The sequence below is a fragment of the Perognathus longimembris genome, chromosome 4, assembly GCF_023159225.1.
Source record: "Perognathus longimembris pacificus isolate PPM17 chromosome 4, ASM2315922v1, whole genome shotgun sequence".
Taxonomy (NCBI): Eukaryota; Metazoa; Chordata; class Mammalia; order Rodentia; family Heteromyidae; genus Perognathus; species Perognathus longimembris.
In genome coordinates, this window is record NC_063164.1 from 12278553 (window position 1) to 12422731 (window position 144179).

At 42.6% G+C, this 144179-nt stretch overlaps 2 protein-coding genes across 3 annotated transcripts; both read left to right on the forward strand.

The window, feature by feature from the left end:
• Nucleotides 1-282: 282 nt before the first annotated feature.
• LOC125349895 (RING finger protein 225) lies at nucleotides 283-2055 on the forward strand. Its single transcript, XM_048344155.1, has 2 exons — nucleotides 283-370; nucleotides 863-2055. The coding sequence occupies exon 2, from the start codon at nucleotides 970-972 to the stop codon at nucleotides 2053-2055; it is 1086 nt and encodes a 361-aa protein (XP_048200112.1). The 5' UTR covers nucleotides 283-370; nucleotides 863-969.
• A 19098-nt stretch (nucleotides 2056-21153) lies between these two features.
• On the forward strand, nucleotides 21154-115938 carry Pax3 (paired box 3). 2 transcript variants are annotated; one of them, XM_048344158.1, is made up of 9 exons: nucleotides 21154-21333; nucleotides 22648-22883; nucleotides 24087-24216; nucleotides 25353-25487; nucleotides 83540-83745; nucleotides 92970-93135; nucleotides 94295-94509; nucleotides 115071-115317; nucleotides 115810-115938. In XM_048344158.1, exons 1-9 carry the CDS (start codon nucleotides 21249-21251, stop codon nucleotides 115842-115844), a joined length of 1455 nt encoding a protein of 484 aa, XP_048200115.1. In that variant the 5' UTR covers nucleotides 21154-21248; the 3' UTR covers nucleotides 115845-115938. The 2 variants fall into 2 exon arrangements, with proteins under 2 accessions (XP_048200115.1, XP_048200116.1); XM_048344159.1 differs by having other exon boundaries at nucleotides 21249-21333; nucleotides 24090-24216; nucleotides 115810-115863.
• The last annotated feature ends 28241 nt before the right edge of the window (nucleotides 115939-144179 follow it).

A 144179-nucleotide genomic window follows, 5' to 3' on the forward strand; every position in this document is an offset into this window, starting at 1 on the left:
CTCTGAATGCCTGGGCACCAGCGAAAACAGTTCCATCTGTTTTGGTCAGTGCCAGGAAAATGGCAGGGGCCTGCTCCAAGTCTGCCTTCATACCTCCTTGCAGTATTTCAGAAAGGGGAAAAAGGTACTGTTCCCAAATCTCCTGCAAGTGGCAAAGAGGGCGATGCCAGCACGCGGCTTCCACCCGACAGGCGCGCTGCATGCAGGGCCGCCTGGCCTCTGCTAATAAAAGCTCAAAGCAGTGGTTATTGGCTTTCGCCTTTGGACGGAGAAATGAGATCACGATTTTCACCAAGGGAAGGAACCGCCACTGCCAGGCTGCCGAGGCCGCCGCTTCCCCTCCCAGCGCGGGCCCCGCATTACATCACCGGTGAGCCCTGACTGGGGGGTGCAGGGGGGGGATGTGGGGGGGGGGGAGACTTGTTCAGAGACCCGGCCCCAGACAGGGGAGGGCAAACCAGGGGTGGGGTGGGAGAGTGTCGAGGAAGAAGGAAAGGGCAGGTCCCCGTTTCCCATCATCTTGGGGCGGGTGTGTGTGGTGGGGGATGATAGATGGGGGGGTGGGGTGGCCCAGCCGAAACGCAACCAGCGTTGAGCAGTTGCGACCCCTAAAGCACCCCTGAGCCCCCCCTCACCTCCCAACTCCTGCGAACCCGGGATCCGAAGCTGCCAGCGGGGCTGTCTTCAGAAGGCCTAGCGGGACGGCAGGGAGGCTGGAGGACCCGGAGGGAGCGGGCCGGCCGCGCCGGAGGGTGCGGTGGGTGGGGTAGACGGGTGGGGGGGGGGCGGGGAGGGGGAGGCGGTGGCCACGGCGCCCCCGCCCGGCCCGGCTAACGGAGCCTCCCCCGCCCGGCGACGGCAGTCGGTCGGAGTGGGGGGAGGCTGCAGCGCCTCCTCCCCGCCCCATCCGCGGCCCCGCAGGGGGAGGACGGCGCCTCACCTGGCCCCTGATGAGGGGCGGATCATGCCATGGCAGCGCCGGCGAACGACCGAGGAGGCGGCGGCGGCGGCGGCCAGAGCCCCAGCGGCAGTCCCGGGAGCTGGGCGGGAGCCGGGAGCTCCGCAGCTGCGGGAGCCGGGGACGGCGGGGACGCGGAAGCCCGGGACGCCACCGCCACCGCCACCGGCCCTTACCACCCTCCGCTGGAGGACTACGAGTGCAAAATCTGCTACAACTACTTCGACGCGGACAGGCGCGCCCCCAAGCTGCTGGCGTGCCTGCACACCTTCTGCCAGGAGTGCCTGACCCAGCTGCAGCTCCGCGCCGCCGCCGCGGGCGCCGCCAGCGCCGCCCCTGAGCGCGCGCCGCGCCCGCCGCCCTGGCACGGCCCGCCCGGCGCCATCGCCTGCCCCGTGTGCCGCCACCGCACGCCGCTGCCCGACAGCCGCGTGCACGGCCTGCCCAACAACACCAAGCTCGCCGAGGCCTTTCCGCTCGCCCTGCGCGCCGCGCAAGACCCGCTGCCCCAGGACCGCCTCCCGCCGCTGCTGCCCGAGCGCCGCGCCGCGCCCGCCGCCCACCCGCCGCCGCCCGCCGGGGCCCCGCAGCCGCCGCTGCCGCTGCCGCTGCCGCCGCCGCCGCCCGCCGAGGACGCGGCCCCGGGGGCTCGCGCGCGCTCCGGCCTGCGCGGCCCGGGCGCCTACGAGAGCTGCCAGAACTGCAAGCGCGCGGCGCTCACGGCCGGCTGCGTGTGCGTGGTGTTCTCCTTCCTCTCCATGGTGGTGCTGCTCTTCACCGGCCTCATCTTCGTCAACCACTACGGGGGCGGGGGCGGGGGCGGGGGCTCAGGGGGAACCCCGGGAGGCGGAGCGCCCCCTGGCGCGGCCCCGGCTCCCGGATCACCTTCCCCCTCGCCGGTGGGGCCCATCTGCCTGTCGGTGGCCAGCATCCTGGCGCTCTTCTCGGTCGTAGTCACCTGGATCATCTGCTGGCTCAAGTACCGGCCCGACGGGGCGGCCGCGGGCTCGGCGGGAAGCGGCACAGGCACCTCCAGGGGGCGGGCCGCGGCGGCGGCGGCGGCGGCGGGCGGCAGCGCGAGGAGGAACGACACGTAGCGAGGGTGGCCACACGGGGCTCCCGGCCTGCGTGTCCCCCCCACCCCCATCCAGGCCCCTCCCCGTCCTGCGCGGCCTCACCCCCCCGGACAAGCCTCCTTCGTCCGGTCGCCGCTGGGCCTCATTTTTAGCTCCAGCTCCTCCTGGGCGCTGAGCCAGGGGTGGAAAACGGAGGAGGCGGGGACCCCGATGAAGTGCCCAGACGGTGCCAGGTCGACCATCGCTTTATGCCCCATCCATTCCAAAGTCTTGAGGATTTGCGCGGAGGAGAGAAGAGCGGGAGGCCCAGCCAACCCTCCCGCGAAGTGGCTTTTCGGTCATCCGCATTTGCCCAATTCACCTGAGGGCGCGGGCGGGCGGGCGCGCGCACGAGTCTGCACGGATCTAGGGGAATGGATCAGAATTGCCTAGACGAAGAACGAATGCGCCTTGAAAAGGTGTCAGCTTTCCGGGTAGTCCGGGGATCCTGTAGACCGAGAGCGCACGCACAGCGCGGGCTGCATTTACCCAGTGCCCCCCACCCCGCCCCGCCCCTCCGCATCCGTGCGCTGAGGAGCAGGTGCGCAGCGCGCTTGCGCGTGCGGGGCCCAGCAGCGCGGACTCCGTGGAGAGGCGGCGCGCACCACCCAGCGGTCTGGTCTCCTGGAAGCTTGCGGTAGCTTTATTCACGGTGTTACTGCCAGGAAGTCATTTCATCTTCTCTAACTGGAATGACATTGCTTAAAGAGCCCGATCTTCCCTGTCCACAAAACTGACTGACTGTTGCCCCCGCCTGGAAGATACTGAAAGCTATTCACCCAGAGTATAAAGTTAAAGGCTTCCCGTGGGCTTTTGTTTTTTTCTTAGTTTCATTTAAAAAAAAATAATCATGTCATGTGTTTGAATATGTAAGCCTGGAAACGCTGCACAATTAAGATATCCAGACAAGTTGTTTTAAGCGACTTGACTTTATTCTTATACCTCTGATCCAAATGCATTTCAAAATTAGGAGCAGAAAATAAAGGTGGGTTGGTAACTGAGCTAAGATTTTATACTGTGAAAAATTAATGACTCAACTGTATGAAACGATATAATAACTTCCAAAGATGAGACTAAGTGATAAGCCTTTCTGCCTTGGACTACAAAGATATATAAATATATATGCTATACATTTGCCATAACATTATTTTGAATTTAGCTGTTTGCTAATCATCAGGATCATTGAAATATCCGCATCTAATTACTTGACAGGAAAAAAATACGTGGCTATCCTTTTTTTTTTTTTGTAACTAAAGGATGAATTGTGAGTGCATGTTATACGTGAACTTGGTGCCTTTTAAAAGAAAAGGTTCCAAATGTATTTTATATGAAAACATTCCTTAATCCATCTTTTGGGATTTGGAGTGGGGGGAGGGGGGGCAGTTTTCATGCTGGAAAAAGTCACAAAAGAGACTGAGGCTCCGCTATGATTCCTCACGTGATTATTGTATTTATGCAAGCCATGCATGAAATCCTGACACTATTCTATTAACTGAACTTGAATGGAACATTTGTATCTATCATCTGAGTGAAGTAATTTATTGGCCATCAAGCAGTGGTGTGGCTACAGTTTAGGAGGTACAATATATTGTCTATATTGTCTTAATAATAAAAACAAGAAGTATTTATAGAAAAACGTTCATAATATTTATTTTCTGGTGAAATCATTAAAAGTTATTTGCACCACATTTCTTTTTCAAGAAGGAAGTTAGATGCTCTAATGGCATGTTATTTATTAGTATTATTATTGTTATTATTAAGGTGTTGTACAGAAGTCTGGTAATGGGTAATTTCTTTTTAGACAATGCCACCCCTTCCTTGCATTTCTCTCTCTTGGTTACACATCCCCATCCAAGGTCACTGGAGCTGAGCGATGTTGGAATGTGTACTGTAAAGATGAAAGTCCCGTGGAATTGTTTCTGCGGTTTGCTAGGAAGCCCTGAAGTGAGTTCCTGGGCCATTATAATATTCTGGAAGCAGCCTATCCATCTACAACTACAGCAGCCGCACACACAAAATTCTTTTGTCACATATTTCTGTTTCATGTGTTCACCTGACTAGTACAAGAAATCTCATTTCTGAGATCAGTTTTCATTTACTTCTACCCTTAACACCCTGTATTGGTTCTGTATGTACTTTTCAAAACTTTTTGCTCACCTTTGCTTCCCTCCAAAAGGCAAAGTTGCTGTTTGCAACCACTTCACTTGCAAAAAATGCATCCACATATGAATGAATGTTGACGGGACATGCAGTGTACATAACTGTACGTATAATGTGTATTACATATGCACAGTGGTAACAGAACTTAGCTTTGCGGATGTAACCATGTGTGTGTGTACACAAACATGTGTTTATTATTTCTTTCTCTTAAACTGGCAACCTAGAAATCTGTCTAAAGTTACTTGGGCTTCATAAAGTTTATTTATGTTCCCTAGAAGTACACCAATGATGTAACCTAAATTATTCTTCATAAATGAGAAATACATCTTTGAATTGCCTCGGTCACAATGAAAGCCACATTTTGCTTCTTTTATAGATTGCACATGTAAATTTAACTTTGGATACTTTAAAATCATACATTTACTTCATAGCTTAATACATAGCCATGAAGATTTCTTTTCTTGGCTGACCTTGCTTTACTGCTAATTGAATGGCATCAGAGGTGATGAAAACATTTGTCTGATTTCTAGTGGGCTTTTATTTCTAAGCAGTGTGTGTGTGTGTGTGTGTGTGTGTCTGTGTGTGTGTGTCCTTATTTACCTATTTTACACATTTGAATGCCAGGAATAACAGCACCATCGATATAATAGGAATTTGGAAAGTGATTATTGAAATATTGATTGAGTTGTCCAGAGAGCATCTAGAAACAACAGTGTGCAATTGCCTAATAGTTCTAATGTTCTTCAAAGAGTTTGATTGAATCCTGAACACAATTCTCCAGGTCATGGATGAGAACTAGCAATTAAGTCATTGATCTGACGCTCACCTGCTCAGAAACCAAGGGTCTTCCTGGTTCCAACTCTGCCTAACATTCAGGTTAGCTTCCATGGAACATGAGCTTTAGTTTTACCATACCAACACTAGGTAAAATACCTACTCTTGGGATGTACAATGCTTTTGTAAACAGTATCTGCAACTATATGTGAGTCTGAATATTAGGTCTCCCCTTGGAAAGACTGTGGACATCATATAACCTGTGTGAACCTTAGGCTGATGAAGTATAAAATGGAGAGAGAAAAAATCACCCTCTTCGTTCTCATGGAGTCAGGTGAAAGAATTTGTGCATTTATACACACTTTTCTATACCACTCAGTGCTGAGTGTGCACCTATGCTTTTGCTTTCATTCTGGGCTCCAAGGGTCTAATATCATCTCCCCCAGAGAATGCTAACCCCAAGGGATAGTGACATCACTGCTACTTCCTTCCCAACACTTGGAACTGTCTGCAGTGGTCTTAGTGATATACTGAACTGTTAATTTCTTGCAACCAGAATATAAAGACTACAGGAACAAGGCTGTAATGAGTTCTTAGCACATAGTAAGTGGCCAATAGTGTGTTGAGCTATCAAGGAAAACCCTGGAAGGAATGTTGGGCAAGTTGGCTCCCCAGACCCAACTCTGCCAGTCTGCTGAGACCCTGAGGGTCTTAGGTAAATAGTTACACAAGGATTTTTGAAAGATAAAAAATTATGCTCCTGAAAAATTACTTAAGAGTTTTGAGAACATTAGCACTATAACAGCAGAATGCTTATTGCATTGTTTTCAGTATATAGAGAGACCAAAGGATATTTAGCTATTCTGATCACTTCTTCATTGTGACATTTAGGGTACATTTATGAACACATTAATGCTGTTCTCTCCACTGTGAGCAACATCTACATAGTTAGGGGAAATAATAAGCAGGATTTCCATAACATTGAGAAGGTGTTCTGTCAAACTTCTTGATTTTTTTCTTGATCTTTGTTTTAATGACTTCTAGTCTTTGCAATGTGTGTGTGTGTGTGTGTGTGTGTGTGTGTGTGTGTGTGTGTGTGTGTGTGTCCATCCTAGAGCTTGTGCCCATGGCCTGGGCACTGTCCCTGAGCCTGTTAACTCAAAGGCTAGCACTCTACCACTGGAGCCACACCTCTACTTCCAGCTTTTTGGTGGTTAACTGGAGATAAGAGTCTCCCAGACTTTGCTGCCTGGGCTGGCTCTGAACCATGTTCCTCAGACCTCAGCCTCCAGAGCAGCTACGATTACAGGCAGGAGCCAATGGTGCTAGACATCTTTGCCATTCTAATAAAGTGTTCTTTGCAGACTTACTAATTTTTCCCTAGTGCTGGGAATCAACCCAGGGCCTCACTCCTGCTAGACAAGTACTGTGTTACATCTCCAGTCCCAGGAGTGCACATTTTATCCAACTCAAGAATGGAGTCATGCAGTTACTTTGTGGTACCTTCTATCACCATTTAACCCCACCAGTATCAGTGCTTTGCATTTTTGTTCTGACAAAAGAATGGTTAAGATTATGCCATGGACAATACACATTTGCTTTTTTCTCCCCTGAAGTCATATAAGTCTTTACTGAATATGTTACACCTTGAGTTAGAGGAATAGCTAATATTTACTAGAATAACTTCTTAAGAAGAATGTTAGGAAGGACTGCAAGCAGATCTTTAAAGAGATGTGAAGGAATACAGTCTAAAATTTAATCTGTCATTTGATTGTCCATATATACGCATATATGATACAACTATTGTTTCCTTTTATCTACTTTGATTTTGAGGCTTTTATTTTCTTAGGCAAACTGCAAATATACCAAAGAAAAGTAAATCTATTTCTGTCACACATTCACAATCATTCCTGATCATTAAAATACATTTCAAGGGACATGAGTATTTAAAGTTCAATCTTGGAGAGTATTCCTAGGAGCTGAAGAAGAATGTGCACACTTCCTTTAGAGAAACAGTTTTCTGTATATGTAAAATTGGATTATCTTTGGCTTAGAAATGCCACATCACCATGAAGTTGAGTAGAGGCGGGGAAAGGGGGGGGGGTGAAGTGAGAAGAAAGAAAATAGAGAATTCTTCCTTAAGCTCCTAATATCACAAAACATACTACAACATAAACAGAAAAGAAAGTGCTTGATCATTGCAAACATAAACCATTTTTTTTCAACAGCTTTGATTTGGGGAGCTGTGGAGCACACAATACTTCCATCAGCAATCATGAGTATCTACCATTATTTAGAAATAATGCATTCATGTTTCTCTTGTGTATGCACAGGAAAATACTTTGCAGCCAAACTTGGGGTTTGAGATCAAGTTGCATCTGACCTACAGTTTGGGAGGATTAGCTTTCAGTGATAACTAGACAATTATTGCCCTGGAGGAGGGGGGATTGGGGTGCAACTTGCAAGGCAATGATTTGTCCCTCGAGTTGAATAGATAGTTAAAATCACACATAGCAATTTGCTGAGGTGAACCTTAGCAGGCTCTGGTCTCAAGTGAAGAGTTACCTGGAGGACTGTAAAAAAACAACACACAAATGCAAAACGACGAGCCCGGCCCCCAGAGAGTATATTTAATTAGTGCCTCCGTATGTTTAAAAGGTGCTCCAGTGGATTCCTAAGCAGCTAGATTAGAGAATCCTATTTTTCCACAAGGTGTTTGTTGAAACCGTCTTCCTAATCTCACTTTAATGAGGGAAGCACTGATGAGTCGCTGTTCCCCCCCCACCACCACCACCCTTTGCAAATTATCTGGGAGTAGCCAGGTGACAATGCTTGGATTTCGGAAGCAATCATGATTTGGATTAAGAAAGGAGGGCTGTTGAATCGTTGTGTGGCGCGCGCGCTCTCCCTCTCCCCTCCTTCCTCCCATCGCTCCCTCCCTTCTCCTCCCCTTTGCCTTTGACCCGATCCACCCCCTTTTCCACAAGCTGGGGGGCATTTCTAACACCGGGCCGGGGTGAAGCCTTGAACCTTCCTCCACGACAACGCTTTTCCTAGGAAATCACCTGGCCACTTCAACACAGGCCAATGGTTTCCAAGTTAGAGGAGTCCTGCAAACTCAGCGGGGACCCTGGAGCCGTGGGCCCATCCTTCTGCAGCCCGGGGCCGGAGGGTGCACGGAGCCCGGGAGACGCCAGCCTGGGCCACACCGAGAGATCCCTAAGCGAATAAATGAGAAGCCTCGTTGAGCGAGGGGAGCCGGAAAGTCTCCAGGAAAGCCTCCGCGGACAGTGGTGGCATCGCGGCCAGGGTAGCCTAAGTCCACCTGTCCATCACCCACCAGTCTCCGCCGGCAGAGTCTCAAAACACTCCCTGGAACCCCGGGGGGGGGGGCGCGATTCTTTGTAAAGAGGGGTCCGTTTGCCCGTGCAGAATGGGTGCATGCCCTTGGCTCCAGGTGTGCTTACACATTTGCACGCGCGCAGGCGCAGAGCTGCCGTGGGTGGGTGTGAAGCTGGGGATTAACCTGTGTTTCTTTGCCTCTGAGTGTGGGGCGCCGGCGGCGGCAGCCCAGATACCGGGGAGAAGTGGGAGTGGGTGCTAGGGGACGACTCCGGGCTGTCCCAGCTGCTTTGCCTCCGCGAATGGGGTTGGGGGACACAGCAAGGGTCCTGGGGGCAGCTGTGAAGTCCTGGGCCTAGCACAGCCTCCCTTCCCCAAGGCCTTCCGAGCTGGACCGTTGGGGGCGGGGGGGGGGGATGTCGGGGCGCTGATCTTTGCTCTCCTGGGCCCGCGACCCTTTGAACTGCCCTCTTCTCAGCTCTGCGCCCCAATTTCCAGCCGGGTCACCTGTGGGCTTGAGATCCGGGAAGGCCAGTGAGATCTGGGGTGAAAAGGCGAGGCGCGGTCGGGCCAGTCGCTCGGCCGCTCTGCTTGGTTCCTCTAGTGCTGTTTGCTTCGTTGTTTGGTTCACCGCGCTAGTGATGCAACCCAGGTCCTGGGACTTACTACGCAAGGGCTTCACCACGGTCTTCAAGTGCTTGACTTGGTCCAAGTCAAGCGATTTCCCCTGGTTTCAGGGTTCGACAGGTGCTTTCTTTGTGATCAGATGGCGCATTTAACTCCGTCCACCCGATTGCCAGAAGCCATTCCCAGAGCCTCGCCACATCCTTTCAAAACAGCAGAGCAGAGCTGTCCCAGATCCTGGAGAAAGAAGAAAATCCCCGCGCCTGTGGCCACGGGCGTGACCACGTGACCACCTTCCTTCATTCTTCGGCACTTCCCCTCCTCCAGTAAGGGTTAACAAGTCCCAGACTCCCCTCTTCCCGAAAGCCCATCCCTGGCCCAGCGCAACTCGTGATTACCAAGGACACTCCAAGATACAAAGGGTGGCTGGTCGCAACCTGTCACCTTCGCAAGGCGGGTCCCAGCGACGTGAGCAGGTGTTGGTGCGGCTGGAATACTAGACTAATTTGGGGTTCTGGTTGTGAATGCCTGTTTCCCTCAGGGTCCTGTGACTAGCAGGACTACCAAATCTGGTCACACGATTTTGACTCCAGGTTCCCCCTCACTCCTGGGAGGAGTCAGGTTTCAAGAGGCAACTTCGCAAGTTCGTGGGGACCTGGGAAAGCCTTGAAAATGTGGTGTTCGAAAACCCTCTCTGACAGTACTCAATATTCTCCCCACCACGAGTCTGGCTCAGATTTGAAAAGGGTTGATGTTGCCACACCTGGGTTTTCTGAGTGTGGAGATATAGTCTAACAAATTCTCCCTGGAAGAAATAGAAAACTTTGTTAAAGTAAGTGTGAGATTTAAAAGTGGCATGACATCTGTATTCTAAAGGTAATCAAGTTACAGTGAATTTTCAAACTCTGTTCAATTGAGACAAGCAAGGTAGGTTTGTGCCTTGTAGGTTTGTGGCATTGAAGGTAATTTCTGGTCTGGTGTGGCGGTGCACTTCTATAACTCCAGTACTTTGGGGGACTGAGAAAGGAGGATCATGAGATTCAAGCCATCCTAGGCTACATAGTGAGACCTTGCCTCAAATTTTGTTTTGTTAAAAATTTACAGCCAGAACAAAGTACAGTGAAAGGCAAAGTTTTTAGGTAGCTTCCAATGTCCGCTCCACCTGAATGTGATCAAATTGGTTGAAAACGAGAGCTGTCTGATGAACAGGACTTTGCCCAGGGTTTAAACACTATACCAGAGCTTTCTACCTGTATAGCTTTAGGAAAGTTAATAATAAAAGTTAATAAATTTGTGCACCCTTTTCCTCATTGATAACTAGGTGAGTGGAGCAATAAGTGAATCTTTGGAACAAATTGACAACATGGTTAGTGCAAACCAAGCATTCATTAAACATCTTACAGTTGTTGTTTGGCATTTTCTTTCAGTGCTGTCACACATCTGGATTTCCCCAGTTTTTCTGAGTAGCTTATTTAGCTTACTGGGGAAAGGCATCTGGACAGCTAGACCCAGACTGTCTGAACTCTCCTGCTCTTGCTGTTTGTGGCTTGATGCCAGGGATAGACACTGGACAGCGGACAAAGATGGCAGATAATGGCTTAGCCATTTGCTGTGGTGGGAAGGGGATAGTATCTACCTGAGTCCTCACCTTGCCACTTACATAACTTCTACTTTAATGGAGCCTGATGCCAAGTGTCTACTGGATTCAGACCTACCCTAGAACCCATTACTGCTGTATTGTCTGAGCTGGCAAGTTCCACCATCTAATTCACTTTATCTTAAATAAACAAATTTCAGCATCTTGAAAGAGGAAAAGAAAAACCCAGTTTGTTCTTAATTGTATACTAAGGAAGGGTGTATGGTATGCAGCAGAGTTGTGACTATTTTGTTTTTCTTCAAGAGGTCTCAGCCCCTGATATCCTGCCTCCCCCCAGGTCTATAGCATTTCCTGTACACCCACATACCTGGCATGGCTGGATGGGTATCATTCAGACCACTTCTCCCAGGGTGAGTGAGTCCCCCAATTCCAAATCAGGAATATGAATTCATCTTGTTTCCATAAGGGGACATCAGCTAGGATTTCTTTGATCCAAAGTATCTTACAAGGGTATTCTGGTTTCTGTTTCTCTCACCACTCTGTCTCTCTCTCTCTCTCTCTCTCTCTCTCTCTCTCTCTCTCTCTCTCTCTCTCTCTCTCTGTCTCCACTCTCCCCTACTCTCTCTTCTCTCCTCTCTCCTCTTTCCCTTCTCCCCTTCCTCCTTCTCTTCTACTTCATCCCTTGCAGAATCTCACCCCTTTCCATTTTGCTAAGATTGTGTGTGTGTGTGTGTGAAATCACTCATTCTGAGGATACTTTTTCTTTGTTCAACTTTAGAAAGCTTACTTCATTTCTCCCTTCCAAGGTGATGGGAACAGATTCTGAAACTTCAAGGCCTGGCTTCCCATCCTCCTGGCTCATCTGAAAGCACACTGTTTGCTTTTCTGAAAAGCGAGGTTTCCCTGCTGCCCGAAGAGTGGCTCCCAACGTCACTGTGTGCCCAGAGGGAGTAGAGATGATTGCATCTACCACAGGAGTGACACAGGTGTCAGCCTGATGATGAGGCTGCCCGGTCCTTCTGTTGGCTCTGTTCCTCTTAGCTTTGTTTGGAGACAGAAAATATGAGATAATATGCTGATGACATGGTGATTCCTTTTGCACATGGACCACTTCACCCCACCTCAGCTTTCTGCTTCACCTTTCTAAGCAGCTCCCTGATATTATAAAGTGTTGCTTTGTGATTTTTTTTTAATGACTGCAGCTGAGCAGTGTTGCACCACTCTGGCGCCTCTTCCAGTGCAGAGTCACCTCCTAGGGCTTCCTCCTTCCTTATTGTGTTTCTTAGTCCCCATCTTCCAAGATGTTTTCAAAGCCTTTAGAGTAAGAACTTGATGGGCCCTGGCACAGCTGGCTTGCTTACACTTGTAATCCTGGCTATTCAGGAGGCTGAGATTGAGGATGGAAATTGGAAGCCAGCTGGGACAAGACAGTGCCTTAGACTTTTATCTCCCATTAACTGCCCCAAAAGCTGAAAGTAGAGCTGTGGCTCAAGTGGTAGAGCCCTAGCTTTGAGGGACAGCACTCAGGACCCTGGGTCCGAGTCCATGTACTAGCACAAAACCAAACCAAAACAAAAACCTTCTGAGGTCTTTGAAGATATTCCCTATGGATAGGCCTGTTTATTTCTTCCTCGTTGATCTTGCCAAACAGAAAAAGGTCTCAATCCCCCTAGAACTGGCAGCTTCCCAAGCTGAAATCATCCCCAATGGGCACACTGGCCTGTGGGGGGGGACAGGGCACTTGTAACTGGCCCAGCATTTCACCATCCTGGAAGCTAAGTTCCTCACATTTGGGAACTGGGAGAGACAGCTGGTGGAGAGTGGAGGATCGAGTTGGGCTCTACATTTTATTCTTCGTGCCATAAAAATCGTGTTGGCAGTCAACGGAGGCAGAGATCAAGTTGCCCAAGGTTTGGTAGCGCTTCCAGTGCAGGAGTTGACCCATAAATCGGTGAACCTGAGCTCTTTACCTGAAAGGAGGTAAAGAAATCACGTGCAGTACCTGAGAGCCCAGCCAAGCAACAAGGCCGCAGGAGGACGGGAGAGCACCGGGCTCCGGGCCTGCCAAAGCCAGCGGGGTGGCGTCTGCCTTTGGCACATTGAATGGCTCTTCTTCCTCTTCTGTACTTCCTTCGGCCTTGCCACTCAAAGCTGAACAACCGGGGCGGAAAGGGCTGAACACATTGGGTTCTGAGAGAGACTCAGAGGGAGGCAAAGCTTACCACCGGCGGGGGAAGCTGAGGAAGCAAGCAAAAGTGTGGCGATGCCAAGGCGTTTGGGGCTTCCTGTAGCACAGCGACGATCGCCCGGCTGTCTGGCTGTCAGGCTGGGCTTCATCCAGCATTTATAACTGGGTTGAAAAGGCTGGACCGTCATCTAGCAGCGGATGCAATGTCGTTTGGGGTTGCGATTCTTCTCAAGAGTTCAGGGCTCATGAAGAGGGCAGGCGCAGCCTCCATCTTAACGACTAAGCCTTGGTCATTAGCTTTCCTGGGGTTCAGACCCTGAGTATCCCCCTCCCCCGGCCCCTGCCCCTGCCCATACTTTTTCTTCAGTGGCTCAGAGCCTTTTTACATGAAGGAATCCCAGACCGCAATGGCCCAGACTCAAAGCACTGGGAGGTCAGAGCCTGCTAGGAAGGTGTTGGATGTATGGGATAGGAATAGATGGGGGGAAACTGAGGCCAAACGGCCAGTCCCAAGGCACCCTGGGTGCCAGCCTTCCAGACACACAAATCAAAGGATCTGAACTTAACCCTCACACCTGCCACTCAAGCTTTTCAATCTCCTGCCGGCTTTCTCACTTGCAGTGTGCTGGGAGTTTTCTTGTTCCCTCCAGAAAGACTCCCCCCCCCCCCCCACACACACACACTCCTGCATCACAAGCAGCTTGGTTGTACCTCTGAGTTCTTTGGTCTCCTGAACAGGTTCTAACATCTTCCCACCCTACTACCCAGGGCAGTCATCGCAAGTGTCCTCCTGTCCAGGGGACTGGTTTTCTTCCTCTTGCTAAGTCACCCCAAAGATAAGCTGACTGTTCCCAGCATGGCTGCTCAGCCCAGTTTTTTTTTTTAAATCAGTTTTCTCTAAATATCATCAAAAATTAGAAGGCAAGTGAGGCTGGGCCCAGAATGGGAGAGGAAAGGGCCATGGATCTGCCTAGAAGAGGCTTTGTTCAGCGGATCCGGACTGCGGGAGCGGCTGGGCCAGCGCGCCGCGGACGCGAGTGTCGGAACTTCCCAGCCGGGTGCCTCACTCCAATCTGGTCTTTCGTGGGCACCTCTACGAGGAGAGCCGTGGAGCCCCGAAAGGGGCCGGCGATGGTGAGGCGCGGCCACTCGGGGCTTCTCGGATCCCGCCCCGCGGGGCGCCGGTGGTACTTTCGATTTGGGTGATTGAACTTTCGCTTCGGGTGATGTTGCGGAGGACGCCCCGGAGGGCTGCGTATTCATTCGATAAAGATGTTGCTCTCACGCTCTTCTGGTGGAAATGTCCCTCTTAATTAACGAAGAAGGGCGGGTGAGGGGGGGGGGCGTGGAGAGGGTGATGTTGGTGAGGCCAAAGGCAATCTCTTTGCATTTGGAAAATTCCCTAGGTAGCAGGGGCTCCGCGGTGGGGACAGTCACGGGGACTCCACACTAATTGGCAACCACTGGGTGGAGACGGTTCTGGTCGGAATCAAGTGTACCCCATCTTGCTTCCTTCTCTTCACTGTCTCAAAGGGTCACTCCCTGACTTAAACCCTGCCACCACCTCTCGGTTGAAAGTGGCCCCGCTCCTCCTCAAAGTCAGTAACTTGCCTCTGGCACGCATTTTCCAGCCACGGGGGGCCTTCTCCCCTTGGCTCACCCATTGGGCACCCCAGGGAGCCTAGGTTACCCAACTCCTGGGCTTCCTTCTGTTGGAACCTTCAGCCTGCAGGGGCTATGAAAATAGGGCTGACTGTCTAAGGTGAAGGACTTAAAAGTGGAGGCTGGAAACCTGCTCCCTGTGTGTGAGTGTAACCGGGTTTCTAAATTTCTGAGTGGGATATATATATATATATATATATGTATATATATATATTTTTTTAATGAAAACATCACCCCTCTCTCTGGCTACACTGTTCACCTGCTTCAGTACGGGATACAAAGTACTGCACCTTCCTTGATGGTGGCAACATTAAAATACACTCTCCGTTTAAGTGGAGATCCCACCCCTTTCCCAACCCCCGCCCCCCCCAATCGGTGGGCCAAGCAAAGTTTTCCGGCTCAGCAGGAACCGGGGGGCCGGGAGGTGGGGTGACTGAGGGGCGGTTGGGAGCCCTGGAAATCTAGGAAGCCGCTTCAAAGGTTTCAGTAAAGACTCTTCGGCCTTTATTTATGTCCCTATTAATACAATATCCATCATGCAGATATCGATCTTTATCCTTTAAACTGATACGCTCAGAATCAATTAGCCATGCAGATTACGTTTCCTACATATCCAAATGTTAATCTTTCAGACTGAGGGCCGGTGATATATATTTTTGCAGCCAGATACTATTAGATTTCGTTTGGAGAAGTAAAGAAACGAAGAAGAAAGGCACTCTGAAGCTCATTTCTCTTGGGGCTACTTGTCTTGACTCTTGGCCCCGGCTGGGGGCTGGAGTACCCCGCACCAAGTCTCTTTTTCTTTTTGGAGGAGCGAGAAACGTAAGAGTGCTGGTGACCGGAGCTGGAAGTCCACCAAGGGGAAGTCAGACAGCTTTCTGCAAGATGGCTCTGGGCAGGCCATCCACTAGCGCTGGATTTGCACTTCTGTGGCTGGCTACCTGCAGCTGCTTCTCTTGGATCCGTTTCATTGCCCTAATGCATTCAGTGTCCATCTTCCCAGTTCCATTTCCTGCATTGCCCATTTCCAAGTTTTTGAATTAAAACTCTTCTCCTACTACCCTCCTTCCCCAAAGCCAACTGTTGGAGTAAAGAATTTTTTTTTTCTCAGAGAATGACAAACTCTGTTTAAAAGAGGAAAGAGGTGTTTTGGGGGGGGGATGAGAGATAGAGAAAAATAATGAAAGCTCTGGGAAGTCATTTAATGCAAGTCATCGCTAGAGATTCCAAAATTGGAACCTCCTGGTTCCTCTCCCTCCTCCTTTCCCCCCCTTTCAATCTCCTTCCCTCCCTCCTTCCCTTTCCTCTTTTTCCCTTCATTTCCTCTTCCCTTCGTCCTTTTTTCTTTCCTCCCTCCTTTCCTTCCCTTCTTCCCCCCTCCTTCCGCTCTTCTCCTTTCTTTCCTTTCTTGTGTACCCCCCTCTCCTCTCCCCTCCCCGTCCCCTCCTTCCTCTCTTTTCAGTCTCCAGTCTTCCTCGCGCCCCCTCTTGGGAAAGGCGCCGGGCTGTGGAGGGGAAAGGCGGGCAGGCACTGCGGGTGGGGAGGCCGGGTCTCGGGGAGGCAGGTGCACGCCACCAGCTTCCCTGAAGTCCGCTCGGGATCGTGCGGGGCCTGGCCTGGAAACACGGCCTCTGCCACCTGTTGCGTTTTCTCGGCTCCATTGGCTGCTGGCTCTCCGGCCCCAGGAGCGCCTTTAAAAGCCCAGGTCCGCGGGTGACTGGGCTCACCGGCGACCGGGTCGCCTCGCCTCCGGACCCCACTGGGGCGTTCGTTCGTTCAGCTCAGCGGGAAGAAAATGGGTTTGAACATTCGTCTTCCGGGATTCTCTCTTCTTGCAATCACCCCTAGCACTGAAATCACTCCGGGCAGATCCAGATTGAAAGAGATGGCTACCCCGGGCTTGGGCACTGGGGCCGGGTGGCATCGGAGAGTGGTGGGAGGCCTGTCCTCCACTTCCTTTCCCCTCCACTCCACCCTCACCCCCGGAGTGGGGCACACCATCCGCTCCCGCCCCAAGCTGGGGATGGCATTGGCCTGCATTTTGTTCTGGGAGTCCACCGTCTTCACTGACAGCTTTGCTCCCGGGCTTCAGACATCCTCTCGCTTTTGCCTTCGTCCCAGCTGGTCCCCAGGCTACCCTCCTTACACACACACACACACACACAGTGCCACCACACACACGCACGCGAACACACACCCCAGCCACATTTCTCCAGTAGCCATCCAATCCTCCCCAGTGCACCCTCACCGAGTCATGCGCAGGACTAGTTCGAATTTTACAGGACGTTGAATCGGACTCTAGCATCTTGGGCTTCTTCCTCATGTAAAAACAGATTTTACAGACTCAAACAAATGTCTGTAGGACACCAGTTGTGGTGTGGTAAATTCTCTTTCCCTAATTCATAGCATTTCCTTTTTTCCTCCCCAAATCTCTTCCACCCCTTTCTCCCTGCCCCTCCCTTCCTTCCACCGCCCCTCCCTCCCCTCCTTTCTCCCTCCCTTCCCACAAGTCCCATGTTCTTTATTGAGCCCACTCTGCTCTTACTAGTCCCGTGGCTTGCCACTGGCCCACACAACCTTCCAGCAGCCATTTCAATGCCGTGTCTAGATCCTCATCCACTTCTTAGGTCTTAATTCATCCTGGCTGATTTTCTGATGGGGAGAAAAGCAGTGCCAATGCTTTTTGGCAAATGGGTGTGTGTGTGTGTGTGTGTGTGTGTGTGTGAGAGAGAGAGAGAGAGAGAGAGAGAGAGAGAGAGAGGGGAGGGGGGCTAATGCGTTAAGCAGCACGTATAGCAATTGGTACTGTCCCATCTAGGCAGAAAGCGGGTGATTAAGAACCTGAAGTTTTCATTTGCTTTCTCTGAGCACCAGGCAGCCTTCCTGTAGGGATTTCTCCGCTTTGTCCAGTCTGGGGCCGCATCCTGAGACCATGCTGCGACCAGGCCAGTGACCAGGCTGGTGTCCCTGCAGGGCACTCTCATGTTCCAGAGCTCCAGCCCCTACAAAAAAGGGCTGCATGACAGACACCTCCTTCCCCCTCCCTCCCCACAACCAGGGACATTATTTTGAATAGTTGATAATTTCTTTTAAAGATCTGTGTCCACGGGGAAGAGAGGTCATCCCTCAGAGGCCTCGCAAAGCCTTTGAGCCACAAAACGCTTGTCCAGTCGGTGAGGAGGCTGCACACAGATGGATGCAGAGCCATCCAAATAAAAGTCACTCGGGCAGGCTTTCAAACCTGGGAGGAACAGGGCATGGTAACTACCCAGGCCTGGACAGGCAGCTCACTATTTCATCGGAAGTGTCTCTGCGACACGGAGATTCAGGGTAGGCAAGCAAACGCAAGTTCCCCCCCCCCACCCCCACCCCCCCACCCCCGCCTCCACAGACTCCAGTTTCGATTTGTGCCTCGGCAGGTAGCCTGTGTAGACACGGAGAACATTCAGGGCAAAACTGCTGTCGGGACCTCCCTGGATACTTCCTGGATAATTTGTTATCTTGGGGCAAATGCTGCTGCTTTCCAAAGTCCGTCTCAGGGCTGCGCTTCTTGACTGCCAAGCTGCACTTCTGGGGCACAACATTTCCAATGAGCCACGTTCCTCTCCTGGACAGACTTCACGTCCCACTGGCTGCAAGCAGGGGAAGTGAGCTCAGTGCAAGACTCTGCCAGCGGCAGGGAGGGTGGCTTTGGCTTCCCAAGGGACCCAAGAACTAAGGAGAGGCCCGAGTTTTAGACAGGAGTATGGAACTCTGCCTGGACTATCCTTTGAACAGGGCAGCTCTAGGAGCAACCTGTAGAGCCCAGTTCAGTGGGTGGTGGTGGGGTGGGGGGACTCTGACCCCTGACTGGTTAAGTCCAGCAGCGACTGGGTGCCGCCATCTATGAGGCCGCAGTCAACATCACTGTCCTGGTCCGGGCCTGGTTGGACTTCTTGAACACAGAGAAAATGAACTCCCGAGGACTTTGGAAATGGCCCCGGTGTGTGAAGCCCCATGGGCACGCACATCCCTCTCTGAATCCCCAGGGGCCTCTGGGTGGAGAAGGACTAAGCTAATTTTTCAGGTGCATAAAAACCTCTAAGGCCCTGCAGGAAAGGAGGGAAAAAAAAAACAAAACAAAACAGATGGTTTCCCCATTTGGGAGTTTCAGGGTGTGTGACCTTCCCTCATTCTTTCGGCCTCCAGTTACATGTTATTACAGCTAGTGGTGGTTCATTTATAAATGCACTCCTGGATCCGGATTCTCGGGCACTCAAGAGCCAATTCAGTGAGCAATACCTTGGTCCCAGAGTGGGTGGGGGGCTTAGGAAGTCAGTGAGGAGTCTACAGCAAGCTGTCTCCCCAGGAATGCGGCGGCTCCCAGAAGAGATTCCGGTCTATACTGCGAGGCCCTGGAGACCCAACCTGGGCTCAAAATCAAAGGAGAGTCAACCTTAGAAGGTTTTGTAATGCGCATTGTGGCTTTGGGGTGCCCTTTAGCTTGAATTTTCCCTCCGGAAATATACATTTTATGTAACCTCCTTCCCATGCTGGTGCGGAAGGCCCTAGGAAATGCTTGGTTATCGCTGCTCAAATTCTGAGATGGATGGAAACCTATCTAGCTCTTCAGATACAATCCATAAGTGGTTGGAAATAAGGACTCCGATTTTGGTGACTCCTAGTCTGCAAAAAAAAAAAAAAAAAAAAAAAAAAGGTTTCCCCTTGACAAATTGAATCATCTTAAGTAAAACCGGGTTAAACAGGCTTTCACTCCAAACAGCTTCTCTACTTTGTCCTATGAATACACAGGCCCCTCCCCAAGGGTGGGTGGACATGGGGGAGGGGGTTCAGACATTTTCTGGAGTCTCGGGAGGCCTTTCTCCCAGGGTCAAACTGAGCCTCCTGACACCAGGCCCAACCCTGAGCTAGTTTGCACCCCCCCCCACCCACGGGTAGTGGGTTCTTAAAGGGCCAACTCATGGAAGGCTGAGCACCCACCACTTTAAACACACCCTCCCACCGCAGTCTTGCCTCCTGAGTTTGCCTTAATTAGGAGGGGGCAAGGAGGCTGGGGTCCTGAGTTCATGTCAAAATTGTCAAAGGAGGTGGGGGAAGGGAGCGGGGGAGAAGGGTGGACTGACTCCAGGGCAGGAAAAATTCGAATATGATAAAAGAAAAAGGGGGAACTTGAAGCCCAGAAGTCATTGTTTCCTTGATTTCAAAGGGAAAAACCTGCCCGATTCTCATCCTTTTGATTGATTAAGGCCCTGAATACCTCACAGTCCGGGAGTGACAGTCCCTGAATAGACTTGGGCGAATAAAGCGAGGAGCAGAAACGCGGGGCTGGCACTCGGGGGTGTAAAGGAGGCGAGTTCGCTGGCACTTACCAAGTTATAAATAAAAGGCTATGCACAATGGTACCTTCTCTAAGGACAGACAGTCTTTACAACACTCCTGGCGTCATATCCTGCTGAGGGACACTTCAGCTCCTAGCCAAGACTTTGCTCCTTTTATTTTTCCAGCCCCTTTAGTCTGAATGCCATAATAAATTCCTGAGAACAAACGCTGCAGCCGGGCAAAACTTTAACATATAGATGCATCTCTGCATCCGGGGGCTCTGCGTGGAGATTTAGAGCCCCAGCTTCCTAAGAGAGTTTTTGTTGTTGTTGTTGTTGTTGTTTTTTTTAAATCAAGTAAAGGAGATGACCCTTCCTAACGGACAAACTTGAACGATCTAGTCTTGGGGCCTAGGTACCTGCTTGCTGCCTATTTGACCAGCTACCCTATCCCTCACCTCTAGATTGCAAAGACGGAAAGAACATCACAGGCACACCCTGGACTTTTCCTGAGAGGTACCCCATAACGAGTCCAGGCAGAGGGGGCAGAGATTGACCAGAGGAAGGGAAACTAAACCGTATCAGCGCCCCCTGCGGCAGCAGCCAGCCCAGCCTAAGACCCACAGGTGGAAAAACTGGATTTAAAGAGAACGAGAGAAACAGTCCAGAGACGGGCAGACTCGGAGGGACACAAGAAGACACGAAGTCAGAGACTCAGAAAGCCAAGGAAGAGTGGTAGACTGAGGCACACACAGACAGACACACACACACACACACACGCACACCCTTCCACCCTCAGCCACTGTCATCACCCTCGGGTTGTTTTCTCCCAGTTTCCTCGGGTCCACCACCCTTCTCTCTTCGGGGCTTGGGGCTCAGTGCGAATCTCTCTTGGGGTCCACGGAGGCCCGGGCAGTCTGAGATGGGAAGAGAAAGTGGCCGCTGTCGCCCAATCAGCGCGAGTCTCCGCCACCCGGGCCGGTCTCCTCGTCGGCCAATCGCAGCTCAGGGCTCCTGACCAAGCTTTGGGTGAAAGAACTAATAAATGCTCCCTAGCCGGGATCCCAGCACTCGGGGTCCCGACGAGAGGAGACTCCGGCCGCTCTCCCGCCTCGCCCCCCTCCTCCCCCCCCATCCCGTGGCTGGTCCTGGCGCTCGGCGCCCCCATCCCAGCGCCGCCCCTCGCCCCATCCCAGCGACGGGCGCCATTCGCGACCAGACTCGCACCAAACTTTCTCCACCCGGGACTTGGGATCGTGAGACTCTAGGGGACTCCACACCACCCGCCCCCACTTCCATCTCCAGCCTCTGGATTAGGAGCTAGCAGCCACCCACCCCTCCTCCTCCCTTCCTGCGTCCCTCCCTCTCTTTCCTGTCTTTTTTTGGGGGGGGAGGAGGAGCTCTTCACGCTCTGTAGAGTTCCCCAGGGTCACCCGCCGTGCCGAGCTCGGATTTTTTCCCTTTTGCCTTCTTCACCTGGATATAATTTCCGAGCGAAGCTGCCCCCAGAATGACTACGCTGGCCGGCGCTGTGCCCAGGATGATGCGGCCCGGCCCGGGGCAGAACTATCCACGCAGTGGGTTCCCGCTGGAAGGTAAGGAAGGGCCTGGGCGCCACCTGAATCCCGGGGCTTGAGATCGGCCAGCTCCCCTACCATTCCCGGTCCGCACCGACTCCTTTGGGGAGTCCAAGGAGCCGGTTTCCCCCCCACCCCCCCCCACCCCAACGAGTCCCACTTCAAGAAGCCGCAGTTGGGGGCAAGGCCCGGCTCCACTTTCTGTCTACCGTCCGAGCGAGCGCAACGCGCTCTGCAAACCTCCCCGCGCGCCGAGTGTGGCGGCCAGGCCTGCGCCCAGCCGGGCCCACTTTCTCCCGTTGTTTGGAAGGGGGATGAACAGCGTTTGGAGCCACCCACAGAAGCGACTTCTTGGCGCAACACTGTCCCGGCGGAGTCCGCCTCGGGAGGCCTCGCACGCGTCCCACCGTGGGGCCTTCTTCCTTCTCGCTGGGGCCAAGTTGTTGTCCTGACTAAATGCAGCTCCTGCCGTCCCCCTAGTTGGATTTCTTTTATTTCTTTTTTCTTTTTTTTAGCACGAATGAATAATAATAATAAAAAAATCCCCTTCAACTCAAGTAGCAGCCCCAAAGTTTCGGTAACGTGTTTGAGAATGCCTTTTCGATCTGGCTGCCTGAAAATTCAGGACATTTCAGAAAGCTTTGCAACCCCCGCCCCATCCCCGCCATCGAGACTTTTCCAAACGATCTGAAAGGTTAGGGAGCCCGGATCTGGGGATTTTTGACGGAGCCTCCAGCGCCCCGCGAATGCAACACCCGGGGTACGAGCAGAGGCCCCGGTGCATGCCCACAAAGCAGACACACCGCTCTCGCTGGGTGTAACAGGTGACACTCGCCGCCACCTGCGCCCACGTTCCGTGTCCTTTCTGATTTCTGGAATGTACTCGAAGCCAGACCCCCTAAAGGTTGTCAGCTCGCGCCCCAGACCCTTACCCTAGCCCTAGTTGGGCCGATTTTAATGACGGATACGGCCAGAACCCGCCAGCCCCCAAGGGCTTCCCTCAACTCGCCAGCCTTCTGGGGTGGAAGGGGAAGAAGAGCCCTGGAGAGAGTTGTCCTGCCCCGTTCCTCACGTCACACGAGAGTCTCTGCCGCCGGGGATGCTTCCCAATTTGAACAAATGTGCCCCAAGGAGGGCCTGGAAGTGGGGGTCGGCTATGAAGCAGTTTCAGCTTTGGGGCTGTCCCATGTGCACGTTGGCCAGAAGAGCGCAACCTTAGGTGGGCTCGTCTTTCTGGTTGCTTTCCCTTCTCCCTAAGTGACTTTCTTCTTGTTCTCTCCTGTTTTTTGTTTGTTTGTTTGTTTTTCCTTCCCCTCCCTTTTCTTCTCTCAGTCTCCACTCCCCTCGGCCAGGGCCGCGTCAACCAGCTCGGTGGAGTATTTATCAACGGTAGGCCGCTGCCCAACCACATCCGCCACAAGATCGTGGAGATGGCTCACCACGGCATTCGGCCCTGCGTCATCTCCCGCCAGCTGCGCGTGTCCCACGGCTGCGTGTCCAAGATCCTGTGCAGGTACCAGGAGACCGGCTCCATCCGTCCAGGGGCCATCGGCGGCAGCAAGCCCAAGGTGAGCGCGTGGGCCTGGCCTGGCCTGCCAGGGGCTTGGCCTGCAGTTTATCTGGTGAAAAGAGTAGGCCCTGACTTGGGGGCTTTTCAAGAAGCTCCTTTTCAAATCTAGGAAGGTAGGTGTGTGTGTGAGTGTGTGTGTGTGTGTGTGTGTGTGTGTTGCTCAGAGTTTTGCAAATAAAAAAAAGTAGTCCTCAGAGCCTTGAAAAATCTCAAATTATTTTAACCAGCGCCAAAGCATTGACGCTGTACACGCTCACCTGTTGCTGATTTCTTCTCAACTGTCTTCCCAAACCTCATTCAAAACTAAAGAACCTCTTTTGTTTCGTTTGTTAGTTTAAAACATTGTTTGTGCCCCACATTTCATTTTCCAAAAACTCCCAAATTAAAATCGAAGGTGATTGATTTAGTTTTTGTAACAAGCGTTGACTCTGCTTCAAAAAAAGCAGATATTATCTTCAAATTATTTTGGTTCCCTTTTCAAAGAAATTCACACTGGCAAGGGCTATGTGGGAGGAGATTACACAGACACTCTCTTTTCTCCTGCTTGTGAGAGAAAGCCAGGATGATTTTTCTAGTTACCAGGGGGCAAAACCCAAAAGGGTTATGGTAAACTAGAGACTTTCAAACATCCTCCATTTCCCTCACTCTCTCCAACCCTTTCTCAACCTAAGAATCTTTGTAACTCTTGGTGGTGAGCGAAAGTGCAAATCCCTCCTTATGCCTATCAGTTTTCTGCTCTATCAAAAAATTCAGAGACAACTTCCTGCATCTTATTCTGCTCTTCCCTTTAAACAACAACCTTGTATCTCTTTGGAGTGGAATCAGCTAGCTTGTCCAGTAGCTCTCTCTCAAGCATTACCTTTTTAGTTTCATTTTCGCATGATTCGGGTCTAAATAGTTGTCTTTATTCCCAAGAATCAGAAAATACCACCCTTACCTCCAAGATGTGATCATTCTTCTTAATGCAATCGGTTTGTCTGAGCTTATCTGGGCAGGTGGAAGGTCCCCAGGCTGCTCCAGAGTGGGCTTATTTCACATCTGCCTCTCTCTAAAGTGAATCGCCTTTGAGTGGCGGTTCCCGGGCAAGGAGGACCTTCTCAGAGGATGCAGGAAAGGGCACCAGGCTAGGCCAGGAGCCAGTGGGGTTATTTTGTCTAGCCTAGAGTGCTGGGTACCAATGGAGGTGTATGTTCTCTTAAAGCAGGTAACAACGCCTGATGTGGAGAAGAAAATTGAGGAATACAAACGCGAGAACCCTGGCATGTTCAGCTGGGAAATTCGAGACAAATTACTCAAGGATGCAGTCTGTGATCGCAACACAGTGCCTTCAGGTACTAGACCCAATTAAGGTCTCCCGGACCAACAGTCAGTCACTATTACCCAGGCAGTCATCCACACCACAACCCCCTACTGATTGATCCTGACGATTGGGCGCCTGTTCTCCCAAGACCCTGAAATATTTATAAACCAGACGTTCTTGGCATTTTATGGGGGGGGGTTGCTTGTCCCTGGGGTAGAGGGTTAAGAGACCTCCACTGACATCTCTCCAAAGAAGATTTCTATCCAGAGGCAGGGAAGGGGACGTGAGGCAGAGGCCAAGCATTTATTAATATTGATGTTCCCTTTTAAAGAGAAACAAATGTTTTGGTAACCCCAATCCAAAAGAGAGGGAGCCTTACCAATCAAGATTCTGCCTGTGCTAACAGAGACTTTAGGCAATCCCCCCTCCCATATTCCGCTGAGACTCTGTCTCAGGGACTCTCCTGGCCCCCCAGGGAAGAGAAAGAGCAGTGGTAGAGCCAGAGTAAGGGAGCGTTGGGGGAGTTTGTTTTTAATTAAAAGGAAACTCCCTTTTTCCCTTTGCAAGAACGATATATTTCAGGGCATGGATTTGTTTACCAGACTGGAATCTGGAAAAAATAAATGGGGGAGAATGCATTTTCTTTTGATTTTTACAATAGGAAACGATTCTGCAGTGGAAATTTAAACCCTTTATAGCCTCAAAAAATTTTGGTTTGCAGGGGAGCAGGTCTTCTGTGGTTCTTCACTGAATGCAACCTCGAACCTCGGGGGGTGGGGGGGGTGGGCAACAGCTTCAGGTGGGGAGGAGGGAGGATGCTGGATGAGCTGGAAACTTAGCATACTATCAAGGAAGTGAAAGAAGCGCTTCTCACAAGGAGAGGGACAAAGATGACATATTTCCACACAGAGCCTGGAGGAGCTGCTCAAGCTTTGCCATTCCATACCTAGAGGTCTGTAAAAGGGATGAGGGTTGTGAGTGGAAGGAAGAGACAATAGTAAGCCGGCATGGATGGATGGTGGAGGCCGGAGCAGGAGGAGACAGTGCCCAGCTGAGCGAGTGCAGGACCGGACGGAGGGTCGCCCTGGCGGGGCTTTTAGGGGGATGATTCTTGTACAGCCTGGTGTGTTTCAACTGCCCGTTGGCCCTTCCTCCTCTCGTATGCAGTGAGTTCCATCAGCCGCATCTTGAGAAGTAAATTTGGGAAAGGTGAAGAGGAAGAGGCTGACCTGGAGAGGAAAGAGGCTGAGGAAAGTGAGAAAAAGGCTAAGCACAGCATCGACGGCATCCTGAGCGAGAGAGGTAAGCGCCGCGGCGCAGTGGCTGTTTGCTCCTGGCCCTGGCTACTCTCCATTCTCTGACAACTCATCCCCAGCTACTAGAAGGGCCTTCAAATGAAAGAGCACAGAGGTCCTTGCTATTCAACCCCAAAGCTGCTCTGTTGTAATTTTTTAATTTTATTTTCGGGGTGCCAGGGATGGAACCAGGATCTCATGTAGACTAGGCAAGTATTGTAGCACTGTCACACTTTCTTTTATTAATTATTGTTATTGTTATTATTATTATTGATATACATCAACTTTAGTCCACCCAGGTGTACACCTGTGAGTGGGTTCATCTGTATGTGAGGGTAGTGGTGTCTTGGAGCTGAGCGGAAATCAAGACTGGGAATTGCTGAGCAACTGGGATATGATAGACGAGTTAAGCCTCCCGAATTTGCAGTAGCTTTTCCAGCCTCAAGAAAAGCAGGGCTGAGACAGAGGCAGAGAGACAGAGAGAGATCTTTGATGGGTTTCTAAATCTGTCTAATCTCTGCTGTGTTGTGTATCTATGCAGAAGTTGTCTGTTTTTGTCATTCGGTTTTAAGTATTGACGGCATTTAACCTGAACCCAAGCTTTGGTTACAAGAGTGAAGGATCTGTGCTCCTGGGTTCTCAGTAGTACCATCATCCTCTGCCCCCCAGGGGTACGGACCACCCACTCCATATTGGCTGTGGCCTGTCAGCACCAAGAGAAATTCTTCCCCCACCCTCAAGGGAACAAGAATTGCAGACTGCGGCTTCCCCATTATTACCTGCTTGGAGTTGTGTTGAAACTTCAAAGTTAGGTAGGGGGAGGGGGGAGGGAGAGGGAAGAGAGAGCGCTCAATGCCTTGTGAGAGAGATCTGGACAGGATCCTTTTGCCAAGAGCAGGATAGTGTCTAGGTGATTTTTGGGCTTGCAGAGAGTTGCATCCCTTCAACTTAAAAACCACCAGGCGTGACTAGGATCTCGTCTCACATTTGGGGGTTCTCTAACCTGGATCTCCTTGGGATGAGCTAAGTTTTGAATTTGTCCAGAGGGCCAGATAGCTTTCCAAGCGGGGTTTTAGGGAATTCACAAGGACTAGCCTGGCCCTTGCTCTCACTGGGGTGGGGTCCTGGGTGGGATTGAGCCAGGAACTCACTCCTTTTACTTGTATTGTCTATCCCTGGGTATAGGACCTTCTACAGCAGCTTCTTTCCAAATGACCATAAAAATCTGTATACAAGAAACATTTAGGTTTACAAAGAAATAAACGGAATGCTTGGGGACACTCACGCAGTTGAGGAAAGATACCTCAAACCAAAGCAGGGTGAGCAGCGCGATGGAGTGTGCTGTCCTGTCTCTCCCTGCAGAGCAGGAGCCTTCCACAGACTCATTTTAAGCCTCTCTTTCAGAGGATGAGTTTTTCTGGCCTGCTCTCAGAGAATACACTTTAGTTTTTATTCTAGCCCAGCAGTGGCTACTGGGGTGGGAGGAAGATAAGGAGTTGAGTGGACAACCTCAAACCTAAAGAGCTCTTAAAGCATTGGCACAGAGGGCCCAGAGTTGTTGGAGAAGCCTATCGTCCCTGGCTTTGCTAACTTGTTGCTGGAAGCCACAGCGGGCCCGAGCTGCCTGTCCCTATGTCCTCTTAGTACAGGCAACCGAGGCCCAGGAGACAAAACGCCCCAAATGAGCTGGTCAAACATTTGTACAACTTTTCCAGCTTTTACAAAGAAGGCCTTCTCTACACAATCTACACTTGGAGATGAACTTGGGAGACAAAGCCTGGAGAGTCCATTGAAACTCACACTTTAGCTTGGCCCAGACAAAGCTCCAGCTCGAAGCAGCTTGATGTGAACAAAGGAAGGCAACCTTTTTATAATTCAAGGAGAAAAGAAGAGAAAACAGCCCCACAAAGGACCCAGAATAGACATTATGGGCTTGCAATGAGGGATGAATTATTCAATGAGCCCCAATAGCTGCTGCGCCAGGAAGTTTTATGGACTCTCCAGTGTGGAAAAAGTGGTCATTTCACCTACAAAATGTTTCTAGTCTTTTTGGGCCGTCTAGCTGCGCTTACTGCCATTCAAGGGAAATTGCTACCAGTTTAAAAATCAGAGTATTCTCCCCAGTGGGGGCTGTGCAGTTGACAACACAGACACACAGACACACACAGACACACACACACACAGACACACACACATACACACCCCTCAGCAGCTGATGCTTAATTTAATTTGGAGTTGTCAGGGGACAGAGAGCCTCGCTCTGTTCCGTGCTTCCAGTTCGTTTTCAGGATACACCCTGGAAGGCAAGAGGAACCCACAGAAAGAATGGGGTGAAATGTACTAAAATGCAGTTCGCATTCTGGAAACCTCAAAAAAAAAAATCCCCTCTCTTGTTGGGCATCCGAAGTCTCAGGCAACCGCCCCCCCCACCTTCCCGACCCACCCCCAGCTTGTACAATAGACCCGATGTTGAGAAAGAACCCTTAGAGAAAAGGAGGGAAAAGTTGGTGAGGGAGGGACTTGCTGCCACGGATGTGTTAGCCTGGTGGATCTGGTGGGCACTGCAGAAATGGGCTTTCTGGGGACCCGTTGGCGCGCGCAGGGTTTGTTTGGCAGCGTAAAGAGGCGCCCGAAAGAGGTCAGAACCACTCCCCTTTATTTCATGGAGATCTCTTCAGGTTTCCCAACGTTCGCGTGCTCCTTTGACCATCCCTAAAGCAGCGCAGCCAGCGGACCCGCTGCGCTCGGGGCCGGTGCGCCCAGGCGCTCGCGAGCACGAGGCGCGGCGCGCCCCCGCCGACTCCATCCCGGCCGTCCGCCTTCTCGCTCCCACGGCCACGAGACGGTTGGGCAGCGTGGAACCCCACTCCCTCAACCCACTCCTGGCTCTTCCTGCGATCGGGGCGGTGGGGGGGGGGTGGAGCGCGGGAGGGTTGGTTGGGGCCAGCGCAGCCCTGGGGAGCAAAGCCCGGGCCCAGGCACCCGGGGCTGTGGGCACGGCCCGTGCTGGGACCACTCAATGGGCGCCTCTGTTCCTCCCCCGGCGCGGCTGAGTGGGCCCGCGGGCGCCGCCACAATGGGCTGGGCCCCCTCTCCGGTGCCCTGCGCCAAAGTGCCGCGCCGCGCCGCCCCCTCCCCTACGCCAGGGCCCGCTGGCTCGAAGCTTAGCTCGCCGGGCTGCAGCCGGCTCAATTGCCTCCTTTATGTCCTGCTCGCTTTCATCTAGACACAGCCCGCCTCCCCCTTCTTCTTTCTCTCTCTCTCTCCCCCTCTTTTTTTTTTTTTCCTCCCTTGCCTGAGGCTCGCATTAGTGAAATTTCTGCAACCTCCCCCCCCCATTTTTTTCTTATTTTAAAGAAAGCTCTTAACACAAAAGCAGTGACTAATCAATAGAAACAGCTCCTTCATCATCACCTCCTCCTCTTCCTCCTCCCCCTCCTCCCCCTCCTCCTCCCCCCCTTTTCCCCCTCCACCACCACGACCACCACCACCACCACCACCACCTCCTCCTCCTCCTCTTCGTGTCTATTTGCCACCCCCCCTCCCCAACTTCTTGCAGCAAAGTGACGCTTTTCCTGTTTATGAGTTTTGGGAAACATTTTTGCTTTGTGTCGTAATGGAATTAAAAGGACAGATGAGGAACTGTACATGGACACGCGCCTGCGAGGCTCTCCCTTAAATATTTAGTTGCAACCTTACAATTACTGACTTGTTGTGGAGGCTTTGAAGTGTGAGTTCGGGGGAGCACGAGGGGAAAAGAGGCCAGATTGCCAAATTGATGTTTTGATTGGGGCTGGAGACACACTTTCACAAGACTTTCCCCTTTTCCAAATCACAAGCGAGCGTGGGAGGTTTGCAACCGTTTCAAAGATTAATCTAGGAGACTACAAGGCTGGGTTGATTGGTTGGGGTGTGTGTGTGTGTGTGTGTGTGTGTGTGTGTGTGTGTGTGTGTTGGGTGGGGGGGGGGTTGTGTTCTTTATGTATCTCTCCGAACCGATTTGCCATTTATAGGAAAGAGTGTTTTTTTTTTTTTTTTTTGTTTCTTTGAGAGAACAAAAGTGACCGAAGTTTTGCTGGAGCTCCTCCCAGTTTGTGAGCTCTCCTAAAATCAACAAGGGCAAATGATTTCAGATTTTGAATATATATGATCTAGTTCAAACCACAGAAATAGTTTTTTTTTTTTTCTGTAAGCCCTGGAATTCTTCATTTCCGTGGGATGGCTGAGAAATGGGCTTTTACAGGAAGAGTGGGCTGTACAGAGGAAAAAGGCCCACTTGCTACAGGGAAGGGAATCTGGGGCTAAGTTTGGGGTGGACAGGAGACAAGAGGATGAACTTTCCCACAGATTAAAATGGGGTATGGGATTAAAATAAAATAATGGGATAAGAAGTTTGTGGCCATAATGGGATTGAATGTTCATCCTCAAGTCTATTTGTCAGCATCTGGGAATTTGACCTCAACATAGCTGCTACACTTAATAAGGAAACATCATCCCTTTCAAAAAACAACAACAAACAACAGCAACATTGGCACTAGAAGGACTTGAATTCAATTAGAATACCATGCTGTGTTCTTTCCTTCAATGGTAGCAGTGAGGATTTCCCGGCTGGATCTTTGTAACAGCAGTTGATCCTTGATTTCTTTTTCTGCTTGTTTGTTCAACTTGCTTAAGTGCTGTATGCTTCGTTCACTTGTTAGTTTGATTTTGTTGAGTGCTATATGCTTAGTTCCTCGCCTTATTGAAAACATGCATATTTTCTAATTAATGCCTGAAGTCATATGTTTATTTTGGGGGTTTGATGTGCTTGTTGATAGCACTGGAGTGGGAAGGTAGAGGCTCTGAGTGTGTAATAATTACTGAAGGGTCATTTACGAGTCCCCAGGGCTGAGCATTAAAACCCACTCGGCCGGTGAGGCGGAACCAGCCAGCGTGCCTCCGTTCAGGCGAGTGGAATATACAGAAATCGGTCACGTGAACAGGAGCTGGTCAGCAAACCCGATGGCTTCAACATCTATGAATATTTTGAGGACAGAACAAAATGCTCTCTTAATTATGAGTTTCAAGGTTCAAGTTGTTCATAGAGTAAATAAATGACCAGTGAAAGTTAAAGGCGTGATCATCCAGTGAACGAGATTTTGACGGAATCTGGGATGGAGAAAGGGTTAGTTCCGTGGGACTCAGCGACAGGTAACTTATTTATGTGGTCAAGTAAAGATTAAGGCACTATTAAGAATTTACTTATCTAACAACCAAGACACAAGGCAATTAAGCAGTCAGTTTAATGTCTTATCTCACAGGCTGCTCAGGAGTTGTTTTACAACTAGGAATTAAAATCTGAAAAGGAAGTTTTCAGTGGCCCTGGCCAAATATTGATTAAGTAGCTGTTTGTTGATACCATTGTTATGCATTAAAAGGCCGCAAGCCGGGCCTCAGTGCCATCCTCTATTGTGGGAGATGGTTAGCTGCAGAGATCAAAGTCTGAGACCCTTCAGTTTATCTGTCCTGGCAAACCTTCCTTTTCCGCTGAGGAACTGACCAACTTCTTTATGAAATAGAAACTGAATCCAGTTACATGTACATGGCTCATAGGAAAGACACATGGGGTGTTTTTCATTATTCCAGGGCGATTTCTTGTTTAGAACTGATGCTGAAATGGTGATTTTATCATCAAATTGAATCTCTCTCTCTTTTGTTGTGGTGGAAGGAATGGTGGTATAGGAACTATGATCTGCCTATTACTACTGTTAAGTATGAGAGTTTTGCTAAAGCTGCATTCCAGGCTATCATCATAGAGAGAAAAGATGTCACATTTGAAAACAATGTAGAACTAGGTGTGGAATAAATACACAGGAGATTTTCTACATGTGTTTCCATCATTTTTGTATTTGTAGATGGTTACATGATTCTATTATACATTTTTAAAGCCCTGTATAATATAGGAATAGATATGTGTTCATGTGTGACATCATTGAAGTTTATTTACAAATTGGTTACTATGAATTAAGCTGGTACCAAATTATATTATCACACAAAATAAAGATTTATTTCTCCTGTGAATTGCACGATCTAGAGGCATCAGAATTTGTGGTAAAAGTAAAGTTCCTATTATATACTCTGCTGCTGAATGCTAAAAAAAAAAAAACCCCTGAATTAATTCATGATGTTTTGTGGCTATTGATTTTTAGATGAACTATTAGATTTTTGTTCATTTATTTAAATGTTCAATGTATTTGTCGTGATCTTTCTTTTATTATGAGGGCCAAAAGTCTTGCAAGAGATCTGTGCTCAATTGCAAATTCCAACAAATCAGTCTGAGGCTCTACCTTTTATGCCAGCTTCAGGCTGTGGCTATTTAGCCGTGCAGTAGATGAGGTTTTTCTTAAACTTATTCTCCATGGACATTTCAGCACATAAATAATTATACAAAGAGTTTTTCACTTTTGATTTTTATTACTCTTTCTCATGCTATTTTTGTATTATTTTTCAAATTGGCAGTACTAGAGTTTGAACTCAGGACCTTGCACTGGCTAGGCGGGCGCTCTGCTGTTTTGCCAAGCCTCCATCCCTTCTTGCTTATGCTTGACCGAGATACATCTCTATAGAACAGAATCATTGGTGGATGTTTTAAAATATTTTCTATTCTAATTAATTCCTAATTTCTCTGTGTTTAAGTGATCGCACATATGAAATGTTTAGTCCCGATCATTGTAATAGAGAATGAATAAGTGAAGTAGACTCAAGTGGAAGTTAAAGTCAGTTCATATCCGTTATGGTCCCCTATCCTGATGGAGACAGGACATTAGATTTCTTTGCTGCATGTATCACATGCACACACATACTTTATATACATGCGGAGTTAAAGTGACTTTTCTATCAGCAGTGTTAGGCTGTATGCTCAGTACCCTGCCAGGGATACAACAGATCCTAGCTCCCTGTTGGATCTCATTTTCTTCTTTTAGTTATTTTGCTGCTGGAACAACTGGCTACCATTAGCTGAGGAGCTGTGGTCCTGAGAGGCATAAAGAAAGCAAAAAGGGCTTTGCCCCTCTCCTGGAAGTTGACCACGGAGGAAGGGAGAGAATCGCCCTGTGGCCATCCCTTGCCCTGCTGTGAATCATTTTTGACCCCTTCATGTCAGTCTTCAGTAGAACACGCACATTTAGCTTTCAGTTGAACTACCCTATGGGTTGGGGTAGAGTGCAGAAGAACGCCGAGCTCCTGTAGTGTTAGGAGTTGGATTGCAATTAGGATAGTTCTCCTCTAAGAAAGCTTCACTTCAAATGCTCTGTGCTGAGCTTACGCTCCGAAATGAGGGTGTATTTACTTTTTACTTGGGACACACACAGTTATAAAAATGCCTGTGAACATTATAAAACACCTGTCTAATTGGGATGATCAAGAACGTTCATCCTTCTCAGAAAGAGATAGGAAAATCACAGAATATATTTGTGGAAAACAGTTGAGTAGATTTTTATGAATTCTTGTCAGTGTCTCATTTTCTTTCCTTCTTTCCTGACAAAAAAATGAAGAAAAGGTTAAGAGTCATTTTCTAATATGGAAATGACCATTTCTTTTTAAAATGCAGTTTTAATAAAGAGCATCAGTGTAAAATTTAGAATTTGGCTTGACTTGATTCCTCCCCCGTCAGGATTAAAAAAAAAAAGGAAAATATTGGGAAAGCATTTTACTGTATACTTTGTGTATTTATTTGTAGCATGTTAAACTATTGTTGAAGGATTTTTAATAAAAGAAAATAGAATAAAATACCTCTTCTCAGAGGCAGAGTAACTTGATCAAAGTCATCTGGACTTTCATGTTTCCATATTATGGTGAGAGACTAGAACTCATGACAGACAGTCAAACTAGTTCTACATTTGTATCCTAAGCCCATTCATCAATTTCTTGATGGAAATTTCTTATGTACTTTTTATTGGCCAGTTTTCCTGCATGTCTAATAGACTTTCAATATCAATTTTGGATTCAAGAGGCTAATTCTTCTTCACTCATCTTAGACATAATCCAATAGATTCTTCTGCTTTAAAATAGCCAGTCAAAATGCTTTGTGACCAAGAAGGGAGACTTCTTGGCTTGGGGGAATGAAAAATCCACTGATTTTTCAGCATTTAATGATTTAGAAGGTCATATTGAGAATTCAAACAGCATAGTTTTATAGAAATATAAATGTAGCTTTAAAAATGTTTATCATCGTGAAGCCTATTTCTGGAATTCAGTGAAGAATTAAATGGTCGTTAAGTCCTTAGACAGACACTATAAGTATGCTAAGATACTAGGCAAGAAGAGAAAGTTAGTTACTGTTCAACTTATATGGCAACATAGAATTGATTTAGTTTATTGTATACTTTCCTAACAAATGCGTGGATGGTCACAAATGCATCTTGACAGAAAGTCTACATATTTGTAGTTTGTGAATTTTTTGTCCTTTACCTTTTTTTTTTAAAGCAAATGCTAGTCTAGGCAGAGTAGTCAGTCTTTACACATGTTTTATTTGTTTGCTTGTTTATTATGGTGCTAGCATTGAACACGGCCTCACATATGCTAAGCATGCATTCTTCCGCAGAATTATACTCCTAAGCCTCAGTCATTGATGTTTCCAATCAATCAATATTTAAGTGTATTATCATGATTAGGAAAATTTTGGCCAAAGAGTGTGTGAATGTGTTTGTGCCTCTCAGTTATCATGGTTGAGCTTAAGTTGACCTGAAAAGAATGAATTGGTCCAATTAATTTTTCTTATAAGACAGGCAATAGGTTTCATCTTTTGGAATCATCTCCTGGCCCATTTCCTGACTAAAAGTCATTATAGAAATGCATTTTTTTGGTCCTATCTGATTTGAACACACTTCAAAGTACTTTTCCATATGTTTTCCTGTCTTATAAACACAGTACTCGAGTGGGGTATGCTTGTATGGCCAATGCTACTTTAAAATTGAGGTGAATTGAAGTTCATGTGTTGACTCGACATCTGTAAGGTGGGGAGCATTATGCCAACGTCCTAGGGTTCTGTGAAAAGAAAATGAGAAGGTGCATGTTATATACAAATTATATGGACCCATATAAAACTCAAAGTCTTGGGGGTGGGGGTGGGGACGGCTCTGAACATGGGGAGAATGACCACCAGCCTACAAACTAGCAGATGGGCTCTGCCCAATGTCAGATAAAAGTTTAATTCAGGGCTTAGCAGCAACAATAAAGACCCAACACACACACACACACACACACACACACACACACACACACACACACACACACAGTCTCTTTGCACCATGCTAAAAAAAATTGACTTTATAAGCAACTATTTAATGTAAAAGTCTTTCTCGATCTAATGGGTATGAAAAATAATTTAATTCTAAAAGCACTCACCCAGATGTTAAAGGATATTTCTTAAATTACTTTTCTTCTTAGCCTATCATGATGACATTTTTCTTTCTTAGATCAACTTTGCTTTTGCAAAACTCCTTCAAACCAATGTTTAATTTGGTTTTAATTTGGGTTCATTTGTGTTTTTTTTTTTTTTTCTGGGTTAAAGTTGAATTAACCAGTTGCTTTCTGAAGAACGTCTCACAGGTATTTTTCCTCCTGTTGCTACTTAATTTTGTGGCGTCGTGTTCCCCGCCCCCCATTTTCTCTTTCTATCACTCTTCAGTCTGCTCTGGCATGCCTCTGTAGTTCTTCCTGTGAGACAGTGGGCATTTTGCTTTCTTTGTATATGATTCTATTAAATTCCCTTCCCTTGAACATTAGAGCTTGGGGAATGCACTAGTGTTCTTTCACACTGGGGGAGAATTCCTAACGATTTTGCTATCTGATTTCCTTCCACTTGCTCCCCTTCTTCCCCCCCCCCCCCTCAAAGGTAGGTGATTCCTTTGCTATCCGGGGTGCTGTGTGCATGAAAGGAAACTATCTGGGCTCCGCACAGCCTCCACCCTTCAGTCTTTCTCCTACCAGCAAGACTTGCCAGGACAGCCACTGGTGCAAGGAAGGTTGTTTTCTTATCCCTGCATGCACTGCTCTGACCTGTGACGGAAATAGGTCAGGCTGGGCCATCGCCAGTTTATGCAGCTGTTGTGGCTTAGGCGTCGCAGCAGGCAGCCTGGGCTCCTCAGCCGCCTGGGGCTCCAGTGAACTGGTAAAACCTTGCTGGACAGTGAGGGCCTTTTTTTTTTTTTTTTTTTTTTAAGATAGTCCAGTTCCCTCCAAACCCAGGCTTTTAGATGAGAGGGGACTCCTGGATTATGTGACCCCACTCCAACAGGAAGAAGCACTTGCATTCCCAAGACTGCATCCTTATCCACCCAGTCAAGTGAAAGGCATGCCCTGCCAATTTTCCTTCTCAAGTCATCATAAACCATTTATGAGTGGAAATCGCATTGGCTTTGTGCACATTTCAGAAGCAATACACACGGAGATGGGCTTCTGGAACGCTTTGTTTCAGTTGTTACCTGTCTTTCTGGGGCATCTAGGTAAAAATGTAATGACATCTTTTCCCTGTTTGGGTTGCTGGCCTCCCTCTCCCATTAAATAAAAGGAAAAAAAAAAAAAGGGCCAGGGCTTTGAGGTGTACAGGCTTTGAGTTCAATCCTCTACACACACATGGAAATTCTTTCCTGCTGGGGGCTGGTGATAAGGATTGCAGTTCAAAGCCAACTCTGGCAGAGAAGTCTGTGAGACTCATCTCCAATTAGCCAGCAAAAAGCTGGAAGTGGAGCTGTGATTTAAATGGTAGAGTGCCAGCAAACACCACCACCTAAGTAATAATGCTTGAGCCCTGAGTTCAAGCCCCAGTAGTAGCACACTTATGTACATGCACACACTCACACACACACACACAGTTCTTTCCATTAGCTACAGAAATGGTAGCCTATTGTACTTGGCAGTGTGTTTCTTCTTTTTGTTCTAAACTTTAGATTATATCCCATCCATTATTCTTCATCAGAGTTTCATGTTCCCTCTCGACCTTGTTTGTATAGCTGCATAGTATTCCACTCATGGGCGACTAATGATTTATTTCGTGTTGAGAGCATTTCCAGACTCACACCACCATTTGGCACAGGAGTTTATTTATAAAATAAGGGAAGGGCATCTGTAATTCTGATAGCTTTGGTGGAAACTGGGTTCTGTACGGAGAACAAATGGTGAAGGAATAGAAAAGCAAGGAGCAGGGGCATGTCTGCCTATGGGCATTTGTGGTAGAAAAACAAGGCACTTCTCCTTTACCATTATACGTAAGTAGGAGTTTCGAAATTACTACTCGGTTGTTCCACGAACAACAGCTGCCTTCTGGAAACATCTCCAATATTCTATTGTTTTTCCAAATGGAACATTTTCTAAATTCAAGGAAGACTTTTTTTGTTTCCCCTTCTACTTATTGGTGTCTTTTTTTTTATGCTTGTTTCGGTCACTGCTTATTTAATTTCATTCCCAACAAAATAGTTTCTTTTTATTAAGGTTTCTTGCTCACTTTTCTTTTTGTACTAAGGAAACTGTGGATAGTTTTATAATAATTTAGAAGCAACTAATTCTGACTGTTGAGCAACACAAGAGAGATTATTTTTCTAAATCAGCAAATTAGGTTTGAATTGGTATAATAAGACCTACTCTTGTATTTCTAATTGTGTAGAAGTACCAACCTGATGTTCTAGGGCTTTCCCCCTCCTTCCTTCCTTCTCTTTCTTTCTTTCTCTCTTTCTTTCTTTCTCTTTCTTTCTTTCTTTCTTTCTCTCTCTCTCTCTTTTTAAGTGATGGTGTCATGATTTGAACTCAGGGCCTTGCATTCTTGCTTGGCTTTTTTGCTCAGGGCCAATGTTCTACCACTTGAGTCACACCTCTACTTCTAGCCTTTTGCTGGTTGAATGGAGATGAGCATCTCAGGGTTTTGTCTGCCCTGGCTGGCTTTGAACCATGATCCTCAGATCTCAGCTTCCTAAGTAGCTAGGATTACCAGCTACTTATAAGCATGAACCACCAGTGCCTGGCTCTAGGTGTTTCTTGAGTTTGGCAATGGCTGATTTTTAATGCTTATGAATTTGGGGGGAGTTTGCATCCACTCCGTGCTATGCACAAAAGACTTTTTATGTTTTCCCACATACCTCAGTTCCCTCAGATCATTTCAGCCTATTTTCACTTAAATCTGATGCTTGGGAATTCAGTTGTTGATACTGTTAAATACCTGGCTTATCCAAACTAGGAGTCAGAGTCTGAAACTAGCCAGAAAGAACTGGGCTCCAACTGTCTGAGAAAAACAAGCCCACCCTCCACCCCTTCCCCCACCCCAGCCGCCAAGAGAACCAGAGATGTGACTGCCCATACCCATAATTATTATAGATCAAATGTTTCAGCCATCTCTTCTTAGGAATGTACCACCCAGGGATAGGAGAAACGAATTTATTTGTGACTATATATATTTTTTTTAAAAAAAGAAACTTAGTTTGGCTTGAGAAAAATAACAAAAACATTCTTTCTTGTCTGTTATTGTACCTACCCCAAAATGCCCAGTACATAGCCTGTCAGATGTGAGGACAGCCCATCTTCTTCATGCTAGATGAAACACGTAGCTAGGTACCCAGGACTCCCTTCTCCTTTTCCTTCTGTCTTGCTTAGGGAAATCTCAAGACAGAACTCAGCGAAGGGATAAACAGCCCTGGCATTCAAAGCATCTGAAAAAGAGCTGAGAAGAATCAAAAGCAGCCCCCCCCCTCTCTCTCCCCCTTCCCCCCTCTTTCTCTCCCAGATCTTTGCATAATTTAGAATGAATCAGGCCCATAATTTGTGGCATCTGATTACTACCTGTAAAAATATCCAGCTCTACACATAGGAAGAAAGGTCTAGGGAGGGTTAATCCCAACAAGGAACATTTTGATTTGTTAGGTTGCCCTGATGATGTTCTCGACAGAAGGTTATACCAAACACAGTAAGTTGCCTGCCCTGGTAAAGCAACCAAACTCCAGATTTGCCACACATTATCACATGGCTTCTGAGCACACAGGTTATGGGAGCTAGAAAACAGAACATTCTCGAGGGGACTGGCTACAAGGCAGTGAGCAGGTGTTTGTTGGGAGAGGTACTTTTTCACTTCCAATTTGCAAACTTGTAATTGTGTGTGTGTGTGTGTGTGTGTGTGTGTGTGTGTGTGTGTGTGTATAGTTTTGAGGATGGGACCCAGGATATCCTATATGCGAATGAAGTATAATATCATAGAGCTATATCTGAAACCCCAACTCTAAGATTCTTTAGCATAGAAAGAACACTTGTGAATTTATCTGGGGGTTGGAAGGGATGGTTTCATTTTCCTCTTCAATTCCCCTAGTGGATGGAATCTCAGTGTTTGGAGTTGTTGAGTTTGATGTTGTAAAGTTTGGAAACTTCCGAACATCCTCTCAGACAGTGTCTTAAGGAAGCTTGGGAATCTATTTCAGGAAGTGGAACATGTTTCTCCTCTTAGTGCCTCCGGTGGACTAGCAAATCCACCAGGGGCAAAACATGACCTGGAAAGCCGTCCAGTGTGGAAGGTGCCCAGGTGTTGGGATTTTGCTTGGTTTTTATGCAGACAGGGCACTTCTGTGGCATGAGTATGCACAGCACACAGTCATCAGAGGGTAGTGGAAAGGCAACTTTTATAGTTGCTTCCTAGAAACCAATGTCTGTTTGTGGTCAATGGCCTTGCCAATCTCTGAATACTTGCTGAGTTTTTGTCTGGAAGAAGGAGGCAAACAGAAGGCTTAGTATATAGCATCAGGTCAGAAATGGCAAAGAGTGAGGCTTAAGGGTAGGGTGGCTCAAGGGGTGCCTGGATACTGACAGTGTTGCTGTTAGATGGGGAGCAGGCTTAAATAGAAGGCCAGATGGAAATCTGAGGCCTGGTTTATGTGGGACCTCCGTTCTGGCCTTTTCTCAGTGAAGACTTTGGACTTTAGCATCTCTGTGTCACCCCTTTGTCTGTGGGCAGGGTCAGCTGACTTTTGCGGGGGCAGTGGGTCCTTGGGATGTAAGAGACTCATGGGACTCCAGTGTGGATCAGGGCAGGGGGCTCTTTTCCTGCTCACATATGTCTAATCTTTTCTGCTTCTCTCAGGAAAATCAAAACTGAGTTGCAGCACCAGCCTTCTCTTCCTAATGAGGTCCCAGACTATACCTTGGTCAGATAAGGAGAAAAGTTTTATTATGAAATACAATGAAACACATAGAACCAAATTCTGTCTGAATCTTTGTTGGCTAACTTTCCTCATTTTATTGAATTACTATAATTTAATGTTACTAAGTTTAAACTAACAATTTTCCCCCTGAAATGAATTAATTCTTTTTGTTTTTTTAATAAACAATGAAAAAACAAGTTAAATTTATTAGAAAAAGACAATGACTATCTGTCACATTGAAATTCCTAGTACTTGGAAAATCCTTGTGGAAAAACAAGGAGAAATAAAAAGAACTATTTCTCAGACTATGTTTCCTAGGAAAGGATGTCTTTCAGAGAAGTTTAACCTTCTCTAAGGTATGCTTGACAATCTCTTTGCTCACTGTCTCTCCTCCTGCAAGGTTTGGGAAATGATTCCTCATGTCCTTCATCAATCAGCTTGGGGCTGACATAAGGGGAGGAGCAAGTCAATCTTCGTCTGGTCTCCTTTCTCCTTCTCTCTCCTTGCATTGTCTTCCCCTTGTGCACACACACACACACACACACACACACACACCTGCTCACTCAGGAGTCCACCCAGTTTTCTCTCCTCAAATAGAAAGTCAGCTGTTCCCACCTCCCAGAGGTGCTCTCCCTGTGCGAAAGGCTTCTGAGCACGGACGATTTGTCATGCTGGGCTCTTAGGTATCATGGAGGGGAAGCTTTTGATTTGGGCAAGCATAAGACTTTGTGTACTCCTCACTCTGCAATCTAACAGTTCTGGTCTACACAGTGAATAGACAGGACTGGTCCTGCTAGGAGCAGACTCCTTGTTGCAGAGCCAGACCTGTAAAGACATGGTGCCTTACTGAGTGATCTAGGTGGAAACAGGACAAGGTCAAGCCAAGGGCATCTTCTGCCCCAGTAGATTTCCCCTACCTCAGTGCAAGAGCAGGGCTGAGTCCTGTAGATCGCATGGCAAAAAGTAGAATAGAAATGACAAAACCAAAGGTCTTGGGGGTTCTGGGAGATTCTTGTGTCTCTCCCAGCTCTGATCTGAAATCTCATGACACTAATGGCTCCAAGGCATTTGTCAGAAGGCTGAAGAAAGGAGACAACTCTGGAACGAGTTCCCTAGGGTGTCCATTGTCTGCTGGGAGTGCTTCTGGCCAGCAAGGATGAGAAGCTCAAATCCCCAGAGCGTCTGGATTGCTTACGATCTCCTAAGCTCTGTTACCTTTCATGGGTGTCTTAGACTTTAATGTACGCTGGCTGGCTCTTTGCTTCTTGTACCTTGTTTGTTCAGGGAGCCCAAATCTGGTCAGGCACCTCATCCATGGGGTCTTTATGCTCCATGGTATCTTTGGTCCTTGTAGGGAGCCCCTTAAAGAGATCGGGGCCTGAGACCTCACAGGAAGATAAGTGATGTCCACTCACCAGATCAGTGCAGGAGAGCAGAGCCCATCCCTGGCAGGGCCTTAGTTCCTTCAAGCTGTCCAGGTGGCATTAGGCAAAATTCAGATGATTCTTGTAGACCTCCCAACATATTTCTGTGGCTAATATGTTCTCCCTCTCTGGTCCTCGTTCTCCTCTCTTTTGGAACATGTGATTCCTAGGAAAGGTGCAACCTCACAACTCAGGCAGGCAATAGTATCTGTGGGCCAAACCCTCTCTCAGCTCTGAGGAGCTCCAGGCAGCTGTACACGGACACAGTGGGGGCTCTTGGCAGTTGGGTAATCAGGATAAGGCCGGAGAAGGCCCCAAGACACTGAATGTTTTAGATGAGTGACTCCTGCCTTGTCTCTGGGTAGGGTCAAGAAGCCTTTGGATGCTGGAAGAAAGTTCTAGAAACAGGAGCTCATGGAAAGCCCCATCTATGCAAGGATCGTTGCTCCTCCAGTCAAAGCTCCTAGGAGAGGCTGTTCAGGTCTGAGAGTGTTGTTAAGAGAGTTTAACCCCACTTGGTTGCCCACTTTTCTGGAAGGAGAGGAGTTGGAAGCAGAATGGTAACATTGCTTCTTTCAAACCTCTGCCTAGAGGATTTTTTTTTTTTTCCCTCTGAGCCTAGAAAGGGACACAGGGATTGCTGTCTGCTGATCTAGCCAATGGTAAAAACTGGCCTTGAGGGGAGGGGTGAAAGAGAAGGGAGGAGGAGGGAGAAAGAATCCGATTATGGTGCTTTTGCTCAGTTGATTCTAAGATATACCTCAAACCAAACAATTCAAACAGGTTGTACATTTAGTAGTTGCCAGAGACTGAGTTTGTGAAAACAATTTCTCATTTTTTCCTCTTTCTTTTCCTTCCTTCTTTCCTTCCTCCTTTTTTCCTTCCTTCCTCCCTCCCTTCCGTATATTTACTTGCTTTTGAGTTGAAAAACACACATACACTCACAAATTCAAAAACCAACTCATATTTGACTCATTACAATTTTTGACACAAAACAATTTTGTAGAAAATTTGTCAAGATGAAATAAGAGATTATTCAAATCCCTCCAAACTTTTTTTTTGGTAGTTTGCTATGAAGTAGTTTAGAAACATGGAAAGAATGTAAGGAATAATTTTGTTATGCAGAAAACCATTTCAGCCCAAAATGTCATAGCATATCAAGAGAAGACTTTATTATGTTTTCTTTTGAGATTTAAAACTTTTGTATTTGTAGAAGAAAATTATTTCAAATGTTACTATTTACAGTGGATGGATTTTTTAAAGTATATGTTCTGACAAGAGATAATAATCCATTCAACTATTTTAGCCTTTAGTTGCCAAGACTGGATGATAACATTAGTAAGGTAAAATGAATGTATTTGGAAATGTTAGTCTCTTTTTCTTTTGAGTATTTTGTCCATATATACAATATCTACACTAATATTTGCATTGATCTTTTTGATGAGTCCTATATATATGATTCAAATTTTGTTGAAGTTTTCTTCTGTTACGCAAGGGAGATACATGTAAGCAAATATTGCTAAGTAATATTTATTAACCTTTCAAAATTGAGGCTGAACACTATAAAATGAGGGCATTAGGAAGAAAAACTAAACCCCTCAAACATCCAGAATAACAAGCACTACTGTTTACCATATGAAAGAGTTTATTTCTATTTTTCTTAGTGATTAGCCAGCACTCAGATCAAATATATTGCAATTTTGAACTTTGAATTGCAAATTAAAATTTTTATTTGATAAGAGAGAAAGGCAGTTCTTGACCTTTAGATTAAAGAAGAAATCTGATCCTAGCTACTTTTAGCCAACATTAGATTCTTTTTTCTTCCCTCGAGTAACTCCATACAAATCAAAACAATCCAAATTATCCACTCCCTTTTCCTGGTCCATAGCAAAGCTCTGACTTAAAATGCTACATGAGTTGGGTTCCAACAGGTTGTAAGAAGCTAAATTGGTGAGCGTTACGGCATAAATTTATTTATTATAGTTTGAACAGCAAGATAACCATATAACTTTTAAAACGGCAGGCATTTATCATGCCTTGCCAAGTTAGGGGTGGTGAGTGATACTCAAACTGAGTATTTGATTTCCTCGTTTTATTTTTTTCCATGTTTTCTTAGGGAAGTGCTAGCCGGGATTCGAAGAAGCCTTGTTATTCTGTGTAACTATATAAAAACATTAAAACATTTTAGGGAATGCAAAAATACATATGCTTTGGGTTAAAATATTGAGACATCTTGGATATTTTAGTAACATTTCCACTCTGAGAGTAGCAAATACAGACTTAAACTTTTTTCCCTTTATATAAGAGGTTGCGTTTGTTGATTAAAGTAATTTGAACACCGAGAAAGCTCTACAGCCAATGTGAGACATTTACTACTTTGCACTGTGTTATGAAAAGAGGTATTTTTCATTTATAGGTGAAATGCTAGGGTGGTTCTTTTTTTGTAATTGTTCAAAGTCATTTTAAAGTTTCGATCAGTATAAATTTATTCACATTAAATAAATCAGAACCTGCAAAGGCTAAACCGAAACTGTTGAATGCCACTTTATGAGAGAAATAGATAATTCTTCAAATTTATTAATTTAATGATGCGTAACCATTTTGTTATCACATTTTGGATGTTTGAGATGAAAAATTTAGGATTTGGAAAAAATGAAACGCTATCTTTAGAGCAGAACACAGCATGACTTACTTTAAACACTGTCTAGATATTAAGGGTTCTGTATGTCTTCTCACACAAATCATTTACAAAATGGACTTCTCAAATTAAAACGAAGGTAATTTTATCTAGGTACCAAATAAATACCAAACTCCAAATTCACTTGCAAGCAGACTGCAATTTAGACCTGTTTTTTATTAGAATGGCAGAGATTTTCTAATGAAGAAAATAAGTTGGAGAGCAAATTCTTTCAAAAAGAAATTATAGTCCCTACTTTATTATTTCACAATTGATTTTTTTTCTCGTACAATCTCAAGAGCTGTGAAATTACATAAAGGGAACAATGCACTTCTTCACAGGAATATAAAATAAAATAATGGAGAAAAAGGAATTACCCAAGGATATTGCCAAAAGTCCTAAACATTCGTCACCTCTGCTATACTTTGTGTGTCTGCAGATAAAACTGAATATTAATTTCATCGGACCTAGTCGATTAGAAGCCCTGATGGATCAAGAGATTTTTTTTTTTTGGCATTCCTTCGTTTTTTTTTTTTTTTTTTTTTTTTTCTGTTCTTTTGTTCACTTGACACAGCTTTTCTGCACTGGCTTTGAGAGCAACACTGACATGATCTCCGAACAATCTGTTGAGGGAGAAAGGGCTCCTCCAATCAGCACCCAGAGTTTTAATTAAATACTGTCCATCCTGCCTATCAAGTAGCTGAAGAAATAGCTCTTGGCGTGAAGGTACCAATGAACTTACATTCTTTGGTATTAATGGGGCAAAGAAAAAAGAAGCCCCCTTACACACAGGCACACACACACACACACACACACACACACCCCAAAATCGTGTGATTAGTATTAATTTTGAAGTTAAGAAGAATCACAACAAAACAGCTCTGTCTTGTGCTGCTAGTCTCACTATCCTGCCCGGCTCTGAAGGAGTCACAAGTTGGAGAAATTATTTTGTTTACGAATTCTGGTTCCATAGGTCCTGCCAGGCTAGCGCTGGAAGAGAAAGGAAAGGAAGGTGTAACTTTAAGCACACACTGATTTGTTCTTATTACATAACAAAAGTCTATTTCTTTATCATGTTATTATTCGGTTAATAAAAATTAGCTACAATAACAGCATCAACTTTAAAACCCCTCCAAGTCCAGGGGATTTTCTTTCACAATGAACATGAATACTGTTCAGAAATACAAACAGTCAAAGGATAACTTTAGGTCTGAAAGAGAAACCTGGCAAGGGTAATTGAATAAGCCTGGGTCCCCCGACTGTGTCATGGTGAGGGCAGTCGACATGTCATAATTAGGTTTATTGAGGTCCATTCCAACAATCTGCTTCTATTCTTCCTGCTTATTGTCCACAGCTAGGCAAATAGCCAAGGGACAAAAGGAATCAAGTGCTGACAAAACATGAAAGAGGAAAAAGATTTAGCTGCTTTTATCAAAGAAACTGAGAAGGACTTTGTGTAAATAAAATAAGTGACTGGCCATCCTGCATTTAGGCAATGCCGTTTTCATTAGAATTAATTCTTGACATATTGGAAAAGTTCCAAGGGAAGGATTTCTACTTCTGACAAGTTTAATTTGTAAATTAAAAACAGTTGGTTAAACATGAGCCTCCATCAAGAAAACTTAACCAAAGCCATACACGGTAAAGGGCTAAGCAGGTGAAAAAGAGAATGACTTTGAAAACAAAGTCTTCCCCAAAATTATGCAAATACGTATTACTTCGTAGCAAATGTTACCCACTGAAGCCTACCGAGTGTTGTCTGCCCAGAGAGGTTTGTTTAGATCACAGTTTCTTCCTCTTTAAGCCTCTGTGCTTGGCATAACACTTGCGCCATGCTTAAGGGATGGGATATTGCTAGAAGCAGCGGCAGCATCGCTGGAGAGGAGACATACTTACATTTTTAACAGAAATGTGATTGATGTGATGTTTGTAAGTCTACAACATTTTGCAATGACTCCCTCTAACTTTCTATTTTCTTTCCTTCTTTTCATTGCATGTACCAAGTGTGCCTCTGATTCCTGGGGAGAAAAAAAATGGGGATCTTTTTTTTTTCTATGCAGTACATCCTGAATGAAAATATTCACCAAATCCCCCGGTCAATGTTGTTTGGTGGGACAGATGCAATACCCAGAGCTTTGTAATTGTGACTCAGTGATACAGAGAGAGCGAAGACCTTCAGGCAGGACTGAGCTCTACACAAGGCTTTCATTTAAGTCGCAGCAAGGCTTTTTACTGAAACAGCTACTTGGGAAGTTGAAACTTCTTTCCTGTTGCCTTTTTTTTTTTTTTTTTTTTTTAAAAGCTCGCAGGTTGAACCTCTGAGTGAAGTCTTGTCCAGGGCGCTGGATTTCAGAAGCACATTTGTTTATTTATTTCCCAAGCTGCCACTGGGAAGGTGAATAGAGAAGAGAATGCTATCATGAATGGTTTGCCCTTGGGGAGTGTAAATTTTACTTGGGTCTCAAATCCCACTCAGCTTTATTGGAAGTTACATAGGAAGAAAGAAAGAGATTTATTGGATCTCTTCAAGGACTAGGCTATTTAGATAAAAACAACAACAACAACAACTTCTAATTGCTTTATTTTATCCAGGCATGTATTGCCTCATTCTTTGTATTAGAAAAAAAAGTGAATACATATTTATTATATACAATATGTGTATATAATTTTTTTCCACTCAAAGAATCATAACAATGTTCAACAGTGGGCATGAAGACCCCCTTAAGAAACATAAAGCCGAGCCAGGCACTGGTGGCTCATGCCTGTAATTCTAGCTACTTAGGAGGCTGAGACCTGAGGATCATGATTCAAAGCCAGGCCAGGCAAAAGTATGAAGCTCATCTTTAATTAACCACCAACCCTCCCCCCCAAACCCCAAAAGTGGAGCTGTAGCTCAAAGTGGTAGAGTGCTAGCCTTGAGCACAAACAGGCTGGGGACAGCACCCAGGTCCTGAGTTCAAACCCCCTGACCAAAAAAGAAAAAAGAAAAAAAAAGAAACATAAAGCCTTAGAGAAATGCCAGGTATGTATAATCTTACCATCATCGTCTTCATCATTGTGCTCTTTATAGTAATGGCGGTGTTTATCAGCAGCAGTCTTCATCACCACCACCCATACAGGATGGGGACCATCATGACAACAGGACTGTAAGAAGCACAGGAGTATGTGGTACAAACACTTACCTTGTGTCTCATTAAGCTGGGTTTGCAGCGCCTTGAAGTTTATTCCACTTGTGGATTTGGGTAAAGAAGCCACAGGACATTGAGCTGTCAAAACTTAGTTCGATCTCAGATCTACCACCCCAGCTTTATGAAAGCTTTCAGGGTTGAGACTCACAGGGAAGGTTGTTGTCCATGCGGAGCTGGTTTTTTCCCTTCAGTGGACGTGGCAGTATTAGCTCCACTGTCCACAGGATGTTTGCAATGCTCTTTAGTGACCGTGCACACCTTAGAAGCTGAGACTAAACAGAAAGGATTATTTACTTACAATTGGCTGATTACTTTTGTCTTCATTGAAACAAGATTTGGTCACCGGTTGATTTGCTTTGCTTTCATGCTTTCTCAGAGTACTGTTTAACAAGGATTAAGTGACTCTTCCCATGGCCACTTTGAAATATACGCAAATAACTCTGTACGCAGGACAGTTGGGACCTAGTTTTGCTGGGCTGAACATGGCTTTATTGATTGCAAAGCAGCATACCAGTGCATAGCTCGTGGAAAAGTGGTATGAGGGAAGTGTTTTGGAGGGTCTGGATTTGGGCAAAAGAAGTCTCTTGATTTCCACATTGTTCCAATGCCTGATGGCTCATGTCAGAAGATTGGAAGGCCCAGCAGGGCAGGAAGGAGTTTCTTGGAAGGAGTTGGAAATTTATGCAGATTGGCTGACTCGCTGACATTTATTCGCTGTTCTTTTCTCACTCTGTTTTGGCAACTCTGAAGCAGATGGACAAGTTCATGGAAAATAAGGCCAGTGAGGGAAAGATGCCTTTGATTTCCCCAAAGATAAGGGAGACTCCTCTCTCCTTAACATAGCACTGGCAGCCTTGTGGTGCACGCACTTAAAATTGGCAACTCACTTTTGGAGACGGGTGGAAGCATCGGAACAAGGACCTTTCTTGTATACTCTGCCTTGTAAACTCTCTTTTTCAAGGCACCAGGGGAGAGATAAAGGTCTAGGCGACAGTCTGAATGTTATGTCTACCAGAGGCCAAGCTTCCAGTCCGTAGTTGAGCACCCAGGATGCTAGTCAGAGCTGCTGCAGCTAAATGGTAATTCGCCAGGACTGGAATCCTTTCTTAATCAAGGAGGGCTCTAAAAGAGGGGAAGGCTGGATTACTATTTCACTCTGTAATCATTGATGATTTGAGCTGTATCTTACCTCATGCTGACCTCTGGGGCTGTGTGTTTGCACACACTTTGTTGCTGAGGTTACTGGGGTGTCAGGGGACAACGAAGACAGTGGCCCCTAGATTTCTTTGGGAGAAATGTTAAATATAATGCAGATAGATAGCTCAAGTTATTATTTAAGGCTCAAACGAAATTTTCTGTACTAAAATAAAAATCAAGTGTAGATAATTTAAAGAGAAATGTGTATATTAAAAGTAACTGTACAATTAGGAAAGAAGACACTTTTTTTAACATTTAAAAAAAAGTATCTCAATCCCAGGGACAGTTTTTATATTATTTATTATTGGTAAAAAATACTCCTTTGTGTATACATTTTTTAAAGTCACAACATTTTCCCTGTGTTAGCCGAGGCACAAAATTCCATTTGGAAAATAACTTTCAGGCATCTTCTGGAACCCCATCTTTGAGATTTCCATGTGGAAATATGGGATTAAAAATGGTGAATGGATTTGCTAATTAAGTGCAGCTTTTTTTTTTTTTAATGGAAGCATGAGGGGAGGGTGTAGAGCTTGAGAATTTAGTCTTGTTACTTATTTTCTGTTGTCTCTGTGTGTAGACTTTAAAAAAAATTGTTTACTCTTGTTTGTTTGAACTAATCACTACTTAGGGAAAGTCCTCTCAAGCTTTGCTGGGCTGAGCCTTTCCTCCAAGCCTTTAGCTCTGGTGCCCATTCAGGCATAAAAACGTGCTTATCTGCAAATGAATGGCAGCTCTTTGCTTCATTAAAACCCTTTTCTCTTTTGGCACTCGCATTGTGACCCTTTGATATTAATTCAAAGGGCAATTAAGAATGCGGCCCATCTTTGAAGTAAGGCATTCAGGGCCCCGGTAGGGACGAACCTGGGCCTCTGATAGACTGCCGGATTCAACAGGCCTTTTCAAGGCAGTTTGAAGTGAGTCAAAGAAAATGGGCAGGAGAAGGTCAAAGAGAAAAAAGGGGCTAAAGAAACAGTCTGTATTTGTTCCGAGTATTAGCCAAGCAAACTGCAAATAGCAACAAAATCAAACAGTTAATAGAGTAGCCAGACAGAGCCATGCCAATCACTTAACTTGAACAGCCTTGGGCTTACCACTGTGGTAGCGAATTATCTTGGGAAAGGCAGTAACTGGAAGTAATGGTATTGTATTTCTTTCTGCTTACTGCCCAGAAAAGGTGATAAATACTCACTGCTCCATAATTATGCAACATATATACATAAAGGAGTAGGACCCGGGAGGAGGGAGGTCGCTGGGCGGAGCCCTGAGGCTGCATTGAAGTTGAGACCCCAGGAAAAGGTCCGAATGTGGCACAAATGCAGCCTTCTCAAACATGAGCGCAATGGAGGATGGCTTAACTCATTTCACCATAGCTCGCTGAAAGCTTTGTGACCGTTCCTAGCACCAAACTTAAAGACCAGTACACTGGCCCATCCAGGAAAGATTTTTTTTTGGGGGGGGGAGAAACAACCCCTTAACACAGAATGAGTGTATTGGAGCACCTTGCTCCCATCATATGAAATATTGGGCCAACATGCCTCTCAAAAATTTTTTTTCTGCTCAAGATTGGTGCTCTTCTACTTGAGCCACATCTCTACTTTCAGCTTTTTCTTCTCCTCCTTCCCTCTCCTCCTCCTTCGCTTCCTCCTCTTTCCTCCCTCCCATTCTTCCTCCTTCTGCTCCTCTTCCTCCTCCTTCTTTTTGGTGGCTAATGTTGGCTTCTACTTGACATCCTCAGTGCTCAGCCTCCTGAGTAGTTAGGATTACAGGCATGAGTATCCACTACCCTCTCTTCTGCGCCAGTGGAAAAGGAGAGATGGAATGAGGATGGCAGCTCAGTGCTTAGTTTTCCCCACAGTGCCTGAAACACCTAATAGGAGAGGCAGTCAGAAGCAGTGGCCAGGGCCAATGTGACCGAGAGAGAGAGAGAGAGAGAGAGAGAGAGAGAGAGAGAGAGAGAGAGAGAGAGAGAGAGAGAGAGAGAGAGAGAGAGAGAGAGAGAGGGCTATGGAAGGAGAGAGGACTGGTAAGAGATTTGACCAGTTTCTAGAAGTGTGGGTAGGATTGCATGCCCATTTTAGGTGGATATCCATCGAGCACTTCTTCAAAAGTGTAAGGAAACTGATTTCCCAAAGGATGTCCAGATGACCCCCAGGGGTGTAGAGGTAGGAGAGGGGGGAAATCCTAGTACCCTTGCACATGTCTGCAGATAGGTAGAATATGATTCCGTAATTATAAACCACAGGTGGCTTTTAAGCCGGCCTGGAGATCCTGTACTGATCCCTTGCAACATGGCTGTTACAGATTGTTGTTTGACGTTGCATTTGTGCACGATGGGCGTGCCGTGGAGGGACAGTCCTAGATCTGAAGATCTGGGCTGCAGCTCTTGCCCCTGTTTCAGAATGTGCCTATATACAAGTTGCAGCCTCGGTAAAATGTCTGTTACTGAAGTAAGTATTCAGTCTTGATGCAAATTAATAACAATTATGTACCAGTAACTGAGAAGTTTTCTTTTTTCTGAAAGTAATCCTCATTTTATAATTACCAGGATGAATTGCTTTATGAAGCAGTAAAAACAAATTCTATGATTTAAAAAAAAAATTAGTTACTTCAGCTATTTAGGAAGCCCCGCTAACTTCTGTTTGTCAGGTTTAAAGCAAAGACAGAGTGATGCTTGAGGGGAGAAGAGAGGAAACATAACTCTCCTTGGAATAGTTAATAGGGCCTTAGGTGTGTGTGTGTGTGTGTGTGTGTGCACACATGCAAGCCAGCCAGTACTGAGTCTTGAATTTAGGATTTTTTTTTTTTCTGACCACTCAACGCTGGTGCTCTGACATTTGAGTCACAGCTCCACTTCTGGATTTTTGGGCAGTTAACTGGAGATAAGAGTCTCCTGGTGGCTGGGGATATGGCCTAGTGGCAAGAGTGCTTGCCTCGTATACATGAGGCCCTGGGTTCAATTCCCCAGCACCACATATACGGAAAACAGCCAGAAGTGGTGCTGTGGCTCAAGTGGCAGAGTGCTAGCCTTGAGCAAAAAGAAGCCAGGGACAGTGCTCAGGCCCTGAGTCCAAGGCCCAGGACTGGCCCAAAAAAAAGAGTCTCCTGGACTTTCCTGTTCTGGCTGGTTTAGAACTGTGAACCTTGCATTTCTGCCCCCTGAGTAGCCAGGATTACAGGTGTGAGCTACCCACACCTGGCTAGGACCCTGGCTGTACAAGCAGGAATCAGCTTCTAAGCATTGCAAGTTTTCTTAGATGTCTTAGAAGAGTGTCACAAAGTAGTCTAAATAATAACAACAATAAGTAATAATAATTATAGAACACAGTCTAAAGAATGTGAAAGAGTGTACATTTATGTTAAGTTTGAAAAGGTGTGTGAGTGTGTGAGAGAGAGAGAGAGAAAGAGAGAGAGAGTGCATATCTGTACTGAGGCTTGAACTCAGAACCTGGGTGCTGGCTCTTAGCCTTTTTGCTTAAGGCTAGTGTTCTACCTACAACCTGAGCCACACCTGGCTCCACTTCTGTTTTTTGGTGGTTAGTTGGAAGCAAGAATCACTCAGACTCTCCCGTTCAAGATGGCTTTGAACTGTGATCCTCAGATGTCAACTCCTAAGTATGAAGGATTACAGGTGTGAGCCCACCAGTGCCTGGCTCGATCTCCTTTATTTTTATTATTTTTTCAATGCAGAGCTGGGAAGCAAACCCACAGTCTTGTGTGTGCAAGGTAAGTGCTCTGCCATTGAGCCACACTCCCAGATCATGGTCTGGAAAATAATGGGGAATGTCCTTCATCTTGAGGATCACAATCTGCAACATGCAGAGGGAACGTATCCATCACAAGGAGTGCAGGCCAGGACACAGTGGTAGGGAAGAGCACTTGGATTCCTTTTCATCTCTAGTCACACCTTTGCCTGCATCCCTGAGCTACTGTTCAAACTCACATGCAATCTCTAGCGGACACCAGCGTCCCGGAGTTAAGATGAGAAGTGAGCCTCGTTCTGTTGGGGATTTGCTGGCTGTGGATGTCAGTGGTAGTTCCTAGCTGACAGAGAAATCTTACAGCTACTGCACACAAAGGTCTTTCTAGGCACAGATTCAGTGCTATATGCTTTGGAGGGTTGCGACAGAGAAAACCTAGTTTGTCAGCCAGCATGGGTGGCTCATGCCTGGAATCCTAGCTAAGAAATGAAACTTAAAATACTTTTCTTGTGGTGGTGATGGTTCTTCTTCTTTCACTTGAAACAAAAGCATATCCCACTATTAGGGAGACTGCTCTGTAGGAGCTTTTCAGTTTTTATTCCTTGTGCTGATACTGAGGCTTGAACTCAGGGCCGGGGTGCACCTCCTTACCTGTTCACTCAAGGCTGGCATAGAGTGACTTGAGTGGCTTTTTTTTTTTTCCTGGTTAATTGGAGATAAGAGTCTCATAGACTTTGGCTGATTGGGCTGGCCTCAAACTACGATCTCCAGATCCCCACCGCCTGAATAGGGAGGATTACAGGTGCAAGTCATCATTGCCTGGCTTTCAGGAGCAATCTGGGGGAGAAGAAACGTACAGGGGTGGGGAGCCCTGTGGACTTAACTCTCACCCTTTGTGCTTCATTCAAGCTGCTAATGTGAGCATGGAGCTACAGACTGTTACTAATATTGTTTCTCATTTTCTTCTTTTGGGTGGCTTCAAATTTATCTTTTGAAATTATCTTCGTAATATAAAGTGGGCTTTTGGGGGGGGGAGGGGATTATTACTTCTATTGCTTTGAGACTCACACATCATGAGCTATCTTAAAGCAAACAGTTCACAGGCATTTGATACATTCACCATATAGCATAGTCATCAGTTCTCTCCAAGTCTAAAAGTTGTTCATCACCCCAGAGAAAATCCTCTATCAATTAGCAGCTACTTCCCAGTTCCCCACCCATTCCTGGGCAGCCATCGGCCTCTGTCCATCTCTATGGGTTTGGCTACTTGCTGGTCTCACAGAAATGTGAGTTTTACTGTCATGGCGTTTCTCTCTTAGCGTGATGTTTCAGATGTTCACTCACAGTGGAGTATGTATCAATGCCTGGATATTATATTATTATTTTTGCCAGTCTTGGGGCTTGGACTTAGGGCCTGGGCACTGTCCCTAAGCTTCTTTTGCTCAAGGCTAGCACTCTACCACTTGAGCCACAGCACCACGTCAGCTTTTTCTATGTAAGTAGTACTGAGGAATTGAACCCAGGGCTTCATGCATGCAAGGTACCACTAGGCTCAACTCATAGCCCTGTCTGGCTATGTTTTTTTTTTTTATGACAGAGTAATATTCTACCATCTGTGTTTATAGAACCAAATTCCCTTGTCCACTCATCTCTTGATGGACATTGGGGCTCTTCCTGCCTTTTGAAAAGTGTTGTTATGAACATGTGTGGGGGCGTGGTTTTAAAAAATTCTTAACATATATTAATTTCAGTAGCCACCACTATAGTCACCAGAACCTACAGTTCCCTCTCTTCCCCAAATCCCACTGGAATTGTGTCTTCCTCCTACCCTTAGCCTTTGGAGACTTCTGTTCTCCATCCAAGTAGTTATGTTTTTCTAAGATCATTATAGACATTTAATCATATAGTATGTAACATCTTGAGACTGGTGTCTGCCACTCCATATCAACATTTTGAGACTCGGGCTATTGCATGTATGTATAATTAATTCATTTTCATAGCTGAATAATGTTCTATGGAACAGATATGCTACGGTTTGCTTATTCATTCACCTGCTGTGGAACATCTGGATTACTTTTAGGTTTTTGTCATTTTAAATAAAATTACCATAAACACAAGTTTTCCTTTCTCTAAGTCCCTTGGAGTAGGGGTGTGGGGTCACACCTTAATTGTTTAACTTTGTAAAAACTTTCAGATGGTTTGATCAGCTGTACCATTTATCCATGACAACAATGCACAGAAGTTCACCATTTTTGTTTGGTTTGGTTTTATTTTGGTTGATTGTGGGGCTTGAATTCAGGGGCTGGGTGCTGTCCCTGAGCTCTTTTGCTCAAGGCTATCACTCTACCACTTTGAGCTACAGCTCCACTTCCATTTTTCTAGTGGTTAATTGGAGATAAAATCTCACAGACTTTCCTGCCCATGCTGACTTTGAACCACAATCCTCAGGTCTCAGCGCCCTGAGTAGCTAGGATTATAGGTTTGAGCCACTAGTACCCTGCTCTACCCCCATCCCCCTTTTTAATCAGTGTTTTTTTTTTTTAATTTTAACCATTCTGTACATGTTCAGTGATATTCAATCACAGTTGTAATTTATATTCCCTAATGGGTAATAACACTGAATATCTTTTAGAGTACTTATTTGCTGTCTAGCTATCTTCTTTAGCAAAGCTCTTAGACAACTCTTTTGTGTATTTTTAAATTGTAATTGCTGAGCTTTGACAGTTTTTATTGTCTTGACATGTTCTTTATTAGATAGGTGCTTTGCAAATATTTATTTTAGTTTCTTCCTTATCTTTATTTTGCAAAGTAAGTCCTTTTTCGATAATGTTTAATTTGTCAATTTTGAAGTTTTATGGGTTAGGCTTTTTACATGTCTAAGAATTTTTTTTCCTTAGGTCTTACCTTGAAGAACTTCTCCTATAAAAAGAATATATCAACTGGGCACAGTGGCTCAAGCCTGTAATCCAATGTACTGAGGAGGTGGAGATTAGGGATAGAGGTTCGAGGCCAGCACAGGTATAGAAGTTCAAAATTCTCATCTCTAAGTTTAGATAGAGTGGTTATACCTGTCATCCACAACAACACAAGGAAACAAGTAGGAGGGTCACAGCCAAGGCGCTGGGTGCTGGTGGCTCAAGCCTGTAATCTTAGCAACTCAGGAATCTGAGATCTGAGAATCATGATTCAAAGTCAACGTGGGCAGGGAAGTCTATGAGACTCTTATCTCCAATTAACCACCAGAAAAGCAGAAGTGGAGCTTTGGATCAAAGAGGTAGAGTGCTACTCGAGCAAAATTGCTCAGGAACAGAGCCCAGGCCCTGAGTTCAAGCACCAAGAGCAATAAAAGAATAAAGAAAAAAATCAACGTGGACTGGAGGCCACCTACCTACCAAATGTGAGGCCAAGTCAAAAGCCACAGAGATTTCTGGTGTATGACCCATTTTAGTTAACTTTTGTTTGTGTTACTAGATTTATAGAAAAGTTAACTTTTTGAATAGGAATATTTAGTTGTTCCAACACTATTCCTTGGGGGTTGGGGAAAGGGAACCCCAACAACCCTATCCTTTCTCTGGTGAATTACATTCATCTATTTTGTCCAAGTCAAGCAGCCATGTTTAGGTGGGTTGTTGACTGAATGCTGTAGTCTGTTCGGCTGAGCCACGTGCCTATTTCTGTGTCCATACTGTGTTTTTATCACTCTAGAGTTACAGCAATTGTGAAAATCTGAAAAACATCCTTTTCATTTCATTCTTTTAAAATTGCTTTTTGATATACTAGTTCCTTTGTATTTCTGTATGCATTCCAGGTTAGTTTGTTTACATTTATTAATTTATCATTGTTATTATTTATCCATTGTTTTTATTATTGTTTATTTATTGTTTTATTCTCATTTTTATTTTACTTTGTTATTTACTATTTATTGCATTTTGGGGAATCAAACATAGGATTTCTTGCATGTTAGGCAAGTGCTGTACCACTGAGACACATTCCCAGCCTGCAATTTATTTTTCTTTCACTTTTTAAATTAGCATGTACTAAGAGGTGACAGTGTTAAAAAAGAAATGGACTCAATACCTGAAATCCCTCTATACGTCATGTTTACAATAAAAATTATTAGAAAAAGCGTATCATGTACTAATTGTACTAAAAGGTTTCACTGTGGAAATCCCACACATGCATGTAACATACATAGATCAAATTCACCCCTCTATCATTTTATCCATATCCTTCTTTTTAAAAACAATTACTGGATTTGATTATTCTATTTTTTTCTCCCTCCATATGAAGTACCTATTTCCCTCTCCTTTCAATAGTATATTTTAAAAAAACATAGTTTATTTTGGGTTTGAAGAGTTTTGGAAATGAGGGAGTGCTGATACAACGAATCTACTTCTATTATACAAAATGAAATTACCTATCAAATTGAGGATGCCATTCTATTAAAATATTTCCTTTATATAAGTGCTTTCTTTTTAGGGAGATGGTTGGCTATAAGTCAGAGGGCTTGAGCAAAGTCATGATTATCTACACCAGAGAAAACCTTTGATTACCATGCATGTTTGGCCTCCTTTACTCATTTGTCATGGAACATTCAGAGTTCTTCTCAGAGAACAAGGAAAGCATACATGAAACATTTAATATTTGTTCATAAGGAATAGGTCAACTTGTGCATGCCTTTTATATCATTTATTTAATTTATACAGTTTTAAGCATTGGGGACCTCTCTAAAGCATTTGCAAATATGCAATATTAGAAGGCTTTCAGGCCAATGTTCTGGCCCTTGAATAAAAATCTAGCATATTAGGAACTCAAGAAAGGAAGCAGAAGATAAGAAGCTTTCTCTTGCTGCTTGAGTGAAGAAAAGATTCACACCCCCGTCCTGCCACAGAAGACACAATTAGAGAGATTTTCAGTCTTCCTGGTATCTTTTCCTCCTGGTTTACCATTGTATCATGAAGTTCCAGTGGGCTTTGAATGCCATGCCCTAATGCTGTGTAAAAACCAACACACATGCTAACTATTTATTATATTGTCTCATACCCAAATGCATCTTCAAATTTGAAGAGATCAAAGTTTAACATTGATAGCTGGGTGCCAGTGCTTCACACCTGTAATCCTACCAACTCAGGAGGCTGAGATCTGAGGATCATAGTTTGAAACCAGCTCAGGCAGGAAAGGCTGTGAGACTCATCTCCAATTAACCATTTAAAAACTGGAAATGGAGCTGTGGCTCAAAACAGTAGGGTGTTAGCCTTGAGTTCAGGGACAGTGCCTAGGCCCTGAGCTTATTAAGCCACTTACTCAACAACAACAACAAAATTAACATTGGTAAAGTCTGTGTGAATATTATGGAAATTAGCTAGAGAGTCGAATTTAGTAAACCTCACCCATGCAATGCTTGGGTCTCGGAAGGAAGGTGTGATGTCAGGAGTTAAGACGAGTTGGGAGCCACTATATGTCCATCATCTCCAGCAGGGTAGTTATTTGTTGATGTCATGTTGGAAAATTTGAGTTTGAATTTCATGTCATTCGTTTAAAATTGCATATTGAGATGAATGTCTAAGGTTAAAGTCTATGAGTAGCTAGTTGGGGGAATTTGGCATTTGTAGAAATGGTGTTGATGCTTCTGGCCATAACAGGAGCCCATTTTGATTATTTCTACAAATTCAAGGTGGTTCTAGGTGGCTTTTCCAGTGGTCCTAAGGAAGGCATCATTTACAATACTTACATTGCCAGAACCAAGATTTTCATTCCTCAACCCTGATGTGGTGATGTTCAAATACAGACCAGTGCAAATGGAAAGTAGGTAGGTAGTTGTTTGATTTCTTAAAAAAATAAAAAAAATAAAAAATATATATATATGAGAAAAGAAAGTTAAAAAAAAGCTATCATCCCCGATCAGTGACAATTATAATACCTTATTTTTCTGTAGCTCTCTCTCTCTCTCTCTCTTTTTTGATTCTGGAAATTGAACACAGGTCCTTATCTGCATTCACTCACTTGGACTAGGCTAGTGCTCTATCACCAAGACACATTTCCAGCTCTTCCTCCAGCCAGCTCTTTTCGATGTAGTTCATAAGGGCCACTTCCACCTGGTGATGTATACAGAAGGGTTGACTTTCCGATGAAAGCGAGGATGAGAGGAGTGATTGGACCAATGGAGAAAAATAAGATGGAGAGAAGTGAGGTGATTGGCCCAGTGGAACAATTGAGGATAAGAGAAGTGAGGTGACTAGCCTGGTACAGAAGGTAAAGATGAGAAAAGTGGGATGATTGGCTCAATGGCGAGAGTGCAGATGAGAAAAGTGAGATGATTGGCTAGTGCAGACACTCAGGATAATGTCAGTGAGGCAACTGGCCAAATGAAGAAAATGAGGATGACAGAAGTGAGGTGATTGGCCCGTAGAGAAAGTGAGGTTGAGAGAAGCAAGCTGATTGACTCAAGGTAGAAAATAAGGATGAGAGAAGTGAGATGATTGGCCCAATAGAAAAAAAAATGTGAGGGCAAGAGAAGTGAGGTGATGGCCTAGCAGAGAACATAAGGTTGAGAGCTGTGGGATGACTGGCTCAATGGAGTGATTGGCCCAATGGTGGAATAAGGATGAGAGGAGATGACTGGCCCATAGAGCTAGTAATAAGCAGAACTATGTGGGCAACCTCACTCGCCTGAGGCCAGTCTGAAAGACTTTTACTTTATACAAGATAGAAAGGATAACCTCAAAGTTCTGCATTTCTGATGGTCAGATAAAAGTTATTAGATTTAAATTATTTTTTCCTACCAAGACAAAAGGAAAAAGATGATAAAAATCAAGTCTATAGCCTTAGCTCTGGTATGATATGACCACGTGTCGTTTTCCTTTTCTAAACACAGTCACTGTTACTTCCCAATTTAAGTTGTCAGTGTGAACAAATCTCTTCTAACTTGATATTTTTAATAGATGTTGGTTGGTATAATGCTCTGCCTACTCATTATATTTGATATATTGTATATTACTGACAAAGTGCTTATTTGCTTTGCATAAACTCTTGGTCTTACCTTTTGATGTAGATATAAAGCAGGCAGAAGCAATGAGATTCCTACCACTAATATAAAATGGTTCCCAGAATTAGGTATTTCTATCTCAGAATATATCAGGAAGTGGAGAATGGTTTTATTCAAACAATGATGTCCTGTCTGATAAGTTGTGCTGGTTGTATGGTGTGTGTGTGTGTATGTGTGTGTGTGTGTGTGTGTGTTTCTAAGCAGTAGGAATAGATTTTTCCTCTCATACAAGAAACTAGTCTTAGGGCTGGGAATATGGCTTAGTGGCAAGAGTGCTTGCCTCATATACATGAAGCCCTAGGTTCAATTCTTCAGCACCACATATGTAGAAAAAGCCAGAAGTGGTGCTGTGGCTCAAGTGGTAGAGTGCTAGCCTTGAGCAAAATGAAGCCAGGGACAGTGCTCAGGCCCCGAGTTCAAGCTGCAGGACTGGCAAAAAAAAAAAAAAAAGAAAAAGAAAAAGAAAAAAAAAAGAAACTACTCTTGGAAGGCAGAACTCAGATGCTGAAAATGAGGTAAAATACAGAATACATTGAGTTTAGGAAAATTAACATTTTCAAATTAATTAAAAACAAAGCAAAACAAGCAACAACAACAAACCAAGAAAAAGCAGAAGCCCAAGGAGGAGCATCCTCAGTAAAGAGTTTCCTTGTTTTCATTTTCTTCTTATCAATATCGTTATAATCTGCCTCAGGAGTAAGATGTTTTTCTGTTTATTAGCACATATTCATCATGCAAAGGGATTTCATTGTGATATTTTCATACATACATATAATGTACTTTGATTAAATTTACCTCCTCTAGTACTCTTACTCATCCCCATTAAAATAATTTTAACGAGTTTCATTGTATTTCTTTTTCATTTTTTATTTTTGTCATTCATGGGGCTTGAACTCAGGGCCTGTCCCTGAGCTAGTGTGCTCAAGGCTAGCACTCTACCACTTTGAGCCACAGCTCCACTTGTTTTTGCGTGGTTAATTGGAAATAAAAGTCTCTCGAGAAATCCTCTGCCTGGGCTGGCTTCAAACCACGATCCTCCCATCTCAGCCTCTTAAGTAGCTAGGATTACAGATGGTTTCATTGTGTTTTCATCCATGTCTATGAAGTTCGTCGGTCATGTTCATCCTTAAGATTCTTACAGTGTGTGTTAAATCAGTGCTCCACATTCGGTTCTTTTAAAGAGGTATGGTCAACAGCCAAGAAAACTCGGGTTAAAGGCATTCTCCATCTGCCTTAAATGTCCAATCGCAAACAGGAGGAAGCTTGAGAAACCAAACTGAAGATAAAGGTTTTTGCTAGGTAGGCAAGGATGGAGGGAGGAGATATGCTAAGAAAGGCAGTTTCTTGGTTCCAGTGTCAAGCTTTTGTGCTTAAAAGGAACAAGGTATCATCAGAAAAAAGTGTGATGATCAAACAATAGGTCAAAGTATATCTCACAACAAAAATGTGTGTGTGTATGTGATTTTTCTAATTCTCGATATATACTCCATGTTTAAATAAATGTGTTCAGGTACCCTATTGTTAAATGTTATCTAATAACGGGAAGAGAATAGTGACCCCACAGCAAGCTAATAAGAGGTGGTAATAATAAGGCTTCATGTACATTGTATAACTTACTGCTCAAAACAGGCTATGAGATAGTGTTCCCACCTTCCAGATGAAGTAATTGAGGCCTGGAAACATGATTAAAAGCAGATAAGTGTAAGAAATTAATTCGAATTCAATTCCACTGAGAATATAGATGTGTTGGAGAGCCCAGCTGAAAATAAGGTTGCCTTTAGGATCTTTGGAGACTGGCTCTTCATTATTTTTGCTCTCCCTCTGTTTGCCCCTCAGAGGAATTACAGAGCCATGGGGGTTTGTTCCCTCAACCAGGGGGCGGGGGGGGGGTGTCCCCCAGCAGGGGCCTGAATGTAAAGCTCTCAGCAGTATGGGGAAGGCCCTGGGGAAAAACCCACTCATTTCCTGCAGGCTTCTTCTTAGGAGCGGTCTCCTCACCTCACTCTTCCGTGTTCTCTAATGACCTCTTCTTTGTCTTGTGTACTTATTAACAACACCGTGGGCAGAACGCTAAGAGGAACCCTCACATGCATTCTTCATGGCCTAAAAGAGACAGGTAGCTAATTGTTAGATTGCTTTTTCTACACAAAATGAAAAGCACTTTGGAAAAGAGTACCCAGAAAATCATTTCCTTGTGGAAGTTCAATCTCTATAATTAGTATGAGGAAACTGCACATCGTTATTTAAAAACATACTGGAGTTTTAGATTTTCTTGGTAGCTGTAGAAGCAGAAGGAAAAGAATAATTGTATCAGAGACATGTGTGTCAAAACATTACCAGTGGATAATTAATTGACATTTGCATTCAACTCTATGAGCTAAAAAGCAAAGGAAACACATCTTGAGGTACTATGGTATGAAAATTTCAGTACTAAGTTTCAGTAGTTTATTGTGTTAAAAGCAAGGCATCTAGAGACATTGAAAGCGAAGTTTGTAAAATGGATCTAGTAGAAGTTATCACCCTGCTACTACTGTCGTGTGTGTGTGTGTGTGTGTGTGTGTGTGTGTGTGTGTGTGTATTTGCGTCTGTCTGCCAGTCCTATAGCAGTCCTGGGTGCTTATTCCTGAGCTTCTTTTGCTCAAGGCTAGCACTTTATCGCTTTAAGCCACAGCTCCGCGATTTTTTGATAGTTTATTGGAGATAAGAGTCCTACAGACTTTTCCTGCTGGGGCTGGCTTTGAACCACAATCCTCAGATCTCAGGCTCCTAAGTAACTAGGATTATAGGCATATACCACTAGCATCTGACTACATTACTGTCTTTCCTTGACCGTACAACAGCCTGTGGCATGGTGTGGCTGTGGAATTTTCCATATTTTATCAGCATATCCATTGTATTCACCATCACAAATAATCCAATTTATTAAGCAAATAAACATATATATTTTAAACCATGGGGCTCAGTTCAATGCTGTAGCTTGATCCCAAGTAGAACCAGTATCATGTTGAGTGGCCCAGTGTGTACTTTGAAAAGCAGACTAGACTTGGAGTCAGCCTGTCAGCCTTCCAATGAGAGAGCCAGTTCTTCAAAGCCAATGACTGCTTTGAAAGTCACATTACTTTCCTTGAAACGAGTTGTGAAATGGAAGCATGACATTAAAAATACCCCACTAATATTCACTTCATCATTTTTAGGAAAAGGAAGTGAAAACAGACTGTTAGTTTAACAATTTGCTCTTGTATACAGTATTTAATTTGGTATTCATGAGAAAACGAGACTTCCAGGCTACTAGTAAAGAAAAGTTAATTCCTTGCAGTAGGGAAATCAAAGCCTCTCTCGGGCTGAAGGACTGGGAAGGGGTTGGGGGGTCTTTGTGCCTGAGGGATTGTCTCGGTGGGAGTGAAGAAGAGAGAAGGATCAGGAAGCGCCAGGGCACAGTGTGAGCCTGGTGGTTGAGAGAAGGACAGCAGGAGGGGTCTCAGGCAGGGAGGCGGTCCTGCTCAGTCCAGAGTGAGGGGGAGGACTGGAGTGAGCTAGTCCAGGGACTGGCTGGAGGGAAGAATGGTTTTCTGTGAACAGAAAAAAGCCCTTCAAACAAACACTTAAAAGCACTTAAGACGATCTGCTTGCCAACAGAGTTTGCCTCCTTGGAATGTGATTGATTCTGGCATTTTCCAAATACCAGAGCAAGAGAGGCTTCCATGAGCTCAGACGTGTGCAAGTACAGGGTTTGGTACAGCCAAAGAGAACTGATAGTTCATTTTCTAGGTAGGTTCTCACAGCTCTGGGTAGAGAGTATGATCGAGTGTCACAGTCACTGTAGATATTTTCTTAAATGCATGTCAGCACCCATTCTAAGGTAGTTTGTGCTTTTTCTTTGGCTAGACAATGGCAGAGCTATAAATTTTGGGGCACAGGGGATTTGAACTTGGGATGGAACCATGTGGGTTTAGTTAGGTACACACAACCCCATCTCCAGATCCAGCATTTGGCTCTGTGTGCATCTTAGGCCAGTAGTTGCCTAATTTCATAAAACCCTACAAAAGTGAACCTGAGGTAGCATGCGTATGCAAGACGCCCAGTAAATTGACAAGCTAGGTGTTAGATGCCTGTCAGTGATATTACTCCTTTCTGAGGTTGTTGTTCAGCACACACACATTTCTGGAAGCAGCTTTGAGTGACTTTGGTTTCACAGGTCTGGGTGGGGGATGGACTCCATCTTTCAAACACCCTGGAGGATTCTGAGGCTGGTTCTGGTAGGGGATTGGCAGAGCATCCTCTCCTAGGGACTGTCCAGCTAGGAGTCTCCACAGCACCCACTTCCTTTCGGTGAGGCCTTGACTTTGTTCAGACAAGGCAGACATTCTTCATCATGTCTGTCATTATGAGAGGACCTCTTTCAGCCTCAGCCTCAAGATCAGACCCCACGACTCATGTGTCCTTTTGCCAGTGAAATCTGCCAGTGAGTCTGTCTGTGGAACAAAACACAATCTCAACTTCTATTAAGGTTGCACGTTGCCTACTTTACTGTGAGTTAAAAATGGAAGGCTTACAGTCAGGTGCCAGTGGCTCATGCCTGTAATCCTAGCTACTCAGGAGACTGAGATCTGAGGATGGCAGTTCAAAGCCAGTCTGGGTAGGAAAACTATCTCCAATTAACTACCAAAAAACCACAAGTGGAGCTTGGCTCAAGTGGTAGAGCACTAGCTTTGAGGAAAGAAATGCAGGGCCAGTGCTCCTGACTAGGGCAATAGCCCCAGGATTGGTACAAAAGAAAAGTCATAACACTTCTGGATCTGCCATGACAAATGCCGTGTGGATAGAAATTACTTGAGATTTTTTTTTCTTGGTAGACTATCATCAAATCATTACATGGTACAGAGTAAGTGCTCACTAACACTCTTAATTGGTCTCCTGGTGGGCCAGGCATTCTAATTGTGACACTGATAGAAATGCCAGTTTGGGGACTGACTCAAAGATGGACCTGAGTGACCAAAACCCAGATTTCCAAAGGCCTTTCTGATCATCTAAGAGACCTTGAATGTCAGCCCCTTGAGGTAACTGAATATGTCTGAAGCACTGGGAAACATTGTTGTAATCAATGTATTCAAAAGGAAGCATGTCAGAACAAACAAGCCTATTTCAGAACAACCAACCCAAATGTAAGGTGAGAAAAACCTAGCAAAATACGGGAGAATAAAGACTGTGACAGTACCCTCTCCACTTCCCCTCTGGTAAATAACATATTCACTGAACACAAAATGGGATTAGAAGTCCAAGTATTATCTGGTTAACCATCTAACATATCTGACCAGAAAACTTAAAGGGAAACGCCTCATTTAAAAACAACAACAACATTTGCATTTGGTATTTCCTAGAGATTGGATGTCTGCGAAGCTCTCTGTACACACTGGTTGTACTTTAAGTACGTGGTGAATAAATGAATGCGAATTTAGAGACAAATTTTGTGATAAGGTTATTAAACAATTCAGCCTCCCCTACTTTTCCTGGGATACAAACACATACTTGCTTAAACTTATGCCTGAAGTAGTTTTCTGGATTCCTGTTATTGGGAGCAGGGTTATATCTTTGATAACTTGTTCTGCTGTCATTTTTCGTGGTGCCTAGTCTTGGCCAACCCAAAAGTTTGGATCTTAAACTATAATGTTTGTAGGGAATATCTGTAGGGTTTGACCAAATTATCTTCAAATGTTGAACCAGCGTACACACTTCATTCTTCTGTAGTTTACTTTCATTTTTACATCTCTTTTTCTCTTCATTTTTCCAAAGTCTATTCAGATCTCAGTGAATTTGTTCCTAACTACCACCTGTGCATTGTTCTTTCTCCTTCACAGATGGGGAATCTGAGAGCTGTACTATTTAGGCAACTTGCCCAACTGTCTCAGTGGAGAATAGGCTCCTGAGAGCAGAATAACAATTCATTCTTGCTTGCTTCCTCCAGCTTTCTTATTTACCAGAGGTAGAATTTCTGCCCTGGTGAAGACTGTTTGGTTAGAAATAACAGAAGCTTCCATGGAACATCTGGGTATAGGGAGTGAGGTGACAATTGTGGTTGTAGCATTTCTGGGGGTCTAGCCAGTGATTTGTGTTAGAGGTCAATGAATGTGTGGCATTGAATTTCAGGACAATCTAAAATTCCAATTAAAGTCCAATTAAATATGAATTATTCTAAGGCAACCACGGCATCATGACCCTCGGATCCTCTAGAAAATTTGGCCTGGTGGAAAGAGGTTCCAGGTTTCTCCTTTCTTGTGAACTGAGCAATAATCTAGTTCTTGGATATAATTAATTCATGACTTAAATGTTGTACCTTTTGTAAAGCTGAATAAGATCAAAGAGGCCCGATGATGGGAAAACAATCCCATATAACTCTGGTAATGTTCTTATCTGGACACAGGAGAAAGACAGCAGCAGGATATAAGGCGAGGTATCCCTTTATCCCCATAAGATAATTGGAGATTTGAGTCAATACTCCGCCTGTTCTTAGATGACGGGAGTTGTGATAGGCGTTGGGGGTATCAGGGGACATGGAGGAATTTGGAGCAGTTTTCAGAAGCACCTACATGAGAGAGACATAATATCAGCGGACACCTCCATCAGATGTTTGCTAGATAACTTCTCTGAGCCTTATTATTATTTTTTCATCTCTAAAATGAGGTATGCTAATGAAACTGATGAGGAGACTTGTAGTGTGACTCCCAGTGTGCAGGAAACACGTTAGCATTAGCTATCATATAGACCAGGCCCTTCCCCGCCTCCATCAAGGTCCATAGGATGCATGCTTTTGGCTTTGTGGGCCACTCATTTCTATCACAGCTGTGTGGACGCAGCCAGTCTCCACAGAAAATGCCTCCACAAATGGGCGGGATCAGCCGCCAATAGACTTTCTTTATAGACATGAAGATTTCTTGTCATTTTGAGAACATCAACATTGCTCCTCTCTTCTTGCCACTTTAAGCTGAGCATTTGCGGCCAACACCTGTAATCCCAGCCCTTGGCAGGCCAGCTTGGACTACATAGCAACACCTCCTCTCAGCAAAACAAAACCCAGTATTCAACCCAAATGAAAGCAGCAGCAGCACAAACGCAAAGGTTGGGGCTGTAGTGAAGTGGGAGCACTTTGCCTAACATGTGCAAGGCTCTGGCTTCAATCCCTAGCGTCGGAAAGACATTGTTTAAGAAAAGTCAAAACCAGTTGGGCCACAGGTGGCTCACCCTGGCAATCCTAGCTACTCAGGAGGCTGAGATCTGAGGTTCATGGTTTGAAGCCAACCCAGGCAGCAAAAGTTCAAGAGACATTCATTTTCAATTAATTACCAAAAAGCCAGAAACAGAGCTGTGCCTCAAGAGGTAGAGCACTAGATTTGAGCACAAAAGCTCAGGGACAACGCTCAGGCTCTGCATTTAAGCTCCAGGACACACACACACACATACACACACACACTCTCAAAACCATCCTTTGTTGATGGGATGTATAAAAACCCGGCAGTCACCCATGTTTGTCTGCCCCCCTGCCATAGGCTCTCACATGTGCATTTGGAAAGTATTATTTGGCCTCTCAGTAGTACATCCATGTTGTTAACCACATTGTTAACCTCTGGTTATAAAGCAATGTAATGTGAAATTAGGATGTGTTGGTGTTGATGGTCTTCCCATACTTGGTTGGCTTGGGCTGGTGTGCTACCACTTGAGCAAGGCCTTCAGTTTAGCTTCTTGCTGGCTATTTGGAGATGACATTGTTGATAGATATGCAAGAGTCTAGAACTGACAAATATGTAAGATTCGGAGAGCTAAACCTTCCTGGAAGTCTGTAACTGAAGACCAAACTAAGAAAAGGAAAAAGTCCCTTAGATGAAGGAGAGAATGATTCTGTTGGTATCTTTCTATATTCTAAGAGAGAGTCTGGATGTATGAACTCAGAAGGAAGAACCAATGGTTTTAGTTGACCAGAGGAGGACCTAATTTCCTCACATTTTTATTTTCTGTCTGATGTGAAAGTCCTCTTTGATTTAAAACTAGCTAATAAAGTTTGTTGAACTGATACTCCATTATCTTTGATAATAACAGCTATCTGGTTGTGATAATAGTGACGGGAAATTGTGTGTTCCATAAATGTTACAGACTGGGAAATACCTTCACACATTTTCTCTTCCTGGTAACGACTGAAGCAAAGGGAGTATCTGTATGTCTATGGCTTCTAGATGTTTCTAAGTTGAACTGGACTCATATGAGAGATTGAAGTAGAAAGGTCCACATGCACCTCAATTACTTTCCTCATTTTGTAATGCTGTCATGAAACCATCAGTGAGTTTCTTCTCTTCTGTGAACTCTCGAGCATTGTGGCAGTCAAAATACATGGAACTCTTGCTTGTAAAACGACTCAACTGGCATGCAAAAAACCAAGCTCCTTCAAGACCTGCTTTTAGTCAGGCAGCATTTGTCTCTCTGGATTCTCTGGTTGCTTGGCTGACTTCTGGCTCTCTGAAAATGAACAAGTGCCACTGGGACCCACAGCTAGCTTGCTACAACTCAAGGAAGTGGGCTATCAAAGAAATAAGTGTGGTTGCAACTCAAGTTGATATGTAAGCGCTAGCCAATCATCCAATTACCAAGGAAAGTTGCTGAATGTATGGAAAATACCAAATGCTCTTGCAGAACAGAGAGGGGAGGGCCATTTTGTGGGTGGGAGCTTCAGGGAGTGCTTTGTGCAACTGGGTGGCACTATGTAAAGATGGGTGGAAAGAAATGCTAGGTAGACTTGAAGATAAAGTATGATCCACCCTTGTCCCTTTTTCCAAACACACGGAGTTCTGGGAAATAGGCTTATTTCAGTCTCCAGTGAAAAATATTTAAGTGTATGAAGGTTTAAAAATACGTTCAGGGGGCTGGGGATATGGCCTAGTGGCAAGAGAGCTTGCCTCCCATACATGAAGCCCTAGGTTCGATTCCCCAGCACCACGTATACGGAAAACGGCCAGAAGGGGCGCTGTGGCTCAAGTGGCAGAGTGCTAGCCTTGAGCAAAAAGAAGCCAGGGACAGTGCTCAGGCCATGAGTCCAAGGCCCAGGACTGGCAAAAAAAAAAAAAACAAAAAAACTTTCAGTTTCATATAATTATCTCTGTATTTTAAAGTTGATTTACTTAGGAATATATTCTGTACAAAATTGGTAATTGATGTTCAGTGTCTGAATATAGGTTGCAGTTGAGTGAAAAAAATTGTGGATGTTTCTAGGTTCATAATGGTCCAGAAATCATTTTTGTGTATTGTCAGTATGGGAACTTTGTTGGTCTGACATCTCTAATGGATTTGTTGAGAGTCTGAGAAACTTCATTGAAACACTCCTAGTACCAACGTGACTTAAAAAAAAACAACACACCAAAGATAAGAATATTTAACTCTCAGAGTAGTAAGAAAGATATACTGAAGGATGGATCTTTTAAAATATCGAAACCCCAAACAGCCTTATATATAAGGATTCAATGTAAATAAAATGATCGAGATATTAAGAATATACTTTCTACTGGGCTCAATCTTAAGTCCAATGTGCTTCACCTCATTTTGTTCATTTTTATATTCGGTGCTTATTTGGACTCCATTGCTGATGGGAAAGGAGAAGTCAGTGTGCACATGGGCTCCAAGAAAATAATAGTTGATTATGTGATCGAGTAGAAAGAACTATGAGTTAGAATTTTAATTTCTACATCAAAGACTAAGCTCCGCCACAAACAAGGCAGGAGATTTGTTGGAGGTGTGATTCAAACTACCTGAAGCTCAGGATATATATTTTTCTTTTAATTTATAAACGTTCCTAGTAATCTTTAAAGTGATTTAAAAATCATGTGAAGCAGCACATTGAGTACAAAACATAAACCTTGTTAGAAAGTAGTGAAAAATTATTTTAAATAGTGACAGCACCCGAATTCCCCCACCTGCTATTTAATCATGCTGTTACTCACTCAGGATAGAGTCCTGTATTTCAGTTGTTTGTTTTCCCCAGTGTTCTGTACAGGAGCTTTCCTACAGAGGTCTCCACATTCTTCTTGTTCTACTTTCTTCTCTTAGGTAGAAGAAAGCATTTTCCGAGGCCTCCTCCCAGTTAATTGAAGCCTGATAGAAACAGGGATAAGGATTTGGGGTAGCTGGTCATTAAGGACAATCACCTTTGATGATTTCGATCTTCAACACATTTTCTTAAAACTGTAGCTTCTGTGTTGTGAAAGGAGAAAGAGAGCTATATAAGAGTAGATTCAGTGTTTGCGTGAATGAGTTATGTAACTGCAGCACTGAAATGCAGTGGGAGCAATTTGTGCATCTACTGCGGGCCTCCTGTAGAGAGATGGGTCAACATTCTTTGTGCATTGAAATACATTTTCAGGTGATGGGAACCACATGGGAAATCATTTCAGAACTCAGGTTAAATGTTCAAATACAAAGAATAGCATTAACCATGTCCTCTTTGTTATTGAATAAGAAGGATACATTCACCTAGACATTTGCTGCAGGAAGAAGCTTTGTCTTTTTAAAAGTGTGTATCTTGTCCAAAGTTAACAAACATTTCTATTTCATTCTTCACTCTTACTCTCATACATGTGTGTATGTGTGTGTGTTTGCTTGTGAAGAAACACATCAAAGGAATTTAATTAGACTATTATCTATCTATCATCTATCTGTCTGTCTTCCATCCACCTACCAATCCCCTACATGCATGTTTTACTTTAAGATCATCAGTGATTATTTTGGATTCCAAGACTATTATTATTTCTCATCTTCAGATATTGCCCAAATTTTATTTTATAATATACTATAAAAATAACAATATAAACATCATATTATTTTGCTTGAGAAATTCTTTTTGGGTATAAACTTATGATTGGATGGCAAGGAATAGGGCTTGAGTTTAAATTGAGCTGGCTATAGTTCGTTTGGATATTGGCATTTGTCCTGACATATTGTTGGGATGATTTCGGAGTACAGTCACTGGCTTGTCCTGATGGGAAGGAATCAGTCAGACTAAGAGGCCTGGGCAGGACTCTATTTGGTCTTCAGCCAAGATAGTCCTGAATTTATTTAAAGCTGCCAGGTGTCAGGACATATTTTAGTTCTTTATCTCAAACCCTAGTTGGCTTTGCTAACTCACTACAAGAAATTTCTGGAGAAAAACATGATTTTGATCAGCCCACTGACTTTAAAACCTTATTATTCCTCTCCTCTCCCATCCCTTCCCTCTTCCCTTCCCTTCCCTTTTCCTTCCTTTCCCTCTTCCCCTTCCCTGCTTCCTGAAGGGCAGTAGGAAGAAGAAAGGCAACAATGGCCAAGAACACTAACTAAAACACTCACAGGGGCGGGGATGTAGCTCAGTGGCAAAACACTTGCCTAGAAAGTGCAATGTTCTGGGTTCGATCCCCAGTACCAAAAAAAAAAAAAAAAAAAAAAAAGAAAAAAAGAAAAAGAAAAGAAAAGACAAAAAACACAGTTAAAAAAACAGTGAATTGCTCAAAACTGTTTCCCCACCCCACCCCACTTTTTCTTTTTGCCAGTCCTGGAGTTTGAACTCAGGGCCTGGGCACTGTCCCTGAGCTTCTTTTGCTCAAGGCTAGCACTCTACCACTTAAGCTACAGCGTCACTTCAGGCTTTTTCTGTGTATGTGGTGCTGAGAAATGAAACCCAGGGCTTCATGCATGCTAGGCCAGCACTCTACCACTAAGCCAATTTGCTTCCATAGATGCATATAAATAAACATAAGAAAACAAAGATGCTCCAGTGATGTTTGCCTGTGTCCTAGCACAGCCTTTCAGGAGGCTGAGGCAGGAGCATTTCCAGTTTGAGGCCAGCCTGGAATACACGGAATAGCTGTCTCAAAATAAACCCAAAGCAACAACAACAACAACAATAAAAATCAAATTTCCTTCACATGAAAACAACAACAAAATGTTGGCATAAAGGAGAGGCCCTATAAATAGTGTTTATAGCTATGTGCAATTCTGGCACATGGGAGGTTGTTGAGGCAAGAGTGTACTCCTTCTCATATCCTCTCCACTCATCGATTCCACAGTATACATGGAGATGCCGGGCCAGGTAGATGTGAGTAAGCTTTTTGAATATTTGAATATTTCTGAATATTCTTTTGCCTGGCCACATTGTGGATGGGCAGCATCTTAAAGAGGACAATTGGATGACAGTCTTATTTTGCAAATTTGGAAAATTCTACCACTATCATCAAAGCTTTGTGGTCATTTTTCTGTCTCAGTCCTAGAAGAAGGGAAAACTTTTCTCTGTTCTTTGTCGCTGTTATGGCTGGGCAAACAAGCAGGGGAGGAGAGGTTTGGCTGAGGAAATGTCATATGGAGCCACTCTGCGTGTTGTTTCAACTCTTCTTTCCTGAAACCTGGCCTCAGAACTGGATGTTGTTGTAAACCTGATTTTTCTGATGAGGAAATTATTCTGGAGTGTTAAGAAGCTAGCCCAAAGCCAGACAGGAAGAAACTCAGTGAGAATGTGAAGTGGTCTCTTGTTTCCTACTGTAGGTCTGCCCAATGTTTTGACATCATCTCTTCGATTTCTTGGACACAAAGAGAGACACAAACTTTCCAAAAAACAGATGTCTAGACCTAAGGCTGATGATAAATCATTCCCAGGATCTGTTTCGGAATTTGATTGGTTGGTCTCTTCTTTCCGGGGTCCTTTGGTGGGATGTGACACTAAACTGAAAAGTCCAGCTTCAGGTTGAAACCTTTCTTAAGATGCAGGAATGAACTACCTATTTTTCAGATTCATTTCCCCTCTTCCTTCCTGCCCGTAGGATAGTACTTCTTGCACAGTGGGGATTCCAGGCATGGTTTCTGCTCATGACCCTGATGTTACTACTAATTCATTGGCCTGCTAGGATTAGGCTGAACCGCTTCTGTTGCCTCCAGGAAAACAGTTTCCTCTTTCATTTATGCCCAGTTATTTCCTCTTTCTATCTTCCAACAATCAATAGCTGACCCAGATAAGATTTGGATTTTCAAACCAACTTTCTGAGCCTCCCTTTCTTTTTCCTTCCTTATAGAACAGACTGGCAAATAGGAAACAAAGAAACAACCTTAAAATAACCATGTGAAAATTATTAGCTAAAGCATGTATGTCTTATTGTGATCTCTATATATGAAAGACCAGAACTTATAGACTCCATGGCTGTTACTTAAGAAAGAACATACATAGGTTTTTCAGCCTACAGAGGCCATTGAATCTTTCTGTTGCCAGTGGACATGACTGTGCTAACTCTTAGCTGGCGCTGTCCTATGCCTGGTGGAAAGGGCACTGGGAAGGAAAGGTGTTTTACTTTTTAAAGCTTAGATTCCATATAGCATTCCTACTTGTATTCCTGGTGCCAAGGACAACACCAGCCACATTGTAAGCATTCAATAAATGTTTGTTGAATGAGGCATGATTTAGGTAACCTTATTTGCTCTCTCAGAGCTTCATCTGAAGGAATTGGCCTCATATTTCCTCTACAGTTTCTGAAGTGTGTGTGTGTGTGTGTGTGTTGGCAATGGGGTTTGAACCCTGGCCTTGCACTCTCTCTTGTCTTCTTTACCCAAGACTGGTACTCTACCATATGAGCCACAGCTCCACTTCTGGCGTTTTGCTGGTTAATTGTAGCTAAGAGCTTTATGGACTTCTTGGCAGGGGCTGGCTTTGAACTGTAGATCCTTAGATCTCAGCCTGCAGAGATTGCCAGTGCCTGGCAATTCTACAGTTTTGCAAAAGCTTGGGGTGGGGATTTCAGTTCTCTTAGTCATTTATCTTCTTCCCTGTTTGCATGGGTTTCTGGCACAGAGAGTGTCCTATTTAACTTTCTTCTTAAATCTCTTTCTTCTAGTTTGCAAACATCTTGTGTCATGCTAATCCTGGCAAAGCTTACTTGTGGATCAGGCTGTTTGGGTTTTGTGTGCCTTTGGGTAGTCTTGTCTTAATAAGGATTGGCCAAAGTATTCTTTTGTTTTCTACCCCCTGAAAGGCTCTCAGTGTAACTTGTCACCTCTTCTATATATTGAACCTCTGTTTATTTGTTGACTTGAAAACAATGTAGGCACACAGCAGCACCAACATGTGATAGTGGAAAATACAAATGCAGGGCAGGCACTTGTTTATCTTGGTCAGTTAAGTCACTGGTCTGACTGAATTCACTGTCATAGCTAAAGCTCTGTAAATATAGTTAAGGCGTAGGTTTCATAGAGAGTACTTTCTTAGTAACTATACGTAACATAATTTTCACACACATCAACTTCTGCTGAAAACATGACTCACCTTTCATGTCTAAGTTTTCATAACTGATTTCCTGGGCTGACTATAGCGACTGAGCTTTAACTGTTGACTAGGATGTTAAAAAGGAATGATGTTGGGTGAAGAGGCTCTTCCGTGAGAGTGAGAGTAGCTGGAGTTCTCATGCATCAGGTAGGTTATATAGCTCCAGAGCTCATATTTTCTGTTCTGTAAGTTGGAAATAACAATTCTCTTTTCAAACAGGCTTTTTGGTAAAGATAAGAAAGAAGGAACTTGAGCTTGGATAGAATAAGCTATCATCAAGTCACTAAATAGTATCATTTCTCCTATCATTATAACCACTTATTAAGTTGATTTTGTCCATTTGGGGGAAGAAACAGTCACAAAACAGGGTTGTGAGAGATTCATTTTACCTTTGGTGAAATAGCTTGGCCTACTGATAGGAGTTTAGAGGTAAAGTATTCATGCACAAACCACACTTGGTTCAAAAAAATGTGTTTTCAATCCAGCTGCAGTAGCAAAAACATAAGCTAAATCCCCTTTATGAAGGTAGTCTTTCTCAACATAGCTTTCCTTTCCCTATGAAAGAAAGCTCTATATTTTTTTTTCTAAAGGAAGATGGTATGTTTGGAAAAGCAAAGTGTCTAGAGATGATTATTTTACCCTACTTCTTTTCTATTTTATCACTGATGAAATGAATGGTCATCAACTCCAAATGAAAGCATTTCTGATATTTGACAGTTTTGAATACAGAAGATATAAATGAAAAGAAGGCACATAATATTTGGATATGATCTTAATCCTTTTTTGCTTGTAAAATTTTAGCAGTGCATATTTATTAAAAATGCCTATTGTCCTTTCAAATGGGTTGTCTTAGTCTTTTTTTTTTTTTTACACAAAGTCAATTGTGTTGAATATCTGTGAGTTGTCTGGTTTTTCATAAGTAATAACTGTGTCAAGCTGTGCTAACAAAATATCCTCACATAACTGTTAATAAGCATTGTCATTTTAAGCATGAAACAGTTTAGCTAATGATTTATCTCTCATAATGCAGCACTCTGGGCAGCTGTATGAGTCAACTCTTTAGCAAGTCAAGTAATTTCTTTAACAAAATGTTAAGCACAGATGGACCATAAGCTGTCAGTTAACTATTATTGTGCGTGCATCTGTTGGCTTTCAATGCACTGTTTTATATATCCAGTCAGTCACTTAGGCGCAGCTCCGTGAAAAGCTGAACCTACTCTGATTGGCAAATAAAATGTTCATTTGTCTCTTCTTCCTATTGTTTTGTTTGGGTAACACATGTCAGCAGCTCAATTACCCAGTTCATTAACAGGTCCCAAAGGACATGATGGCCAGCCCGTGATAAGAGGGCAATTGTGGCACATATGGTCAATAATGGCCTCTCTCTTGGCAATTGTAAATAGAACTCACTTGGCTCCCTGCCTTTCAGAAGAACTACTGTTTTCCTGCTCCCCTTAGTGTCCAAATTACCTTTCTTCTCTCCAAGACATTCAACTCCAGTACACTCGACCTTGGCTCCCTGCTTTTAGAAATGAAGAATCTTAGCACACAGAATCTTAGATACATCATGTCACTAGTGACCCACTGGCTCTGAATTTTCCTTCACTGATTTTTTTAAGCTGTGTGTGTGTGTGTGTGTGTGTGTGTGTGTGTGTGTTGGGGGGGGTTCTTATCATGGGAAAGTACTCTTAGAAAGCTGTTAGCTGATTAATTAGTTAACTAATCAGTTTCCTTAATTGAATAGCAACTCATTTTCTTGAGGGCTTTAGTCTCTTTTGCTTTGAAATGCTCTGGAGTGATTACCATTTTCGAAAGCAGTTGTTTGCTGTTTTTTTTTTTTTTTTTTTTTTTTTTTTTTAAATGGAGCTCGAATTTGTTTGCAGGATTGGGGAGGGAAAGGGGAACCTATCTTTGTTACAAGAGCAAGATCCATGTTGTCAAAGAAAAGTATTGTCTACGGACACACAGACAGACACACAGACACACACACACACAGACAGACAGACACACTACTTGCCCCCAAGACAGAGGGGGTGATTTGGGGTGAGCCCCGTAGCCAAACCAGCAAGGCCTTCCTCCTGGCTTCTACCCGGGGATGAGGAAGAGCACCGGCAGGCATTGTTGTTGTTGCGCTTTCTTTCTACTTAAAACAACCCACTGCTTCCAGCCAGGAGAAATGAGCTGAGCGCTAGCCGGGCTGCTCGGACGCCGGCCGGCGCGGAGGAGGAAGCCCACGCCTTTCTCGCACCTGCGGTCCTCACTCGTGGACAGGTGGGGGCCGATGGCCGAGATCTTCGTGTCATCAGTGGACCGAGCTGTGTCAGGGAATCCCGTAGACGCCTGAAACTCAGTTCTCGCAGCCTGAGGGTGCCCCGGAGGGGCCTTGGGGACCCCGCAGAGCAGCCCCTCCGGGGGGTGGCTCATCTTCAAACCAGGGCGCAGCAGCGGCGGGCCCGGCGGCGCGCAGCGCCCTGGAAATCCCAGCATGGCCAACCAGCCCCATCCACAACCCGTCCCTTCTCCCCCTCCCAGGGCAGCCGGCACTCGGGGAGTTGTTGAGTGTCAGAGTTTATTTGTGTTATTTTGATTAGCCCCAACCTGGCAGGAGCTTATTTTCCTTCTAATGACCTCGTGCTGTGAGGCTGCAGCTTCCGAAGGAAGGACTGGGGTCAGAGGGGAGGGGAATCGCCTCACGTTTCTCCCCAGTCAAAAGCTGGAAACGGCAGGGCTGGGACCGGGAGTTAGGTAAATGGCTGGGGGAAGCTTAATTAGATTTAGCAGTCTTGAAAGAAAGTTTCCTGCACAAAGTCCAGAGTGGCCTTGCCAAATTTGCCACCCCTCCTCCTCCTTTTTTATGCATTTGCTAGACAGCTTCTTTCTCCCTCTCTCTCTCCCTCCCTCCCTCTCTCCCTTCATCTCTCAATCTCTGTCTCTCTCTGTCTCTGTCTCTCTGTCTCTGTCTGTCTCTCTCTGTCTCTCTCTGCTGGCACATTTGGTGTAGGAACTGCAACGGGAACAAGAGTAAAAATAAACCACTACTCCTAACTTCAAAATAAGCCACGAAATCCACCCCCCCCAAAACAAGAAATCCACTCCTAAATTCTTATCCCTTCTAAATTCCACTGGTTAGATTATTTAATCATCTCTCTCCTTTATCACCTAAGGAAATCACAATTGCTCAGACACTAGGTCTGGGTTAAGAATTCCAGAAGAAGGATGAGTTTATTTATTTATTGCTTTATAGCTTATTGGGTTATGCATAAGTTCTGGCCATAGTTTTGGATGATTTTGTGGCCCATCGTTGGCCGAGTCCTCTCAGAGGTGCGTGTCTTTTCTTATCTCCATGTCTGTACAGTTTGAAAACACTAAGGACACCGTCTCTGATTACTTCTTAGCTTGTGAATTAATGTGGAAGAGAAACCCTGCAGGTGCTGGGGTCCCTCAACTGGCTTGGATTAACTCCCACTGGGCATCTATTTCAACCCTTCCCTCCTCCCTTCTCTGAAAAAAAAAAAAAAAAGAAAAAACACCCAACCTCCCCTTTCTCATCCACTCAGTCTGTCTTTGTGTCTCCTGCACCCTGCCAGGCAGGTGTCAGAGCCCTGAATGAGGGTAAATGCCCCGTTGATGGATTCCACAGATGGACCGTGGAAATCGCTAGAATAGGCCTCAGCCACAGGCCATTTCTTGGGATCCAACAAAAGCCTCCAAATAAGTCAACAAAAATCCCAAAGATCACAAAGGGAAAATGTCATTTGTCATTTACTCTGGGTCCGTGAGGGAATATCAGTCTTGCCTCGTTCCTGACTTTCACCCGAGTAAACACGGGAGAGGTCATTCCCATCTTTCTCAGAGTAAAAGGGCTGCTTCAGATCAGAAACTGTGCCAGGGCACCCCTTCCTGTCCAGTGGTAAAACTCATGAGCACTGGAGGTGGTCTGCAGTAGGTGGATCCAAGTGGGTGCATCAAACTTCAAAGTTGACCTGCTGGAGACCTGGTAGAATATTCTCAAAAACCCTCAAAAGGAAGCCAGGACCCAGTGGCTCATGCCTGTAAATCCTAGCTACTCAGGTGGCTGAGACCTGAGGATCTTGGTTCCAAGCCAGCCCAGGCAGTAAAAAGTCCCAGGCTCTTATCTCCCATTCATCACACAAAGCTCCTAGTGGAGATGGCTTAAGTGGTAGAATGACAGTACCCAGACTCTGAATTCAAGCCCAGTACCTACACAGAAACCAAAAGAAAACCCTCAGAAGGTTAGGCAAAGTACAGAATGACTTCCTGGAACTTTTAAGATGGATATATATATATGTACATGTATATATATGTACATATATATGCACATACACACATATCAGTGACTGACAATGCATAGGAAAACCACTAATAAACCTAGCTCAGAACGATAGAAACAGGAAGACTGTTGGATTTGGTCTGGGACCATCTTAGAAGAGACGAAAGATGATGAGGAAGTTTGTCCTCCAGAGATTTCCCCCATCTCCTCCCATGTCTGCAAATCTCATTGTATTATATCTGGAGCAAACTTGGAGTTTAAATGGTTGTCATGTTTCCATTCTTTAATTATTCAAATGAAAAGCCGATTCAGAAGAAAGACGATGTGCCAAATTCATGCCTGTGAATTATTTTGTCTCTCCATTTTTTTGCTTGTCTCCAATCTCTGAATTATATTTGTCTGGACACTAATAATTACAGAATTCCACGTGACTAAATCCCTATAAAATTGAGGCAAGATTTCATGTCTAACAGTGTTAACTAGGATGAAATATTTCCCGAGGCTACAGAAAAGGTCACAAGGGGCTAACAGACAAAGACGCAGTCTCTAATTCTGTAATTCCTTCTTTAATTAAACTTCATGGTGAATCCGCTGGTGGTAATACTTTTGCCTTCTCCTCCCAGTTTGATTTATTTCCAAAGAAAGAGTCTATAACCCTCGGAGGGTATGACAATTGTCCCAGGCTTGCTTTTTCCTTTCTTCTTAATAGCAGCAACCATGTCCTCAAGTTTAATCTTGGGAGTTAATTTGAAATCATCTGGATACCTAAAAATGTGGTTCCTAAAATCTAAAATTACCATAAGGTTTAAAAAGATGTAGCAAACTTTCTTATAAAATACAGAATTGAAAGAGAGGGGTAATCCTCTCCCGAGATATTCTGGAGATTTTGTAGAATAACCCAGGCATATCCCAACATATTCTAATGACTTATTCTTATATTTTATTTAAGAACTTTACAGCTCTTGAGAGCCTTTTACTAAGTGCATGATAATTTAAAAAAAAAACCTTCAAAAACTTTAATATAAAGATATAAAGTAAGTAATCAATTCAACTGCTTGTGGTTAGCAGTAGGTCCAGACTGACCTTGGAGGTTAGGTTTAGTGAATAGTTTGTGATGGTTCTTAGTGGCCAGTGCAAATGATCAAACTGCCTGTTTTGATTATTTCTAAGTGTTTTGTAAAGCTAGGCTTTAAACTTACAAAGCATTCAACAAATTTTCATTGAACTGAATTCTATTGGAAAATTCTTTGGTGTATCCTATTGAGCCAAATTTCATTTGAATCTGGGCAGTTCTGGGAAAGGAGAGAAATAGTAGCCATATCGATCACTAGCTAAAGGATTGGCATTTGAGTTTGTATTTTGCTTCAGTTTCAAAAAGACAGTGGGGTGTGTGTGTGTGTATGTGTGTGTGTGTGTGTGCATGCGTGTGCACATGTACACATGTGCGGTTAGGATGCTCCTAGTTATAAGAGAGCATATCATCTGAAATACAGGCCTGGCCAGATCCTGGCTTCCGTGGCTGTGTGACTTGCATCCTCTTGGCACCCTGGTTTCCCGTCTCAGTGCTCGTAGTGGGTTGTGGATCAGTTTCACAGCAAACACATGAAGTGAGCTCCTCATCCTCCCTGGGAAAGCTTTGCTCAATGGCTATTGTGACACTGAGTTAAAGTAAGTGAGTAAGTCAATGATAGCTTGTAGAGGGGTTTTGGAACTCGAAGTCTAAACTTTCTAAGTCAGATAGCCATGTGGATTGGAACAAAACCTGTGAATTGTTTTGCAATTCAAAACAAGACAATTTCTATTTTAGGCTGGGCATTGTGTATCAATTTATATTTCCTTAGGACATTGATGCTTCATTTTCAAATTGGTGAATAATATGCTAAGTAATAAGGCACATTTTGTTTGAGAAGGAATCTGGAGAACGTGATTGAGCACTTTAAATGAAACTGAAAAATCTCCTCTTAGTTTTAAGGCTGCATGACAGTAATAATCCAAAGAGATGATAGTGATTGTAATTGCTAGATCTTGGCTATTTATTCATTCATTTAGACTCGCTGTTACTCTCATGCGAACACTAGTTACAGTTTCCAAATCACAGCACTAGGCATTTTGCACAGAAAAAAGTACAATTTCTTTCTATGAAGCTGCCTGAAAGGAAGTCTTGTTTTCACTTTCATGTCATATTTAAGACCTCATATCTAATTTGTGGTAGTAGCTTGAGTACAGCTACGTTTGTAAAATAGATGAAACTCCAGCAAAATGAGTATCTATGTGTTATGATCTAAGACTTAAAATTTAGATTTGTTCTTGGTTAAAATGAATGATTCCAATTCAGGGAATTGTTGCAAATTAAAGAATGAATTTGCTCTTTATTGAGTGATCTAAGAACTAGTAGTGTTTCCAGGTTTAGAAAGTTTTTTTTTTTTTTCCCCTAGCTGGCAAATTAACTTTGGATTGCTGACTTGACATATTTTAAAGCCCACTTCCTTTTGGGGTTTACAGATGGGGAAAAGTTAGAATTAACTTGTGAGTCTGTGGCTTTATATTGCCAAAAATGATCAGTTGGTTCAAATAATTTTCCAAATAGAGAAATCAGGGCAATCATGTCCCCTGTGTCTTTTGCAATGATGCTATGAAGAGGTTTCCTTAGTTAGAGACAACTTTTCCACGCTTTTGGAATAAAAGTACTCTAGAAATGCAAGTAGTGATTTTAGCCTGCTAGAAAGTTTAATTTGTGGTAGAACAGGCTGCCTTATTGAAATAAAATACTCCAAGTCTTTTAATTGCTAATTTGTGGTAGTTCTTTATTTTAAAAATGTCGACAGTCAAACTGGACTATCTGTGAGTGTTTGGCTCAGAGGAGACCGCCATTGAGGAAAAACCACGCATACTGAGGACAGAGATGACTAAAGATTTTTCCCACGATGTTGCTCAACTTCTCTAAAGACATGCCACCTTCCAGCAGATTGCAGATTTCATTTTTATCATGTCAATTAAGTGTGTTCATTTTTACCTTGCTTCTAGGGCACTCTTTGCTTTTGGGGGGGGGGGCAGTCAGTTTCACAAAATTAAGCTCAATCAATCACATAATGGTTTGATTGCAAATAAAATGGCACAGAGAGTTCTATGTCAACATTTGGGTGCAGTATTTTTTTTTAAATTAAAATTTTAAATTTTGGCCAGTATTTGGTCAAAACCGCAGGTAATATATCAGTGAATGTGGTGGACTTCCTGTATACATAATTCTTTTTGAAAAAAAAACACACAGAATTATTCTTCTAAAAATGCAGTTGTATAAATATTTGCCAAACTTCATGATTTTTAAAGCTCATTGACTCCTCTAAAGCTCATCTAAATAGATGTTGGGACCTTTTTGAGAGCAGAATTCTCAGCTATGCCTAGAAACCAATATTAGAACACAATAGAAATTTTATCCTGAGCTTTTATCCATTCCATATGCACTTGTTGAGCACCTACTGTATTCCAAGAGTTCCGGCAGTGAACCAGGCAAAGAAAGGTCTTGAGTTCACAGAGCATATTGGCTGTGGGATGTTGCTCTGTGAAACAGAGCAGTCTTGACCCGCAGGATTAATTCTTGCTGGTACTTGTAAATCTAACCAGTCTTTTTCCTTAGAAACCAGAGATGCATTTGATTAATTGACCTGACAGGGCATGGCACATCATATTTACTTGGGAGAATTTAATAACCCTAGAGAGCCCCAAAGGAAACTCAGGAACTTCCATGTACTGTTATCCTTATGGAATCTCAGTATGAGAATGCACAAGCAAAGATGGAAGGTGTGCACAGGAAGAGAAGCTTCTGGGTCAGTCTAAAACAGTTTTGCACTTGAATTTATTTTGGAAAAAGCAGTCAGAGCAACAGAAACTGGGAGCATGGAAGGAAAGCCTTAAACATTTTTTTTTTTTTTTTAAACTCAGGGCCTTCGTACTGTCCCTGAGCTTTTTCGCTGAAGGGTAGTGCTCTACCGTCGGAGTCACAGATCCACTTCTGGCTTTTTGGTGGTTAGTTGGAAATTAGAATCTTGTGGACTTTCCTGCCAGGGCTGGCTTAGAACCATGATCCTTAGATCATAGCTTCCTGAGTAGTTAGACTTGCAGGCAGGAGCCACCGGTGTCTGGCTTGAAAGAAAACTATTTTGTATAAATTTTTCATCTCCTTCGAAAATAAGCTTATTTCATCGGCAGTATGTAATTTAAAATTTAAGTGCACACATGTTAGAAGTGTCCTTTTTATTTTTCTGGTCATGAGGGCCTGGGCATTGCTGGGGGCGGTGCGGGGGAGGACATAATATATATTGATACTGTTTCTAGAAGCACCTGCAGTTGCCCAGATCTTACTAGCCTGAGGGTACAAATGTGTTGCCTTGATGTTGATATAAATAATCTGCAATTTGCTGGCTGTTGTTCCCGTTTTCTGACAGCACAATGCAGCCCTTTCTCTGGAGTTCCCTCAGTTTCAGACAATGTTAGGAGACACTAGGATGGTCTTAGGGGTGAAACTGACCTGACTCCTCATCTGGCCTCCTCTCTGGCTCTCAGAGTCTTTCAGTGCTTGTTGGGGTTGCTCTCTTTCCCAGTGCCCTGGTCTAGTGTACCCCTAAACTTTGAACTCTGCAGGCTGTCAGGGGCTCTGTGTAGGAAAAGCTTGCTTTCTTGTGGGGAGCGCTGTGGCCTTGCTTCTCCATCAGACCTGTGCCCGGAAATGGCATCTCTTGTGCCCCAAGTGTTACTCTCCTCTGTCAGAGCTTCTTCCTGCAAGGATACTGACCTCGTTCTCATGAAAGCATTTTCAAATATCTGTGGTGAGGTACTATATTTAAACATTTTTTTTAAAATATAAGAGCAGTAGAATCCAGAAAGACATTGATATTATGCAGTTGGTGTGACTATTGCTTGGGGCTGTTGAGTTTTTAGATACTAAATCAATTTTGGAGTTAAAAATGATTTAAAAAAATCACAATGAACAGGTTTTTCATTGCAAATGCTGACTGCAGTTGAGTGGACACCAGATTAAAAGTTTGGACATGGGACAGGTGCTGGTGGCTCACACCTGTAATCCTAGCTACTCAGGTGGCTGAGATCTGAGGATCACAGCGCGAAGCCATCCAGGGCAGAAAATTCTGTGAGACTCTTATTGCCAATAAATTGTTCAGAAAAAGCCAGAAGTGTCTACCACTCAAGTGGTAGAGCACTAGCCTTGAGGCAAAAGAAGCTCAGGGACAGTGCTCAGGCCCCGAGTGTAAGCCCCAGGACTGGCACCCCCCAGAAAAGTTTGGACCTGGGGTTGGAGGAATGGCTTAAATGGTGAAACAAAACTAGCTTTAAGTGACTTAAATGGTAAAAAGCAAGTTCAGATCTTAGTACCACCATGAAAAGAGAAAAAAAAAAAAGTAAAGTACAAAAAGGTCTGGAAGTATAGGCCTGTAATTCCAGCATGTAGGAAGCTGAGGCAGGAAGATCAAAAGTTCAAGCCAGCTTGGGCTACAAAGCCTTGTCTTGAAACAAATGAGCAAAAAAAAAAAAAAAAAAAAAAAAACACACAACAAACCCCACAACCCCCTCCCCCCCAAAACACCCCCAAACAGACAGCCTTTCCCCACAAACAACAACAGAGTAACAAAAAACCAAAGCAATACAAAAAACTTCCTACCACCCCCCCCAAACACACACACACACACACACACACACACACACACGCACACACAGAGAGAAAGGAAATTACCTGTGATTTATTTTCGGGACAAGAATGAATAGTATTCTAGTAAAGTGCTAAGTACAGAGCCACAAAAATAGAGCAAGGCTTTATAAAGGCTTTCCCCTATTTTCTAAGAGCTCAGAAGACAATTGGTCAGAGCAGGTAACTTGGCCCCAAGCAACAGGAGGGCAGGTAGAGGAAGAGATGCAATACTATTTGATAATGTAGGTGGCCCGGAGGGACGACGAGTCCAATGGAAGGGACTCAGAATGTGCTTCAGGATTCCAGGAATGGTGGCTTGGTCACACTTGTTTTGGGCTCGTTGTTCTACCATGTTTCCTTTTCGCTTGTGCTTTTAGCCTCAGCACCTCAATCAGATGAAGGCTCTGACATTGACTCAGAACCTGATCTCCCGCTAAAGAGGAAACAGCGCCGGAGCAGGACCACCTTCACCGCAGAGCAGCTGGAAGAACTGGAGCGAGCCTTCGAGAGAACTCACTACCCTGACATCTACACCAGGGAGGAGCTGGCCCAGAGGGCGAAGCTCACCGAGGCCCGAGTGCAGGTAAGGCCATGACATCCATGGCCTCCTCAAATCTAGCCTGGTTTAGAGAATGTGGTCACGTTACCTGAGGCGCAGAAAAATCCATTTTGTTCCTGCCCACTCATCTGATGATGAGCTGGGTACCGCGTGGGATCTGGCAGTGGTTCAACACATTTCAGTGGTTATTCAGGGCTGGATACTATTTAAAGTGCTTTAGGAGAATTGACTCATTTAATCAACCCTACAAGTCTAGGCTGATAATCCTCACAGCCCCTCAGATGGAAGACAATGAGGCAGAAAGGTAGACTAGTTAAATAATTACCCAAGGCTTTACAGCTGTATACTGAGTGCAGCCACAATTGGAACTCGTGTTCTTTGGCCTTTCCACTAGGAAAATGTGCCAGGGTGCATAAGATAAAGTTCCTTCATTCAGAATTTATAGCCTGGAAGCATGCCAAGCAATTATATTATCTTATGACCATGTTGAATTATCTTTCAAACTCACAGGACCACGCTGAAGCTTGGGGAAATGGCTACTTAGATGTAACATGTTTCTATTGAGTGTTGAATAGTCTTTTCATCAACAGTAATGAGCTTCTTCCTACTAGTTTGACAGATTATAAAAGACTTAGGGTAGCCCAATGCTGGTAGCTCATGCCTGTAATTTTAGTTACTCCAGAGGCTGAGATTTGAGGACTGTAGTTTCAAGCCAGCATGGGGGAGAAAAAAAACAAACCAAACCAGAGACTTTTATCTTCAATTAACTAGAGATTAGTTAACTAATTAACTATTGAAAAGCCAGAACTGGAGGTGGGAAAACCAAGCAAGAGCTCTAATGCTCTGAATTCAAGCTCCAATACTGGCACATACACACCAAAAAGCTTAGGGTATCATGAAGCTATTTTAATATAATTAAAGTCAGGCCAGTGCCTTGGCAGTGTGTTGACCTTGCTTGGTGGATCCTTTTACATAAACAACTCATTACCTCTCCTTTCAGAGCATCTTCCAGACACAACCTCCTCCAGCTACAGAGTCTAGGGACGGGGCAGGGGGGCCGGGTTCTTTCATTCAGCCACCATATGATCATATTAGAGCTAGGAAAGTTAAAGAATGCAGAGAAGAAGCAAAAGAGTTCTCTCCATGGGCCGCAGTCAAATGAGGGTTATGAAATAAACACACAAACCAGTTTGAAAACAAAGCAGAAGTGACAAATGCAGAGAGAGAGAGAGAGAGAGAGAGAGAGAGAGAGAGAGAGACACACACACACACACACACAGAGTCATGCAGGTGGGGAAATGAAAAAAGATCTTAGAGGAAATAAGAGAGCCGCAGCTTAGATGTGCATTGGACAGAGAGGGTGAGAAGAGCATATCCTGGTGAAGGAATGATAGGAACGAAGGCACAGAGCTGGAAGTGCCCGTGCTGCCTACCCGTGAGAGGTCCTTCCACTTCGACTGCATTCCCTACTCCAGGGGACATCTGGGAATCTGATGTCCTGCTTGGGTAGACTGCGAGGGTGGTGGGGTGGGAGACGGAATGGGATCTGAGAACACACAGTGGAGGCTTGGGCTGTGGACAGACAAGCTCACATTTGTGATAGGTGCTTGGTGCCGGGGCATGAGATAGGTAGTGGCAGTAGGGTTGGCAAGAAAGAGATGGTAATGCAAGATCTTCAGAAGAATACATAGGTTATGTAAGCTGGAGGTGGCTAGAAGGGTGAAGGGAAAAGTCACAGACACAGTGACATTCATTGGACTGATGAGTAATCAATCAATTACTTTCACAGGGATACAGAATCTTCCTCCCTAATACAGAGTTAGAAATGATCTCTAGTACCTAGGAAGCACATGCATTTACTTCACATGCCAGTGAGATGGGTAGTCCTATACCCAGTAGTTCTATAATATAATCCTGTAACATTTTAATAATGTACAGAACATTGCTGCAAAAGTATCTATCATGTGGATTCTGCTTCTGCTACAATTCTGTGCTGACCAGGTTCAAATGTGAACGACTCCTACTTGTTCATCGTTGGGGTATGTCTACTGTATTTTAGGATTTGGCTTCTATACTCCATGGCTGGACAAGTCTGTTTCCCGTGTTTGTTCTTAAGGTAGATCCATGATCTCTTCTGAATCAATGTGAAGGAAAAAATAAGCTCTTATGTGAAAGAGATGGGACAAGGAGGGAGACACCAACCTGAACTTTTCAGAGACACTCTACTTCCTTTCCTGCCTTTCTCCAAAAGCAAGGAGAGGGGACAGAATAAGTTTCAAGCCCATGGTGTACAGTACCCTGCATTCTCATCTAGCTCAATGAATGTCAAAGGCTAATAGTAATGGTCCATTAACTTTCAGGGGACATGGGATCAAACCAATAAAGAGCAGTTCCTATTTTTCTATACAGTGCCCTCCCGTGCAAAGCAGGGCCCTCATTAATGTAACAGCTGTCTTAATGTGGCTTTAACCCGGTGACTCTTTACATTCCTATGGATTCGTTAGCTCCCTTGAGACACATCATGTCTTGCACCAGGCTATGATCTACAGCCTAACAAATTCCCTACAACACCCAGCATATGGATCTTTTACTTATCCCAGCAGGAAAAAGAAGGGAGTAGTTAATCACTGATTAAAATGCCAAGAGAAAATGCTTTAGTTTTCAGAAGGATCTGTAAAAGCAGTAGCTGAGTCAACTACTTTGAGTGATAACCAGAAAGTGTGAGTTAGTTTAATTTGGGGCACCTGGGAAAACCCAATTCCAAACCTTGAAACCTCAAACCCTGTCTTCACTTTGAGGAAAATTATTTCTAGGTTCTCTGGATAGAGATGAGAGTAAGCTGTAATAATTTTGGTCTTTATCAGTGTTTCATAAAAATTCATTTGTACAATAGCAATATTGTATTACTCGCAGCCAAATCGGACTATACAGTCTAAAAATGGTTGTATACAAGACTGCCCAGAAGTAATAACATTAGAAGAAAAAAATAGACTATTTGCTGAATTCATTAGAGTAGCTATTTGTACACAAATAATGCCAAGCATTAAAGTTTTGTGGTTAAAAATTACTTGCAACTATTTAGGATGTTTAAAAGCTTTAGTAAATACTTCATCTCAGAATTCCACGAAGGAGGCTTGTATCTTATCACTCAAGGTAGAAGGAAGATAAGAATAGAAGGAAAGCTACTTGGGGAAATAGCATTTACCTTGGTGTCAGAGATGTTGGTTGCCAAGTGTGTTTTGTTGAGCAAGTCATTCAGTCCTATTGGGATGTTTGTTGTTGTTGTTACTTTAAAAATATGGGGTACAGTATATCCAGTGATCTCAGCTTGGGTCCACTGGCCACCTGGATGTTCATGAATGAACTCTGGAAGATCTGGAACACTCAAGATTTGTAAAACTGCTTGTCTGTGTGTATGTGTTGACACAAGTGTTAACTAAGGTCAGGGCCTCTTGATTTCCTTATATCCTCAAATAGCATCTCTTCTCCACCCCCAAATTAAAAATACATGATCTTTCAGTATTCTTTTGGCTCAGGAATTTGGGGTTCTGAAAAAAGCCCAACAGTTTAGAGCTATCTAGCATCCCTGCGTAGTTTACAAGTTAGGTACAGAAAATCCTGAAGGCCATAATAAAGAAAAGGTTTAGTTATCCCACAGTTGAACAGGTGTTTGCTTGCGCCTGTGGTTCTCAGACACCAGGGGGAACATGGCATTTCTCCCCATTTCACTCTCCATAGAGTGGCCTAGGCTGGATGATAGGAGGGTTGGGAGAACAAGATATGGGAAGAGAAAAGGGAGATGGGTATGCAGGAGTACATCCAGAGAGACTTTCACTGTGTCTCGAATTTACCTACTTGGGATGTACTAGGCATTGTAGCATCAGACATACAATCTAATATCTGTACGTCTTAAAATCTTGTGACTTCTCTGACTAAGCATTAGTATTGCATCCTCTCCTCATTTTTCAAATTGCATTTGTCATCACCATGTAGTATAATGTAGGTTAGTTACATTGCCTTTGAGGACAACACTAAAAGTTGGAACCAGCAATTGATAGATGGGCAAAAATTAGCCTTACCCCATGGGGCAATTAACACTAGACCATGAAACTTGACTCCAGCCTCCATTGAAGTTGAACTGGCTTTTCATTATTAGAGGTGTTCTTTGGCACAGACGGCTTTGGCTGTGGACGGCAGGGTGCAAAAAACAAGCCAGGCTTTAACTCTGTGTCTTTGCAGTAGTGTCAATGTGAGATTTTTTATTTTATTTTATTTTTTTTTAGTCAGGACCTGAGCACTGTTTCTGAGCTTTTTCATTCAAAGCTAGTGCTCTACCACTTTATGTGACAGAGCCACTTCTAGTTTTCTAGTGATAAACTGGAGATAAGAGTCTTATGGACTTCCGTGCCTGTAATGGCTTTGAACAGGAATCCTCAGATCTCAGCCTCCTGAGTAGCTAGGATTATAGGCATGAGCCTTCGGTGCTGGGATTTGAGATTTTTTTTTAACTGAATGGTAGCTGTTTATAGAAGCTTAAGATCTCCTAAGTGTTCTTTTAAGTGCTGTGACTTTATTGTTCTCATTTATCACAATATTGTGAAGTAATTTTGGTATGTAGCATCTAATGGAAGAGAAACCACAGGTGTACGGGTGTTAAGCAAGTTGTTCAAGGTCACTGAAGTTGTAAATTAAGGAGGTTGCAGTAAGGAGCTGGAACTTAAGTTTTGCCCCTTCTGGACTGAACCCATTTGGTAAAAACAGCATTCATGTATTTTTACAGTGAGAAGTATGAAGTTTCTCTCAGCTTACATTGCCAAGAGCCTGAACAAATGGATTGTTTTAGTCACAAAGAGAAGAAATTATGAAAATTGTATTCTTTTGCACTTTTTATTGTATTTCATAGTTATTATGATCTTTATGTGAATTTAAATTTTGACTCCAATAATCACCGAGGCAATGATTTTTTTACCTCAATAAAATTAACAGTGGCATACTCTAGAAACCCATGTAGAAATCATTTTCCAAGGGTCAAGAATTAGTTTATGGACTCAGAAGAAAGAGACATAAAATAAATAGTAGATGCAGGGACAGTTGAAAACGAAGCAGGCTACAACCCTCAAATGAAATGGAACCTTGACTTGAGGGGGTTTGCATGTATTGTGTTATAATGCATGCAATTAGAGTCAATTAATTCTTCCTTTAGGTTACTGGCCAATGTGTGCTTTTGCCTCTCCTTCCTTACACAAAGCCAAGAATGATGTGAAATATCAGGAGAAAATAAAATTACGTTTCCTCCAAGAATGTCAAATCAAAGGCCAGTTTGTTCCTGCTGCTATTATTCTTTTTAAAATAAGCAGAAAGTTGCAATTCTGAGACATCAGTGTCCTCTAACTGCTGCTATAGGTGAACCTTCTAATCTTACACACTCATCCATTTTAGTAGGTCGTGTATTGATTATCTGTTAGGAATTAGTGATTCTGTATTGACTTATGCAAGATTTTCTGGTAGCAAGATTTTTTTTCCAGTTAATTATAGGATAATAACAGCATTTCAGTATCACTGGGCTTGGTCCATTTGGGTATTATATGTTTGTTTGTTTGTTTATTGTCAGTTGTGGGGCTTGAACTCAGAGCCTGGGCTCTGTCCCTGAGCTCTTTCGCTGAAGGCTAGCACTCTTGTCTTTTAGAACCACAGTACCACTTACAATTTTCTGGTGGTTAACTGGAGAAAAGGTTCTCATGGACTTTGCTGTCCAGGCTGGCTACAAACCATGATCCTCAGATCTCAGCCTCCTGAGTAGCTAGGATTACAGGTGTGAGCCATGGGTGCTTGGCCCACTTAAGTATTTAAAATGAAGATTATTTCAAGGACGAGTTTATTGTTCAACTGGAAACATAAATTATCTGAATTTTGAAACAAGCCAAGCTTTCAACCATAGTATGGTTTTCCCCTAATGCTTCTTTTCACAGGCTTTAGTGGTCCTAGGAATGAGAAAAGATTGGCATTGGTAAAATGATTAAAAAAGAAAACCTGGTTAAATAATCAGGGACAGTCAAGGCAATCTCTACTAAACCTGGCTTTCTCAGGAATAGCCCTCTAGAGTTAATTTAGCGCACATTTAACATTTAAATCCTTTCCTTTAAGAAAGCCTTAAACCTCCTGATGAAGGTTTACTTTTCAATAAAGATTTGCTTCTCAACTCTCTCTGTTTCTCTTTGAGATGCTGGGAATGGACCCAGACCTTTTTCTATGCTATGTGAATTCTCTACTACTGAGCTACATCCCTAGTGCCTTCTTTTTATTAAATTTTTTTTTTTTTTTTTTTTTGGCCAGTCCTGGGCCTTGGACTCAGGGCCTGAGCACTGTCCCTGGCTTCTTCCCGCTCAAGGCTAGCACTCTGCCACTTGAGCCACAGCGCCGCTTCTGGCCGTTTTCTGTATATGTGGTGCTGGGGAATCGAACCTAGGGCCTCGTGTATCCGAGGCAGGCACTCTTGCCACTAGGCTATATCCCCAACCCCTTTTTATTAAATTTTTATAGATGTAGTTGATATAATATTACAAATATAAGAATTTTTTAATACAACTCAGTAGATTTACCTGATGTCTTTGATATTTTTATATATCATTTTTGAAAAAAAATAATACAAACTTCAAATTCTTAACCCCAAATGTTTTGATTCTACTTTTGAAAGTATTTGTTGAGAGTGATGTTTCATCTTCTTTATTCTTTAACCAAAGACTATTGTTACTTAAAAACAAAACAAAACACCCTGTGTAGTCAGAACTTTGAATCAATGGTGCTTCGGAATGCCTGGGGAGAGGAGGCCCAGCTACCCCAGGCAAATCAAGCATGGATTACTTATCTAAAGGTTACAGAAGGAAGTGGGGATGGAGAACTGGGAAGTGTCCTGTGATAAAAATGAAGTCCAAGTTTCTGAGTTCTTCATGGAGGGTCTCACTAGAACTGAAGATGATAAATCTGCGTGACTGAAGTAGAATCAGTCTGCTCAGCCCAGCACATACAGCTGGAGAAATGTTGCATATAGCTTGTCTAAACAGGTATAAGAGACTTGCCTAAGTAAGAAGTTCTTTCTTAGTCTTAAAGTTTTACAAGTATGGCTAAGTATATGGTTTGGAATAGTAGACAGGGGCATAAATATGGCCCCAAATTCTCACTCTCCCAGTCTTAAGCCACTTCTTTATATTCCAAGTTCTTTTTTGAAAGTAGTTTTCTTCCCATGATGCCTCTGGGAGTTGTGGTAATAAGTGCTTAGACTCACAAGAGAAAATACACTTGATGCAGACTTGGTTGAGTTCATGGCTCTGTTACCCCAGGAGGCAATTTATTAAGTTAAGTAAAACTCTAATTCAATTATAAATCAACATGGGAAAATATTGACTTACCCTCTCTTCCTGTTGGAGGCATAAGGAGTATTAAATGTTAATATTTTAGGAAGTTCAAACTACTTTTCTTACCAATACCTTGCAACAGTGACCAGAAAAGACAAGACTCTTTTTTAATTTAATTTAATTTTGTTGTAAAGGTGATATACAGAGGGGTTACAGGTAGATAAGTAAGGTAATGAGCACATGTCTTGTTGAACATGGCTACCTCCTCCCTCATTTTTCTCCTACTTTCCCTCCCTCCTAACTCCCCACCCCCACAAATTGTAAAGTTCATTTCCGACATAATGTCTAGTGCGTATCGCTGTTGCATTGGCTCACCCTTTGTCCTTAAGACAAAACTCTGTTAAAGACAAGTACTTGGGTGAGTAAGAGAAAGTTGAGCAAAGGCTGGGCAAAGTATTTGCTAAATTTGGTTCCCTGCTCCAGAAGAAAGAAATCCTACTCCTTTCTCTTTCTGCAACTGCATGATTTTAAACTGACAAGTGTGTAATTGTTAGCATTGTCCTATTAAGAAATAAAGTATTATCTCCGTTCCTCATCCTACCCCCACCCCCCAATCTTGAAGGTCAAACCCAGTGCCTCAGACACACTGGACAAGGGCTCTACTGCGTATGAGGGGACTGTTACCTCTATCAGGAAAGATCCTTTGTGGGAATCATGTTCAGAATCTAAGATGTTCTGGAACTTTGCCTCTATGCTAAAGTTTTCCTGATTCTCTACACAGTTAAGCATGGAACTCGTACTTCTAGGGAGAAATCATTTCAGCGATGGCAACCTCTTGAGTGTAGGGGTTCTACTTAGTCTTTCTTTCCTCCAAACTCCAAGGGCAATACTTCCCCACCTTGTTGCAATGAACTTCTGATGAAAAAAAGTAGAATATCTTCGATGAATAGAAACCTCTCATTTTGCGATAACTATCATGTGAGTACCCTAGAAAAATGACTCCACCCTAAGATTCTGCAGATACAAGCTGGGCAACACCATGGGCCAAATAAAGGCTTCGATTGTGGATTTTCAACCTTATACTTCTTAGTACTATATATTTCTTGTTCTCTCCATTGATACACATTTGGGCTCTGAATTTCTGGAAGGCATTTGGTTATTTTAGTTTTTTGTTTTTGTTTTTGTTTTTACTCCTGAATGTCAGGGCACTGATTAAAACAGTACCTGACTCAGAGTATTATAGGTGCTTAGCTATTGTTGAAAGAAATAACAACTGAATTATTTAGCTACAAGAATGCTTTCCTGTTTTGAAACTCTTCCTGGCATTTATTTCCATTGAGATCAGTGCAATGTGTCACATCTTTGAAAAAGATGGCGACTGACTCCATCTATTTACCCCCTGCACAACTGATGTGACTATCCAGAAAGTATGCCCATAATGATTATGGACATACAGAGACAGACTGATAAGAATTTAAAACACAAGGCATGGTGTATGTAGTAGACAAGCCCAAATTTAGGACACGTGTGAAACATAGGCTCATGGATTCCTAGAAGTCTAATAACAGGTGGAGGAGGGGGAATAATTGGTGGTCTTCATGGGAAGTTCTTGTTGCTCCTACTTCCGTTCGGCAGTTCCTCTCCATGGTCACTGGGAGGTTGGGGTTAGGGAGGCTGCTAGGCCACAAAGGCTCTTGCAGCCCCTGTCCTGACCTCTGATACTTAACTCTCCTTTCACCTCTGACAACATGCCCAAACAACAGAGAAGACCAAGGGCTCTTGCATCTATTTGCCCTGTCAGTAAGGGTCCTTTAATCTGTTTTAGCATGAAAAATTCATTAAGAATGTACTATTATTTCATCAGTGAAATCCTCAAATTTTAAATTAAATCCATAGGTCTGGTTTAGTAACCGCCGTGCAAGATGGAGGAAGCAAGCTGGGGCCAATCAACTAATGGCTTTCAACCATCTCATTCCGGGGGGATTCCCTCCCACTGCCATGCCGACCCTGCCAACATACCAGCTGTCGGAGACCTCTTACCAGCCCACATCCATTCCACAAGGTATGGAACAGAGACTCAAGGAGATTCAAATGTAACTTCCCAGTGCTTTTCCTGGTGGCTATTCTCTACAGTGCATTCTGTGTATGATGCTGACATTCATGCCGTTGCCATGTCAACTATACGACATCAGGCTGTCCTGAATGTTCCTGTTACATTTCACACACGTTGTTTGTTCAGGGACATCTCTAGGTTCTCGATAAACCGTGTTGTGACAGAATACCAGTTTGGTATTTTTCAAACCAAACAACCTTCCCATATAAACATAGGACTTGCTTTTGTTCTAAGTTGGCCACAACATTTGTCTTCCAGTTTGCTGCTGACCGAAGTTCTATAATGGTTACTAATGACGGTAGGAAAACAGGGAAGATGAGCTTTGATGAAGTCACTATGCGTTAGCACACAGGGTGGGATGAGATGGTGTTAAATTGTTAACACTATATTATTTTTGGATTATGAAAGACAGCATTTTGAGTACTTGAAGCTGTGCTATCATCTGAGTAGTTAAGCATTTTAAAAGTACATTTGAGCGAGAAGCTGGTAATGGAGGCTGAGAGCTGAGGATCTGTGTTTGAAGCTAGCCCAGACAGAAAAGTCTGTGATATTCTTATCTCCAACAAACTAGCCAAATGCAAATAGTGGAGCTGTGGCACAAGTGGTAGAGTGCTATAAGCAAAAAAAAGAAGAAAGAAAGAAAAATAAGTAAATCAAGACAAATGACATGTCCCAGGTGAGTTCAAGCCCCAAGACTGGCATGCAGATACAGAAACAGACAGACAGAGAAAGAGAGACAGACACAAAAGTCCATTTGATGACAAATTTGAGATGTATAGTCATGAGACTCTCACATTGGTCAATAGCTTTCACTAACAAAGAAACTTCTTAGCATTGTGGATGGTGGATGTGACTTCTGCACTCACATCCTGGGTGAGAATGTCTATAAGTATTCGGTGTGAATGCTACGTTTGAGAGCTTTGCAAGCCTACAGAGGCGTAGAAGTGACTATTTGTTGAATGAAGTTAGAAGAATAGCATGTGGAATGAACATTTGATCTGACCAGTAGCTTCTCCTGCTGCTGGCTCAACTGCTTGTGAATGCTTGCCTCGATCCCATTGGTGGGCCTGCAAAGGTGCTTCATGGTTGACCATCTTCTTCGTTTCAGCTGTATCGGATCCCAGCAACACTGTCCATAGACCTCAACCGCTTCCTCCCAGCACGGCACACCAAAGCAGTCTTCCTTCGAACCCGGACAGCAGCTCTGCCTACTGCCTTCCGAGCACCAGGCATGGATTTTCCAGCTATACAGACAGCTTTGTGCCTCCATCGGGGCCCTCCAACCCCATGAACCCTGCCATTGGCAATGGCCTTTCACCTCAGGTCAGTCCCGTGTTTCTAGACAGACAAATGCTCTATACCAGAACCAAATCATCAATTCCCCGAGGCAGGAGTGTAATGAATTGCCAAATTTAAACCATAATGTATTCTTTATACAAGCCACATGATTTCAGTTTTCTAGTTTCCTTTCTCTCTACCCTTTCCTACTGGAGGCATCAAAAGTCATAGCTTCGACTTAAAATTCAAGTGACTTCTAATGTAATCAGGGTGACTTCATGTTTATACTTAGCTGTTGAGGCATTTGTCGTGTGTCTTCTTTATCCCTGGCTTTGGGCTTTGGTGAAGAACTTCACAAACGTAGTGGGTTGTTTGGGGATTTTATTATTATTTTTGTTTCAATATGGTATTTGGTCAGCTTGAGAGGGTTTTCAGCAAAAGTATCTTACGTGAAAACCCTGAAGCTTTGATAAATCAGAGAAGAAACAAACAAGTCCTGGACACACACACACACACACACACACACACACACACACACACACACACACACACACACACGGGGGGGGGAGAGGGAGAGAGAGAGAGAGAGAGAGAGAGAGAGAGAGAGAGAGAGAGAGAGAGAGAGAGAGAGAGACCCATCTGATGACTAATGACTACAGAAGTCTGGAATAAATGAGTGATAAATGCACAAATTAGGAGAATTACAGCTCTTTGGGGATCTATAAATATTTGAATGTTGTAATTGTTTTTCTAATTTGAATTGGACTATGAGCTTTTCTTGGGTGATTATATTAATAAATTGCCTTGATAATTGCATGTCAGAGAGATGGTTAAGTTTCCTACATGTGGCATCTGTCTGGGGTTGACATTATTAGCAGTTGTTTAAATACAGATTGCTTGATTTTATTAGAGAGCAGTTGGCCCAGGTGGTGAGAATTGCCTCCAACTAAATTTGGAGAAATGTCACAAAGGGGTGGCAATCTATAATTGCAATCGAGAATCTCTTCAGGGCTGAAAGGGAGAGTTTTAACAGCTTTATCTTTTTCGACCTCCTTTTTTTTTTTTTTCCTTCTCTTCCTTTCCTTCCTGGTGGTTAGAAAAACAGAGAGAAGCTCAGAATGACACAAATGAAAAGTGAAAAGACAATTATAGTCAATTACACACTAATCACTGACTATCACCGCTGCCTAAGCACCAAGAGGGCATTCTAATAGGCAGAAAATGAGATTTTAATGGCACAAAGGGTGGCCAAAATAACGACTCATATATCTTTGCTTTCTTGGTTTTCTTCAACTTGTGGTGTCTGCCTTTGCAGTGGAGCTTTTGGGCTCTGTGCAACGGTGATAACTCTGAGCAGCTGAAAAGTTCAAAGCCCTGGGAGTTGAAAAGAATGGATAGCAAAGGCAGTGGAATAAACATTTCTTCCCCAAGGCAAAAGTTCATAAATCCCCCCTCCCTTTTTTTTTTGGTAACAGTAAATGTAATTAAGTTTCATAGATTCCTATAGCACATCTAGGGATTAGAAGAATGTGGAGATGGCTTGAAGGCTCAGCTGCACTATAACAGCATGGAAACAATGGAAGCTCTTCCTACAGGACTTTAATACCTTTCAGTTCTAAGTGCTGGCATTTGTATATGTGATTTAGCATGACCATGATGGACTTCCATTCATGGAATCATCTTTCAAATCCTCAGATTCATCCTATAAAAGCTTCTTCCGCCTAGAGGACACAAAGTCAGATCCTAAGATAGGAAACAACCTTGAAAAGACTTCTTATTTTAATATTGGAACATCATGTTTCTATATGCATAACAATTGATCTTTGAAACCTTGAACTGTTCGGTTTTTTTGGGTAAACTTTGAGTGTTTTAGTAGAAGTTTGAGAGAAAAAAGCTTCTTCCAATGTTTAGAGTACTATTGGGAGAGTTTTGTTTTTCTGCAATTTTTAGCATGAGTAGATTGGGTTCAGTGTGTGTGTGTGTGTGTGTGTGTGTGTGTGTGTGTGTGTGTGTGTGCGCGCGTGCCCAGAACTGGGCTTGAACTCTGAGTCTGAGCTTGGTCCCTTAGCTTTTTCTGTTCAAGGATGGCTTTTTTCCCCCTGGTTAATTGGAGGTAAATGTCTCACCGACTTTCCTGCCCAGGCTGGCCTCAAACTTTCAACTTCAGATCTTAGCCTCCTGAGACGCTAGGATTACAGGTGTGAACCACTGGCACTCAGCTTCAGAAAAGCTTTTTATGGACATGATTCAGTTGACAGTAGGTTATTAAAATTTTTTTTTTTACTGTAAAAGTGATGTACAGAGGGTTTGCAGTTACATGTCAGGTACTGAGTACATTTCTTTTTGAGCAGTCACCTCTTTCCTTGTTTTCTCCTAGATTTTTTCCCTTCCCAATCTCCCTCCCCCCAGACCCAAAGAAACACAAGTTGCATGGTTTCTCTCACTGTAATAATTGGAATGTGCCTATAAATCTACAAGTAAAGACAAAAAATTACACTTGGATGTGATAAATTAAACAGGCCTCTAAACATTCCCATAGTTGACAGTTTTTTTTAAAAAAAAATATTCACTTGTACTTTATTTACCCACCCATTATATAAGCTGCAATATACAGTTGGCAGTTTTAATAGAAGTGTACTTCTATTCTACCCTAGCTGCGACTGGACTGTACGATGTAGCATTCCATTGGTGTTTCTTAGAAGCTTATTTTATTCCATCAGAAGGCAACAACCACAAGCCTGTGTTCGATAAGTAAAATTGCTAGCCTCTTGTATGTAATGACATGTGTATTCTGCTGCTTAAGTGTTACATAAGTGGAAATGCTAGAACTTGATCTTCCAGCTATTAATCCTTAATTTTGAGAAGATTGGCAACAATTTCAGAGTTGATGAAAGGGTGGGAATCATTCCAGTATCAAGGAATGGAAAATTCCACAGGCAGTTTTTCCTGATTTTTTTTTTTTTACTGTGTATTATATACGTTAATTCCTTGTGTAAAGGTAGTAAACCTTGCAAATACTCAGGATATTTTGTGTTTCTACTACATAATTGCACCTTAAAACTCCCTACAAAGACTCCCTGTTCTCTTCTTACCACATTCCCAACAAGTTGCAAAAGAAGTGAAAAATAATATGCACTTTCTCCTTATTTCCTCAGGCTAAGTTGGAGGAGGAGACATGGAGTGAATCCATATTTGCCAGACATATTTACAAAATAATGGAGTTGGAACTTGGAATAGAACTTACATGTCTGTAGCTTTTGGAATTATGTCCCAGGAATGCCTCTATTTAGACAAGAGGTGCCTGCACTGGTTGGTTGGCTATACAACAAAATAGTGTAAATAAATCTTTGAAGCCAAGAGCCCAGGTCTAGCACTGTAGGTTATATCTAAGGAGAGACTAAACGGAGAATGCTGACCCTTAGTTACTACTTGCCAGAGAGGAGTGCTTATTACCATATCGATCATACGCTCACCAAGGAGCTGAGGTTGGGACTGACATTTCTCCTCTCCCTGCCCACCTGTTCTTCTACCTCCTGGCCTCTGTCTGGTCCTCTGAGCTCACAATTCAGAGGGTGCCAACCATAACTGGCACTTAGAATTCATGCCTATGCCTCCAACACACACCATGAATCTAAGCACATGGCTAGGCGAAGAGGAAATAGGTTTTTCATGGAAAACAGGGAGTAAAAAAAGTATATCACTAGAGATTAGCTTGTTATACTGTGAGCCCGAATTAGCTGATATTCTTTCTGTTAGCCTAATTCTTATTAGTCTTTTAACTTTTCCCAGGGTTAAAAGCATAGCAAACTTATTGTGTAAACAGGTGAGACTTTATAATGTCTTTAAAGTTGGAAATGTTCTCACAGGGAAACCAAAATTCATATTTCTGTGCAATCCCTTTGAGCTCATTTTGAGTCTTAGTCTTAAAAACTATTTTTCTTTATTATTATTTTCTTTATTATATAAAAGGAGTTGCCATTTAACAAAACAGTATAAGAATAAAAAGCATCTCGATCAATGTCATCCCTTTCCACATTCTCCCTCATTCCTCCCCTACTCCTCTTCCCTCATTCTTCTTAATTCTGTAGGCTATACATTGGATTCTCCACCACATTCTCCTCTTCATTTGTCTACCCCTTTTGAGATGATAGTGTGCATAATTTTGCATCTTTTTTTTCTCTGTCTTTCTATCTTCTCATGGGTTTTTTCCTACCTATTAATTTAAACGAAAGTGAACATATAGGTTTTTGAGTCATTGTGGTCATTTCATTGTTGATCCCTCCAATTACCTTCAATGAATGACCCCTCTACTGAGGCTTTTCTACAAGTTAAAAATACTTGAGCATTTTATTTGACATTTTTACTAGTATCGAAATTGATGTCCTGTTGACTACTCAAACTTGGAGATCATGAGCTAAAACATGTGTGAACCATTGTAAAATGAGGTTCCTAGTTTTTTTTTTTTTGCGTGTGTGTTGTTGTTAAGCATTTAATAGATACCTTAAAGACAAGCAAGTAATTTTTCCTATGCCTGGGTGCTTTTGGTGTGTTGGATTTTGTGTGGCATCTTTCACCTATGTGCTCCATCAAACAAAAATTCTCTTAAAGCTTAGAATCCGAATTGTTTGCTGTGCATGGCTTCTTAGATAGCCACTGTGTTTTTTTGGTTTTATTTTTACTTTGGGAAGGTCTTTGCTTGAAACCAAACCACTGACTGAGGGCCGTCATGACTGTTCAGATGTTCAGATAGCATAGCAGGGGATGAACATGTATTTGGTACAGTACTAATCTCAGAGCTCTAAACACAGTCTTTTAGGAACTTTGGTCATATTCTCCCTCCCGTTGTTGGAAGGGATGGGGCATTATTAACTGCTGGCAATTGCTCCTGGTTCCCAGGGTTCAGCAACCCTATCAGGGGGAAGATCCCCATTCTACTTAGGGGAAAACAAAGATGAAGGCAACAGGATCATCTCAATGACAGTGAACTCTGAGCAGGTTTAAGAGACAAATCTTTCTCTCTTCCAATTGTGACTTCCAGTTACCGTCCCTGAGCACAAATCACACATTTCAGTTGCTGTTCTCTGTCAGAGGAAGTGTAATATTGTACAAAAGTTTCCTGCAGTTTCTGGCACTGCTATTTAACCTGACTTTCTCATGGGCATAGTCAAGTGACTTCCCAAATGGAGGGCTTGGCTGTATATTCTGTCAAAGGCAGAATCTGTCAGAGATCGTGAGAGGGGATTCTTAGTGATGGATAAGGTGGAAATAGACAAAACTCAATATTTTCTACCTTCTCTTCATATGCTGATTGGCATAACCTTTCTAGGAGACGGAATTCATGTGGAAGAGCAAAACATCCTGGAAAAACCAACTCAGTCATGTGAGAGTTTTCCCTGGCAGTAGCAGCCTTCTTTTGAAATGTGTTCTGTTGGTGGAGGGAAATACTTGGAGAAATAGAGACCACTGATTTCCCCCTCCATCACTGGACATCTCCAGCAGTTCCTTGCATGTGCAGGAGGAACAAGGAATGCTGATTTGGGAGATGGAGTGCAAGGAAATACTACCATATGCACAAGATGCGAGACTCATTAACATTTGGCCCATGTTCTTCTAATTAACTTTCCTTTGCAAGAAATACTACCCTCACTGCTTTCCCCAACCCCCAAAACACACATAACCAAGCCCCCCCAAACAAGGCCAATTAACAAACAAACTTTTATCATTTTATGCTCCACCTCCACTCACCCTACTTGTACCAGTTCCATCCATAGTTCCTTGGTGACAGCCTCTAATGATTTCTTGAGTGAAATGTAGTATCGGTGGAGTTAGTTGTAGAGTTTCTGGAGAACTTTCCTATTGTTCTGTAGTTTATAAAAATGGTCCAACTTGGCTGCATTTAGGGTTCATCAACCATTGCAAATGATTCTTCAAATGTTTTGGGTTTGGTAAAACCTAAAACACATTTTTGCCAAGCACTTTTCCTCCTTAATTTTTCAAACTGTGTATTTTAGGGAAAATTTGATCCATATGGTTTTGATTCATTTACTCTTATATCATTGACATTTTTTTTCCTACAGAGCCATTTGATATCCAAGAAGCTTTCTGAGCCCTTCCTACATCCATTTTAAGCCTTTTCCTTCTTAAAAGGAGGAAGTCTTGTTTGCAACCTCAGAGGCCGTAAATTTTGAGTGTCTCTCAATTCAGCAATACTTAAAAATACATTTGGTATAAATCTAGATTATTATGAACACATTTTATGTTTTGAGCAGATGGGCAGAATTTCGTTTCTGGTTTATGAGTGAAACCAATGTCAAAATAAGAAAATAGGCTTAAATTACCAAAAAAAGTTTTGTTTTTGAGAACGTTTAACTGTTATTAATAAATCCCCTTGGCAAGAACTATGCGCAGAGGCCTCGTTTCAACTTTTGTCCAGGTCTCAGGCAAGATGTAATTGAATAACCAGTACACCTGTCTTGTTTCATGGATCATCTACTAAGGAAAGACGAAAAAAATTCCTCATAAAGATTTGTGTACTAGGCTTGAAAATGCTTGAATGTTTGCTTGCCACTCAGCAGCACCTTAGGAACAAAGAAAAGGTCTGCAGATCTCATCAAGTTTATTGGCCATTTGTCTATGTCTGGTTGAGTCATCCTGACTTTGGGCTAGTGTTAAGATACCAGCTCTGAGACATAGCCTGAGAGCGCAGGCAGATTTATACTAAGGAGAGCTTGCAGTCAATGCTATGAGACACCCAGCTCCACTCCTGTCCGTATTTGCGTTTTACAAAAGAAAATCTTTCTTTAAAACTCAACCACCCATCCAGTTGCTATTAAAGAATAATATTAAAATTGAGATTATTAGTGTGTAATGTATGTAAATTGCATATTTGGTGTCAGCTACGCCTGTTAGGCTGCTTCTCCATTTCATGCATATATGTATTAGACTATCCTGGTTCCATTGCAAATTAGATTTCAATTGCACAGCACAGTTTCTTTTGACAAACATTTGTTAATCCTGAAACTTATTAGGGAGAAGCATTTAAGTGTTAATATGTATACACAAAACTCAAGACTGCTTTTGATTTTGCTTGTCATCTAATTTTTTTTATACCACAACGTTAACTATGACCTCAAATTCTTTAGCCATAAGGCAAGATGATGGTGAATGTTGTCCACTGGAGATGTATGGAAAGGGCTGACTATGAATCACCTTATTATGTGGATAGGAGATAGTCATTAAAAATAGACTATTAAAAGTGGTTGCAGTGGGTGTTTTTCTAGTTCATCTGTTTCAGGCAGTCTTTTTTCATCAAGCATGGAAATTCGTCACCTTCATTTTATGCAACAGCTACAGGTAAAAGCCAAAAGATTTATCCAGCAGTCTAGCCAGCTTCTGTTTCAAGAAAACAATATTTCTGGACATTGTGGGGGCATACATATAGGAGTTATTTGATGCTGGTCTTGCCGATCAGTTATTCATTTTGTCCACTTGACACATAGGTTGCAAATCCTGTGCTCTCAGCCTACCAGTATCATTTGCAAAGAAAGAAACAAGCAGGTTGCCTGCCACCAACTCCGATTTCCCAATGAAGGAACTGAGATAGACATTCTGCACAAAAATGTCAGTTTCTCAAAAGCTAGAGCCTCTTTCTGTTTCTTTTCTGAAGCATCTCTTAAGCTTGCTTTGAGGGCTTGAGAAGTCTCATGTTGATGACAGTTCAGGGATGTGTATGATCACCAAGGAGCCCAGTTCATCTACACCAGAAGAACCCTGGGCAACTGCCATCTTTCTGGTCTGCCATACTGTGTTTCTGAGATGTTTGTTCTGTGTTGAAAGCATTGCTGCTGAACCATTTGTTGACTCCATTCAGCCTGTAATTGACCTGGTGTCTTTGGTTTTACGCTGCAGCCTGCAGCTCCTATCCTTAAAAAATAGAGGAGAGCCTTGGTTATTGTCAGTCCTCACTATGGCTTCATTAGTTAGATTTGGACAATGCCAGAGTAATATCCATTTGGCCCCAGTATCCTTTGCACAGAAAGGGAGAAAGAAGAGTAGCCAGTGACTGAGTCTTACATTATGCCCCAAGAGTGAGCCATAAGAAAAACCTTCCCATTGAGTTAATATTTTGTGTGTCTGCCCAGGTGATATAAACAGAAATTCTCTCAGCTCTGTTCTTCTATGCATTTGACACATTGAATCCGGCAACTGCATCGTGTTTAGGTCCATTTGAATTCCTCTAGCCATTGAGGAGAAAAAAAAATGAGTGTGAATGCTTAGTTTATAAGTAGGCTACTAAAATAAGAAGTTTATCTTTGTAGTCAGCAATGTACAGAGAAGCCATACTCAATGCTCATGCAAGCCCAGTGGTCTGAATCAATCCTTTATATGTGGTTGGAATGCAATGTAAAGCTTTTAATTTATTACCACATTTGCAAAATGGCAATATCTAGAGAAATCTGAATACTTGCATATTTATTCAATTAGGGACTCAATGTGTGCTTTGTACTGCAGACACAGAAGACTTGATTCAGGCCTTCGTTGTGTACTAGTTTTTGTTGTTTTTCCTTCCCTGTACTATCTATCTTTGCAGCACAGTCTGGGTTTCATCAGAGATGTATATTTTTCAAAGCCGAGTATAATATTTAAAAGTGACTCTTGATGTTCAGGTTGGAGTTTTTAGAATGGGTGATTGCATTGTCCCTATGACCACAGGAAAGGTACAAACAGGGAGACCCTTAGAGAGAGTACAGTTTTTTAATGTAGCTTTGTTTTCAGTTCACACATAAAATCACACATGCACATATACACACATGTATGAAATAAAATGTGACATTACAAGGTATTGTTTAATGATCAAATCAGAATAATTGTTACGCATACCACTTTAGACATATATCATTTCTTTGAGCTTGGGGCATTCAAAATCTTCTCTACTAGCTGTTTTGAAATACTTAATGAATCATTGTCAGCCATAGTCACTCTGTTGTTCTATAGATCATTAAAAGTTATTCCTGCGATCCAGTTGCACATCTGTATCTATGAGCCATTCTCCCTCCCTCCATTCTTCCCCCACACCTTTCCCAGCTTCTCAAAACACTGGTCTGTTCTATACTTTGTTTTAAGATCTACTTTTGAGTTTCCACATGTAAGTGAAAACATGTGTTGTCTTTCTGGGCCTGACTTATTTCACTGAACAGAAGGGCCTGTGCATTTCGTAGAATAACAGGGTTGCATTTCTGTACTGAGAAGAATCATTCTTGGTTGAGAGATGCTTGTGTAGCCAGCCAATCCTCAGGGCTGAACAAATGAAGGAGGAAAGTGTTATTTCCGAAAATAACATTTCTTTTCTTCTCCCAAAATACAGGGGCAGCTAATATGATAGAATTCTAGTTAAACGATTGCATCTTTGTCTGAGATTCTCATATGCTCCTGTGGAGCTGATTCCTTGTTTGTGTGACTCTATGAGAAGAACTCCAGCCCCAAATCAACCCTTCCTTAATTTCTTAGGCATATTTTCTTGTTTTAGCCTATGTGGGTGCCACATAATTAATGAATTTACTTATTCTACATTGTATCATGCTATCATCTACCCATTCCTGTCACCTTTGATAATGAGCTTCTAGAGAAATAAAACTGTGTCATAATCATCTCCCAATACCCAGAAGCCAAAACAAACCTTTGGGTTTCTTTCCCCAGAGTGGGCTCTTCGGGACACTGGTTTGGGGAAAAATTGTTGTGTAAGAAAGATTTTGTTCAAGTCCCAATTCACTTACCTTTATCTTCCACTGTCTCAGATATTAGTAGTCTCCTAAACCCTTTGCCAAATCCTGTAACGTAGGAAACATGCTTAGCTTAATTTGACTCAGTCTTTTCCAATTCAGTCCCTTGCTAAATACCTAAATCATCAGGGTATGAGGAACATTTCCTAGAAAATGTTGGCTGATAGAAAACTTGGAGATCCAACTCATGAACTGTTTCTGACATGGTTTACTGCTGTCCCGCTGAGTGTTTCTTTTTAGTCAATGTCAGATGCAATCTTCTATCTCAATACACCAATAGACAGTCCTTAGGGCTTGGGGAAGTCTTAGATAAAACATATGGGGGGAGGGGGGAGGGGGAATGAGGGAGGAGTTAACAAACAGTACAAGAAACGTATCCAATGCCTAATGTATGAAACTGTAACCTCTCTGTAATTCACTTTGATAATAAAAAATATATATTTTTAAAAAAAGACAAAACATATCATGATGAAGGAAAGTTAGAATTCCCACTTAGTCACGTGACTGCAATGTGGATGTGATTCGTTAATCTAAAGACAGCCTCATGGTCAAAATAATAGATTCTAAGCTACTCATTGGATGTCTTTATAATTATTATTATTATTATTTTATTTTATTTTTTTTGCCAGTCCTGGGCCTTGGACTCAGGGCCTGAGCACTGTCCCTGGCTTCTTCCCGCTCAAGGCTAGCACTCTGCCACTTGAGCCATAGCGCCGCTTCTGGCCGTTTTCTGTATATGTGGTGCTGGGGAATCGAACCTAGGGCCTCGTGTATCCGAGGCAGGCACTCTTGCCACTAGGCTATATCCCCAGCCCTTTATTATTTTTGTTTTTGTTTTTCTGCCAGTGCTGGGGCTTGGGACTCAGGGCCTGAGCACTGTCTCTGGCTTCTTTTTGCTCAAGGCTAGCACCCTGCCACTTGAGCCACAGAGCCACTTCTGGCTTTTTCTATATATGTAGTGCTGAGGAATTGAACCCAGGGCTTCATGTATACGAGGCGAGCACTCTACCACTAGGCCATATCCCCAGCCTCTCATTGGATGTCTTAGGGTGAACTTTTGAAGGCAGCTCAGCTTCTAATTTACAATCTTGCTCAACTCTTAAAGAAAAGACCCTATAGAGCTGAACTGTAGTTAGGAACACAATACTTAGGAAGTGTGTGTGTGTGTGTTTGTGTGTGTGTGAAGTAAGTACTATTGTTATTGCAATTGACTTGTTTTTTTTTTATATATTGTGCCTTTTTATTTTATTTTTTAGTAACAAAATGTCTCAGATTCTTTAAGGTCCTTTGCCACTGTATCTTTTTTTTTTTTTTCTCTCTTTTTTTTTTCTCAAATTTTTATTATCAAACTGACGTACAGAGAGGTTACACTGCAATTAACTTGTTATTGGGCTTAAAGCAAAGAGCTTTGTCCATGACAAAGCAAATTTAGAGGCTGAGTGACATCACAGGAAAGGCATTGATTGGAAGATTTTCACAAATGCCACTAAGACAGTTTAAACAACGTAGGCCTCTGATTGATCTCCACTCCACATGCAGTCATTTTAATGTGCTTGGATAAGATAAACCCTGGAAATTTAGTGCATTAAAATCATCTTTGAGGAATTGTGATGACAATAACATGTAAACCTAGTATAGAGAAAAAGTAAGAGTCAACTTTCTTTCACCCCGGGTGCCCAGGGTGCAGCGGGGACACAGTTGAACTATTAATTTTCCTTTCCTTTTTTTTTTTTTTTGTTTTTGGTTATTTTTATTTTTTGTGGTATTTGGGTTTGACCTCAGAGGCTTACAGAGACTCTACTACTGAGCCCATACCTCCAGTCCTGATTTTCACTGGCTGTTTTTAAGATGGGGGTGTTGCTTCTTGCCCACATGCTGCCTGGAACATTTTCTGAATATTCTATTTTCTAGGATTCCTGTAGCTTCTGGGATGACTGGAGCACAGCATGGAGTTAAGTTTCTCTCTGTTGATGGGGAGTCTTGCAGACTTTTCTGGAACTCTAACCCTCCCATTCTCAGCGTCCCAAATAGTTTAGGATTACAGGCATGAGCTACTGTGCTCAACTCTAGGTTAAGAAGTGGGGAGCGGGGGGGAAATGGAGTGTCCTCATGAACTTTTCTGCCTAGGCTGACTTTGAACTAAAATCCTCTCATTCTCAAGCCTCTCAAACTGAGTGGGAAGATTACAGGCATGAGCCATCAGCAACTTGCTTATTCTTTGTTTGATACGTTAAAATATAATGTCTGCATATATCAGTTACATTTAGGCAGATACTAACTAAATTGAAAGGGTGATACTCAACCTTTAAGGCAAGAAAGATGTTTCTCTCTTACCAGTGAAGAATACAGGTAGCTGAAACTATACTAGAACAGCTGTGGAAGGTAATGAACAAGCTGAGAAATTCTGACTTAACAACTGGAAAACATGCTTATTTCTTCTTTTTCCCCTCCCTCCCTCTTTCTTTCTCTCCCTTCTTCTTTTCTCTTTCTTTGCTTTTTTCCTCCTTTTTTCCCCTAATTTCTTCCTGCCCTCTTCCCCTTCCTCCCTCCTGACCCTCCTTTTCCCTCCCATTCCTTTCTATCTGACAGACTCTTTTTTTTTTTTTTTTTGCCAGTCTTGGAGCTTGAACTCAGGGGCTGAGCACTGTTCCCTGGCTTCTTTTTGCTCAAGGCTAGCACTCTGCCACTTGAGCTACAGCGCCACTTCTGGCCATTTTCTATATATGTGGTGCTGAGGAATCGAACCCAGGGCTTCGTGTATATGAGGCAAGCACTCTTGCCACTAGGCCATATTCCCAGCCCCTATCTGACAGACTCTTGCTATGTAGCCCAGGCTGCTCTTGACCTCCTAATTCTCCTGCCTCAACCTTCTAAGCGCTGGCATTATAGTCACACACCACTATACTTGGTTTGAGGGATATTGTTTTAATGACTATATTAGAAAGATTTTATTTTGTTTTACCCTGCAGTCACAGACGAAATTTCAGTAGGACAAAGAACTATACAATTTCATGATGGGCCTGGATATAGCCACTCTGCTTCAAGTTGCCTGTGCTATGGCACTGGTTGGTGTTTAGGTGGAAACAAGAACAGAGCATCACCATTGGCTTAGGGGCCCTGGAGCTAGCTATAGCGAAGAATGAAAGGAGATTTGAAGAATTAAAGAAGCTTCTGGGTCCTGGAAAGCTGTGTCCTCAGGTGCTGTTTTACAATGGAGAATGGTTGCAAGTTCCATACATCTCAAAGCATGCTTATTATACTTTACCAAAAATCCAGGGACACAGTCTAGCAAGCACTTCCAAAAGACTATGCAAGACTGTCCTATCCAAGACGTTCCATAGTTAAGAGATGTTTTTCCTGACATCAGCAGCATTCTCCAACTGGTGTCACTTGGTCTTTTAGGTGGCTTCTTTTCTGTATTGGAAGGATTCATTTACTTTCACATGAAAGGGAGGGTAGGAAGGCATCTTTTTTGTTGCTTGTTTTTAATGGCATTCTGGCATTTGGTAGATGGAATATTATTATGTTGACTTTAGGCAACCAGGAAATATTTGCTTATATCACACATGAATTGGTCAATTCGGTTTCCTTCTTGAATATTCGCCTTCCATGTTGACAAAGTGTTGAGTGGAGGGAAACATTTTAGCTGGGAGGGGATGTGAAGGACTGTAGCTCAACACCTTCTGTGGGGGAGGGCAGAGTTGAATCCTTTCTTGCTAATAGGAAATTTCTAGATGTTGTCAGTTACTCATAAGTGCTAGATGGTGATCCACCGAATTCAGCAAGGTTTGAATTTGTGAATGGATATTAGGTAGGTCAGTCTTGTATTACCTTCATGCAGGTTTTGCTTATGCGCAATCAGAGCAGAATTTAAAAATAGCATCTCCAAGTGTTGTGGGAGCCAGGCATTTGTGGCTCATGTCTATAATCCTAGCTACTCAGGAGGCTGAGATCTGAGGATTGTGGTTGGAAGCCAGACTGGGTAATAAAGTCAAGGAGACTCTTATCTCCAATTAACCACCAGAAAGCTGGAAGTGGAGCTGTGGCTCAAAGTGGTAGAGTGTCAGCCTTGAGAGGAAAAATTCTAGAAATAGCACCTAGGCCCTGAATTCAAGCCCTAGAACTGGCACAAAAAAAAAAAAAAGAAGAAAAAGAAAGACAGAACATTATGGGATGCCCAAGCATAGTGACTTTTCCCTTTCTATATTTAAAATCCCAAGTTACAAATGCTCATTGAATATTTACAAACCTATTGTGAAGCTCTATATATTTGATCTTCCACAGCCATGTTCTCAGGGGTTTGAAGCTTCCTATGACTATGAGAAATGTCTCGAAATGAGAAGAGTTAACAGCAGCTAATGTCATTCCTTCTAGAAAGAGGCTCTGCGTTAAGTGATGAATGAGGGTATCTGACCCACATCTGTTTTACATTAGGAGGGAACATTGCCCTGACATCCCTAGGAACATTTGTCAAGAGTCCCTGGACAGAGCTTCTGCAAATTACATGCTGCAAATGTGTCAGGGTCAGATAAGAGGATATCATTAACTCCCTAAGTTTACTCAGGGCTCTCACAGTCCACCTTAATATGCTATGGCCAACAGTGTTTCCTTGAGCCATTTTGTTAGATTTTTCATTCATACAACCTCCAGTGCTCCACATGTTCTTTCCTCATAAATCATATTAATTGTAGACATAGTCACAAAGCATATGAAATGCAGGCATGCGTAAATGAATTAAAACATATGAGCATTTCATTACACCCATGGTGGGTCTAACATAGTTAACTACTTACTGTATACTGGCATGCTTTTTCATTTAGGTGGAATGAGCTTTTGTTCTTAATGGGCTGGGTTTTATTGATAATTGGTGGCCACAATGTGATTCTTCATCATTGGCTAGAAGTAACTATCTACACATGAATGTACACATGTGATGTAGTATGCACGCTTATTTTGCAAGCCATGTCTGTGCTTATTATTTGCCCAGATAATAATGATTCTTAACTCATCAATCCTTAAAGAATACTCTTTGACTGGGGATATAGCTCAGTTGGTATAATGCTTGCCTAGCATGCTTAAGACCCTGAGGTTGATTTTCAGCTCTGCAAGACAAAATGAAAACAAGAGAATATTGCTGACAATATAATAACTAATTCTATTAAGAAACAGGTGCTCCTGAACTGATAAAATACAAGCCTATGAACACCACCTGTCTAGCACTTATACTCTTTCATCGTGCATTAATTAAATAGAACTACTTGCAAAATTGGAGGTATGGATTAGAATGGAAAAAGAAGGACCGTTCAGCTGGGACTTTTACAAGCACTGTTGTCCTCTGTGGTTTAGGTAGAGGTCAGCCTTACCCTTGCCCCCTCCTCCTCAGAATGGGTGAGAAGATCAGCACACTGACCGCAGGAGAAACTTTTGCCTTCAGGCAACTTCCCTCCTATAGCTTTCAAACAGACACAACCAAAAAATCTAATTATTTAGATGCTAATCAACTGCAGAATAATTCCTAAGGCATTTAACTCAGGAGGGGGTTTTCAGTTAGTACTTCTGCTTGCTAACTCATGGCTTTTCAGCCTCTCAGATCCAGCCACTGAGCTTTCACTGTTGAGTCAACCCAGTGGTGTCCAATAACACGTAATACAGATTTGAATTTTTTGATATGGTTCTGAAATAAATTATATGTAACTAAAAGATACATAATAGAAAATTTTGGAGAGCCAGGAAGAAGGCTTTAAAAGGCCTTTATATCATATGAAGCTATAATTCACAATGATTTTTTTTAAAGAAAGTAAATGTGTTATTAAATACCAAATTAGAAGAGCCTGTGATTACTTAAGACCAAGAAAGAAAAATAAAGTCATGAACCAGGATTTCTCCTAAGGCAAAAAGAAGCGCTTGGATGTTCACCCTAATTTGCTAAGTCATTTTAGATTTCTGATAAGCTCCAAGCTCTTTCAACTGACAGACAACCAAACTATAACACTTGTGCCAAGACAAATATTTTCCAGACACATCGTTTTAAATGTAAATCTTAATTTGGACCCATAGTTTTTATCTTTTCTATGTAATCTTACAATAGGGAAATTAATTCAAGAGAAATACTGCATGAAGCAATTGTAAAGAGTTAGTTTTTCCTGAACCATATAATCTTCCAATCAAGATATAAACAACCTAGTTGGAATTCTGAAACTTGAGAATGAGTTTAAAGAGGTCTTCAGAAAATGTCTCTAATAATGCAAAGGATGGAAGAATGGAAGAAAAAAGGTAGCAACACAAGATTCCAGGGCCCTGAGTTTGTTTTAGAGGTCACTAGTAACAATAGAAGTGATATTTGTACAACTAAGAGCTGTACCTAACTAAAAATAAAAACAAAGAGCCAGAGTTCCCCTTCCCTTGCTCCCGTCTTTTCCAATAAGATGGGATAGGGACATTTATTTAAAGAAAATTCCTAATTAAAAAAATATCAGAACAGCTAACCGCACACTTTTACATGCACTGTTTCTCTGTTCTGTCTCCTGGATTTTTACCTGGTATTTCATAAACACCTGAGTAGCAGGATTGAATAACCTTGAATTTGTTTCTTTTCCACTGTAATTGTTAGTGAGAACCAGGAAATCCTGCTTTTCTCTTCCACCCCAAATTAAACAAATCAACAACCAACCAACCAAACAAACAAACAAATAAAAGGCTAGCCCTGTAGGAGAAATGGTTTACTCCTGGTTTCAGAAGGGAAAAATTTCCACTTTATCACAAATTAAGATTTTATTTAAGGCTTTGAACAATAAATTGCTATGGGAAAAGAAACAGTATTCGTAGAAAGAGAGTAGCACTGGATGTCATTCCACGATTGCTTTGCAGAAAGTTGAAGTTCATTTACCAACATCTTGCACCCAAAAAGAAGTTCCCATTACTTCCCTCGAACCACATGAAACACAGAACAGCTCTTAAAGAAGCATACATAAGAGTGTAATGGGATCCTTCCACAGAGATTTGAGGTTTGAATTATGTTAGGGGAAATAATGCATTTTCTATTGATATATTCACTCCCTCTCAGCACAGATATCTTTCTTAATTGTTAAGTGGCAGCTTATTAAAATAGCATATGTATGTATATATACATATATATTTCAAGTTTTCTCAGTGTTTTTTGTAAGTCAAAGTTTAGACAAAATTTAGAGAAATGGTAGTATTCCATGCCCTAGCTTTATACAGTTTTCATTCCTTCTCCTTTTGAAACAGAGTCTTTCTGTCTGTCTGTCTGTCTCTCTAGTCCAAGCTGGACTTAAACTCACCATCTTCCTGCCTCAGCTGGATTACAGTTGTGTGCCATGACCAGATTGTGATTTCATATATAAGATGTGGGTATCACAGAAGAACTAAGCATTTATAGGAGCTTGCCTATATTTTGGGCTCTATTAGTGAGTCAGAGGGACCAAAGATAATTGATCTTGCATTCGTTTCCCATTAGCCACCACTATGTTCCTCTGCAAATCTAAGGGATCTCTCTCTCTCTCTCCTCTCTCTCTTTCTTGTCAGTCATATGGTTTGAACTCAGGGCCTGGGCACTCTCCCTGAGCTTTTCTGCTCAGGGCTAGTGCTCTGCCACTTTGAGCCCACAGCTCCAATTCCAGTTTTCTTGTGGTTAATTGGGGATAAGAGTGTCACAGACTTTCCTGCCCCAGCTGGCTTTGAACTGCGATCCTCAGATCTCAACCTCTTGAGTAGCTAGGGATTATAGGAGTGAGCCACCAGCACCCGCTTTAAGGGCTTTTACTACAATAGAAACCTTTATTTGAATTTTACAGGCATGCATCTTGGAGTCTTGAAGAATGCTTTCCATTTCTCTGGACTATGGTCCTGCAGACAGCGCTGTTATTTCCATTCTCCAAAAGATATATTTCAAGATCGTAAATTCTGTCCTCAAAACTTTTCAAATGCAACTACTGCAAAAGCCGACTACATGAACTACAGCATCAGCTGACACTTTGCTTATAGGCAGGACTTGCTTCTCCTCTTTTACGATTTCTATTTCCCTGATGCCCAAGGAAAAAAGTTATGCTGTCTTCAAAGTTACTCAAACAAGAAGTGTATGGCAGGGGATTTCATCAACTCTATCATAAAAATGTACATATCTCACTCATGGGAGGGCATGGATACTTTGAATAAAATCCTGCTCCATGCTTTTTACCTGTAACTATAGGTAGAATATTCATCCCTGCCTTAAAGTGACATGCCAAACTAATTCAAGTAAATCGTGTTCATGAAGGATACTATTAATTTAAGATACCATTAATTTAAGATTTAAGATGTATGAGCTAATATCACTGGAAATTTTTCTTTTCTGGACTAATTTCTTCAGTGCTTGTGTTTTAGTTAGCATGGCTTAGTTATAGTAAAAGAATTGCCCTTTCATTTAAAAAGTCACACTTCCCATCTCATTATTATTTTCACACTTTATTTTAAGTACTGATATTTAGTTAATCAGTGTATCAATTGAAGTTTATAAATTTTCTAAGTAAAGTTTCCAAGTAATATTATCTGTTACATTCCAAGAAAGGCAAAGAAGGAACATCTAGATAGTAGAACAGTATCTATGTTCATTTTTTTTTTTTAAGTGAAGAAACAATCCTAACTACCCAGGCTTAGATCTGAGGATCATCGTTCAAGGTAGTTAGAACAGACAGCTGTGAGACTCTTATCTCCAATTAAATAGCAAAATGCTGGAAGTGGAGGTGTGACTCAAATAGTAGAGCACCAACCATAAGTAAAAAAGCTGAGTAAGACCATAGGCCTTGTAGTGATCTCTGTCTGTCTCATCACACATACATGCACACACAAAATAAAGAAACAAGTTGTTAAGCTTCTACAGATAAGATTGGGCAGGGTCCTATGAGAGTCTATATTCCAGTGACCTTTCATTTCTTTCTATTGCTGCACATCCTATTGATTTGTATTTTGTAACATTTCCTGCAGTCTCTAATGTAACAAAACTATACTTGCTACTATTGATTATTTTTTTTAGCATACAAATAATCTTCAGAGATTAAAAAAAAAAGATCTCTGGCATATCTTCCAAAATGTTAACCACTGGGTTTCTTCAGCCACCGCTGGCCACCTTACCACATGGGCGCCCACACAATAATTCCCAGGAGTGGGAGGGCAGGCGAAAGGAGTGGCCTGCGAGGATGAAGGACCGTGCACTGAAGGTGATGAACAGGTTTTTCTCTCTCTCTGTCTCTCTTTCTGTCTCTGTTTGGTCTCTTGGGGTTCACTGGAGATGGATCAGTGTAAAGCCTCAGTTGGAGAAGAGTGCTAGAAGATTATGCAAATCCACCCCCAAAGGAAGTTATAGGATCCTTGCTTTCCCATCTGAGTTGGGGTGCTTTCTGGGAGGTGAGGCCAGCCCCAGGCCCCCCATCTTGCTGGGGCCTTTCCATCCTGGATTCTGTTGCTTGAGCTGTCTGTGAGAGCAGCTTGCTAGGGAGCACCGGGGCTTCTCAAGGATGCTTTCTTTCCATTTCTGCAGCTCTGTGATGGACATTTTCAATGGCAGGCTTTTGTATTTTCATACTTAAGTTGTATGTGTGTCTTCTGGGAGCTTGTCACTTAGCAGTAGATTTCCTCTGTGATTGCTTTTGAGAAAAAAAAAATTCCCTTCCTGTCTTGTCTCACTCTTGTAGCTTGCAAAATTACTGATCCACTCATTCCGTCGTGAGGTGTCGGGTGGGTGAGCCTGAAAGTTGTGAAACACTTTCCCAGCCTTTCTGAGAAGCTGTTCTGTGATCCTTGCATTTTGCTTTTGTTTTTTAAAGTTATCTTACTCTCCAGGGTCACTTATAAAATGCACCATTTTAAGAACATAATTGCATTTCAGGCCTGGGTTTCCTTTTAGAGTTCAAACATGTGAAATGCAGCTTAAAGGAGAAAGGGGCGAAAAGGTAGTAGGATGGAGAAACAGACACAGTTAGTTGGTGGAGGAACATTAACACGCATTTGGCTCAGAAGCCAAAGCTGGTCGACACGTGGCAGGAAGGAAGAGGAAAGCACAGGGGAGCTTCAGGGAGGGAGAAATGATTTTAAATACTGAAGGACGGTCAAGACAAGCCGAAGCAATTTCTTAAGAAGGAACACTGAAAAATACATAGAAGTCTCAAACACACACAAATTTGATTTGGATTCATTTAATAGCTACCTTTTACTCATTTGTATATTTAGTGGTACTAGGGATGGCTTTGTGCATGCAAAGCAACTGCTTCACTATTGAATTGCACCCTGCTCCTGATCTTTTTTTTTAAGTGCATAAAATCACCGGTGATGGCTGGGATTGTAGCTCATTGATAAGAGTGTTTACCTGGTAAGGCAATGGGTTCAATCTTCAGCCCTGCAAAAGAAATAAAATGGGGGTGGGGGAAATCACACGTGAAACTTCCAGATGAAATATATTAGAGATTTTTCTATTTGAATAAACGTAACTCCTTCCTCTCTCCATTCCTCCTTTCCTTTTCTTTGGAAGTCCAAGATGATTTTAATCACTGAAGACTTGACATAATCTCTGCTCCTGTCTCTTCCTCCTTTCCTTCTTTTTTTTTTCTTCCCCTTGGCTTCTCCCTCCCTTCTTCCTTTTGCTGAACCTGTAATCAGATGCTATCATTACACCTGATGCACTAACACCACCACTTTGAATTGACATCTCAGTCTTTGGAATAGCTCCTTCATGGATTTCCGAAGAATGGACTTTGGAGTTATTCTTTCAGTTCTGTGGTACCCATCAGTGTCTCCCTGTATTCTAACTTCTTCTAATCTGCCTGTTTATTTTAGGTAATGGGACTGCTGACCAACCATGGCGGGGTACCTCATCAGCCTCAGACTGATTATGCGCTCTCCCCTCTCACCGGTGGCCTGGAACCTACCACCACGGTGTCCGCCAGCTGCAGTCAGAGACTAGATCATATGAAGAGCTTGGACAGTCTGCCTACATCTCAGTCCTATTGTCCACCCACCTATAGCACCACAGGCTACAGTATGGACCCAGTCACAGGCTACCAATATGGGCAGTATGGACAAAGTAAGCCTTGGACTTTCTAAAGGGTAATCACTCCTGGAAGAGAGAGAAGTCCACCTCTTGCTTAAGAAAGGGGAACAGGAGGCCTGATTTAGCTTTATAGCCCAGGATCAATTTTGTGGTAAAGCCAGCAGATTATTCCAGCCAGGGTTCCCTTGTATAATTATTTTCTTAACTGATATCCATAACATCTTGCAGTTATTAATTGCTGAGACATAAACCCTGATCACCAGTAGGTAAAACATGAAGGCTGGCCAAAATGAATTCACCCCTGGCATTAGAAACACATGTTCTTAATGAGGTCAGCCCAAGGATCATACGGGGTGTAATCCCAGGACACAGACTTCTGTCAAACTTGTCTCAGGAATAAAAATATTAGTCTCAATGCTTTGATATGGAGGTATTAAATATGACATTGTCAGCCTGTAGCTGATATTGCCCCTTACTGTGAATTGTCCCAGCATGACCTAAAGAGCTGTGTGTGTTTCCTTCCAGGTGCCTTTCATTATCTCAAGCCAGATATTGCATAAGTGAACTGTCCATTGGAGCTAAAACTAGCCCCGTTTCCGGTCTCCACAGCCTAGACATGAAGAATCTTCTCAGAAAATAAAAATAAAAAAAAATAAAATTCACCCTGTAGGGAAGGTGGAGACAAAGAAACATGATTGAGTTCCCTTTCTCCAGTAGTTGAGTTTCAGGTTCTTTTGAACAAGTTGGACAAGAGCTGTGGAGGAGAGGAAGAGCTGGAGCAATAAGAAACAAACGCAGCATTTTTAGGCAAAGGCTTTTAACCTTGATGACATTATCAAAATCTCCCATCTCTTGATTGTTGATGATTGAAGAGCTGGACCATTCCGTGTGTGTGTGTGTGTGTGTGTGTGTGTGTGTGTGTGCGCGCGCGCGCGCTCTATATGTGTAGCTGTGATTTACCTGGACTGGGCTGAGGAAGCAGAATATTCTAAAATGTAGTAGAATACTCTATACAGAATATCATGTTGGATGTTCAAGGTTGACGCTTGTGTAACTGAAAAACTGCTCCCAACATGAAGCAGGAATGGAGGAACCCTTGACTTTTACACACTGGAAATTGATAGAAAAAGAAATGCCATCATCATTTTTTATTTTTTATTTTGTAGGAAGCTAGACTAGATGTAAAGGACCTCCCAAATAAATTATTTGTTATCGTATCCTCATTTGTAATCTAGTTGTCAATAAATATCCTGGACACATCTTACCTATAGGATGTGGGATAACAGGAAGACAAGCTTGTTTTCTTTCTGGATGTGGGGAAGAGATGTATGGTGTTTTCTCAATTCACATTTCATTTGGGAGCTGACCTGGGTGGGGGATGGGGTGGGGTGGGGAAGGGCATTTAGGGAAGACATGACACACGTTCACAATTATCTGCTTTTCAGTGTGCAATACTGTGTACCTCACAGGAACTTTGGCAATGGCCAAGGTCATAGAAACAAAATCAGAACTATATTTTTGCAGGTGCTTTATTTTTGCAGCTCATAATTCATTGTGATAGAATGTAGCCATATGTGCTATTTGCTGGACAACCAATGCCTGGCTTGCTCCTTTTTTTTTTTTATTAGCAACTGTGTCAGAGAAAGATGTTTGTTGTTTTTCTTAAATGATTACGTTTACATTCTTCTCTTTGCGATGAAAGGCAGGACAAGAACAGAAATGTCCATGTGGCTCTCGTGTCCTTTTAAGTTATACAATGATATCCACTTTCAAGAAATGATAGGAACTGAGGTTTACATACATTTGCGTGGTGACATTCTAGAATGTCAATAAATCTGTTTTCTTCTTTTACTTTTTTTTTTTGAAATGTTAAAGAGGAGCAAGAAAGTGGAAGGCAGTGTTATTTATTTCTTTCTATTTTTGGAACCATGAATGAGATGGACCCAAGTACATTCCTTTTAGAGTTGACAACTATAAGTTAGTGAGCTAGGGGGACTAGGCATAGAGCTGAATTAGGTCAGACATTGGACCGGGTAATGGAATGAGATGTTAGTATCTTTGTGTTGCGGCTTCAACCAACAACAATATGTTGTAAAAATGTCTTTCATGTAAAAAGTGCAGTAAATATTTACTATTTATAATGAATAAACATTATGAAAACTTGCCCAACACTGCTTTTTTTGGGGAAACCGGTGGACGGAGTATAAACAAAACACTTGGGCATGGAGAGCCTAACAAAGGACATACTTCAGTCCTTGTGGAAATGAAAAATATGACAGGAACAAATGAGTCTACACACCCACCACGGTCTTCTTTTGAAGTTGCTTAGCTGAATGCATTTGATGAGTTGAAGTTTATATTTTCATGGATGTGGAATCCAGGAAAGACCCGCTGGTCTTTTGTCTTCCTTTCTCCTTTCCCTCCTAGCTGTCAGATCCCTTCAATGTCACTTGCAAGTATGTTTTTCCTCAGTGTCCCAGGCTTCCTCTACATCCCCAAGAGCCCTCCGCACTGCACAATTTATTTTAAGCTCTCATATTTCATTTCTTTTCTTTTAGCAGATCACTTTAGTTTTCCTAAGACACATTACTGCCTATTGTATTCATTTGTCCTTATCTGCCTTTCCATCTCCCTGTCTCCTCTCCCTCCCTCTAACCCCCACTGACTTAATGAAAGTCGCAGTAGATGAGGGTTGATAGATACCTTAAGATATGTAAAACGGAGGAGCAAATTCATTGTCCCAATAAAAATTGAGAATTAATATTACAGGGGAAGCAATTACAGTACCTCTTGATAGTGCTTACCTGTATTATTCCTTCTAAGATTGCATGTGCTGAGTCATTAGCATGTCCCTTTTACAGATGAGAAAACTGAGACACCAGGAGGTTATGAGAAACCATCACTTGTAGAGCTGGGATTTGAGTGAATCTAGATATTCTGATTTCAGAATGTAGATGCTCAAACTCATGCTGATGGGGACAACCATTAATGTTAAAAAGATAAGTACGTTTCATTCAGTAACTGCTAGCCATGTGTGGCTATTTAAATTCAAAGTAATGAAAAGTAAAGAAAAACATTAAAAAGCTAGTTCTTCAGTTGCATTAGTCACATTTGGAGGTTGCTATAGCACATGTGTTCAGAAGCCAGAGCATTGCTGTAGAACATTCTGGAGTAACATTGCGACGAGTTCTACTGGTCAACTGGCTGGAGCTTACCTGTTAAAAAATCACAAGGGCTTACAATGCAGTAGTTAACACTTCCCAAATTGTAATCATGCCCTACTTTTTCTAGCTCATGCACATGCCCTTTTAGTCCATTATATCACCCTTTTTCTGGCAATTATCCATTCTAACAATCATAAGAGGAGAAAGCAATCTTTCATTATTTTAATTGTTAGCCCCAGTGATGGGCTAGGGGCTCACAGTTGCTAAAGCCCATGGCAGAAGCTGTCTTATTTTACCTCTCCAAATGCTGCTTGAAATGTCTACGCTATTACATCAGCCTTCCTGGTGCCAAACTCATGTTGGAAATTGGTGTTTAGAAAACAATTATTCACTCTAGAGAAATGCTGCCAGGATTGTGATTCACAACAGAAGCTGGTCTCCCAGGACGACCTTCCTGCCTGCCTGCTGGTGTCAGAACTTGCTGCGTGTGGGTCATCTCTCTTGGTGCTGCCCTTCTTAATGCCCACATCTAAGTTGTTGCCCTGTTGGTATTTCTCATGGCCGAAGTCTCTGTAGATCTTTCCCCTTCAGGCCTTTTCAAGTCTATCTCCAAGAAAACAAGGACCTGAATTGTATCCTTTTTTCCCACCCCTTGCTGCCCCAGTTGAGGCCCTACTCTCATCCCGTGGAACAGGCCACCCTGAGGATTGCAAACCCTGGGTATCAACTGAGCTTGTTCCTGCTTATTGCCAGAGTCTCCTCCTCCTGACATGCATTCACATGCATTGGAAAACCAAAAATAAAAGCTGAAAATCAGAATCCAAGGTCATAAAATTTTGTTCTCTGATGAGCCTACTTCTATGCAGCAATTTTTCTTGGAATACATATTATATTTCACATCTGTAATAGAAACAAACATATACCCTACGGCCTTAATAAGCCCAATCTGGATATGTGTTTTCACACACACACTTAGCTATTTGAGGAAGATTAGTAGGGATCTTGGCCAGTGTTGGCTTATAGAACAGGGACAATGGACAAGATCACTGGCTCACAGTTGTGAATTTAGGAAAGTCTTAAAATGGAGGAGGTGATAAATTAGTTAATGGCCTTTGTATAAACATGATATGCAGAATCTGTCCTTACATTGCATCCCTAAGAGCTATAATTAGCTCATGGGACCAGAACCAAGGTCTCCACAGAAAGAAATCTATTCTGGGTATAAAGACTTGGGCTTCAATTATTCTGTCTGAGTGAATGATTCTTTGTTGCTTTATCATGTGTGCCTAGAGAGGGCTGATGTCAACGATGGAGAAGCACAAGTGACAAGTGACAGTCTTTAAGATCAGCCTTGGCCTTAGACAAATACTCTCACGGACCTGAAAGTTAGATGATGCCTGAAAGACTAGGCAGAGACAGAAATTCTCACAAATGGTGGTGTTTAAGCTGTTGGCATTTTTGTAGACTCTTAGAACTTCCACCTTCAGTGACTTGAGTATTGCATCCTAAGAGCTCAGCAATATGTCTCTTCCATAATGAGTTCTCAAAACCTACCTGCTGAATAAACAAACAAATATAAAAAACTGAAGAATAACTCTCAGGCTATTCTAACATGAGCTTCTGAATGGAGGACATTGAGGTCATGCAGGACTGAAGACCTACAGATCACTCTGAGGCTTGTCTGGTGCAAAGACAGGAGCAGGAGACCTTACAATTCTCCCCAAAGCCTGATTTCTCACGGATGGGAAAGTCTTGGGTGATGATCTGTTAGATTCACCACTGGGAGGATCAGAAACAAAGGAGAAACTAACCAGGTGATTTACATCTTAGAAAAGTGGATCTTGACCCAGATTGTATAGCAATTTGTAAAAACAGAGAGAGAGAGAGAAAGGGGATGGGAAGGGGACAATAGAGAGAAAGAGAGAGTGAGAGAGAAAGAGAGAGGGTGAGAAGGGGACAAGAGAGAGAAAGAGAGAGTGAGAGAGAAAGAGAGAGGGAGAGAGAGTCTAATTCCCAAGTTCAGATAAGAACTAGGAGACTTGGAAAATCGACAGAAATGGGGGCAGGGATGGTTAAGCATCTCTTTGGGGGAGAAACTCGGACCACACCTGACCAGGAAAGCTTTCTGGTGCTTGAAGTAGCTGCCTGGGGTTTTTTTTTTTTTACCAGAACATATGCAAAGTAAGAAAATCACCTTGGAATACAGGAACAACTGAGCTGTGTCTTCTCACAAAATTCCACTGTCATCCTTAAAGCCAGAGATCAGGATGCTGAAAGACAGTGATTCCTACCACGGAGGTGAGGGCACAACCTTAGGAGACCTGAGTCATGTCAGTCTGTTTGGCCATGTGTTTTCATCCCATCTTATCCCTAAGTAGAGGCCCACGAAGTTTCTGCGGCAGAGCAGGCTAGCACTTCACCTTTTCCCCAAGAACTGTAATGACATCTTTCTTCCTCAGGCTCTTGTGAACTTGTGGCATCTAGAAAATTTTAATATGCCAATGAGCACAGAAGTACCTTTCCATCCTCCTGCTCTGCTTCCCCCACTGCATGTAGACAAGCACTTATGTAGCTCATGAGCCTCCAGAAGGAACTCCACAAGCACTGGGTCTTTTCCCTTCTTGTAGAGTGAGGCAGATGGCTGGTGATAGTTGCTCACTAATTAATTGATTAATGTATTGGATACATACCAAACTCCCAATGTGTGCATTAAAGTAGACCTCTAATGATATAGAAGACACATCATGTGCAGTGAACAGACCTCAGGGGAGAGGAATGAGCCAGATCGATAAACAAAGAGTTGGGAAACAAAATGTAAGCAAACGTTAGTAAGGAGACCCAAGAAAAGCACCCTGCCACCCAGCACTGGAATAGTTTTCAAAGAAAAAGGTCCTGAGGCTGAATCTCTAATGATAAACAGAAATGCACCGAACTGATGGAATGGCCAAGGGCATGCTAGTTCCATGTTTAAGATGATGCCAGCTGTTGTGCTGCCAGACAAAAGAAGCCAGGAAGTCAGACCAGGGCTGGGCCTCCCACATTCTTTACCAAGGAGAGTCCAGAGCCTGGAGCATGCTGGGAAGCCCTAGAAAATCGGACTCAGAGGAACTTAGATGAGGCAAGGTGGAGCAATTCTTTACTATTAAAAAAAAAAAGATTGAGAGAACTTCAATCTCACGGGCCAGTTAAGAATCTAGGAGAAGAATGTTTGCTATCATTATCACCTTGCAAAGTTGGCTCCAGTATTTGGCAGAGGTGTCATGCTAACCAATGCTTAGTGAATTTTCACTGGTGGAGGGCTGTAAGTGACTTCACGCTTGTGTCTTCAGATGATGCAATGCCCATCATGGTGCTGCCTCACTCACTCCCTCTGTGCAAACATTCTACTGGCCTCTTGACTGAACAGTGTGCAAATATCCTACTTAGACATAGAGCATGCTCATGTAAGTGGACAGAGATGATGAGGAACTGGGAAACTCTACACAAGGATACAGAAGGCTGTCTTTGTAGGTAGAGTGCACTGTTTGCAGAATATATTTACTTGGAGGAAATCAATCACTTCTTTCTGGGCTTGGATGAGTGGAGACCTGTTTATTTAGAAAGTAACTTGTTCCTGGAAATATAGAAATGGGCTCAAAGCCTTGGATTCACATTTTACTTTTCAGGTAATTATGGTTTGTACCACAGTGCTCCTAGTAAAAATAGAGGTTATAATAGACTTGGACATTTACATGAAGAGGTTATTTACAAATATGAGGGGTGGAGGGGAATCACAAAGGTTCATTGAGCAGCCTGGTGAGAGCATGAGAGCTGCTCTGCACTGTGTGTGTGTGTGTGTGTGTGTGTGTGTGTGTGTGTGTGTGTGTGTGCTGGAACTCTGAAGAGCAGGTGGATCTAGCTGTGATCTCAGATGGAGGGATGCAGATGGAAGAATCCTTAGAAGGAGGGATTGAAATATGCAAATACCTTGAAAATATGCAAATATCTTGAGAATATGCAAATATCCATCTCCCATTGGCTCAATCAAGTTAGGAAGCAGAGGGCTCAAGAGTTAAGCATGTAGTCCACACAGCAACACTCTACACAAGAGAACAGGGAAAGCGGGTAAAGAAGGGACCCATACCTAGATCTAAGGTTTGATTTTGTTCTGAAATCTGCCATGCTTTAAATGTTTGAGTTTTCCTGTAGTCCCAAGTTCTTTCATTTCTGACTTCATTTTGGTAACTATCACTCTATACTATTCCTTGAATGAAATAAAATTGTTGTTTACTATTTATGCTTGGTTATTATACAGCATAATGAATAATTCTTTATACTTTAAACATAATATGTTTTCATCTTTAGTTATTAATGGCTTAAATATTAAGTTCAATAATTGTGTATTTTAGTCTTTATAGCCTCCTGACAGTGTGACATGAATGATTCCTCAAAATTACACAAGTTGCAAAGGCATTTAGGACATCAGTTAATTCAATGCAACTCTTTAATGCCTGGACAAGAGGGAGACAACAAACCCAATCATAATTCCTACACACAGGAAGCTCTAGCCTATGGATTAATTTATAATATAATTGATTAAACTACGAATTTGTAATACTGGGATTTGAACTCAAGGATGTGTGCTTACTCTGCTGGCGTTCTACTACTTGAGCCACACCTCCAGGCTGCTTTTTGCTGATTAATTGGAATTGGAATCCCATTGGCTTTTCTGCCTGAGATGGCTTAGAACTGAGATCCTCCAGATCTCAATCTCCTGAGCAGCTGGGATTATAGATGTAAGCCACAAGTGTTCAGTAAGGCACTTATCTAAAGGTAAATGTCAGTCTATCAGGAATGGAAAAGGGACTTGCTAAGGAAATTATGGTCTAAATATGATTAAGTGGATAATCATGAGCCTATTAGTAAAATCAGATTTCCCAAATGACAACAATTTATGAATGAGCAAAATTAATTACATTTCAGAGGTGCTACATGTAGTTTTAGAAAGGACTTTCTGAATACTTAAAATTAGTTCATAACTTACTATATATTTGAAAGAATGATAAAGCATTTTTGCTTACAAAAGTCTATAAATTCAAGTTTATTTTAATTAAAAGATGTAGAAACTAGTCTAACTTTGGTGAAAGTTTGACAAATGAATAATCCCACTGATGTCAGAGTTGCACTCTGTTTTCATTTTCTCTTCTGGTCATTAGCCACATATACTCGTGGGGTTTCATGCCCGTTTGTATATACTAATTTTGTTTTTAAAAGCAAAGTTTTAAAGAAATATTTATCTCAAATGTTGCACCATGGACTTATTTTCCCACGTGGCAGGTATAATTTTTAATAATTTTGGTTATTCATGATTGAGTAAATGTCAGGGCTTTTATGTATTTTATTTCCTCTTTTGTGCTCAGAATCTAAGTATATTCTTCCCCAGCATGCCAAAGGATATAGTAATAACTTCCTAAATTTTTTTATATTCTTGTTTACTGCAAGAACACATATGTATTTTGTTATACTTTGTTTTGGCTTCTTTTTTCTCTCCTTATTTCTTTCTCTTCGTTGTTCTTACAAATTTAGTACTGGAAGGTAAAAGATATCCTGAGACTTGCTTGATTGCAACTTAATGTGTCCATGTGTATTTCCATAATGGAAGACTTATTCTTTAATTGCCAAACATAAAAGCGTTCGAGAAGTCCTGTTATGCATCTGTGATGGTCTGTGACCTTCCAATTTCACAAGGTGCTCACGTAAGTGATGTGAGGAAGGAAACTTAAGAATGTGATTCCCATTTTACGATATGCTAAGCAGCAGAAAAGTCAAATGATGGTCCAGCTTCTCACGCTCTGCTAGAAATAATCAAGTTTGGAATACAATGTGGGCTTTCTGCATTTCAGATAAGTAATTTCATCACCACACTACGCTTGCTTCAATTAGAATAAGTTGTCCGTGGATTCCTAAATATACACTTAATGTCATTTAAGCTAATGAGAGAACTTTGCTCTCTAAGTTTAAAAAAATATTTTATTTTATTTTTTTGTGATTTACTTAATGACTTTTAAAAAAAATGTGGTACCAAAGAGTCAAAGCCAGGGCCACATGAATACTAGACAAGCACTCTACCTCTAAGCCACAATCCCAGCCCTGCTCTCTAAATTTTAAGAGGGATTCTTTCTTTAATTAATATAAATAATAAAGAGCCAGTTCTTAAGACAATGCCTGCTGGCTATGGTTGCTCAGTATTTATGGTACTGTCAACCCAAGGTGAACTAAGAGTAGATGTGGAGATAGAGGTTGAGGGAAGCAATAATGGTAGGAGAAAGGGATGTTGAGGCCACACTGAAATTCTATTGGTAAGCACCCCATTCATTGTTCATATGGCCAAATGGAGGGCTAGGGATATGGCCTAGAGGCAAGAATGCTTGCCTCACATACACGAGGCCCTGTTCAATTCCCACATATACACCACATATACAGAAAATGGCCAGAAGTGGCACTGTGGTTCAAGTGGCAGAGTGCTAGCCTTGAGCAAAAAGAAGCCAGGGACAGTGCTCAGGCCCTGAGTCCAAGCCCCAGGACTGGCCCAAAAAAAAAAAAAAAAAAGGCCAAAAAAACCCCAATGTCCATATGGCCAAATGAAGAAGGAGATAGTCTGCTGGAGACATTTGGAAAACATAACCACTTGCCCCTTCTAGCAAGGCATCCCGCAGCCTGTCTGTTGTCTTCCAGGCTCATGGACTGGTTCTAGCTCTGTAAACAGCATTTTCTCGGAGTTTGATTATTGCTTGATTTTGAACTAAACATAAACAGCAAGACTTTATGATAGATGGCACATGAATGGGCCCTTTCTTTACTACAAGGAGTAATATTAAATACTGGTTGGACCCAAAAGGAAGGGCTCTTAAACCCAGACCCCTCTAGGGTCTGGAAAAGGAGACACTGATCTGGATATGAAAGGTAGGAAAACATGTCCCGGGGTAGGTTGGGTTAGAGGTAGGTATGTCATAAAAAGCATGATATGCATTGGAAACTGTCTTTGGGCAAGTTTGTAGGTGAACAGAGAAGAATAAGCTTAAAGAGAAAGCCAGACCAGGAATTCTGAGCCTAGATTACATTGACCACTCAGGTTTCATTGTAAAGGTGTAGGGATGTTCCCAAAGCCTCCAAGTGGAAAGATGCCAACAGATGAATGATTTAGGAAATTTGTGTGTAGTTATAGTATCATTTTAGAGCTACTACAAAGAACAATTTCCCCAGGATTGTTCATGGGGTTTATGTACAATCTAGAGATCGGGACAGCAGTTCAGCAGTGTAGTAATATAATCTGAAACTTGGGGGTGTTGAAATATCTTTCCTGTAGCCCCTTGGGGAGTTTTGTTGGTTGGGGGGATCAACTCTTTCTAGTTCCTTTAGTTCCTTGTTAGCTCCAATGGTACCCTTATACCATATTTGCTTGTCCTGGTGCTTGAATTCAAGGCCTGAGTGCTGTCTCTGAGCTTTTTTGCTTAAGGTTAGTGCTCTGCCATTTAAGCTACAGCTCCATTTCTGCCTGTTCTGGTGCTTAAATGGAGAGAAAAGTCTCTTGGATTTTCCTACCCTGAGCTGGCTTTGAACTGAAATCCACAGATTTTTTAGCCTCGTAAGTAGCTAGGATTACAGTCATAACCCACTGACACCTGGCTTTTGTTTTTGTTTTTGTTTTCCTTCCTCTCCCTCTTAATCTTTTGTAGTTAACAAAATAACAAACACACAGTAAGATTCAAAGCACTTAGGGCAGCATCCTGATCCACAGGACATTAACCGCCTTTCATGTGGAATCTAAAATCACCAGGGAGATGGTAATCTGGGAGAGCAGAGGCAATGAGATTAACTGAAGGCAGGGTATCTAGTGGAGAAGCCATTGCAACAGTCTAAGCAAACATGAAAGGGGCTCAGATAAATGTATTGGAGCAGAGGGGAAGCATTTGGGAAGTCTTTAGAGGTATTTTGATGATAGATCTTGTTAAGCAATTGGTTATATAGGATGAGGGCAGAGAAGACTCGAGGGTAATTTCCAGAATTCCCAGTTGAATGATGAGTATGGTGTTGCTTCTCTTCCCCGTGATAGGGGATACGGGAGGAAGAAATATGGAGATGTATTATCTATTTAAAAATTAATTGTTATTATAAAGGTGATGTACAGAAGGGATACAGTAAATCAGGTAAAGAGTACATCTCTTTCTAGCCTTTGATTTGATATGATTGCCTGCTGATGAAACCACCCAGGAATTCTCTAGGGGAACTGTCTAGTAGGTGCGTGAATACATAAGGCTGAAGTTAGGAAGTGGATCTGGCCAGAAATATTTGATTGGGGTCACGGATAGCTAGATAAACAAGTTCTGTATTGATTTTCATAATTTGAGAGAGATTTAACAATATCTTTGATGAAGGGAAATAGGTTGAATAGCATGGGTGATGGTGGTGATTTAAATTATGTCTGCTCAGCATAGATTTAATTTCTGGCTTCTGAAGTGCATGTAGGGAAAGATAGATTTCTATAAATGAAGAAGTGAGCAGAGCTAGAAATTATGCCAAGAATGGGGGAAAATGGGGTGAAATGATAGAATAATGGGACATGTGCAGATGGAGTGGTCAGGATAATGAACCCTAGGAAGTGAAAAGAGAGATTGTCTAGACAGAAGGAAAAGCCTATTCAGCCTATATGAGGTACTATGGTTAAGTGCTTGTATCTGGAGTACTAGAAGCTGGCTGGGTCTTAGTTAGGCTGACCTCCTGGTAGTCAGACTAAGAAAATTGGGTTTGGTTCTGTATGAAATGGGAAGCTGGCTCACAGCTTCCAAGGACAGGAGAAATACACACTAGCTAGTTTCTACCTTTCATGGAGGATAGAGGATGTACTGAAAGGAGGCAAGATGGGAAATCTTGTGTGCCTGTGTGTGTGTGTCCATACACGTGCACGTGCGTTTGTGCACATGTGTGTATGTGTGCACTGATCCTGGAGCTTGAACTCAGCCTGAGCACCATCCCTGAGCTTCTTTGCTTAGGGCTAGTGCTCTGCCAGTTGAACCACACCTCCACTTCTTAAAAGGTGGGCCTGATAAGACAGGAGCTGTGTGTAATATTGGAAGGACTACTGGCTTTAGAACCAAGCAGGTATGTGTTTGGATCCTGATTTGTTCTATTATTAATTCACTTAAACTCCTCAGTCAGTAGCTTCTCTAAATTGTCACTGTCACATACTAGATATATAAAGGTAAAAAGCATGATAGAATGTGCTCCCCCTCCGCTTCGGCCTCATTCTCTTTCCTTTTGTATGGTGCTGGGATTTGAACTCAGTGTGGTAAGGTAAATTGTCAGAGAAGCCACATTTTGAAGGATCGAATCTTGGAGTCTTCTGGAATGTTAGCAGTCTGCAAGCGGCCAGTTGTTACAAAGGCCTGCAGATACACTTAACACTGTTAGGAAACAGGCCAGAGAGGAAAGAAAGAACAAAAACAATACCAACAAATTAATTCAGCTCCCAGCTTCAATAGAGAGCTGAATTGGGATGCCATGGTGACTGAGATGAGAGCCAGGAGACAGGACACAGGAGGTGAACATGGAGACACGTGGCATGGCATAATGGTGCCTGAGCTGGTCTGTGCCTAAATAGGGTCAGGTCAGGGGACAGGGTCACAGGAAGCTCCCTGTCCCAAGCACTAGACTGACAGGTTCAGTAACCTATAGGCCAAGTGCCAGCCCTGTTTCTAGGGATTCAGGCACACCCATCACCTGGGAGTGGAATTTCCCTTCCTCTAGGAATTCAGACACACCCATGAAGACAAGATGCCAGACCCTACAATTCATCACGCAGCCTAGATAGCGCTGGCCAGAGATGACCTCCTTACTTCATCAGGGCCTTACATTTGCTTGGCACTCTTCCACTTGAGGCACATAACCCTTTAATAGTTTTGGGCTGGCCTAAGTTCTGATGGCTCTGTTTATGCTTCCTGTGTAGAGAGGATGACATCACCCAGGCCTTGAATTCAAGCCCCAGTGCACGTGCGCACACACACACACACACACACACACACACACACACACACACACACAGATACTGCATAAATATGGCACAATATAGTGCAGTATTCAAAATAATCATACTAGTAATGTCATACGAATTTAAATATTGGAGTTCTCTTTTGGAGAGGGTTTCAAATCTTTTGTCACATTAGAATGTAAAGAAAGACTTCTTGTCTAAGAGAACTTCAGGAGCTCAGGAATTACTATCCTGGCAGCTAGGTGCCCTTTTTACCTCTTAAATAAACTATTTCATTTAGGGAAAAGTGTTGACCATGGCCATGTGAGAATGTTACGTCCAAGGGTTTCCTTTTCAATGATAAAGAGTTAAAAATGGACTCCATGTGACAGCTAGTAGCTGGAAGATGTTCAGCCAAGGACTGGGTTGACAGAGAGACTGTAGATGCACATCGTCGTATAAAACCCCATTGTCCGGGCCAGTAGGAGCACCCCACAGGAAGTCTGCATCTGTTCACAAACTTCCGTCTTTGGAAGACCAGTGTATATTATCCACTTACTCAGACTGTGTCATGAAATAGGAAAATACTCCAGGAAAGACACATCCCACTTGACCTTTGCAGAATGATTTAATAAAGTTAGCTTGACACAAAACTATGAGAGAGTAACTGCTGATAAAAGCACAATTGTGGCTCCCTTCCTTCAGATCCTCCTCTCTGGAAACACTTCACAGGCTCCATCAACTCTTTAATGTTTTTGTAATTGGGGGCACTTTGTCCCCGAGGCCATATTACCAAGTCCTGGAGTTTGGGTTCCATTAGAATAGAGATTCTGAATTCCCTCGTTTTTTTCACTCCCTTTCAGCACTCATCTTGATATCTTTGTCTATATAATTAGGCAAATGTGTTTCCAATTGCTTTTACGTGTGTACACATTTCACCCCTTTTACGACTATCTTGATAGATGTTTTATGGGATACGTTTTCAGTTGGTGGCCTCCGCCACTTCGAGAGGTGCCAACGTCCGCTTCTGTATCCACTTAGGCCTCTATCGGTTCCATCTGCAGGTGTAACTGAATCTGGGCCTCCACTTTCTCCAGGAAGCCTGGGCCTCCTGGGTTTTCTAACTGAGGACTCTATCTTACTCCACTGTTCCACTCACTGTTACTTATTTATTGTACCATATTATTCTGATTTAAAATGAAATAAAGACTTACTGGCAAGTTTGGAGACTACAGAAAGCCTTTAAGAACTTGTGGTTTCTAGAACTATCATTGTAGTTGCAACCATCTGCTGAAGTGATTTCTTCCAAGAGTCCTCTCTGACCACCTAGGTCAATCATTCAGCTCCTCCTGATGGTACTGAGACTCCGTGTGCTTGGGTACATACTGCCTTATCTGCTATCTTCAGGTGTATTTGTTTGTCTGTGGTAATAGTGAGAGGAAGATCATATCTGTCTTATTTAATGGTACTATCTCTATGCCTATAACTTATATATGTTTCTCAGTCAACATTTGTTTTATGTACAAATGAGATATAGGCTATGATGTTTTTGCTCAGGCTGGACTGTACTACGTATTTTTCCTGCTATTGCTAGATAACAGGTGTACACTACCATGTCCAGCTATTGGTTAGGACAGGGGCTTATGAAGTTTCTGCCCAGACTGGCATTGAAATGAGATCTTCCTGATCTCAGCTTGTGAGATGCTAGGATTAAAGGTGTGAACTTAGTTCTGTCTCATTACTTTTTCTGTTCTTACTTATACATCCAAATTTTAAAGAAAAAATCGAATACTGTTGATTTTATAGTCTTATTGAGGTATAGAAATACAAGTAGAGACATGGACGTGGCTATACAAAAGGAGGCCATCATCAAGACCACACACACAAATAACCATGGAAAAAGATGTGATGATGGGTTCTTTGGTTCCTGTAGAGGTATGTACGCCATTGAGATTATAAAGCACTATGAAGAGGAAAAACATGGCAGAACATGATCTCTGGGGATTATAGCATTAGTTATAATCTATGGATTTTCTCTATCAGTTTCTTTTTACTTTCTACTAGAAAGTCAAAGGAGAGGAAAGTACTCAAAAGATCAAATATCATTTGTCCTATTTGCATTAATCACATTTTTGCTGCCTTTCACGTATGCTGGATGAGAATTGGCTTTGGAATTGGCTTCACGTTTATTATGTTTTTAATGAAGAACGTAACTTTTACTATGTATGCAGGGTGTTCTTTAGTGATTTCTGTTTTCCTATTTCTTCTGATCTATTCTATCTTGTCCTACCTTAGCTTATCCTATTCTATTCTATTTGTTTCACTAAAACATGATCATGTCCCCTGTACTAATTTCATGATCCATTAAATGGGACCAACTTTCACAGTTTGAGGTAAAAGCTGTTCTTTTTTGTTCTATGACTTTACTAGGGTACCTATGGAGACAGTGACATCACACAAATTTACATCTCTACCCAGGTGACACATTTTACTTGTACTTCACTTGCCCAAACAAGCTGGATGGATTGACTTTCTAGCTTCTAAGGACCATTTGCCTTTTCCAGGGGGATATCTGCCTGGCATCTCAAACTTAATATTTCTTAAGAAGAAGTCTTTATTATCTCTTATCACTTAGCTTTTAAATAAGTTGTTCCTCACCCAATAATACAGCATTACCCCTCATTTAGCTGATCACATCCTCAAACTGGGTCATTCTGCTTACTTGTGGTATTGGGGATCAAACACAGGGCTTTATGCGCACCAGACAAGCATTGTTACCACTAAACTACATCTCCAGGCTGCCATGTTGGATTGTTTGAGACTCTTGTATTGCTATACCGCACATTCACATGATTGGCATGCTTGCATTGCTTTGCTGTAAAAAAATTTATCTCTCATAACTTTTCATTAACTCAGTGGCTGCTAGTTCAATTACATCTCCATTGATTCCCCAAATGGGGGGGAATTGCTTTCAGTCTTGTCACCCCACTTTTGCCGGCCTCCTACCCTGCAGCCAGAGTAATTCTTTCAAATGTAGGTCTAATCTTGGGAAATCATTTATTTCCAACAACCTTTTCTCATTCTTAGAATGAAATTTGGAATTTTTCAAACTGTTTTGTGATCTGTGTGTACATGCCTTTGTGTGTGTGTGTGTGTGTGTGTGCACATAAATAGGCACATGCTCATTCATGATTTCATGATGCAGGAGATGAATTTCAGTAAAAACAATTGAAAACATTATTTCATCTAATCTGGTCCCTGGGCCTGTGTCTTGCCAGCCCCTTTGGTTGTCATTTTTACCCAGCTCTAATCACTCTAGCTTCCTTGCTGCTTCTTGACACTCTATAACCTCCAGGCCTTTGTGCCCTCAGTTTACTCTTCCTCAAACATTCATCCCCCGAATATTCTGTAGCTTCAGTTTTCCCCTCTGCTTGGAAATCTTTACCCCATTCTTCTTTATTATTGTCAGAAACCCTCAAACTTGGTCCAAAAAATGAGATTCTAAAACAAAGGGTTGAACAAAAGAAAGAAAAGAGGGAAAAAGTTTTGCACTGTTTTCTTATGATCCTGTATTACAGAAAAACAGATTTTGCACTACTCACAATCAGACTCCAAAGAGGCTTATAAACAAAAATTGAGAGTCTATACATCTTGTAGTCTGAGTATTCTACGTTCCCCTTATGCCCAAATAAACACATCCTAACTTAAACAATTACATATATGGAGGGTTTTCTTAGCACTTTACTCTTTTCATTTTCCACAGAACAACCAATCACATGCATCCTGTTACACAAAATGTGCAAAGGATGGGGCTGCTATAGTTCATTATGCCATTTCTTGATGGATAGGTAAGAACAAATTGCAATAAACTTTTTGTATATGCTTCCTTGAAGGCTGGTGCTTTTACTTCCATAGGAAAGGTTCTCAGAAGTGGAACTGCTGTGGAACACAACTTGATGTCCATTCAATATCCCATCATCTTTCCTAACCCATCATCATCCTTCTTCCTCTAGCTTCGGGCCATCTTAGTTCCCACCCCCCAAGGGCTCCTCAAAGTGCACTGGGGATGGGGGCAGCAGGGGGCGAAGTAGCTATTGTGACTCCTGACCTAGGTTGTTTGTTTATAGTGACCTAGCCTCAGGAGCACACAGCAGCTTCTTTTTTTTTACTGCCCACAAAGAGGGCCATAAATACAAAATTCATGTGCTGTTCCTAGACTGATTTTGGTGCTACTTTTCTTTTACTGAGGAATTCATACAAAATGAAGAACACCTAGGATTTTGTAAAAATGTTGCACTGTTTATAAAAGGAGAGGGGCAAAATGAGATGCAGCTAAATGCTACTCAGAGTCCTATGGAATTTCATAGCTGGAGTCTGCCTCTGAACCCTTGACAAGGAGCATGTTAACTATTTATTGGAGTGTTTAAGTGGCAGACAATTTGTGTGTGTGTGTGTGTGTGTGTGTGTGTGTGTAAATCCACAAAAAATAGAATTTAAACATACAAGGTAGACTTCATTTAATTTTAATGCACTATAACTTAAAATTCTTCCTCTTATCACGAGGGCTTAATAGCTATGTGCATATATGATCATATAAAATGATGCTTATCGAAACGAACGCCAAGAAATGGAAATGAGGTTTTTTTTTTAAATTGTAAGGTTTATGGTTCTTTTATTTGTTCTCTCTTTTTTTCTTTGATTTATTCCTCGTCACTGTTTTTGATTTCTGTACCCTTTGTCTTATATTTAAGTTAATCTAATCTGGGGAGGGGAAGGGGAAGCACAGAAATGGTAGGACAAAGGGTGAACCAATTCAGCAGTGAACCAGTTCAGCAGTAGATACTACCCTGGAAATGAGCTATACAACTTGGAGAAGGGATTGGGAGGGGAAAAACTGGGAGAAAACGAAAAACAGTGGGAGAAGAAGAAATGAACTCATTACCTGACTTAAATAACCGTAACCCCTCCGTACATCACCTTTTCAATAAATTAAAATTTTTCCTTTTTCCTCTTCATTCTCATTCTCTTTCATGATTTGGGTTTTTTCTTTTTTTCTTCCTGCTTTACCTTTTGGTGCTGCTAAGTTAATTGATTTTTCTTATTTTTTAAGCAACAAATGTTGGTCAATTAAGAAGATCTCTGGTTAAAACAAAACAACAATGACAAAGAGCATAATTTTAAATTTCCTGGAGCGAAGTAAAGAAAACATACAGATTAGGAAAAAGAAAAAAAAGATAGGTTGGGACGCAGTGATGGAATGAAGCCTGAGCTACCTAGCCTGCCTCGAGGCACTGAATTTCATTTCTAGTAACACACACAAACACACACATGCACGCACACATGCACACACACACACACGAAAAAATAAACCACAGGGGAAACAAACAAAGAGAATAAACAACATACATTTAATATCAATATATTTTCCATTTAATATATGCAAAAATTAAAATTTCCAAGTTCATAAATATATGTACACACACATATATATATACACACGCATATATACATGCACATATAGAAACACTTTTAATACTTAAAGGTAATTTGAATATTTAACATCAAAAGGGAGTCATATAGACATACCATGAATAGCTGACAGAGGGTTGACCACCTGGCTTTATCCTATCAGAGATCTAAATTCAGAACCTAGGGCACTGATTAAATAAAGTTCAAGAAATAAAAGGGAATTCATGACTTCATTATTGTTGACTACATTCTTCTAGCCTGAAGTCTTTTTTTTTTTTTCCTTGAGAAAATGAAGAATTTGATTTTAGAAAAGGGGTGGGGGATGTTGCACCAAACATTCAACTACAGTGCTATCGCTTCTATTCTGATCTTGCTCAAGTTCATCAGGGAAAATTAACCTTGGCAGCTTATTCAGTGACTTAAATCTTGATATTTTTCTGGCTTAATTCATAACATAACTGTAAGCTATTGCTCTGTGTTTATATTTCCCATCCATTTCTCACATTTCCAAAGCATGCTGATATGTGATCCGGGCAGTTTAGCTACCATAATTGGCATTTTTTCTTGGGCCAAAAGGAAACAAACTCCTCAGCCACCATACTTTTTTAATTTCTGAAAAACAACAAGTAACATGGTTAATCCCCTTTTTGATCTTTTTTTTCCCCTTTTGAATTCTCCTTATATTCTCTCCCTCTTTTAATCTTTTACTCTCTTTTTAATCTTCCCATTTGCCCCACCCCTTTTATTTGACTTCTCATTATGTATTGCTTTAAAAAGAATTGGTCTAGTCTAGGGAAATGGGACTCGAGAGCCCGTTCAAAGATCCATTGTCCACATTTTACAGGCCCTGCTCCTTTTTTCAAAGAATTTCCTTGCAGTATTTGCCAGGATGCTCCAACAGCCCATCGTCCCAATATTCATAGAAGAGAAAGTTTGCCCGTAAATAACACTTGATTAAAATTGTTTCTTACCATGAGAAGCAAAAAGAAAAGTCTTCATCTTCTCCATGTTATGAATAAGCTAGAAAGCAATACTAGTGGTTTTGGGTAAGGGGTGATGGATTTAACAAGCCACTTAGCTTTCTCAATCAACAGCACCCACAGATATATTTTCTTTATTCTCTGCTAGGGAACTTTGGTGTCAGGCAGAGTGGTAACCAGACAGGTTAGGTGAGATGTAAGCATTGTTATAGAATTTAAACTTTTCTATTCTTCTCATTTGGAAGAATCTGGAACTCTTCAAACATCACCATAGAGAAGTGATACCTACGCACATGATAGAATTTTGAACAATTTAGAAAGAAGGCAAAGTTAGGGAAGTTGTAAGTATTAAAAATACATAGATGAATCTTTTGCCCAACTTGAAAAAGTCTTTTAAAACGAGTTGCCTATTTTCTTTATAAGTCACATTACCAAAACACACTTGTAAGATGTTTAGTGGCTGGTCTACTATTACACCTTTCTCTTTCATCTCTCTTTTTACTACAAACCCTTAATGACAAATGCAGGCAGGTCAGTGATACTGATATACCTCACTCTTAGCATGTGAATTAGTCATCAGTCCATCGGTTCAGGGGTCAGGCTTAGAGAAACAGTGCCAAGAGAGCAAGATGCAGGTCGCCAGAGGTGCTCGCCACTTCAAAGGCCTCAAGGACTCAGATCACAGGCAGGAACAGCTGGGATTGTCATTGGCTCAAAGATGGAGCAGTTGTGTGTGTGTGTTTGTATATGTGTGTGTGTGTTTGTTGAGTGTGTTTGTAGCTGTGATTGGGTTTCACTACTTTGTAAGACAACAATTTACTTTAGAATGGCTGTGGTGGTAAAACACAAAAGGAAATGAGCCTCTACAGGACCTCAGGTGATTAATATCAAGCAAGGGAGAGACTCCCTAGAGAGAGAGGAAAGGAAGAAGGAGAGGGAAAGAAGAAATAAAAAAAAAATAGATGGGAAGAAGGAAGAGGAGTTGGAGGAAGGGGAAGAAGAGGGCAAAAAAGAAAATCTTATATTTCCCCCCACGCTGTCAACTTGAGTGGACAGTGGAGGAATTTATTTCATTTCCTTGTGAGTGAAGTTAGACCATAATCTCATTTATTTGGGAACTGAAATTAGCAAACTTTCACTCTTTTTTGAACATTTAAGAATATGCCTTTTCTGCCTTCCATTTTTCCAAAGACAAATGTGAAAAAACTTAGAATTCAGTGTGCTTTTAAAGTAATATATACAAAGGCAATCTGTCTTTTTAAATTTCATTTTTGTTGTCTTGAATAAACATCATAAGAAGTCAAGCTTCCATGTTACCTCAACATTGAAACACCTTTTAATGAAAGTTGCAGTGGGCATTTGAAGTTTTGTTTGTTCTATAAAGGACTTTGACTCTCAGTTTTTGAGTTGACCTTTCATCTTGGGGTACTTAAGGTTGGGGTACAAACCCTTGCTTTAACCAAGCAGTTAGGATGTAGTTGGCAGCAGAGATAACCACTTGGATGGTCCCAACTTGAAATTCCCTCCTTCCTTTTCAAGTGAAGCTGCAGGACGAATCAAGAAAACTACATGCCTGCGTCTCTCAGTGCTTTTAAACTACTGGGTAAGAAAAAAAGTACTGCAGAAGAGTGAAAAGTCCAAATTGAAACCATATGACAATGCCTATTTCTTCCTTGCCTTTGTCATGTTGTTTTACTCTCTCCTGGCATTAACTGTCTTCTTGGGTTATAGTCGCTCCAAGAAGGCATTTCAAAGGAAGATCTTTACCAGGAGTTCAATGAGAACAAGCTCTGGCACAAATATATGACCTGTCCACATGGGAGAAATATCACTTTGAAGACAAAAGTGTCCTTGCAACACTGAAATGAATTGAGTAGAAGGGAGAAGGAGCAGGTACACCCTGTACATGGCTAAGTCCAGTTTGATAAGACAAAATGATTGTCTAAATACAGGTGGTTGCTGAAGCAGAAGAAGCAAAAGCTAAGTTAAAAAAAATAGAATTGATTTACTTGCAAAAGTCCTTGTAAGAAGTTGGCCTAGTTTCTAAAGACATTTCCTCCTTTGATTTTACAAGTTGGAGAAAGACTGAATTAATTTTAACATATCACAAATGTATCAGGACTATGGTGCTTTCAAATAACAGGTAGAAAAAGAAGAGAAACAGCTTGAATCAAGAGTGTGGAGAGGTTGAAGGAATTTGTCACTTAGGATTTTATCTGGCCACAAAGACCAGGAATGTTTAAGCTTTCACTGGGAATCAACTCCATGCCTATCTTTGCCATAGCCAAATATACTTGAACCTTCCTTACCAACTAATGCCACTGGATGTGGGAATGTATCAATTCCCTTTTTGCCCCTTCTCTCCCCCGAATTGAATTCATGTGTAATGGGAAAATTATTAGCACAACATCTGCAGAACATAATTATCAGGCTGCTTTATTTCCTTTGACTGGAAAGCTGGAAAGCCTTCAACTGGGAGTTGAAGGCTGACAATTTTCTGTTCTGTGATTTGGAAACACCCATGAATTCCCTAATGCAAGGGTTTCTCTTATTTTCATTGGTGGCCCTTTAATTACACAAGCCATCCCCACGAATATAAGAAAGTATAATTTAATTGTGGATTAAGTTGATGTAAAGGCCTAGTACAGTTTCTGTGTATTTATTCAAAATATAGCCGATTATGTAAGCCTATTTTGTTCAATAAGTGGAGTGAATGTCTTTGTCAACTGAAAACTTGTATGTGGAAATACTCAAGTAAGGTCTCAGTGAAGTAAGTATTTAGGCAATGAGAGAAGACCCTTAAAGGGGGAATAGGACCCTTCTGGAGGACACGTTGGAGAGAATCTTCTCCCTTCTACAGAGTGAAAACAGATGTCTATCAATCAAGAAGTAAGTCTTCACCAGACACAGTCTGCTGGTACCTTCATCTTGGCCTTCCTGCTCTGTAATTATTTCTTTTTAATAAAACACCTACCTTGTGGCATTTGTCTATAGCACACAGAACAGAATAAGATAATGATTTCTTTTAGATGATAGAGCAATTTAGAGATCCTTTGTTACTGTTTGAATACCAATATTTTTGGTGGTGCTCTTGAAGTTATAAAGTAATATTGTTTGTACTAACAGACATTACACTGACAAAATTATTAATTAATATTGATTGCTCCTCAATCTATGAACTAGCCCCACTTTACCACTGTCTTCATTAATTGAGTGGTTATTACATGACCAGTGCTCTTTGAGAAGTCATGATTGGAATGTGCAAAATAGACAACACACTTGCTCCTGGGCAGCGGATCATCTAGTGAGTGAGTCAGAGAGGAAAGAATGGCCAAGCCCAGTCATGAAAGGTAAGAAGGAAAGGCAAGCAAGACAAGCAGTTGGGGTCGATAATGCTCTTCTAGTGGGAGGCTTAGGCATGGATGGGATGTAAGTAGACTTGAATGTTATGGCTTTAGCGACAAGATGACCTGGGACAAGAAGATTCCAGGCAAAGAGGTCAGAAAATGGGAAGGCTACACCAAGGGATCGAATGCAGCATTTTAGCAGATTCATGTAGCTAGAGGGGGAGGAAGGAGAGGATGATGGGATGTGAGTTTGGAAGACCTGGGAAAGTCCAGATCGTGCAAGATCTTATTGGCCAACTGGAACATCAGATTGGAATAAAAGCAACAAAGGAAGGTACTGAGACATCTTGATTTTTGTTGGTGAGAGATTTCTCTGGCTGCTGTCTAAAGAATCATGTCTGAGGAGACAGGAGGGGGTCTGAAACCCAGGGCGGCTCCCATGGCTGTATCAGCTGGCATTTGTCAGGCACAATCATGCCAAGCCAGGCATCTGTACATTGGTTCTGCACACGATCCCAACTTCAGACTTGATTATTTATAGTATGAATTTGAGCTGTACATAATCAACTACATTAATAAGAAATACCATCACTTTTAGTGCAATAAATTATGGGCTAGATCTTTGGCATGTTACAATTTAAATATTCATTTTTTTTGGGGGGGGGGCTATGAAGACTTCATTTAAGAAAGAAAGACAGTGGATGCAAAGTCTTACAGTGCGATAGGTAAATAGCTAAATACTAACTTGGGGAAAAGTTCCTAGTAAACATAGTAAATCCACATGATTGCAGAAAGAAATGTTTCAAAATTCAGGTAGCTGTGAATAGAGGGATAGCTAGGTCTTAAGACAGCAACATTCTGATTTTACCAGCACAGATCAATGCCCTGGGAAACAGAAATGCTGGAAGCTGTTATGAAATGCTTCTTGCATTGCTACAAGGCTTTATGTCTTGCTCCTTAGGCTTTATTAATTGAAGAAAGCTTGGTGTAAGCTTAAAGAATGTCCAATGAATGACAAGGCTTACTCACCATGGGCTTCTGTGTTGTCCATAAATTTACCTTATGCCTTGCAGAGACTGAGGTGCGGGTAGACCCAAAGGAGGAGGCAGAAGCCACAGAGGATGACAGATGTCCTGCCTGAAGGGACATGGTGTGGCCTTGTTAAGCAATTACTAAACCCTTGACGTTATAAAAGATGCCTGCTCGACTTGACATTCTACCAAACAGATAGTTTGCTCAGAAAACACATACAAGAAGAGGCAAATGCTAGCACATGTACTGCCCTGCACTTTTCCATCTTAGGTCTGGCAGAAGACCTAAAGGATCTCTAACTGAGGCAATGGAGGAGCCAAGTCCACTGAGGAACGATGTACCTATGCAGTGAATGGGGCTGGATACACTTGTTTGTTATAGCCTTGAGCCTCCCCAGTATCCCTTCTTACCTTTCCTTTCCTAATTGAACTTTGTTATTATTCACATGTTTTATCAGTCCTGAGCTAGTATCTTGGAGAGATAGGATTATTTCCCCAGTTCCAGGGGTTCATGTGATCCATCCAAGGAGAATTGAATTCCCCTGAATGGTGGTTTAGTTAAAAAAAAAAAAGGCATATGATTTACTATGGTTTGAATACAATTTGTCTGCTCTGAAACTCTGGTTGAAATTTAATGGTTATTATGGAAATATTGGGAGGCAGAGCTATTCAGAGATAATTAACATCACTAAGAGGGACTATTGTATACATGTATGTGTGTGTGTGTGTGTGTGTGTGTGTGTGTGTGTGTGTGTGTGTGTCCCAGTTACGGGGCTTGAACTCAAGGCCTGGGCACTGTTCCTGAGCAGAATTCTTTGCTCACGGCTAGCTTTCTACCAATTAAGACATACTTCCATTTCTGGCTTTTTTTTTTTTTTTGCTGGTCATGGGGCTTGAACTCAGGGCTTGGGTGCTATACCTGATCTCTTTTGTTCAAGGCTAGCACTCTATCACTTTGAGCCACAGCACCACTTTCTTTTCTTTTTTTTTTTTTTTAGTGGTTAATTGGAAATAAGAGTCTCATGGGGACTCTTCTGCCCAGGCTGGCTTTGAACCACAATCCTCAGATCTCAGCCTCCTGAGTAGCTAGAATTACAGGTGTGAGCCACCAGTGCCTGGCTGACGAATGTGTTTTTTTCATGGCCCAGGAACTCAATTCTTATTCGTTTGGCACTGGATTAATTCCAGGGGGAGTGGTTGATGCAGAGGACAGGGAGGGAACCCATCTCTGTGCTTTGTCTTTTCCCATGTGCCGACTCCACTTCTGCATCCTACAGTGACTCAAAGCCCAGCCAGAGAGGCCGACACCAAGCACTTGCACTTCCCAATATTCAGAGCCCCAAAATAAACCTCTTTCCTCTCTCTATATCTACACTCAGGAGTTCTGTCTCAGGGACACAAAGTAGATCATAGACATGCATCATTGAGGGATCATCTACAAATTGGTTCCTTGGAAAAGGTTTTGCTACAATAAGAAAGACACTTACATCTTTTTTTCTTCCTGGCACTATTTTGTGATGCTAATTGGTGTAGATTTGGCCATGTGTATCCAGCTTCATCTGTTTGGAAAGGGCAGAAGTGAGGAAAGGAAGGAAGGTAGGTTCCCCTGGACATCACTGGCCTGTTGAATCGCTTGACTAATCCTTATGCAAGCAATGGAAGTTCCTTTGTGCTTAAGCCAGGTTGTTTGAGTTTGGTTCTATTGTGAAGATCACCAGTGTGTTCTCACTGGAATATCATGCAATCATTTCCATGGTGCCAAAGATATTTTGACCTAGCTTCATTCCCAGACTGACGCGGTTGTTTGGGAAGTAGGACATACCTACATTACACATCTACATTATTATTTTTTTAACCTCAATTACCCAAAATGAACAGAGCTTCTCATTGATTGAAAGTGGTAGCATTGGCCACTGTTTTTTTTTTTTTTTTAAAAAAAAACTTGATTCTACCAGGATTATGATCTTGGGAATTGGAAGAGAGCTGTCTAATTCTTTCCTGCTCACTTATTGTCCATTGAAACTCCCCTGCATTAGTCCTGCCGAACCTGAAGGGCTGACTTCGGAGGACACGTTTTTGACAGAGGATATTGTTATATTCTCTGGCAGTAAATTTAAGACGTGGGACCACTTTTTCCACTACAGCAATGGTATTTATATCTTGGGAATTATTTTTTTAAGCTTTAAAACAAAATAATACAAAACAAATGCATTCCTTAATAACTTATCACAGATACAGCCAACATTTCTATAATCACCTTTCTTTCCAGATTAAGGAATTCAGCTTTGTTCACAAACTCTAAAGTCCTGCCACATGTCCCATCTCAATACTGCTTGGATATTTCTCATTTTCTTCAGCTTATTCTTTCTTTTGTCACTCTATTGTGCTGAGGTTTTTCCTTGTCTATTTAATCCAGCTATTTGGGGATAAGAGATTAAGACTGTGGTTCAAGGTCAACCTTAGAACAAAGTTAGTAAATGACCCCCTCCAACTCAAAAACAACAACAACAACAACAAACAAGCAGGGTGAGGTGGTGTGTGGTATGTGCTTGCAGTTCCAGCCATGCAGGAAGTAGAGGTCCGAGGATCACTAGTCTGAGGCTAGTCCTAGCACAAAGTGTGAAATCCCATCTGAAACATAAAAGCACACACAAAAATTAAGAACATGGTTTTTATGGGAGGAAGCTTGCCTAGCAATCATCAGGCCCGGAGTTCAAATCACAGTACTCTTGAAATCTTGCACCCCAGATGTATCTTCTAATGAATAGGTTGCTCTTTGTAGCATGTACAACACTATGGTGTGCTCGCCACTTCCTGCCCAGAACTGAAGCATTTACCAGTCAGAGGTACAATGGGGGACATTCCTAGAGTGGCCCCCACCATCCTTGCTTTCTGTAGGTATTCTCTCCCTACCAATGATCAAACAGAGTCTAGCAAAGTGATGCCATTTCCCTGACTGTCTCATAAAAAAGATGATAGGAGGTATTTCTATGTCAGATGGCCTATATGTGCATTTTGCCTTTTTGATATTGCTAACAGCTTATACTCAGTGGCTGGTTAATTGGAGATAAGAGTTTCTTGGATTTTCCTAGTCAAACTGGCATTGAGCTGTGAGCCCCAGATCTCATTCTCTTGAGAATGAATTACATGTATGAGCCACTAGCTCCCCGCATGACTTTCCTTTTATGTAATCAGTTATTTGAGATAATACATTAGATTCATCTCCTCCTACAATGACCAGATATCAATATGATTTCTAACATGACAATCTCATAGTGTTGGACATATTTGATAGATTTGAGTGCACTGCAGTTCCTCTCGTTGTTGGAGTTCAAGGTGGCTCATCCGAGTGGAGAGGAAGGCTGTGCTACTGAGTTCCTGATTCCTGCTGCTGTTGGGACACTGCCAAGTTCTCTCACTCCTCTGAGGGTGAGTCCATTCCCCTCTCAGCCTGGGACGAGTATGTCTTGAAAAATTTCCAGTATTTTTATTTGTGAAATGGTCTTTAAAATCCATGATCTGAGTGCTGGGCACATTTTTTTTTGATCTTGCATTAGGGTATTGTCTCTAGGCCTTCTAAGAGAACAGAACTAACTACAAGGGAAGCAAAGATAAGTGTGTGAAATATTTATTTTTTGATATAAATATTTGGGCATTTATAAATATGTGTATATGTAAATATGTATACATATATTTATACATATATATAGTGAATTCATAGTGAAACTTTCCATTCAACTATTTAGTTATCCCATATTCAATTTCTCCTCCTCCTCTTCCTCCTCTTCTCCCTCTTTTGATGCTAGAATGGAACCCAAGGCTTATTTAATGTTCAACAAGTATTCTTTTACTGAGTCACACCCCAGCGTCTATATTAATGCTTCATTTCCTTTTATTGTTAATTAAGAATTTTATTTTATGTTGGGCACTAGTGGTAGCTCATGCCTGTAATCCTAGCTATGCAGGAGGCTGAGATATGGAGGCTTGAGGCTTGAAGCTAGCCTAAGGAGAAAAGTCTGTGAGACTCCATTTCCAAAAATAACCACCAAAATGCTGGACTTGGTATGGGGCTTAAGTGGTAGAGCATCAGCCATTAGCAAAAAATACCCAGTGAGCATGAGATCCCTGAGTTCAAATCCTGATAATGGTGTATGCAACACACACACACACACACTCTCTCTCTCTCTCTCTCTCTCTCTCTCTCTCTCTCTCTCTCTCTCTCTCAACCACAAAACAAAACAAAAAACAAGAATCTTATTTTTCAAGAATATAGGGCATGACAAAATTAGAATCCCACAACTATTCATTTGCTTTTTTCCACATTACTCATGCAATGATCTCATAACAGTAATTGTACTTTTGCCAACTCTGATTACTGAAAACAGTTACTGCTATTATTGTTTGCTATGCAACTGTCCTCACTTTCCTGTTCCTTCAAGGGCTACTCAGTCTCCATTGTCAGATCCCAGATGCACTTCCATATTGGCCTTTCCTCTTGATCTCCTTAGTCTACCTTCTCTTAAGTTAGTACTCGCTTGCTGTTCACTGCAATCCTTACCTTGGGTCCCTGGTCAGTGGTTGTCTCAAGCTTGTTTCTAAACGATTCCCTAAGAAGGGCTTGTGAGAAGAATATTTTCTCCATTGTTGGTTATGTGTTTTCTGTTTGCTTTGTACTGGAAACCAAGCTTTGCAGGATACAAAATCCTAAGCTCTCATTTTTGCTCTGTAGGAGCATTAAATGTATCAGCCCAATTCCTGCCCCCATAAATGCCATTCTTAAAAACCCTGCAGACAGTCTGCTTTCTCTTCTCTTTCTAGTCATGTGATTATCTGCCTAAATCTTTCTGCCAAATCTTTGTCTTTAAATCCCAGAGGAGATAGGATATATAGACTACAGAATA

Excerpts from the sequence above, each read along its gene's own strand:
- LOC125349895 (XM_048344155.1), top strand. The coding sequence starts at position 970 with ATGGCAGCGCCGGCGAACGACCGAGGAGGCGGCGGCGGCGGCGGCCAG.
- Pax3 (XM_048344158.1), top strand. The coding sequence starts at position 21,249 with ATGACTACGCTGGCCGGCGCTGTGCCCAGGATGATGCGGCCCGGCCCG. Across the intron at positions 83,746-92,969 it reads TCACCGAGGCCCGAGTGCAG|GTCTGGTTTAGTAACCGCCG; the intron begins GTAAGGCCATGA and ends TTAAATCCATAG. Across the intron at positions 93,136-94,294 it reads GCCCACATCCATTCCACAAG|CTGTATCGGATCCCAGCAAC; the intron begins GTATGGAACAGA and ends TCTTCGTTTCAG.